This window comes from Synchiropus splendidus, chromosome 2, assembly GCF_027744825.2.
Source record: "Synchiropus splendidus isolate RoL2022-P1 chromosome 2, RoL_Sspl_1.0, whole genome shotgun sequence".
Lineage (NCBI taxonomy): Eukaryota > Metazoa > Chordata > Actinopteri > Syngnathiformes > Callionymidae > Synchiropus > Synchiropus splendidus.
This window is the reverse complement of record NC_071335.1, coordinates 38,963,159-39,104,090: the sequence shown is the minus strand read 5'-3', so window position 1 is coordinate 39,104,090 and position 140,932 is coordinate 38,963,159. Positions and strand designations below refer to the sequence as shown.

Sequence of the window (140,932 nt, the reverse complement as noted above, 5' to 3'; positions counted from 1 at the left end):
GCACGTTTCAGAATGAAGCAAAGGGGGAAGTTTCGACATCAACTGAATTGGGATGGAATCGCTGCGTCCAGGTGGAGCAGGCGTCCTTGGGTCTGTCAAGGGTCTCAGTTCTAGACGGGAAGTGACTGTTACAGACCGAGTCAGCATCACCAACCGAAAACGTAACTTTATTCAGTTCAGATGGTCACTGGTCAGTAACAACCTGAGGAGCCGTCGCCCGATGACGTTCCGTGAACAGCGGGTTGTTGAGTCTGTCTTGCGCACTCACTCACTGTTTGCTGGATGAAGCGGTGGTCACCGGCTTCCAGTCGCACAGTGAAGCACTAATGCAGACAAACTTTGCGCTGTCAGTTGCCCTACCTTTTGGCAGGATGGTCCAGTGCAAACCTCAGTTGAAGAAGGTTCCACGTAGTGTAGAACAGTGAGCAGCAAGAGGCAGCGTTGAGACACTGGGAAGAAAAACAGTGGCGTGAAGCAGAGCTGGCAAGGAGCCCCAAGAGAAGAAACTTGAAGAGAAAACAAAAAGCATAGGGATGAAAGACCAGTCCCTTTTAACCTACTCGGAGGTCAGGACGGACAGTTACTTGATTTGTGGATGAGCGCCTCAGTGCTTGTTGATCATTGGCTGGGTCATGCGAGCTGCGCTTGTATCTTGGAGGAAGAGAATCATTACATGAAGTTTCTTTCAGGATTGTTCCATGAAAAACATGCTAAAAACCATCATGCTCATTTACACCTATATGTGCTATCCGTTTGTTTCAATGTTTCCAGTTTGTTTAAAAATGTTTGATCATGTGAATGTTAATCTCCAAAGAGAGATCATTTTTCTGATGGTTGTGGTGGTACGCCCCCATCGTTTACAGTGCTACAGAATAATAAAAGAGCAGCTTTTTTTCCTGTCTAGCTTTATTACCTCATGACCCAGCGTGTTTCAAATAAGGAGCATATGAACAGAGATCAGAGCATGAGCACCAAAACGTCCATTTACAGTACACTTTTATTTTCAAGTTGACTGTGAAGACGGATGACTTATGAACTACTCTTATTCGTTTGCCAGGGATGATGAAATTTGGCACTCAACTGAAGAAAGGTTCAATAGCACATCATCAAAATACAGGTGGAATGACCCGAGATGAGAAGCTTCTCGCCTGTAGTTCATCAAAACTAGTCAAGGTTTGATTTAGTTTGCATCTCTCAACAACAATGACATCTAGCAAAAGAACCAACAATGTTGAGTGACCATCCTCAGTCATATTAAATATAAATTTGGGAAAAGATAACCGTCTTCTGGTTCTGTATTTGCCTCGCTGCAGAGACAACAATAAGACAATCTGTAAAAAAAAATGTATTGAGACAATACGAGGATGTGACAGGAGGTTAAACAGTTATTGGTAGGGAAATGATACAGAGGGAGAATATAGTGAGAGGATAAAACAACAATAAATAGAACATTAGACTGAGAGATCTGAGAACATTGAAAGAGAAGTAGATAAATCTCATATGGAGAGAATCAGATGGGCAAATGTTAAGTTACCTAAATGTAACTTTAGTATGAATATGTGCAACGCCCAACGGGCTTCGCTCTTGGTTACCTCCCCTCCAAGGCCCTGCCTCGCGTCTGAGACTGAATTGATTGGCTCTCCACCCAGGAAAGCCCATAAGACCCCCAACAGTGCGTTATGTTGTCATGAAATACCTGAAGCACAGAACTGTCAAGAACCTCCCTGAGCGTGAGGGTGAGAGAAAAATCAATGAGAGAAGTCTTCGAAGGTTGGTGCATCTACGGACATGCAGGCCAACCTGGAACATTCTGGGGTAACCGTTTCAAAAGCATTGTACGTCACACACTCAACACAGCAGGAGTATTTGGGGCGTAGGCCAAGAAAGCTGCCATTGTTGAAAAAAAGACACAAAAAGGACCATGTGGATTATGTAAAAAGACAACCTGGACCAGCCACTGGAAAATGTGTTGACAGATGAAACAAAACTAGAGCTTTTTGGCAATCCTCACATGCAGTATGTTTACAGGCGCTACAATGAAGCATTCAAGGAAAAGAACACCCTTCCCACAGTTAAACATGGTGGGGTGCCAATATTCCTGCATTGAGTTTTTTTGTTTACTTTAACTTTACAATGCCTATTTCAGGGGGGGCATCAATTCAGTAACTTCAGTGACTTTGGACCTGCTACTAAAAGACCTTAGTGATGTAAATTGTGTGTTTTTCCATTTAATTCGGGAGATATAATGAAAGTTGTACATAAAATTAAGGATGTGCCAATACTGCACAGCAGGACTGTAAAAAAGACCAACATGTTGGGATACAACATTTTTTTGAAGTGGAAGACTTGCTCATAATAAAGATTTTAAAATGGCTGTCATAGATTTGAAGGTATCTGAACCAGAGAGAGTTGTGTAATTGAAACTTTTAACTGGTTTTTGTTTTTTTAACATCTGTAATATGGGAAAATACCACTGGCCTGCCCAACTCTAGTCAGGCTGCACGGTTAACCCAAGATTTACTGTAGTTACCCTATGGGTAGACATGGAAAAGAGTGAATTGCCAAAAATTATCTATTTTGTCCAAATATATATAAAAGAATGTGAGAGAAATATGTCTCTCTTTCAGTGTGCTCCATCTCCTAAGGGGGCTTTGCTATTGGTTACATTGTACTCAATGAAGAGAAAAACATGTACCCGGCAATTAGCAGAGGGCAGTCCTCCCCCGTAGAAGCGGGAGTCTGCTACAGCCTCGCCCTTCTTTTTTCTTTAGCGATGGTGAGAGAAGAAAGACTTCCTCACGGAGTCTACTATTTCGAGTGTCAGGGGGCGTCACACTTCCCGGAGGATTGTGAGGCCTGCAAAGCGCTTCGAGATGCAGCTAAAGTTTGCCAGGCTGAGTAAACCGATCAGACCAACACCCACATGGTCCAAGGTGGAGGCCAGGCCAGCGGAGAAGGAACCGAGACAGGAGGACTTACATTGTTCCTCGGTTACCTTGTTCGTCACCTGCTAACTGCTGCAGCTAAAAGAATGGGAGTTGCCATGGTGCTGTCTTCCCCCACCAACAGCCTACTGGTGGGTGAAAGTTTGAGCGCTAAGCCGCAGCCAACTTCTACGACTTGCTAGCTGGGAAGCTGCTACACTGCTAGCTCTCCGCCCGCCAGTAGTCAAGCACAATTGTTACTGCCAGGCGGAGGGCCTTGACTGCAGCCAAGGAGGTTGTCGACAAGCAGGCATGACAGCTCTCTCTGTAATGACGCTTCTGTGGCACATAGCAGCAGTCCACGTTGTGGTCAGGCTGGATCTGCTGAACCGAGAAGCCTGCAGAGATGGTTCAGCAGGCTAGATGTGGTCCGAGACCAGAAGGTGATTGTGCACCACCCGGCCAGGGTCAAGAGCAATCAGAGCAGTTGGTGCAGATCCCTGGCTAGTTCCCTGGGTCTCGCGTCGAACTGGACAACGTTGTTCAGTTGTTTCACTGGTGCCGTGAACGCGGTAGTGATTGGGTAGGTTGGCAACAGGATAGAAACTGAAGGAATACGCATGACAAACCGGGAATTAGTGAGGAGAATCAGCCCCCCAAACAGCCTCAAAACAAATGTTGCGAAAGAAAAAGGATGGAGAAAGGAGAGTGTTCTAAAAAAGCTTTAAGGCGTTTCCATTATTTTGTCCAACCCCTGTACATTCATCCCTGATATGGTACGCTTACGCCTTGACTTTAATTAGAGAAAAATATTACAGGAAGAAAACAGGAGCCTTGGTCGAGGTCTCTGTACGCCTTGTACAACCGGGGTTATTAAAATTTTATTGGGCTATTTTTTTTTTTTTAATTACTGACACCTTAAAGTTAACTTTGTGTGATTTATATATATATATAGCACAGCAGATGGCAATCGCGTTCTGTAATTCGCTTGAACTCAATGTCAGGGACTGCTTGGGCATGGGACCCACGTGCAAGTAGCCACAACAACCACAGAGACTTAACAAGAATAGTTTTATATAGAATGGTTTGAACATTTGAATCCACAGAATAACAGAAATGAACAGACAGAAGGAAGAGCAGAGGACATCACTGAACCGGGAACACGAACAGAATCAAGGAATAAATCTGGGAACAGAGAGCAAACAAGGATCAGAACATAGACCAGGAAACATGATCACAAAGCAGTCATTTCGAATGCAACTAAAAATAAATAAAAGTCCAGCAATGCAAAATACAAACAACGGTGACAATCAATCGTGTTGACATACAAAGTACAGTAAAATAGAACAGAAAGTAATGTGGTTGTCAAAAACTCACACACGGGGAGGGTAAACAAACAAAAATAAGCTCCTGGCAGAAACAAACACACAGCAGAGAAAAAAGGCCGAACAAAGAGGGAAAAGAAAGTACATGACAGAACAGAACTGACTCACAGATAAATTTAACAATGAAAGCTCAAGGATCAGGCAAGCATGAAGGGAAGGGGAAATGAGAGTAATGACAAAAGACCCAAGTTACCTATTATGATCTGGCACACAGCACTGGGACGGCACAGTATAAGAGCAGGTGATGTTGGTGGGACAATCAGTCCCAGGTGTGTGCCATTAGCCGATCAAGCTCAGGTGGATACGTAGGGGAGAAGACAGGAAGTGAACCAACAAAGTAAAAGAACACAATAGGAAACAATAAAGCCTCGCTTTCAGACAAAACCTCCCACAGACTTGTAAGTCCAGTCTGTAATTTGGAACAACACTGAAATGGCATCAAAATCATTTGGGCTTCGTTCCAATATCAACCTTTTCTGGTTCAAGTTTCACAAAAATCTGTTCACTTTTTTCCTTTTTCATTATGATATACAGTAGGTACATTTACACTGATCACACTTGTTTTCACTTGTTTTCATACTCTCTCAGATGACGGTGTTTCTTCTTCTCTCTCTAACACGGTCGTAGCTGCCAGGACATTGTGGAGTGCTCATTTGATCTGTTTTGCTTTGCTTTGTTTTTTTTAAGCAGTCATGTGACCTAAAGTGTTGTGTCAGAATCAGTGCAGGGGAATGTACCTTGAACTTCACTGTATAGATGCTGACTCAGCACATTTGAGATGTTTTCTTATCTAAAATTAAAGATACACACATTTAACACACCCAGCAAAGACAGTGAGGAATCTGGGACTGTGCATAAAATCATGTCAGAATACAAGCGAGTGGGCCGGTGAAACAAGAGAGGGTGTGGGTGGAGTCTTGAGGGTGGGTATGACAAACCTGCAATTACTCTTTAGCACAGTTTACGTAGTGTCTTTCTCACTGCCTCTCTCGCTCACCCTGTCTTGCTGTCAGTCATACAACACGCACACACACACTGTTTGTGTAGACTGATAAGCTGAAAGAGTCAGAAGGGGAGGGCAGAAGGAGGGAGCGCTTGAACATAGAACATACGCACTCAAGACAAAGCCAAATAAGTTGTTTGAACTTTTGTGTCTGCAACACAAGATAGTGAGAGTTTAAGAGAGTGGAAAAAGAAGTTGACGGGCCATGTCTCTCAAGGGGAAGGTGGCTCTGGTGACCGGTGGAGCTCAGGGCATCGGAAAGGCTGCGGTTGAGGCACTCCTGCGAAGCTCGGCTAAGGTCAGAATGCTTACTTTAAACATGACGTGAGGGGTAGTTGAAATAAATTATTTATATACTTGTTTTGTGTCTTTTCAGTTTTCAGGATTTGCTTTGTCATAGTTCCATTGTGATTTGTCACATTTTGTCGTGACTAAAATGTAATGCAATGTGGTCATGTAATGATTCACTGGTTATTCTGTCTATTCATCCCTATGTCTATTGCAATAGTAATGTGCCTTTTACTATACAAATCACTAAAGAATAGTGACATGCAACTGTTGCCCGTCAAAGAGATAATTCAATTCAATAATTTGGAATAATGTTGCTGTCCAGACCGCTTTGATAAGAGATGCGTCCTAGTCGATCTTGTCGAGTGCCCCCTCTGCAGACACTCGCTGCAAGAACTCTAGATTTTTATCACTAACTACTTCCTTTGCAATCCTTCAAATGGGGTCAACTGGGACTAAAACTAGCTGGTCATCCCTGTGGGCCAGAGTTAGGATGTCACGTTCTCATATTGCTGTACTATTGTATTTATTCTGTTTCAGGCCTTGGGTGTTACAACCAAAAATGTATTTTCACTCCCCTAAAATATTGTTCAAGTAGGCAGTTATGTGGTCAAGATGAACGCTGACAAGTCATTTTGCAGCTAAGTGACTGCTAGGTTGATGGTTTATGGTGACTTATGGGTGATCTGTCACCAGCAATTGGCTGGAACTGAGATCTCTCTCTCATACTAACTAACTGTAGCGACTGTCTTCTTAATAAAGTTTGAGTGAGAATAAAAATAGTGCCATTGGCATGCTCTAGTGAAAAGATGTTTTTTCTTCTGAACAAAAATAATCCCACTAATTTATCTTTCTTTCATTAGGTTACGGTTGTCGATATGAATGGGACCAGTGGTGCACAATGCAAGGCTCAACTTGATATGGAGTTTGGGGAAGGCAGTTGTAATTTCATACAGTGTGACGTTTCAAATGGAGACAAACTGCGAGGTAACTGTTATGTCTAGCACTGTAGACAGATATTATCAAAGGCAAACTGTGGAAAGAAGAAAAACGTTTCATTGTAAACCTGCACTGTTGTGAAATGTGTGCAGGCTTCACACATTTTCTTCTTTACTTCCTTAAACGGGAACTTCCTCAACTGGGAAAGTGAAAGAATGACCAGCGTAAGAAACATTCTGTTGATGTCAGGAATGATGAACACAGTATTGTTGTCCAACTGGCAACAAACATGTCAGGTCATGTTGACAATCCCTGGATAGATAGGTCAACATGGCGGACTTTTCGTTACCTCACTTACTTTCCCCAAACTGTGCCATTATGTGTCTGTGAATCAGTGTGTGCAAATAGGACTGACGGAACAAGCTTTCTTTGTGGGACATTGAGAAAGTAAATCCCTGTAGGCAAGTGACTGGAATGTTTGGTGTGTGTGTGTGTGTGTGTGTGCGCTTGTGTGTGTGGCTCTGTGAAGAGATGTTCAGGTTTTACCCCCTCAGGCAGCAGGCGGCAGCTGTTTATGCAACCCCAAGTGTGAAACTCACAAAGGTCGAATGCAATTCAGAAAAATCAAATGTCATGATTATCCTCTGTTCACGTTGTCTCGTGTATGAATTATTACATGCTCTGCTTGCAAGGAAGCAAAATTGCTGCAGGAAATGGCTAAGCAGTGGACTGTGGCATTCTGATAAACTGGTGCGACACTTTTTTACAACTCCACTACCATTCTGGTACACAAAATGAATCTGCCTTGGGCTCGCTGCTCTGTCCAAAAATGACTTAAGTTTTTTATCCAGCACAGTATATAGTCTTCCTAAATAGCACTCTTAAATCAATCACTTCTATAATTGTGAAGAGGAGGAAGTGATTCTTGAACTGCAGGGACTTTGTACTACTCAAAGGTTACTGGTAATGAGAGTCTGAAACAATGTTTTAAGATATACTTATTTACCACACAATGAAACAGCATTGAATGTTGAATAATACATATAGCTTGTTAAGGCAGGGTGACGTGTACTTATTAAATTGGTGGTTTGGAGAATAAATTGTAAAGATTATACGCATCTAGTGTGTGGATCACATGAACATTTCTGTGTCCTTGGATCTCTAGATGCTTTTCAAAGCACAGTGGACCAGTTTGGCCGCCTGGACATCGTCATCAACAATGCTGGCATCAATAATGAAAAGAACTGGGAGAAGACAATAGAAGTCAACCTGGTGAGACATTGACGAAGAAACATTTCTTATTGGTTATTGGTTCAGTGGCTACATAAGAGAAACCAATGCAGAAAATGTGATGCTGTAACAAAAAGGCAGTTTTCTGAAACAGGCCAGGAAATGACTTATCAGTCATGTGAGGTTACATCATAGGTAGAATCAAACAGTTGCTATAGAAAGAAAAAAAAGTACCTCAAAAGACTTGAAAATCACGTAAAAGATTCTTATTTCCAGCCTCCAGTTCTTGACATTTTGATGATGATGATAATAGTGGTGGCTTCAAGAAAGTAACAACATTTATGGAGTGTCTCAAAAGAGGAGATCAGCTTCATTATTGAGTCTGGTATCGCTCTCCAACTTCTCCAACTCTAAGTTTTTCATTAGTTGTAGTGTATTTGCAAATTATGCAAAAAGAGAAAATAAATGACTTGTTTGTTGTGTCATTTGACATGGCCTGGTTCAAAGAAAAGTACTCTCTAAAATCCTTTTTTTATCAGGGGTGGTTTAACCATTGTTCATGCTCCTGCTGGCTGATCTGTGTCTCTGTTTCCAGACTTCGGTTATAAAAGGCACCTACTTGGCTTTGGATCACATGAGTCAAGAATACGGCAAACAAGGTGGCACCATCATCAATGTTTCTTCAATGGCAGGTAATACACAAGAGGGACTGGCAAGTCTTAAACATTTTGGGTCAAGAAAGGCAGACATTTGTAAAAATCAAGCAGAGCCAGGCCACTATGCCCTGTACATTGTTTTCAAGCAGTGGTCAAATACGAGCCATTCAACATTCACTGTGACTTCTCAGTCTTCAGCATGGCTATCGCCGAAGGTCTCTGGCTCAATTTGACCCCCAAACTGAACTTGATGCCCATTTATTTATTTATTTTTTGTTGTCTGCAAATGACATAGATGATCCTGTGCAATACCCTTTACATCTGGAGTCCCAAAGTCAATTGACACTGGGGCCACCATAGGCAAACTCTGGGCCACTGACCAGGTCAGTCAGGGGTCTGTTTTATCGTTTTCTATCTTTAGGATGTTAGTAAAATCATGTAGATAATAAACACTGAAAAGACCAGGTTCATAAAAAGACCACTAACAACCAAATGTTCTTGTCTTGTGGCATCCCAGCATGCATTGCAGGGTTGAATGCTGCACCGCCTATCTCTTGATTTCTGTATTGATTTCATCTAATCATGTTGTCAAAATTACAGCAATATTTTGATGACATCAGCATTTCAATGATTCGGTGGTGCAACATATTGAATATGGTTGCCTTTGTCGCCTGGCCTCTCTGCATGGCTGAAGGGTCAAGTATGAGGACCATTTATTGACACTGGAGTCATGAGTGAAAATGCTAGTCAGATCCTCCAAACCAGCAAATGAATCTATACCTTTACTTGAAAGTACTCAAAACATTGAGGATTCACTTATACAGTGTTTTCTGACCAGGTGTCAGGACCCCAACCTGCACCGTGAGGGGTGCAAATGAGGTTGAGGTTCAGACCACTTCTTTTCTTATAGTATAGTATCGAAAATAGAACTCTGCTGAAACAGCAGCATGACCTGACATACATTCAACCTAGGCATAAGTGGAAAGAAAGCAGCCTCGATCGCAAAATAAGCGATTATTTTGCCCAATAAAGTTGGTTAACATTTTTTTATCTGTTGAACAAGTTTGAAGGGGAGATAAGGGTATGTTCTACAAGGATGAAGACATTTGGGGAGTAGATTCCTCTTCAAAATATTTATCAATCATAGAAATTGGTTTTGGTAAGGAAATCCAGCGAGCTGAAGAAATAATAGTAGTAGTTTCTAATGAAATGTTATAATTTGCTGAAGTGATATTATTCACCTCGGGAACAACTTCTGTACCTAAATATGTACATTTATTAGTTGGATTAAAGCTTGCAACATCTCTCTCACTTTCATTAAGTAGCATGAGATGATTTTGACTTATTTATCTTATACCCAGATATTTTGTCCAAAAATATCAATCAGATCTAGAAGTGTAGGTATAGAAGCATTGAGACTTTTCAGGAAGAGGATTATATCATCAGCAAACTGAGCGATTTCATGACTTATTCGTCTATTGCTAAAACAAATAATAGCAGAGAAAGCAGTGAACCCTGGGCCACACCCTTAAAAATATTGTGACTCTGTGCTATTAGTGGGGACTGCAGCATTGGCCTTGTTATAAAATAGACTAAGCCATCTGTCAAATGTATCACCACAAGTGAATCATTTGATACCTTGAACAAATATTGCCATTCCACTCGATGGAAGGCTTTCATGGCATGCAGCAACAACACTGCAGTGTCTTGCACCGCCTTCTGACAATGCAGAATATTCATAACTTCCTCACATTATGGAATCCCTGTCTTCCCTTTTTAAATCCATCCTGGTCCTCCCCCACCACCGGCAGAAGCACGCTGTCTAAACATCTCGCAGGCACTTAGCATACAATTTTCATATCACTATTCAAAAGGCTAATAGGACACATACTGTATTTTTACACTTTGTACTTGGTTTTCCTGGTTTTGGTAGTAGCGTAATTAATGCACTGGATATTCGATCAGCATTTCAAACATGGGTGTCAGAAATTTGTCTTTGAATTTTTTATAGCTATTTATTGGAAGACCATCTGACCCCAGTGCTTTACCCACCTGCATGACGTCGTCTCTGACATTTCTAATATGGTCAGGTTTTTATCTAAAGTCTCCTTTTCTTCTTCTGAAACAGAAGGTAATTGAAGACCATCTAGAGAGTGTGCTTATGTTTCTGAATCAAATGAATAAATTTTTTCATAAAAATACACAATACATGTACACATACTATATGTACTTGTGTCCTGAATGGAATTAATGGCCCTTTCTCTTTGTTGTTGCTTAATGCTCCATGTCAATAACCTCCCTGGCTTCTCTCCTTGATCATAATACAGTATGATTGTTTGAGTCTCAATGTCAGCAGCTGCTTTTTCAGTAGTTTGTTATATTGTTATCTACTCACAAGCAACTCTGCAGACTTCTAAATACACAAAATGACATCTAACTCACACGCACACATGGCTTATCACACCATCTTTGTGATGACCGCTCATTGACTTTCCCCAGCCTCTCACGCTAAATCTAATCGTCCAAAGACAAATGGCTATCCTTAACCAGGACGGTTATTTTGAAGTCTTCATCCTCAAATGAGAGGTTTAACCTTGTAGGGTCCGGCAAAATGGCCCGACAAACACTTACGTTTTCCCCAAAAGTGGACATCGCTAGGATAGATGCACTTAAATATCACTCACACACACAGCACACACACATTATCATTTTATGTTTTGTGAGAACATCTCATAGACTTTCATGCTTTCCCCAGCGTCTCAGAACCAAACCATCCAAAACAAATGACAAACCTTAACCAGGAATTTTTCCTAAAAAAAGACCTCACTAGTACATATAAGCTTAAACACACACACATACACACACAAGGACAATACATAATCAATGATTGAACTGGACATCATCTGATTCTTGTTGAGTGTTCATAGCTCTTATTTTTCGTGACAAGTGGCAGAACTTACCTTCAGAGCAGGCGAAAAAGAAATACAATGGAACATAAATACAGTCGAGAAGTCGTTCGATTTATTCTAGCAGTGAAGTGGTGGAGTTTTTTTTTTAAATTGAAGGTGGTGAGTCAATCTTTAGTGTGAATTACATGAACGTAGTTGGTGGTCATAACATCAATAGTACTGTAGTTCCAGTGTATTTTTCACACACAAACGTTTTGTGAAGGAAAACTTTCTTTACTTACTTTGTAACTAAATACATGTTTCGTCCTATTTTTTTTTTCAGTGATTAATTTTTCTGTGCCAAATAGGAGGACATGAGGGAAAAAAATAACTTCTTGTTAATTGGGATATGTACAGTGAGAAACAAAAGTTTGTGAATACTGTGATTTCAGAAGTTTTCCCACATCATATGTGCATTTACATTGTGAAAGACTGAATACAAATGGAGAGTTCAGACAAAAAAATGGTATTCTGGTCTTATTTTGGACTTTCTCCCATGCCCTGGATGTTCAAATACTTTGTGTTTCTCGTTGTGAATCTGTTTCAACAGTACATGGAGAGGTTGTTGTGAGGCAAATAGACAAGCTATAAGACAGATGCAGTCAGTCGACTGCTGTGCTGTGCGCCCAGATCTCTTAAACATCCCTGAGTGCTCATTAAGGACAATGTGACGTTTCTTTCTTCTGCAGCATTCCAACATTCTCCTCGCCAGCCTGTGTACACAGCCACAAAACACGGAGTCATTGGCTTCACAAGGGCGATTGCTGTAAGAAACTACGGCCATCAATTTTCTCTGTGCAAGTGCAGGAGATGTTCCCCAGATGATCTAGCCTCTCCTGCAGGATGCGTCCTCACTGGAGAATTATGGCGTCCGCATCAACGTTTTGTGTCCGGCATTTGTAGACACACCTCTGCTGCTCTCAGTGGAACAGGAAGACAACATGGGAAAGTTTGTCAAATACAAGGACGAATTCAAGCACAGTATGAACAAACATGGAATTTTACAGTGAGTAACCCCTCCACTTCACACGCACTCAGTCATGATACATGTCCTGTACTGATCTTAACACCTAAAACATTATTTTAGAGGTGATATTTTGGCTTGTTGCTTGCATTTGCAACAAGTGACAACTCTGACAACTGAATGGTTATGCTTCAGTCATAAAAGAGACATTTCCATGTAAAATGCTTTGGCCAATTTTAGTTTCTTCTGAATTATATTGGCCAACATCCAAACACCTCCATCAAACCAAAATCCCCCGCTACTGGGCCCTGTGGACGGCACGGGTAGAGGGCTACACACCATTCATAGAACCATGTGATTGTATTGCAGCAAGATCCTCCTTCTGCTAGGGATGCGTGTAATGGCGCTTTGTGTTTGTAATGCGGCCGCTTTGTGGATCAGTTTGAGACCCCTGGTACACACCATTGCCGTGCATGAACACTGGCTACTTCAGGCTCCGAAATGGTCTACAGAAAACATGATCTGAACCGGGCCAGAGGGAATGGAAGGGGAGGCCAGGCTGCCACTTCGAATCAGCCAAGGCACCTACGCCTAACATAATTATGTGACCAGGAGAACCAGAGGGAACATTTGAAGTTCTACCGACTGGTTAGCAGGTCCATGACGGAACATCCCGATCTGCACCACACAACTGAACATTTGGAGACAGCTCTTCAGCTCTTCGGTTGTTTGGGCAGCTACAATGGAGCTGTCCAACTTCACTGATGTGGGCTCCCTACCTTATGCACAGTAGAAGTGGACTTTGACTTTTCAGCAGCAAAAAGAAAGTGGTGATATCAACTTCCCCAGCTACTGTGTCTGGAACATGCACGGGTACTTTTGTGGAAAAAAATGTCACATAAAAAATATGTTATTTGCTGAAATTGTAGTTTCAAAAAGTCCAAAAGTAGATGATGCACCAAGCAACAAGCCAGGGCTAATGTGGTTCAAGCCTCAACACTGCTTTCCTGACTTGAGCTGGACTGAAGCGCCTGGGTGTTTCCACCTCGCTGTCCATTAAAACATTGAAATAGGACATCCTATCATCATATCCAGCACTGTCTGTATGGTGCACAGAAGGGACCAAGCCAAATGAAAATGTATGCAGACAAAATCCCGGCAGACGGTCGGAGCTCAATCGCTGATTATGAAGAAACTCAGCTCATAGTTAATTGTAATAAATCTATGGAAAAAGTTTTAACGCTAAGGCTTTAATCCTTCTACATTATCATGAGTCACTGGATTTTGTTAATACCATTAACCCCACTGTACTTCCCCCACAGACCATCATTAATAGCCGAGGGCATGATGAGGTTGATCCTGGACTCCAGTCTGAATGGTGCCGTGATGAAGATCACCTGCTCTAAAGGGATCCATTTCCACAGCTACGAGCCCACGTCAGCCTGAAGGCCAGTCCCTGGACTTCTGCTGGACTCCAATTGTTGGTCGGATGGGTAGCTGTATATAAGCTCCCATTATTATGCCTTCAGAAATGAAACAATCACTGCACTATTTTGGATGTAAAAATGATTATTGCAATTAAATAGCCGACCGTAAAAGCTAACACGGCAACGCATGTAGACATATATGGATTATTCCTCTACCAATTACAAAGAGGCTGTGCTTATATATTAGGGATACGTTCATTTGTTTGAAAGACTCCAGGTCAGACAAACGTTTCAATACAACAGCCTAAGAAGGCTGGAAACTCATGTGAGCCACACCAGTTATAACTAGCAGCTTAATAAATCACCATCAAATCACTGTAATCAATCCCCGTTTATGAGACTAAAATGTCAAAAGCGATATGTTACGTATATTTTGCAGCTGTTCATTCATTCTCCATGGAGTGACGTTCATTCGCGAGCAGTGTGCGTTTTACGGGTCGCGCTACTACCATCTGCCGTCCGTTTGAGCTCATTGCACTTGGCATAGTTAACGAAATATGTATATAAAAAAAAAATAATAATAATAATAATCAGAGCATGGATACAAATGAGTGGCTCTGTGGAGGTCTTGTCTAGTCCATATAAACAAATCTCTGCGTGCACTTTTTGTTTGTCCTGGACGACAATAAATGTATTTTTTATTTGAATTTGTCGCTTGCATGATTTGAATGGCTGTTACCAGGATGCACATTTCTGACGAAGTTTCTATCTTTTCAAGACAACTGGCGGACCACATACTTTAGTGTTGACACATTATTTCGAAAATCTCAGAACACTTCTCAAAGAGAGTTCCAAGGCAAAGAAGAAAGTTTGTGTAGCAATCATTGGAGTAAAAATCCATCTGAGCTACAGTCACTGAAGAATTTTGAGTTATACAGATGGGTGGAGGAAATGTGCAGGACACAAGGGAAGACAGTGGAATGACAACAAAAGGAAAATTGGTTACATGTGAGTGGGATTTTCCAAGTTAAAGTGATGTACGAGGAAAACAAATACAAAATGCAAGTAAAACTCAGCGTTGGAAACTCATTGGAAAACTGAAAATACAGGAAGTAGTGAGGAGCATTCTGTACCCTTTGTCACACCTGAATGAATGAGGTGTCTTCTCGCCGGCATATTTAGAGGGTTAGTACACTGTTTTGCCCTTAAAGCATTTTGTTGCGAACACTTCAACAAATAATGTTCATGTATCAATGTTTTCAAAATTATTAAATAGTTTTGAATGTCAACCATTATGCAAGCTTGTCTGTATTAATAACAATACTGAGGTACAAGCAACTTTACAGACTATGCAGTGGAGAAAAATCACAACTTGGTGTAGAGAATGAAACTTTATTTCATATTGGATTCTGTTGCAACATCTCTGTATCTACATGCATGAATCTGGACAGAACCACTCCTACCGTCACCTCTCACCCAGGTTACGTCACTCAAATGTAAGCTAAGCAACATTCTTGCACACAACTTGAGGTTTTAAATCACTGCCATGATGCCATCCAGGGCCATGAGGACCCCTCTGCAGCAGTTCACCTCATCTCCTAGAAGGGATTAATTCTGAGTCCTGTCCCAAGTGGAGAAAAGGGATTGACCTTGGCCCACATGAGGGCATCGTTCAATGAGATGGCTGATTTACCGTCCTCCAGCAGGAACACAGGACCCTGTAGATAGGGATGTGAGTAAGCGCTCAGTTAAGGTGAGGGAAGAAAGACTCACCTGTATTCTGTGTCCACTGAAGCAGGAGAGCTGGGCGTCCGAGTGGCTCGGCAAGTTGGATCCAGTCACATAATCAGCACCACTGATGACTGTGGCAGAGTGATGGTTCAGATTATTAGTGAGTCGTATATGTCCTGCCCTGATTAATCAAGACTTGAGGAGGAACTTTACAAAAAGTCAAGGTATACAGTGGGCACAACAACCTGAAAAATTGACACAAAAAATGACACAAACAAATACAAATTATTCTTTTTTATTATTTTTTAGAAGAAAATCTAACAAAACCAAATGTCATTCTGGACTAACCCTGGTATTTATTTACATTTAAAACTCAACCAGAGCAACAGACATTTATCATGGAAAAAAACTGTTAACCTACCTGATTAACAGTTCAATAAGAATACATCAAATGTACTAAAATGTGTACTCACTCACTCAAGTGCTAGCTGCACACAAACACAACACAAAGCTATGTCTCAAAAGAATGAAGGACAGAATGTTTATTTATTTCTTCATTCATTTGAAAATGCCTTATATGACAAATCATATGACATTTGTATGGTATAGGACATGGCTTCATTGTTACTTTGCAATTCTGTCAATATTTCTTTGTACATTATACATAGCTTGAAAAGGAGCAGAGTGAAGAACAGTTGTTATAATTTCTGCCCTTTATTCCCACTTTCCCTATTTTTCCGAACACTGCTCATGAGTTTGTAAATAGTTAGTTAGTTATAGTCAGTCCTTTGTCTAATCTGGAGATTACAGTAATCTAGCAGTTTTTGTATCAATTTCCTTGAAAACCATCATGTTGTTTCGGTTTGTCTTTTCCTCGGTCATTGAGTTTCACATTTTCCCTCTCACTGTTGCACTGTACATTTTTCTCAGAGATGTTCTAGCATATGAGCCCAAACATCATTCAGTAGATTGTTTTGTTTTTGATTTTTTTCTAGGAATGTATGTAGTGTTTGTACAAAAGGTTTTCTTGCATTTGGAAAATTGAGGTTATAGTGATCCTGGTCTGTAGTTTTGTATGTCACCTTCTTTGTGCAAGCGGATGACCTTAGTGGCCTTCATCTTTTCTGGAAACGTTGCAGTTTGTAGTGAGAGGTTGCAGATGTATACCCAAGGCTAACAGATGCAGTCTCTACTTTGTTCAATAATGATCATATCTATGCCATCACTGTCCACAGACGTCTTTGATATGTGTCAGTGTCTTTGTAGTCATTGGCTGCTATTTCGTGTTGAATTTCCCCACTATGGGACTAAAAAAGGCCATCTAACGTAACATGGAACTGACACTCAGACTTCTCCCACTCCAGCTTTACACGTGTCTTCAATAAAACGTCTATGGGGCCTACACCTCTTAATTTCACTTAAGACAACAAAACATTTTGGTCAGCACTGACGTTACCTGGGAAAGCTTAACAGAGTTAGCAGTTCATTGACATGAATAAAGTGAACCGCCCAGGATTCAGATGACTTCACTGAACACAGATTCCAAACATGAATGTGAACACAGCAGACATGGGAGATAGTAGCAGACAGCATCTCCCAAGTCCCAAACACTCTTAGAGCGGAAAGGAAGGGGACGGGCCAGTGGCATGGTTCTGTGTTGTGCTTTCAAAATAAATTTTTTGGGTGGTACTAACTCACCTGGCTCCAAAATTAGGGGGAGACACGTCCCACCCACCCTCCACGGTTCCTACGTCTATGCTCATCATCTCCCATTGACAAGCAACTGATAGAGGTTATCAAAAAGGTTGATGGGATTATATTAAGGAGCTACTGCTGGAGCTGGATGAGACTCTTTGGAAGGAGAACCAAGGCAATCACTGCACTCCATGCGTGTAGCTGCACTGGACAAATGCTAAAAAATGAATCAAAATAAATAAAAAGTGGGAGAAAACTGTTTGATAATCAGACTGTGCAGGCTACGTAGATACTGTACATTTGCACGTGTTTGCATATTCATCAGTGCCAACAAACACTCATGTACATCTAGTTTGCATAGTTTTATAGGGTGCACAGTGCTATAGAAAGAAAGGCCATTAGCTGTGCATTTTCGGTAATTTAGACAGGAACATCACATTTAAAAGGTTCTTACCAGAGCTGCTCGTCTGTATTCTTCTCTCAAGGCAGGTGAACTCCTCCCTCTGACTCTCTGTTGGAGGCCTGTGGACACAAATTAGGATGAGGGCAGATCGAGATCAAGGTGGAGCCTGAGACTTGTCCTTGCTGCTTCCTCCCATCAATGTGTACTTGATGTACTCAACCAGTTACTGTTTTAATTGAAATATGCACCAGCGGAGGGTATAAGCAGAAGAATGACACAAGAGTCATTGTAGCCAGAGTTCCCACTTAAAATTCTTGCTAGTTCATGAAGTATGAGTGTGTTCTGCAAGACTTACATGCGGTTACTTTGCATACAGGATCTCCAAGCATCAAGTTCCGCTGACAGCTGCTCAATCTTCAGAGGAACACATGCTTCTCTCCTCTTCAACAACTGACTGGAAAACGCACACATCAATTAACAGGTGACTTATTCAATGGTATGAGGACAGTAATTACAAAAACTGAAAAACTAGATTGTCAGTGGCTGGTACAACTATACAATAATCTAACCATCTGGGGCCCAATTTTGGGTAAGACACCTCCATGTGGGGCCCTAATGCCCCACAAGGACTAACCTGGTTGATTTTGCATGCGGGTTTGTCAGTGTGTGTGTGTACCTGGTTTTGCTAAACTTGTGGGGACCAATTCTTGGAAACACACCGACATGTGGGGACATTTTGTAGGGATATTTTTGCTGGTCCCCATGAGGTTTAGCTTCATTTAAGGATAACATGGTCAAAATAACTTGGACATTACAATTGGTTTAAGGTAAGTTTTGAGTCCTGGTTAAGGTTCGGCATTTGTTATGGATGGTTAAGTTTATGGTGAGAGGCTGGGATGTCAATGGGAAACCAAACTTGTGTGTGTGCGTGTGTGAGTGTACAAATTCCTCTGACTTTCTATTTATACATGCCTACATGTAAATGTGTGTGTACATACCTGGTATATTCATAAAGTGCAGGGATAATACCAAAGTACTGCCGTCTGATGGCCAGAAGTCCTCCGATGTAACCACATAGGATCAGCAACTCGTTGCGTGCTCTACACACATGCACACAAAAGCTAAGTCTGCATCAGTGTTTTCCATACGGGGAGAACAAAATAACAGGGCGAGCACGTGTGTGTGATTTTCAGTTGTTCTTTTGCGCAAGGCAACCAACCGAATAAGTGTTTTCCACCATTATGTAAACATGCGATCAACTACAAAACTTTGCAATTTGCAATTGCAGACAAATCAAAGTTTCCCTTTACCAGGTTCACAGCCAAAGGAGTTAATAAGCAGACAGCTTGGCTTATTAACAAGAGTATAACAAGAGGTGCACACTTCTTTGATACAGTCATTATGCAGAAGCAATATTTTTATTAGGGTTAATAGTGTTGCAGACAAGACCAGACCAATCGAGACCAAGACATTATCAAGACTGGCAAGTACCAAGTCCAACAGGAGGCCAAGCTATCTGGATATTTCGAGACCGAGACAAGAAGGGGGCATGGTCACCCCAAGTGTGTGACCCCGGGAAGGAAGCTGTCGTATCATTGTTTTCTCGGTACGTGACATCTCGGTCGTGAATAGAAATCTGCGGACTCAGAAATGAGACCCTAAAAAGTGTAAGTCTGAAGCCTTTTATGACACATAAACACCACAAAAATAATTTGTGGACCTCTCCTCTGTAGTCGTCTCCCATGCAGATGGAGTGCGGTGTACAAACATTTCACGTTTTGAAGAGGGACTTCATTAACCTCACGGTTCGATTATGATTCAGGAACAATCTTTTGATTTTCCTCATTTCTTAATATCTCACCATGTGACCACTCACCACATGGTGATTTTAAATACAGTAACATAACAATGTAATGATTTTAGTTCCATCTTTTCAATCTAATGGAAATGTGTAAAGAAAGTATAGTGTGACGGGACCAGTTTTATGCTGCACTCACGACATTACACGCTAGACCGGGGCTCCATGTCAGACTAGGACAAATGGACAGTGCATTTGCCGACTTCAGCAGGTGAAGTAGACTTTCTGATCTGATCCACAGTGCATATGAGTGCACGCACATCTGGAAGACATGATTCTACAAAATGACAAGGCAGCGTTTCGTTCGTATCTTGATATCAAGACGCCGCATGTCCAACGTCCACATAATGTACAGAAAGTAACAGTTCACACTTAATGTTGGTGTGACCTTTAAATCTTTCATATCCTGATGTGATTAGGTAGGGCCACATATCAGTCATGATCAGTCCTAGCGACCCTGAGACATAGTCACAGAATGATGATGGAGCACTTTACAAAAAGAAACTAATGAGCAATATTCAGCCCCTTTTGCGCTTACTTGGTCATCTTGGCCATAACCAGTCGGTCAGTTCTGATGTAGCTCAGCAGGTCCAAGATGGGAAGAGCATCATCTACAGTCCAGTTGGGTCCGCTCATCTGTTCTGGTGTGAGGGATGTTTAAAACAAAAAGTTTACTTATTAGGAAGACATCATTTAAATTACTACCACACTTTTCAACATACTGTAGAAGCAGTTTAGGATTGTTCTGATTGGCCAATATTGAATTGAGACAACAGTGTGTGTCTCATTTCTAAGTATCCACTTTTCACTGCTTCTTCAGAAGCTTCTGCTCAACTGCAAGCAAGTTTCATTCCTCTGATCTGTCTCGCATGATTTGCGTAAGGCTATCCCAGTTCATTGATAGCATGCCATCATTTGAGAGTATTTTGACCTGATGGTCCGTTTTCCACGAATGGTGAAGGATCAGCAGCCCTCACCTATCCCAGTATCCCAGTATCCCAGTATCCCATCCTTTGGGATGAGCAATTAAGATTGGCACCAACCACTCCCACCCAGATACTTCACGTCTGACTCACACCCCTATGACAGGAGACCTCACATTTTGACAATATTTTCCCTCCACCTGCAGCCGCAAACTGATAGATCTGAATATTTTAAACAGTTCTTGTGTGCGCATTGGTACCTTTAACATGGTCCAGTCCTATATGAAGAGCTTGTTCTGGTTCTGGGCTCAGAAGATAGAATTTAAGTGCGGTGATAAGATCTCCTCCAGACAAGGCTTTGTCTGCCAGAGCATGACACTCTTCAAGCGGAGGGAGGCCGCACTTGGATGACAAAAAGCACAGACAACTCCCTAAGCAACAAACATCTGAGTGACAACAAATGTATGAGTAGATCGCAGTCACTCACCCTTTCATGGAACTGGTTGATTTCTGCTGTACTTCCAGAGTAGAATGCGCAGAGTTGAGCCAATAAAATGTGGTTTTGAGGAATCATGGCCAGCAGATCAGCAGACAGATTCCTGAGTCGACATCACACAGATATTCACAACAGGTTATCTGATGCCTCCACATGTATCTCTTCTTCATCATCTCCAAATGTAAAAATTCCCTTCATCAACAGTTACTGTTCGATGGAAAATGTTGAAGAGAGCAAATATGTTTGTTATTGTTAGGTGTTTTTGGTTTATTTTTAACATTACAGCATTAGCAACAGATCGGTCCAATAGATATTCAGATCATGATACACAACCATTAAAAAGGTAGTATGTTGGCTCTGCTAATTTCAGATTTTGGGTCAGACAAGACCAGAAATCCAAACACAACACAACCAGATCACCTTTCACTTTGGTTTTTCAGCCACTGAAAGATATTAAAGATTTTATTTCAGAATTGAGAACCTTAAAGGGTGTGTTGCTGATGCCTACCATGTAGGTGCAGTCATGTATTTCCTCGCCAGCAGCTGGGTGCAGTAAGCAGTGATCTGACTGACTGGTTCTCCAAGGATGGTTCCAACACATGCAGCCAGCTCCAACTCGTTTCCCCGGATCAGACTGGACATAGCTAACTGGAGACACCCACAAGTTTTTCAAATATTTATTTTCACACTATGACATTAAATCAGATCACATTTTAGGAACCTCAGCCAAGGCCACTGACATAAATAAACCTTGAAATAGAACATAGATGGGCAAATTGTTTAAAAATTCAAATGATGAATATATAAATAATACATCCAGTTGATGAACCAGTGTTGTTATACGTATTGATGGGGATTGAAGTAAATATTAATTAATTCAGAAACAGCAACACTAATAACAACATGGAAATTTTAATTATTGACTAAACCATGCAGTAACCTCAACACACTATATAATAAGAAAGTGTAAAAGCGCAAAAAAAAAAATAGGATGTGTTACCTGAATATTGTCTACTGCAAGGTGACAGCATGCTGCCAAAATCGAACAGCCATCTTGAAAGTACCACTCTGCCAGCTCTTTGTTCACCTGGTGAAGCAGACTGAATACAGCAGAAACAAATAATCAAGTATCCTAAATTAAGAAAGACAAGCAAAGCCTCGTCTTCTTTGAATGTCTGTTTCAATATAATTTTTATACATGCACCTCTGGTATTGTTGTCTGTTGTCCTCATCATTGATGGTGTGGTTGGCAGGGAAACTGCAAGGTAAGCGGATGTTTCCTTCACATGCTCCCTGGAGTGAATAAAATGATTTTGTTAATTCTGTAAAAAAATATTTCTCTTGGGTTTCTTGTACGAAGTCCCGCCCTCAATAACACCCCTAAATTTATATAGCCATAAATGATTCACTCGTTTCTTAAGACTCAATAAGTCTGTCCCATTTCTCTAATACCTGAGCAATGAGTAACGCCTCCAGTAGTTGTCCTTTGCCTGTGAAGAATGACACAAGCTTATTTATCTCCCCAGTAGCAATGCAGTACGGTATGGCGTCATCATTGTCCTCTGCCATCAACTGGTCAGCTCGTCTGCAAAATGAGAACATTTAGAAAAAAATACTTACTGAATTATATATATTCTGTGAAGCAGTAGTAACCTCTGCATGAGCTTCCTCCAGTACTTCATGGAAACTGCAGGTGCCACTGATAACGCTTTCTCCCACTGAAAGACAGGTAAAGACATGTTGAAGACTTTGTTAGATGACCAACACATCTCTTCCACCTTTAAACAGAAGTAGTGCCTTGTAGATCAGCACTCTCCTGAACAATTTTGTGTCTTTAGATTTTATGGCTGCAGTGGAATCAACAAAATGTGGGTGGCATTTGGTAGGTTTTGGAACTAAAACCATGTCATTCATGTTGCATGTGGTTGTATTGGCCCATCCATTTCCGTAAAGCAATGTTTAATGTAACATTTGAGATTTTATTTTGAAATCGTAGTCACAGTTCAACACGGAGATAATGAATTAGAGGGAAAACATTCTAACTTGTCAGTACTTAGTTATCTACTGCATCAAGCACTCAATGTTTACAGGAACTGGTGCTGAGTGGCTCCTATGTGTTACCCCTCCATCCATCCACCCATCCATACATGTTACCCATCTTAAGCAAAAAAAAACATTCCACCATATTTTCACTTAAATAAGATTGCCAAATGCAGCTCTATAGCCAATCTAATATTTTGTGAAAATGTTTGGACTCCATTCCATCCATTCTAATCATCAGTCTAGAAGGGTTAAGACATTACTTCTACGACTGCACTAACTACTCTTGTGCAGCCATTGGAAAATTGTGTATATAATCAGTGTATAAATAATAATAAGAAGAAGAAAAGCATGCTATCTCAGACCCACTGTCATGAAGTATATATTTTTTTTTTATTCCACACATAGTAAACCTTCCAAAATCATTTTTACAAACCTGTCCTAGCTCCACCATCAATTCACAGTATCTCTGGATCTGTCCCAGTCTCAGGTGTATGTCCGCTGCTTCTTTCAGACGCTCCTCTTTACTTGGTGCTCCTATGCCGCCGCCAAACTTAGACATCTTAACTATTGTAAGCTCCTGAGCCTCAGACTGCAAAACAACGATGTGTATTAAGAGTACAAAGAAAAAACATTTTCAAAAGTGAGACTTATACAGTCAAGTTAGCATGTGCCTGCCACACCAGCGTCCTAAGTTTGGTAGGAAATATTACTATTACGAGTGGAAAGTCCAAACATCCAAACACACCAAGTGACAAACCCCGAAGAACGCCAGCCGCAAAAATGGTGGAACAAACTATGGTATCACCACAGTTAACAGTCCAGTTTGGACTGGCTTTTCATTCAACAGCAGCCATTAGAACAACAGAAACAATGAGCCACCTTTCCAACGGTCACATCTATTTACATCAAAACATGGAAAACCCAGCCAGGCTTCTGAAAATAAACCTGACAAGAAAAGATTCCTTGGACAGTCAGCTTGTTTGCCATTACTTAGGGGGCCCAATAGAGAATAGCTCAGCACTGTGGTTTCAGGGATCGACAAGCAGCAGTGAGAGAAATACACATTTTTTAATGTATTTTCCTTTCCCAGACAGATTATCAGTTTTAGTTGTTTCTCAATTAAGTCCATTTTGATTTCCTGTGTCCTGTTCGTGAGCTTAGGTGAACATTATAAATGCTGATCACTCTGAGTCATTCCTCCACTTGATCATCTTCCCTTGATTATGCACTATCTAGCATAAATTGGCTCTTCTGGGGTATGGGAGGTTTCCACTTAACCATCTTGGAGCTACCGTCATTTCCAGAAATGCATATCTCTTTCCCATTTGCTTCTTCCTTCTTTTATTGACAGATCTAGTTTCATTCAGGCACACTGGAAATGTGTTCCCATCTCTCCCAGTGCCTTTAATGTTTTTTGACTGGGATGCAAACTCATGAATGAAGTGTTCTTCTTCCTTCAGTATTTCCTGTCGGGGTTGTGACAGCAAGTCTGTTTCCTCCACCTTAGCCTATCTAGTGATCCTCCCGAGTGATATCAATCCTCTTCGTCTCACGATAAGCCACTGTTGCTTAGCCCACAGTTTTCTGCTTCATTCTTTCTCCCGACCCAATCCTGGGCCAAATGACTCCACCACCAAGTCTCCTTCTCCTCTTTCCTCTTCCCAGATGACACACTTTTTCTTCTGCCCCAACATACACTGTGTAATCTTGGAGTCTGCCTTTGCAGCCCTCCACATCTTAGTCACTTGGCTCATTTTGCAGATCACAGGCCTGTACAGCCTGGTCACACTCACTTGGCACCACCTTACAGTCAACTATCTTAGTCAACTCCTTCCTCTACTCTTGTAGTTGCTCTGTGTTCCTATCTTCTAGTAATGCATGTTCACCACCACCATCTGCATCAATCGTAGCTCAGGATTTCTGTCCTTGACTGCATACCTGTCCAACACTTCCTCATCTCCTCTGATTCCTTCACCTGCATGGCCATTGAAGTCTGCTCCTGTCACTACTCTCTCCCTCTGGGGAATGCGTTCTATCATCTCTAGTTTGTTCCAGAACGCCTCTTTCTCCACCTAAGCAGTGATTTCATTTATCATGACCCTCTCTATGTCAAGCTTCAAGCTCATGATCGTGTCTCACTATTTCTCTTCCTGTCACTGTGTTCTTGAATCTATCTCCCATGTCCCTAGCCTTACTTCCTTTCCATTGGTTTCCTGTACACATATTATGCCTCCCTTTCTTCTCAACATCAGATTAATGAACTCCCTACACTTTCCACGCTTGGTCCCCACATTCAACGTTACTACACTCACATCAACTATTCTCTTCTTCCTTCTTTCCTTCTGTGTCCCCAGTCTGCGTCCTCCTCTTTATTCTGTCATTGACTTTGGCCAATAGTAGCACAATTTCCATTGGCGTCCTGTCAGACCTTGTTAGCAGGCAAACAGGGGAAGGCAAAGGACAACTACTTGACAGCTGATCCGGTACAGTTTCTGAATCCTGACTTGCACATTTACACAAAGTAGCATTGGTTTTGAGCTGGCTGCACTACCTGCCACTCACTCTTTAAGGATGTCTTGCTGATGTCTAACAGAACCATTCTTAGTCTGTCTTCTCACCAGTTGTCAGGCGAGAGGATGGACAACTTAGCTCTTAGACCACAAAGAAACACGAACCTCCCCACCACGATAAGGTGATGAGTTCATGGGAGGGTCATGCTTGAAGTGTTTAACAGACAGATGAGGTGAGGAATCTCACGGTTTTAAACTTGAGCAGGTGTTTCTTGTGCATCACTCCTCTGCTGTAGCTGCTTGGCAGTAGTGAATCTTCCTGGCCGTTAATGACAGACACCAAGTCCCACAGGTTACTACTTCCTCCTGGATGCTGTAAAATCAACACACACAGTCACACACAAGTGTTTCTATTTGCAGTAATACACCTCCACAGAGTTTGGCATCCATAAATACCACATTAGCATAATATCAAATATAATGTGTATCCAGCCCAGAGGCACCTTGATGTTGGCTTCAGCATCATTTGAGAAATGTGATGGAGAAACTATATAGAATGAAACATCTTTACCAGAGGCCATTAAAATCACCACCGAGCCAGCAACATGTGAGTGTGATGACATTTTTTAGTGTAGAAACGTATTTGGATTTTGGATTTGGATCGTATCTGAAACCAGCATCACTTGGGGCACCCTGCACTAAAGTGCATATGTCTATATTATTTCCATGCCAAAAGATAGTAAAAACGCTAAAGTCAGTCTACATATCAGATTGACTACATATCTCTGTGTCTTATCAGACTTTCATAGATATTCTTCAATACCATAAAGCACTCAGAGAACCAGCGCAGCTTCTTGGCTGTGACATCCGAACTGAGTTTATCCAGCTCTTGTTTGATGTCTCTGGACACTTTTCCACAGAGTAGAGGAGGGGAGCCTGGCACCATGGCAATGTCTACAGAGACAACATATTAAAACAGAATATTGTGGTAGAGAAGTGAGGTGTCAGATTTGATGGTTCACCAGTGTTTCCGATGATTTTCTCCCAAGGCTGGTTGGTGAGGATGTTCAGCAGCAAAGGGGAGATGAGGGGTGTCAGCGACCAGAGTCTGACTGTGCTATCTCTGCTGCAGCTTGCCATGGTGAATGGTCGACTCTGGTGACATGTTAAGCCTTTGAAACATAGAGTAACGTTATAGGTTGTTCACATCATAGTCTGAATCATATTTAGTCAACAAGCTTTACTTTTTTGTATGTTACATTAGATTAATCACTTTCAAACAAATGCGATAAACATTTGTAACAATAGGAATATTGCAAGTTTTGGCAGCAATTTGAAAGGAAGGGTATTTTTGTTCCCAAGTTTAGGAATTTGAAACATGAAACACCTAACTAATGCCATGTGACTGTGAGTACGGAAAGATCAAAATGTTTGTTATAGTGTAAAAGTAGAGAGTCAGAAAAAAGACGGAGAAAAGGTTGTATGCTGCTGGAGCCTTGGTTGAAAAATGCCTTATCACCTCTGCCAAGGAAGTTATGGTTTGGTAATGGTATGCTCAGTCTGTGTAAAATAACTTGAAAAGTTATGGATGGATTTCAATGACATTTTCAGGAAATGCGTGGAAAAAGGAATTCAATTTTGGGAGTGATCTGGGTCACTGTCGGGATCCAGGAATTTTGTACATTGGTCCTTGGGCATGCAAGCATGGGTGTGAGCCAAAATATATCAATTGGGAGAGCCTTAGAATGAAGATCTAAGTGTCCTTAGCAGTGGCAGTTTTAGGTACGGCTAAACGGAGCATCTGCCCGGGGGCTCAGCATGAGCAACGTAAAAAAAAAATCGCTCTAGGGGGACAGTTGCCACGTTACACAGGTGCAACTGTCATGCTCTGACACTGCCAGTTGGAGTGGAAAATGAAAATCAGAATCTTTCCCAACACTTCATATCACTCCTCCACAGCTGTCATCCGATCCTCCCTGACGCAACGACGGAGGTCAGAGCTGGGTCATTATTGTTATGAGCACGGTCTGTTTTGCTGGGATAATAAAAAAAAATGCACATTAACACAACACTTACGCTTTTACTAAAAAGGCAATTTTAATTTATTCAATTGGGTGGGAGGTGCCAGCAAGCTAGGTTCGCCCAAGGAGTGATTCAGCCAAGGACCACCACTGGACTTCAGGTTGACCCTGGGTTTTGGTAGTCACATGGCATCATTTGTAATTAGTTTCATTTTCACTTGTTGCGGATATCCTCTGGTGGAGGTCTGCACTCTGTTGAGTGCTTTTCTACTTGTCTGATTTGATGCAATGAATTGAACAAATACAAAAAAAAGAAAAAGAAGAAGAAAAAAATGTATCCTTACCATAAACATCAGCTCCATGATCAAACACGATGTCCAGGCATGTGCCATCTCTTGTGTCCCAGACTCTAATAGTATAATCCCAAGAACCTTGACAGACAAAAGAAATTTTAAAATCATCAAGTTCCTGATGTTTGAAAACAATTCAGTAGTTGCTGAAATTGTTGCCAATATTGATGGAACATAGACTTTTAGCAGGTAGAAGTAAGACTTTGTAACCTGATATGAGAAGATACGGAACCTCTGTGTTCCACATCAGGCCTCTGACTGGAGCCGTGTGGCCACTCAGCACATTGATACATGCATCTTGCGTGTAGTCCCAGATTCTTACAGTCCTGCACAAACACACAGATGACTTGCTTATGGGTTCCACAGTACATTTCAATATTTTTATATCAGTACCTATTGACGTTCCTCACCCGTCGTCAGATCCCGAGCACAGAATTCCCTCTCTGAGGGGAGACCAGCGGACATGAAAAACCTTAGCCAGGTGGCCCGTGAAGACCTTCAAGGGCTGTTCAGAGCTTGTTGCCAGGTAGTACACCCTAACATTTTTATCCTCACAACCTGTCGCGATCATGTCTCTGTGGGGGCAGAAGTTTAAGGGAAGTTTAACTTTTCCGTCAAGATTTGAATAATTACATCACAGTCTTAAAGTCCAATGTCCACTGAGCACACCATGTACTCATTTCATCTTTCAGGTGATAAACAGACACTTCCTCAGATATATTCCATCCATTACACTCTCGCTCTGCTCCATCCTTCCACGCTGAGCAATCAACCATGGACTAAATTCGCCACACAAATAAGTTGGCTTTAGCTCCACAGTCTTTTTTTTCATGTGCACTTTTGAGACCTTTTTACAGGACTGTCAACTGCTGGGTTTACATGTACCATTCTAATGAGGATAAATGGAAAGGTATATTTCGTAAAGAAATTACACGGTTCAGCCTGTTCCAAAAGAAATCTTGTTTCAGATAAAGAGGGGAGGTTAATGCCACTCGATCGGGGTTGTCTGCGTAACTGCACATTATTCTACATTGCTCTTTTTATTTTGTTTTTTTCATCTTTCATATCCAGTATTTTATATTAAAAATGTAGGTTGATTTAGTTTGTCATTTTGTGTCTCATGTTAATGAGGAGAGTCTAACTGACCAGACCAGACATAGGTGATTTATTTTGGACAATTCCCTCAAGCTACATGCAGCCAACGGAGGTATTTGTTCGATATGTATTATTTTGTGTCAATCCTTTCACGTGCAGTGCATGTAGTCATTTGAGTTGTATTTTCCATCATTTACATTGAATTTTCTGTTCAGTTTTCACAGTGGACTCGGAGAGCAAGCTTCAAGTAAATCAGTTCAACCGCATCGACAGCATAAGCTCTAGTGCAAACTAAACCACTCACAGCAGCAGGTGAACGCTAAAACCCAATCAACTGAAACAAAATACAGAGATGAAAAAATGGAATTATGCCTTATTCTTTGCCTTGTGTTGCTAGGAAACAATTCCTGGTTATTTTTTAAATGGATCGAGAAGAAAAGTGTCTTCTTCAACGCGTCTATCAATTTAGACTTTGCTTTGGGGTCCTGCGCATCCATGTGTGATTAAAGTTGATCAAGCAAGGCAAAGATAAAGCAGCTTGTTACTTTAAATTCAGAGCAGAATGTTTAGCAATCTATTGTAATAAAGTGATAAAGATGTGTCTCACTTGTTGTTCTGGCTCCAGTCACAACCAAAAACTGCAGCCGGATGTCTGTACTTTTGCAAGATTTTGCCATCAATGGTGCGGATAATACTGAGAAAAAGAGCAAATGTAGTCTGTTAGCTCTGCAAAAAAAAGGAGAAGTTGAACGCAACATTGCTCACCAGAAGCCATCTCCGCCACACGTAGCAATTCGTTTGGAGTCTTTGTGGCTCCATGATATACAGAAGATTCCATTTTTACCATGCTGCAGAAGAGAGACCAGTAACAAACATCATGTATCTCTATTTGCAAGTCATTTCACTCAAATAAAATGACAGTCGTGTCCATGAATCTTTACAAAAGGCCAAACCTAAGAGCACATCAAAACACACCATCAGATCACCGTCAACATACTGGTGTTGCTCCTATTTGTAAGCCGGTGCTACATACTGATCCAGATACACATTTTCAGTTGAATCTTTCAAATAAAAAAATCAACAGAAACAGTAACAAGACCTCATGAAAGCGGGTTATGATCTTCCCTTTTCTGACATCCCAGATGAACGCTCCATTACGAGATGTGGCTCCGGCAATGCAATTCAGGTCTCCTACAGAACACCCACAGACACAAACACTTTCAGACGTATCTGTGTATCATGCAGATGGAAGTCTGTGTGGCAACTGTCAGAAACACTGAAAGCTCCAAGGCTCCCTGTTGTACGTGTGTTGTTGAACGACAGTGTTGAGTTAGTTTAATATTAATATTGAAAAATTTTGTTCATGTGGTTTTAACTAGTTTCTTTATTCCCCAGTATGATTTCCCTACATGTTTTTAATAATATAACTTAAAAATATACAATATACAGTGAATGTAGCGCTACAGCGATCGTACAATAGACGCAAAGAAGAGGGTGATCTGCAGAGAATAAGTAAGAAAGCCAGCTTATTTTCACCATCCTCACATAATATTTTGCTCATTAGCCTGGATGAATGGTCCTGTTCATGATCTTGTGTCGTGATTATATCTAACTTTCCAGACTGCAACTTATCACACTTCATTTAACTTCCAATTTTAAACTTTTTTCACATTTTTTATCACAGGGTCTTGGGAATCTCTGCCTAAAGGTCAACACTGGCAACTATCCTGTCTGGGATTATTTAAATGTCCTTGTCCATACCAAAAATCTCAACATTTACCAACTCATCGAAATGTATTGATTCTTATTTTACATGGTGGATGGTCTCCCTGGACATTTGCACTCTGGTGTTCCCACACTGTTGTTTCTTTACCTGCCATGTCTCTCATCTATGACACCAGCGTTTTTTTCAAAATCCAAAGGCAAGACTTCAGTAACAGGAAGATATATAATCAGGACTTGCAGTGATAACCCAATATTAGATGGTGAAAGGTTTAACCTCCTAACTTCTGATTCCCAATTCACAAGGAATGTGTGTGTCCACGCCAGTGTCTGAAAGTGTAAAGATACCTGGAGCCCATGATAGCGAGTAAACCACGCCTTCATTGCCGGGAGATGTGTTCACGGCTGTAAGTGTGTTGGTGTCCCAGATTTTAATGGTTCCATCAAAACTCGCTGTGGCTAACAAGTTAGGGTCATCAGGTTTGAACTTGCAGTCAAAGATTGTCTCGACATGACCCTGGAAACAATCAGTGAAAAAAGGATGCCAGAACATATGAAATGCAGGTTTCAAGAGAAGCCACGACTGGAAATACCAGATCTCGTAGGAAGTCCCACTTCTTGGAGCCCATGTCATAAAGTCCCACTCCTCCATCCATGAAGCAGCACACAGCGTGTCCCGGCGGCAAAGAGAAGGAGCGGTTCTCTGAAAACGTAGGAGGCGGAACTGCTTCACTGGTGGAACTTGTGTACTGGCTGCCACTGGGAGAACTTGAAGCTGCAGAGTCAGCAACTTCATTAGTTGATTGGGGATCAATAATAAAATAAAATAAAAAAAGTTGGGTTCAAATCTAAAATCAACCTTTCTTTTTCGGGGAGGTGTTGAGAACATGTAGAGCATGAAATCCAGTTTTCTTGACTTTTAAACTGTCGAGAGGAGTAGAGCGTGACACGTTCCATATCCTCAACACTCCAACTTGTGAGTCTGCAAGACACATTAAAGAAAAAAAAAAACAATAGGTTAAAACTTAAAAATCAGAACAGTGTAACACCATGAGGCAGATTTACTGAACTAAACTGACTTCCGGTTTATTTGTTTCTCGATTTTTCTCCTTCGCGTCTCGGTTCTTTGGTTCCTCCTTCTCGTCCGTCTTTCTTTTATTGTTTGTATTATTGATAATATATATCTTTAACTGACATCTTGCTTGTCCGAGTCTACCTGTCTCCAGTCACTACAAGCATTTGGGTCCAGTACTTCCGGGTTCTGTGACACGCCACACTCTCCTGTTGATTCCTGCTTGTGTCAATGTGCTGCGTGTCAATTCTTCTGTCGCATGCCTTTCCTGTTCTTCTGTGTGTGTTTTCACCACCACATTACATTCACCACCACAGTTTGTTATTGTTATTTATTCTTCTACTGCAGTGCGCATTATCCTGAGTTTTCTATACTCTTCTCATTGCCAGTTTGTGACTAAATCAGGTTTTCATCAGTGTTTATTTCTCTTCGTTTGGGGGTGCCCTTGGTTCCACCTCCTGGTCAGTCTTTTCTTTATTTTGAATATTATAGTAATATGGGACTGCTTTCGCTGTGTCCAGCCACTACGCACACTTGGGTCTAGTTTTGTTTTAAAAAGGTTTAAAAAGTTTTAAGATCTAATTTTAAACATAAGATAAAAGATAAAAACAATGCTATTTTAAGCCCCATATGTTCACAAGTTGAATCAGCAAGTATTATCCAAGTATCCTGCATACCGGTCAATGTCTGGTGGGCCGTCACACATTTTGGGCTGATGCAGTCCAATTCAACATTTGGTTACAGCGGTCTGAAGAACGTTGGCGTTTTGATTGAAAACTCGCAGGCTCATCCAATTGTCCCGGGATCCACCCTCGCTTCTCCTGGGTGAGACCATGCGGCTGCCATAAGTTTCAAATCATCTCGATAAAATGCAGGATGCAAAGCGTAAGTGCTGGGCTGAGTAATGTGAGAAAAATGGACGTCTCTTGCGAGAAGCAGACAGAGACATTGATACATTTGCTGTTGTGAGTTTGAGAGTCTGACTCAGGAAAAGGCATCAATCATCATCGACTCAAAGATCACCTTGGGAGGAGCATATGTAGCTGGGAGTCGGACACGGAGTTTATGAATGAAACATATTTGAATACTACAGGTGGCATTCAAAATTTTTTGAAGTGGGATAGAACGGTGTGGGGCCAACTGTTCTTCCTGGTGGTTTCACCATGTTAAATAAATGCAAATTGTTAATGTTAATTATGCCTTATTCTTTGCCTTGTGTATAATAAAATAAAAAATAAATAAATGACACACACATACTGTATATATGCAGCCTGAAGAAAATGCTGTATGTGACATTTAATGATACTGATATTTAAGATGGATGCATGTCTAACCTTTATATGGTTCATTTAGTCATTTTTGTATTTTTAACATTTGCTCCCAGGGAGTCTTTTAACTTAAATAACCTTGAGTAGAAACAACACAACCCCGTCTCTCCCTTCTCAGACTGCTGAAAAATAGGTTAAAACACACAAGGGAGTACAGGCTGTCTCTACTGACCTGAACCTCCACAGTGGCAATATTTTGTTCATGGAGGCTACAACTGACATCAATTTAAATTGAGCTCAATATACTTTGTTTATTCTTCATCCGCACTTGGCTGGTAAACAACCGCATCAAAATCACAGTGGGCTGCCAAAGCCAAAAATGCCAGGGCCGTTTTGTGACTCAGTCCAGTCCGGATGCGAACGCTGAAGTTGTAAAAATTACAAATAGGTTGTGCTCTAACAAGATCATTACCTCCTGTGATGAACATGCCCGGGGCTGACGGGACCCAGGCCAGACACTGGACTGACGCAGCGGCTGAGGGGAAGCAGAAGGATGTGATGCACACCAGGGCTTCAGTGTCTACCAGGCGAATTCCATTATGAAGGTTTGACACTAAGAGAAAGACAGAACCTGTCAGCATGTGGCATAAATGTCAAACAGCAATTCAAAATAGCTTGAAGATGACGATCGAATTTTAATTAGCTCGCAGGGATGTTGTCTGACCGAGCAAATAGTCTGTAGACAGGAGGTCCCATTCCAAAGCACTGACAGGGTCCTCCTCATCTGTGCCCTCTAATGACTCTGGACGGAGGACATGCTTCTGACTCTTAGACCCTGTAAACAAAAGAAAATGATGAAGTTCATGCAAACTTCATCACAATGACACACCATCTCATTTTGGTCCTTAAAATTAAAGGCCCCAGCTGCCAAAGCATGACGCTGCCGCCACCATGCATCACTGTACAAATAGTGTTCTTTTGGTGATGAGTGGTGTTTTTGCACCAAATGGACCATTTGGAATTGCAGTATGTCACGTATACAGTACAGCCAATACCACACAGAAATTCATGCAGCTCCTTCAGTGTTGGCCCATTGGCAGCCACCCACAATCAATTTGGGATGGACGTAATGTTCTTGGTAACACTGGTACCTTGGTTGTGCTATATTTCCTCCCCTTGACAATGACTGTTTTCACTGTGTTCCATAGTATATTTTATGTATTCTCCACCTGACTGATATCTCAAGCATTGAGATCCCTCTAATGTTTTGGAAGCTCTCTGCGAAACAATAGCTTGTGCAGGAGGATGTGGCAACAAGTCAGGAAAGGTTTGGAAGGTATTTGGTTAAATCTGAAGATAGCCACATCCCCAGTTAAAAGAGGGTATGCATACTTGTGCAACCTCATTACATCAGAGTTGTTGCAAAATTACACTAAAAGAACTTTACTCCTAGGCCGAAAGGATTCCCAAACATTTAAGTAGGTCATATGCGTATAAAGAGACCTTATGTTCTACACCCCATGTCTGAATCAGGATTAGAAACAGCTTTATTCACCAAGTATGTTAACAATATATATCTATTTTCTTTCTCTGGCTAATTGTGACACTATAGGATTTTGCCACATTTGGAATCACAAGTATGAAAAATAAATCAATCCTCTAAAATGAAATGTGGTGAACGTCCCTGAACACTTTATAGTCCAAGGAGTGACTCTAAAGGACCTCACGGAAAATGACAAAAAAATATTGAAATGTGAAATCTCAGCTTATTATATCGGAACCACCTGATGACGTTGATTTCAATGCCAGCCAATGCGTATGGTGAACTGTGAAACTTGAAGAAACAGGCGATATCAAGACACCAAAGACTAACCAGTCTAGTAGCCTAGTAAGTCGTTTCATTTCTTTTGGAAGAGTTTAACATGCTGAGTGAAGACCTCAACATGTGACGGCCCAACAATGTGCGAGTTGAGCTGCACGCAGGGCACCCAGAAAATTATCACTACCAATTAAAACTATTTAAACTAAAACGTTTTATACAACTGTCCAATAGAAATGTTAACTTCAAAAGGCAAAATAAATTGTGAATGTATTGTTGTTTACCAGCAAAAGAGTGAGTACATAAACTGTGAGAAATGTATTTATCCCTTCACCCTCCAAAAAAAATAAAAAAATGAATGTACAGCCAACAATCTCATTGTTTAACTTTTTGTCAGTGACACTGAATTCAATTGTAATTTCTTTGCTTCATACAACATTTTCCATATGAATTGTCTGGAATATTAATAGTCTGGTGTTATGAGATTAAATAATGATTATTCAGTGTAAAAAAAAAAAGAATCATTTTTACAGAAAAAGTATTTTGTATGATTGGCTGACTTACCTGGCTGAAAAATAGATAAACTTCCATCTGTGTGTCCAAATACCAGCTTAGCCTTCTTGGTAGGATGCCATCTGAAAAGGCAAATATCTGAGAGGAAGGAGTGGGCCTCTTTATGTACTGTGACTGCAGGTTCTGCTCCTCCATAGACCCAAATATAGAGGGGACCACGTTGGGAAACAAAAGCTACCCCGTCAGCAGAGTTCCAACACCAGCTGACCGACGCAGGGACTCCTGCGAACAAGATGGAGGCTGAGTGGGCGTACAACACTCATCAAATGATTCCTCAATGTGGCTGGTCAGCATCCTCACACCTTTTGTGTTGTCCAGTCTGGCAACAGCCTTCTGCTCTGCTACATTCCACACAATCAACAGGTTGTCTGCAGAAGCTGAGGCAAACAGATCTGGGTTGTCTGTGCACCAGCTGATGGCGGTGATGGTCTTCTTGTGTTCCGACATGATGGACCGCAACTTGAATTCATTATACTGCTTGTCCAACTGCAAGAAATAGAATTCAAATGTATTTTTGTCCATTTCAAAACATTTTACAACCATCAAATTTACGTTACTGTCCCATGGTACTGCTTGTGTCAAACAACTGTCTCACTATACACTGGACAATGCACAGTGTAATTCTTTATGTCCCTGCTACAATTTTAGATATACAGTACAATACATGAAATAAAACGAAAATAGTCAGTATTAAAAAATAAAGATGCGCGATATACAAAGTGAAAAGGTCAATTGTAGATGAGATGAGACGTAAACATCACTGAGCAGCTCAAATACGGAGCTAAGTGATGCTTCCCTCGTGAGTAAAACACATCACATCCATGGGAAGAAGATAAGAATGCTGTGTTCACCTGGTAGATATAAATGGCCAGAGTAGCACAGTAGGCGAAGCGGTCTCCACTGGCTGCACACACATCTTTGTTCCACGGTTGACATCCAGCTGCCAGCAAACCCACTTGCTTCACTTTGGCCATATTCTTCTAAGGACACACACAAACACATATATTGCTTTATAATTGCATCATTTCCTTGCATAATGCTTTAAGTTGGGAAATGACACTCTTTTTGCTTGTCAGTTGATTCTAAGCACAAGTCTCATATGCATAACAGTAGGGGAGGGACTCTAATAATGAAAAAAATCAATTTACTACCTGCATTATGGTTATTGACATCATATTGTATAATGTGGTGCACATGGAGTTTATATTTTATTTTTTATTTTATAACACATTAAAGTTTTAGCAATAACTATCAGGGAAATGATTACTCTGTATTGTCAACGATGAAGCTATTTCTGATGTAAACAATGTCAGACCAGTTGAACTATGAAAGTACTGGTCCTTTCATAGTTTCATTTTGTGACAAAAGTTCATTACAATTCTGCATTCTAATTACATGTTGTCTTTAGTTGGTGCATGAAGCTGGAGTGACAGATATTGTTTCCACAAGTTTAGAATGCCAAACCAAAAGATTGAAAAAGATACACCAAACAAAGCACAACCTCCGGTTCATGAAGATTTAAGTCAGTAGACGATAAGATGATTAAAGACAAGCTTGAGTTAATCTGTACTGTGATTGGCTGAGCCAGTTCCACGGACAGGAACCATAAAAATCTGCAGTTTAACAGCCAGCACTGAGAAATTAGACTGATGCTACAGTGGAAGACTACTGTTGAATAAAAGAGGTAATTAGATTAGAAGGCCATTACTAGTTCCACAGCTCTAGTCCCGACTAGAAATCCCAATGGAACGCCAGCGAAAGAATGCAACCCATAAGACTGAGGCCAATGTTAAGGGGCTCAAGGTTTCAGAGAAATGTTGAATTAGCTCAAACAAACTCTTCATTATTACTATGTGATAACCCAAGTACAAAAAAAGGGAAAAAAAACGCCTTGCTCCGTTCACCGACCCCTGAAATGGTGAAAATACTCGTGGTTAGCACTCTCGCCTTGCAGCAAGAAGGTTGTGGGTTTGATGCCTGGGTTGGACCACCTTTCTGCATGGAGTTTGCATGTTCTCCCCATGTGCGCGTGGGTGTTCTCCGGTTTCCTCCCTAAGACATGCTCACATTGGACACTAAAATTGCCCCTAGGTGTGCATGTGTGTGTGTGTGTGTGTGTGTGTGTGCCATGCAATGGACTGGCGACCTGTCCAGGGTGCATTCCCGCCTCTCGCCCAATGACCGCTTGGATAGGCGCCAGCACCTCCCACAACCCTGAACAGGACTAAGCGGTGGCTAATTGACGACTGACTCTTCAACACCATGGACAACATTGAAAGTAGGAGAAGCAGTGGCTGATCAGCATATTTCTGAATGCATGCTGCAGTCATCATCCAACTGAAAGAAAAGAAATGATTGGATGCAAACTATGTCAAGCCCTGATCTGAAACCATTGGTTGAAAACCTACATGCATCATTCAATCCTGTAATCAAATTCATATCAAGTGTGATATTATCATAACACTTGGAACTGTTGATACAGTAATCAATGCTCTAACATTGATGTTGATATCAGCTTTATCAGCTCATTATTTTGCACTACATTCGTCCATTCCCTCCCACCACAGAAACGTTATTGAAGGTAACATAGTCAGAATGGAGGCATGAAGGATCCGGTCTAGTAGAAGGTCAGCAATCTTGTGCTTCTGAATGAGGACCAGACTAACAATGAGGTGTTTGCTGTTAACATGTTCTGGAAAAGTCCGCAATGTGGCGTTTAAACACATAAACATGATAACACTAGCCAAGCTTTTGTCAACTCAGTTAAGCTTGGCTGGACACTTCTTGCAGACAATACCATGTGGAGTTGACACTTGTGTCAAGAGTACAAATAAAGCCACGATCATGAATTCCTGCGCACTCAGCTGTGGTGTTGGGCTTCACACAGTGCCGAGCTGCAGTCATATTGTGACGGTCTTCAGTGCCATGTGGAGCTCTGTAAAAAAATGAACCGTCCCCAATTGGATGCAGAGCCACTGTGCTGCGTGCGCATTGGTGACATCTGTCACATGAAAAAGGTGTGCAATGACAGCCTGTGACCACCCTCATTTGTGTGACAGTTGACAGCCCTGTAAAAAGATTCAATGATTTAAAGTTCATTTTTTCACATCATGTACACTGAAGGTCTCATCATTTTGATGACAAATTCATTGTCAATCCATGTGATCGGTGTCACTCTCTACTAGCGCAGGAAACTTCAGTGATCTTGCTGTCATCCATTCTTTCATCTGACTGTTTTCACATCCAAAACAGAAAGCGTTTCATTCAAAATGGATTTTTCCCTCCCATTTGAAACAGAAAAAGGAAAGAATGAAACATATCGTAAATCAACATTCTGAAAATGATTTTTGAAAACGAGCGTTTCGCTCACAAACTACAAACAGGATGCAGAAATTCTAATAATCAAAAGGTCATTTAACACTTTTTCATTTGCTACTTCTTTCATTATAGCAGAAACCCTGTAGACACAGATGATTACGCCAAACCATCGCTAACTCACTTTGTGTGTTCGCACTCAAAGTGGCAATTTGGAGGAGAACTCACACGTCAAAACGCAGAAGGGACGTGTTGGGATGCCCTTCGTTACATTTCTCTTCTCCGTCCATTCTAAATGAAAGTGCTCGAGTAATTTACACTAGCGGTCATATTAACGTATGGTGAGGCACAAACACGTCTCATTCGGTTTCCTATGCTGAGATCCACCCAGTGCTACCTGCTGTCAAAAGAACGACAGCACGCTCGGTTTGCTACAAGAGACAGTAGTCACAAGGAACGCTTACTTAGACCTCTAATGCGTTAAGCTACCAGTAACACAACTGCTACAACCACACTGGCACCGCACCTTATTGTGAGCATCATTAACATGTCAACATTACGTGTTCAATCACTTACGTTTTCGATGAATGGGGAGTTCCGTCAAAGGTTTGGAGGATGCCGACGTTAACGCCGCGCAACAGTCATCTGTCAGCGTGTTCCCGTCAGGGTGTGTGAGCGATGACGGTCAGCAGGTGGGAGGCTCGCGGACAGCTCCCGGCGGTGACCGGTTGTAACCCGACGGTGGCGTCGATGTGATGCACGGTGATGACATCAGCGACGAAAGGCGCTTGGATGGATGGTCTTGAAGTGTGATTGGTCATCTCCACTGTCAGCTATCACGGAGGTACCACCCACTAAATGGAATTATTTCTCTTGTCTGCCCAATGTAAAACGTCAGTCCTGCTGTGCAGGAGCAGCTGACTCGACAGGAGGTTTGTCAAAGTGTATCGTTGACATTAAAATACGTTTGTCGGTGTGGTTCACAGAAGTGAGTGGATGGCCTGAGATTGTCACCCGCTCATCCTGAAATCCAGAATCATAACTCCAAACTGGACGTGGCACTGAAGCGTCCCTCCCAGCACAGACGGCGGGATGTGATATGTCAGGTGCTGCTGAGGAGTTTTGGTGCTGTCAGCTCAATCACATCGTCTCTCCCTTTCAGTGACGACGAGTTGGTTGTCAGGCAGACTGAGAACTCCAACGAGAGAGAGTGCGGCGCACTAAAAAGCAAAAAAAAGCGTGTGGCTTTTGAACACACGACCCTTTTCCGGGTCTCGTTCATATCATTGTGAATTTGATGTGGCGATTGTGATTCCATTTTTGGTCATGTGTTTCTGTTTGGGGTACTGCATTTTGATTTTTCAATTGTGTTTCAGGGTTTGTGGTCGTGGTTCTCTTATATGACTGTGTCTCTTATATGACCCACCAGGTCCACCATAGATGACTCAGAGAAGGAAAGACTGAATGAATGAACTCAGAGTCTCGTGAACTCTGCCCTTTAGGCCCTGACACAGGACTTACTAAGGTCTCCTGATATCCAGAGTAAGTGATCCTAACTCAGGCTACTCCCTTCGTGGAAGGTCGGTGAGGAGATTTGCCCTGCTCTAACAGTCCGCATCTGCATGTTGACCCATCTTCCTGCTGCAATAATCTTCATACTCGACCACTTTTGGTATTTTGAAGTAGAAATTATCAGCAGCTCACCTGCACTGCCGACTGCTCTCTTCTGAGTTCTATGCACTTGTTATCGGCTGGGATGTTTTCAGTGGCATGATCCTATTCGGATCTGTTTATATAAGAAAAATGAGGCTAAAGATAGCCTTGAAGGGTGCTGACCCAAACATCTGTGTGTGTCTGCTTCCCAAGCAACGGAGGAGAAAATCCTCAACTCAACCTTGGTGTATTGGTGTAATAATCCTCATCAGCAAAGTCCAGTGAAAGTTTAAAAATTGATTTTTTATTGAAGCATTTAAGCAATGGCAAAGCAGTTTCCAAAAAAGTATAAATATTAAATGATAAAAAAATATATATAAAAACTCACGCAAGACTCACAACGCGAGACACTATTGGGGAATGGCCAACTTCTAGTTACAGAAAAAGAGATTAAAAAAAAAAACTTAACAACTGCTACCTGATAGAAATGTCCAATTCTTTCACAGTCTGATGTGATAAGGGGGTTAAATACTCGTTGTTGGTGTTTATTTGGTTTGGTTGAGGAGTCGCTGATCCGAGGGACCAGTGGCAGGGCCGGAGAATGTATCCAGCTTAAGGAAACTTATTCCAAAAGTAAACAGAAATAAGGTAATTGAAGTGAAATCCACAAATTCCTCTTGCAGAGGTTCCACAAAAACAGCCAAAGTCTTGAAATTTTCTATGTCCCGTTTCTCAATAAGACACCAAGTCCAAACAAAAAAAAACAAGTCCAAACAAAAAGGCGTTGGTCCCCGCGGCAGCTGTGAGAGCACGTATCCGGTGTGTCACCTCTAAAACTCCGGAGCACTCTGACGTCTGCTTTCAGCAGTCACCTTTTATAATTTTTTTTCAGTGGTCACGTTATTTTGATTGACACCTTATCTCATGTGGCTTCGGATTGGTACGTGCCCCACAAGGGTTTGCTTGATGAGACACATGGTTTACTCGCACCTACAGTGTCTGGGTCTAAGAATTTAGTTCAAGGACACAGTTCCTCCGTCTGTCTCCCGGGAGCTCACACTGTTAAATTACACAGCGTGAGTAAACAATTCTTTTGTTTTAAACCATTGCTAAAGATGCTTTAGCGCGAGTAAAAATTTTGTGATTAAATGGTGCAACAGCTGATAATGAGTAAAATACACTTCAATCAATCAAGATAAAAACCTTCTTTCTACCACCTATCTTGACAAATGTTAAGCACTAAAACAGCTTTATCATGTGAGAGACCCAGAGCATGTCCTGTACTGGGCATCAAACCAGACTTTCACAATCTGAAAATACAAGCGTACTTTATTTTCGGAAACGCTTAAACAGTGGGTGCACATTCTTGCTGGATGCCGCAGCCTTGCTACTTTTGCTCTGATACTCCATGTAGATGGTGTCGTCTGCACCGGACATGGAGCTCATCGTGCCGGTTCGTCTGGAAAACTTCACAAGAAACAAGGACACAACAAAAAATGAAATCAGTGAAATTCCGTCTTTGCGCTATTCCATGGTAGCTAATTACCTGTGGTCGTGATCCAACCTCCCCCACAACAGTTTCCTCTTCAGCGTCAATATCTGATGCTGATAGAACTTTCTGAAGTAGCTGCTGTTGTTCCTCTCTGTTAGAGAACATCAAGTCCTCCTCTTCCATTCCAGCCAACTTTGTGATCACCTGTGAGAGAAATTTGGTAGAGGCATTAGAGGTAAATCATTTTTTAAACAGAAACCTTATCAGGCAGTTTCGACTTAGTTTCGACGATTCATGCCAGACATTCCAGGAATCTGACTGAACTACAGCAGTTTTGTAAAGAAGAATGGGCTAAGATTAGTCCGGATCGATGTGCCAGACTAATCTGCAGCTACAGGAAGCGTCTGGTTGAAACTATTGCTGCCAAAGGGGGGAACCATCACATTTAACAAAATATTAAATGGTTCAGTTACTTATTCCTCCCCCTTCTGTCATTGTTTGCATGCTATCCTCATTAAAATATGAAAACCTATAAATGTTTGGGTGGTTTTAGTTAAAGCAAACACTGTTCTTTCATCTGTGTGATTTTGAAAAAGATCAGATCACATTTGATGGTGATTTTATGCAGAAATGTGACAGATTCCAAAAGGTTCAGATACTTTTTCATACCACTGTACAGTGTAGAAATTTAGTTGGGCAAAACCATTGGAAAGCTAAACAAAGAGACAGACATATGACATAGTGGGAGCAGTTGTACCTTAAAGCTGTAGCCTTGGTCAACAAGAAACCTCTGCCTCTTGGTTGAGTAAGCCATTTCCTGAGTGTCTTGAGACACCAAGGAATAAAAGTAGGCATTGTACTCCTCTGCCACCATTCCTAAACACAAACAATTCAGGTCATGAAGTTGCACAATTTGTCCATAAAAAAACAAATCATGTTTTTTAAACCCTTTTTTGCACGGAGAACTCGGCCAAGTCGCTGAGCTTCCTGCCTTCTTGAGCCACCATGAGATGAGATCTGGATCAAAACATTGGCTTCTGGGAGGTCAAATGAGGTGTCTCCAACCTGTGGAGTGCACAAGATTAGGCAGGCGGGGACCACACAAATTTGTGCCCGCTATATGCACCATGCAGCGGGTCAGTTCAGGGTTTTCTGTGAAGGTTGGGCTTGGTGACAATATTTTTTGTGAAAATGCAACTTTAGGTCTAAATTGGCCTGGTTATTTCTGTGTTTTCTTTTAACTGTTTCCCATCAAAACAGTGGTCCACAAGGAATGTTTCAAAGAAAAAAAAGTAGCATGTGTACCTTGGAAATAAATATGGTGTTGATCTTTGGATTGTGTTTGAAGTTCTGCAAAATCTGCATTCGTTCCCCCTGTGAGGTTGGACCATAGATGTAGGGCCTTGAGGAATAAAAAGATGGCATGATGAAAACTTCTATCCAAGACTCCTCCTTTGTATGTTCTGCTGTGACCAAACTGTGTTCCTGACTTACTTATTGAGACGAACAGCATACTCTTTCAGAGCAAAGACATTGTCAGCAAAGACAATGATTTTGTCATTTCGCCGTTCGTGGAAACGAATCAGAAACTGACAGGCTCTGAACTTATTTGGGTTCATCGTGTAAAGCAGGATACGCTTCTTGGTTTTGATGGCAACATACTCCCTGTAGAATTCAGGGGACATTGGGCACCAGACCTGAGGGGACATCACAGTAATCAGTCAACTTCAAAGCAACTTCAGTCACACTCAGCAGTCTGCTTGAGACTATCAACCTTGTCATAGGTTTCTTAAGATTACATACTCAGATGGTCATTCACATCAGTCACTTTTTTCTTATAACCAGGCTTCCATGGCTTCACAAAGTTCTGTAATTATGCTACAGTGAAAACTGATGAAGCCCCAAACTTCAATCTACAATATTGAACGAGACAACCAATTCTATGTGTTCACCAAAACCTTTTATCACCTTTTGTGAATTTAGATTTGGATTACTCACTTTATTCAGCCTGCAGCCCGATGAAGACAGCCATACATATTGAGAGGTTGAGTGATCAAAATCTCTTATTTCATGGAAGGTTGAAAAGTTAAGAAGCTTTACAAGTTACAACATGTAAACCCCAAATTCCACCAGGAGCGTAACTGTAAGCAATTTTTTTCAAAAACAATGAATTGTCTTCAATCTGTAAATTTCCACAAGGAGTGGAGCCGAGCTACGATCCAGCAAACGCTTCTGCACTGCTCAAATTGGCTAAAATTCTATTTATGCGGAGCTACTACCGGCCTCTGCTTCAAGTTGGAATGTAGATTATTGTTCAGACAGGAAATCAGACTGTGAAAAGTGACGTCAACCCGGGAAAATGTCATAATAAAACAGTAGGTGAAAACGTTGTTAGCATTTTAAGGGGTCATGAATGAATCATGAACAGGAAAACGACAACATGAGACTGCCGGCGGTACGGTACCCTGCACTGTTGCTCCCTCATCCTTCTTGCCAGGGATCTGTTTGTTCACCTTGTTTAGCAGGGCGGACCATGCTACCAGCAACTTTTAAAGAATGTAGTTTTTAGTCAAAATACAGACCTAAATGCCAAATATTCCCCTTCAAGTTAACATTACACAGGTGGGTTTTAAAGAGTCCTCCGGAGTTCGGTGTCCCACACGGCGCAGGGGGAGTCAGCTATTTGTTTCCTGTCTGATCAATCCTCTCGTATATAGCAAAATACATGTTGCCAACGAATAACATTTTCTCTGTTTTTATTGATCTATTGTGCTTAACCAGACATGCTACTCTACGTATCCTCTTTGTGCACCACACCCCTCAGGTAGGATTTTAAGAACAATCAATCTAATTTGCTCCGAAGATTGCTAAACAAAGCTCAATTATTTTCATACTCGCCTCAGCACACTGCACTTTAGCAATGTAGCCATTGTTCTGAAGCTCCATCCAGTTGGCCTCGTACAGCTTTGGTCCAATCAGGAAATTGAGGTCTACTATCTTGTCATCCTCCCTCACCAGAGTGGCAGTCAGGCCCAGTTTGCAGTGAGCCTGGACGATGGTCAGCACACGACGAAACATCTTGGCTTAAGACAGACATTTGGTGGTCAGAAGATAATCAAGAGCCAACGTTCTCATTGAAAAGAATAAATAAATAAAAATGGCATTTCTTCTGAAACATCGGAATTTTATGCCACAAGAACAAACTTTTTAAAAATTAAATCACAATCCCAGTGCTGTCAGGAGGTCCTTGACATCAACCAATTTAACTTAAGATCAAATTTTGAAACTGCTTCCAGTAATATATAAAATATATACAGTATAAGAAGGTTCAAGTGTGGACAAATAAACTAACATCAAATGCAATTCAAATAACAGAAGCCTGCAAAGTGGAACTTGGCTTTCCAGTGGATACAAGCTGTATCTGTGGTAGGGTAAAGAACTATTGTGATAGTTGACTAGAACTAACTGCAACTAGTCGACATATATATGTAAATGGAATCTTAGCCCACCAGCATGCAGTGGCTCTCATAAAACCATAATCAGCTTCCAGCTTGAAAAATAAGTCAGCTTCATTCGAAGTGGCGCTGTTTACCGGGGTTGATTGCGCTGACTATGCCCTTGTGGGAGGACGACACATGCGTATTGTGCGAAAACCGAATCAGACTTCTGAGGACTTAAATGTCTTGATGATTTGGGGGGAACATGAGAGGCGCACTGGGTTTTACATTAAAAACCCTCTGCACATCTCATCTTCAAGGACTTTATTTTACGACAGCAACAAATGAATTGGAAAGCCCAATGAGGGCGGGAATGTGTGAGAGTTTGACAATGAGGAAGACAAAAAGCAGAGCACATTGTGCATCCTTCTTTTGAGGTCTACGTCATAACTTTCCTGGTGTAAAATCCTGGTTTAGGGGGTCAAAATCCTAGTTTCAGAGGCCCCCATGCTGTTAGGATGGTGAGAAATGCGTAATTCCTAATTTTTAATAGAATTAATTTCAATTAGATTAATTTAATATAATGTAGATTATGATCAAATAAAAATCTGAACTCTTAGTGTTGGAATACATACAAATACAGAATCACTGGTAAGGATAAGCAGTTAAACTCACCAGGAATTGTGTGCACTTCGTCCAGTATGATAAGGCCCCACTCCTGACTGCGCATCCACTCCATTACTCGCTCAGCCTCCCAGGAGCGCTTGGTTGTGTGGCCCAACATTGAGTAGGTGCTGATGGCTATCGAGCAGCCAATGGGCTTGTCCTTAGCATCTGAGGTAAAGCGACAAATTTGGGAGTCGTCGATCGTTGACCACATCTTAAACTGCGCCTTCCATTGTTCCACTGACACAGATGAGTTTCCCAACACCAGGCAACGTTTGCGCACAGTGCAAGCAGCCGTCACACCCACCAAAGACTTTCCTGCACCTGTTAACATGAAATAAATATTCAACAATTCGAGCTGCCAGAGGAAGTATGACTGAGTATGAATGTATGCTCTCTTCCAAACTCTCACCACATGGAAGCACAATGACGCCTGAGCGTGCACGTCCATTCCCAAACATCTTTCTCAGACTCTTCTCTTGGTAGGGGCGCAACACAGCTGTGGGCTTCAGGTCAATGTTTATATCTGGATTCACTGTATCATTGCGAAAGTCATACTCCGCAAGCAGAGGATACTCCATTTCAATGCATTGCTTCTGCAGTTGTTCAATCTTCTCCTATTTCAAACAAAAAAACAGTGGGCACAACACATTAAACCTGCAGAAAATTAACCAAATGCAACACAGGATCTAAAATTAATGTGAGAAGTAGCACCTGTTGAATCTCAAAAGACACAGTCTGTGTTTCTTCTTCATCCTCTTCCTCCTTATCCATGCGCTCATAGTAGCTAAAGATGTCTTCAGGGACTTGCTCCGACGAAGACTGTCCATTGTTTACCTGATCTGAGGTGGAAGGAGCTTCTTTTTCAGCTACAGTCTTTGAAATCTGAGACAGACAACAATTGATATTCGGGATGCTACAATCAGCTTTCAGAAATCAGAAATCAGAATTAATTTATAAATCCCAAGGGAAATTATGTTCGTAACATGCTCTATACACAACATATCACAATAAAATAAAATGAAAAAGAAATATTATAAATATATATATAACAAATAATATGTGCCAATACCGATCAACCATCAATGGCATCACATGGATTGGCATTTTATTTACTTTTCAAGAGAAAAAAAATTCTCTGCAGGCTGACAGTTCAGTCAAAAGCTTGCAGGAGTACTCAGTTATCCAGGGCATCACACAAGAAAAGGTTTAATATTGAGAATTCCAAGATGTTAGTGTGGAATGAAGCAGTTCATCACACACCCTGACAAGTCGCTATATTTTTTACATTATTTGCTCAGCCATGAAGGGGGGGGGCGAGCCTTCTTCTTACGCAGGTCTCAAGCCCAGATAAATGCAAAGGGTTGTGTCAGGAAGGGCATCCGATGTAAAAACATGTCAAACTAAAAGATGCGGATCAGACAAATGAATCTCATACCAGATCGGTCGAGGCCTGGGTTAACAACGACCTGATGGAATTTGGACTACTGTCGGTCGAAGAGAGAAAAGGAGAGGGGGAAGGCGTGCCAATAGACAGTGGGAGAAGAGGAAAGACAAGGGAATAGGATTGAGAGTAGGGACTCTGAATGTGGAAAGTATGATTTGCTCTGCCTTTTGGCCGTCAAACTCCTATGAGTGAGGGTGGCACTCGCTGCTGCCTAATTGTTGCAGAACCATTGGTCTTGTTTTTATTTTCTGGAATGAGCCAAAACTTACTATACTCTTGTTTGTTCTTTAAATGGCTGATGGGCCTGCAAGGTACTTTTTCATTTCATATGTCGCAGGAGGAAAACAGATAATATAAAACATGTACTTATTTGTGGTTTGCCGCTAAGCCTGTCACATCTGCGGCACTACAATGCGCAAAGGGACTTCACAGCATCACACAGCAATGTAAAATTCTAACAGAAGACAACAGACAACTCACAGCTGACTTGCTGTGCAGGACTTCAGTGATGAGTTCCGTGTCGGTTCCATCTACTGCACGAAGACGACAATCTCGGACCAAAGGGTCCTGCAGGAGCTTCTGAATCACATCCGGGAATGTACTTTCAACAAAATAACTAAAAAAAAAAAAAAAAAGATCTCAACAAGCGTATGTGTAAAATAATAAACCATCTAAGTAATTAAATGGATTCTTACCGATTGTGCTTAAGCACCAGTTTCACTTTGCCATAGCTGACGGTGCAAAGCTAAAACAGATTAAAATAAAAAATCAAAACAATGAACTAACAAGCAGTTACTCGCCCATTATGTCAGACAAAAGTTGATCCAAACCTTTATGAATTGAACAATTCCATCGGGTACAGACGTTTTACTGAGTTTCTGGAGGTACTCCACAATATCCGAGGTCTGCAACCCAACACTCACAGCAGCATAGAGCGAATAGGCTGTTAGTTTGTACTCATGAACGTAGCTAGGCCGACAAACTGGCTCTGCAATAGCCACCAAGAAATCCTGGGCATATTTGTATACTGGAGAATATGCCTCTAGAAAGATGTGGCCATCCGGAGCCTGCAAATTAAAAAGACAACTCTTGAAAAGACTGTATTCTGTATAAATATTGACCAGTAAAAGATTCTTACCACCCATAGTGGCCTGGAGAAGTGATCAGTCTTCAGGAGCATTTGATCCCTGTAGTCTTTAGCGCCATACTCATCAAGTTTGTTACTACTTTCATCAACTTGTTTCCCTGCCGCAGCAGGTATGGCCTCTTGGGATTCACTGCCCACAACTTCATCATCATCATCTTCCTCTTCATACAAACGTTTTTTAGACTTTCTTTCTGTAAAAAATGAGAATATGAAATGGAAAAAGGGAATTACTGTACAGTTTTGTGGGCACATGCTCATTGATCTAAATGCCATTCAATCTTAGAGATACCTATCACAGCAGGGTGAAATATCCGCACATTGAAGTAGCAGGAGTGTGAAAAGTTAACGCATACACAGTAACTCTACACTACATCTCTACCCAAATCTCACTTCCTGTTACGTTGCACTGTGGCAATAAACGAATGCATTCGGACGTCGTCATTGGGCACTCTTGTGTTGATAACATTCGTGTTAATCATATGATGCGTTTCATTTAGAAAAGAAAAACTAGATTATTCGCAATTAATCGGCAGTTAACTGTGGCAATAGTGCAATTAATGACAATAAAAAAAGTACACACCGATAGCATTTGGGTCCACTGAGGACAATACCACAATTCATCTTGAAGCGTTGTTTCTCAAATGGTGCTCTTATCAAACTGTATCATCCGCCTGACTTACGTAGCGGATATTTTAAGTAAACACAACGGTATTTCACGATGGAGAAAACACGCATCAGGAATTGAAGTGTAACAATTTAAGTGTAACATCCATTTGGACCATCGTAGGCGAAGTATTAGAAATTAGAAAAACATTTACATGAGTGATCGATCCAAAACCAGCCCAGCGACAACTAAAAGAAACAAATATGGATGATATGAATATGTTGTTCTGAGCACGCAGACTGCCAAAGTAGTGCGTCTAAACAGTAAGGCACTTTCATACAGAGGCTTACTGACAAAATGATCAGAAACTCACCTCGATCACCTCTGTCTTTCTTACCCATTACTACGATTTCAGAAAACTGCACAATTGGGAGCCGTCACACATCAGGCAGTGACAAACGACACAACAATGTGCGCAAGTGGGCAAGAAATGACGTTTTAGAACACCCATGTGCGCATGCGGGCAGGAAATGACGCCCTAGAAGTAAGTAGGGCAGTGACAAAGGGCAGTTGGTTGAACTCGCGCGTTAGCAACTTCAGGTTCCGGCACACGAATTTCCGGACCACATCGAGCAGGCGGACCCGATCAGCCAGTGTCACCGGGGATCTGCCCGGGGCGGCATGAGCCACGTTACACAGGTGCAACTGTCACGCTCTGACACTATTACTGGAAAATTAACTACAAATGAAAATCTGATTTTTTTTCTATTTCCCAACACTTGCATCGCTGAAAAAGAAGATCATCCAGCACCCACAGTTGCCCCCAACCTAGTTTGACCTCAGGCTCGTTCCTTTCAAATGGCTGGCTTTAGTAAACCTTTCCTGTTTCTCTGGGGCATAGCTACAGTAGTGTCTTTCAAAGCCAGCGTCTCAGGGGGGTAGATTCGCATTCAGAATCTTCTCACCAGCTAACTTTGAAACATAAGTGGAAAAAGAAGGGAAATCAGGGAGTAGAAGTTAAATGTTCCGTTCTTCAGATTTGCATATATTACATTGAATCATGTGCTTCAGAGCTCTATGGGAAAACAACTGTAACTCTGGTGCCTGCGATTGTCAATGCATGATCAGCAGATTACATTTTTCCCACACAGTCCTTAAACTACCCTTTTGGAATAAGGTGAACAGATACAAGCACTTATTTAAACAGGATGCAGAAGAGAGCTAAACGCACAAAGTCCTTACCACAACTTTAAAAGGTTTACTTTCAATTTAAACAGTCCAGTGAAATAGAATCGACGTGTATTTTAAGCTACCAATTAGCATTTTACATCTGAGCCCTGACTGATGGCCAGTACTACACCAAGATTTCTATTGAGCTTTCAGTCTCAGGAGACTAACAATTGTCAAACATAAAAATCAAGTAAACTACCCCATCGTTCAAGACAAGCCCCGCCCAACACAGCCAAAAATTAATATACAAAATTTTATTACAAAAGAAAATCTGTTCTACATCAAACCTCCACAATAAAATGGCTGTAGATAACACTAAAGAAAAAAAAATGGTAGTAAAACAGTGAAGACAGGCACCACTAAACAAACATGTGCAGTACCTGAAGAAGCAATTAAACTCTTAAAAAACTTAACTGCCGAGCTGCTGTCCAGTGTTTGCAACATTGGTAGACCAGTCATGTTCAGCTGGCACTAACATGAGAGCTAGATATGGAAAACTAAATGACAATCAGAAACTGCCTGACAGACAAACTGGGAACAGCAAGCATACATACAGTTGCATATCTAGTTTCACTGAACAATGTATTGTAAACTGCTCAATCATCATCTTCATCCTCCTCTTCATCCTCCTCTTCTTCGTCATCCTCATCTTCATCATCGTCGTCATCATCTTCAGGTTCAGGCTTCTTTGCAGAGGGCCTGCCCGGGCCACTTTTCTTGCCAGCATCACTCTTGCCAGAGCCACCCTTGGCTTTGTATGCAGCAACATCCTTGAATAAAAACATCAGGATCAGACCAAAACATCAAGGTGAGGTGGTGGTGGTGGCGGTACTGGCGGCAGAAGCAGCAGCCCTACCTTTTCATACTTTTCCTTCAGTTTGGCAGCCTTAGCTTCATAGGGAGCCTTTTCTTTGGGACCCTGTGTTGACCAGAGCTCACCAAGCTTTTTAGCTATGTCACCAATGGAGATTCCAGGGTTATCTTCTTTGATCTTGGGACGGTGTTCAGAGCAGAACACAAAAAAGGCAGAACTGCAGAGGAAGGGGGGAACTCTCATATAATGAATTTTGCAGAAAACAAACTTAAATGCATTTCACTTACGGGGGCCTTTTTGGGGCATTGGGGTCTTTCTTGGCCTTGCCCTTCTTGACACCCTTCGGGGGGACATAATCCTTCATCTCTCTGTCATAACGAACCTTGTCATTCTTTGCCATCTCATCAAATTTGGACTTTTCCTTGCTGGACATGGTCTGCAAGAGGCATAGTAATGGTCAGACAGCTTACAAGTAGCAACAATATAGATGAGATAGACAAGCTCTTCCACCAGGTTCTGCCATCATGTTATCTCTAAGAAATTAGTAAAACAGCAAAGTACTTAAGTGCAGACCTCAGTCAAGCCACGAATTAAGACAATTTGATATTAAGACAACTTTTTTGGAAGCATTTCATTTGGGATCGGATGGAAATATGGAACATCAAACTTTAAAGAACCATTTCACATCCATTAAACACAAATCAATTCATCCACTATTTTTCAAACAGACAGCTAAACAAAAACAACTTCCTAGGTGAGGTTTATGAATTTGCCAATCTGCTTTTGTTGATCATTTCCTCATCAAAGTATTTTGTACGCACTCCACACCCGCACTAGTTTTTGTATTGAAGGTAGAGGTCGAAGTGCAACGTAAGGGTAGCATAAAACTCACCTTCCACCGCTCAGAGCACTTTCTTGAGAACTCTGCAAAGCCAACAGAGGTACCAGGGTGCTTCTTCTTGTGTTCTTCTCGGCATGTTGCAACGAAGAATGCATAGGCAGAAGTTTTGCCCCGAGGCTTGTTTGGATCTTTATCCTTCGCCATGACAGCGACTTGACTGAAATAAAGAGAGGGAAAGCGTCGGTTGTGCAACCAACTACAGTCGTCCACCCATGAAACTAAAATACGAAACGGAGAACTACTAAAAGACGTAGCGACAAAAAGCAGTCAACTAATCACAACGCCGAGAAGATGGTGTTCGGACTAATCGGATTTCTGCATTACGAAGAATGAAGGACACGACTCCATTTTGTATCTTCCCGCCTAAAACCAACTGCGCTCAAACTTGACAAAGAATGGACTATGGACCTCGTTACAACAGTCGTTCGGTAGCAAGGTGCCCGAGTGTCTTGTAAACGACCTGTAGCAATATTAACACCGTCTTAACAACCTCCCGCCGACTACTTAAATCGTTTCCTTTGTGAAGCGGCCCGTAGCATGGAACCAAATGGCGTTTTAGGTTCACGCCTTTACAAAACACATAAAGGTCCATCGCGTAGTTAAGTAATAACCAACTTCGAGAGGAAAAAAAATACTGAATAAGAGCAACTAACTAAATTAAGGCAATCGCAGCAAGGGTTGGATTCTACATTGAAAGTCGTATCCCAGCAGTAAAAAAACGTATTTATACATAGAAATAATAAGAGAATACTCACGTTTTACCAAAAGGACAAGCTGTTCACAACCGTTCCCAACAGGCGACGCAAGTGTTTTGTCACCCTTGTGAAGCTGAACAAACTCAAGTAAAAACGAGCCCTAAAAACGCTGTGACTCACGAGCGGATTGGTCGGGCCCAAGCCTGTCAGTTTAAAAGTATGGTCATAAACCTGACGCTGCGCTGTGATTGGTCAAAGGGGCAGCCTGAAGTCAACAAGTTTGTGTGCGCTCTAGTTGTCGCCTATTGGTCAATTCGGGGTTTTAAATTCGAGGCGCGAAAAGTTCTTTGTCTGTGCGAAGTATGCTAGAGGGCATTTTCTTTCCAGATCAGACTGGTCGAAACAGGAAGAGCCGTTGTGGCTGTCTTTTTATAGTTCTACATGTATGCCCCAATGTATCTGAGATGGTTTTGTTCACATTTGTATCACAGTATGCACAGTATTCTCAAATGTTCACTTGCGTTGTATTTATATATATATATATATATATATATATATATATATATATATATATATATATATATATATATATATATATATATATATATATATATATATAGATAGATAGATAGATAGATAGATAGATAGATAGATAGATAGAGACAGAGAAGCAGAGGACAGGGTGAGATGGAGGAAGATGATCCACTGTGGCGACCCCTGAAGGGAGAAACCGAAAGGGAGAAGAATATAATATAACAACAAACATGGAGGATTCCCTGAACAAAAGCAAACTAAAACAATCTGTTTGCTTCAGGGGTGTTTTCGCTACACAATGACCAGGGTTTCCACTACAATAAATGTATTTGAAATTGTTATAAAACTGAAATTCTTATATCAAGACATTAATAGAGCTTTAGTTGAAATAAGGTGATATAAAAACTTGAATATAGCCACCATCGCGATTTATTGTGCTATTGTCAAACTGATGCCATATAAACTATATTTTGTTGTTTAAATGTATGTATGGGTCCATCATTTGATTCAGTATTATACCAAATGGAAAATGTGGCAAATATTCTTTATTGAGAGTAATTAACCACAAATTCTCTAATTAACTAGATTATTTTTTTTAATCGAATCCCACCCCTGCCATATACAGTATGTAGTTCACGTCTCCACCACACGGTGGCGCTTACTTCTGTTCAAATGCACGTAGAAGAAGGCTTCGCGTTGACGTATGTAAACAGGAAGCCACTTGGATTCCACTGACTGGACGGACAGCAGTGTGCGGTGAGGTCATGAGGAAGTCTTCGTGCTTAAACGAAGGGTTGCAGAACGTTGCCTTCATTCAGTCATCCGAGTACATTTGAGTGTCCTGTGCTTGCGCCAACATGAGTGACGGTCCTGTTGACTCAAGCACCCTCTGTCTCTTTGATGTGGACGGTACGCTGACGCCTGCCCGACAGGTAGAGATAGTGACTGTCAGTTCAATAACTTTGATCACGCCTGTGTTGCTGGGGTAATAAATAACGCTTGGTCATTTTGAAACGGTCCTTTTTAAGACCATATATGCGATTTTAATAGTTCGATCACAGCGTTGTTTTTATGTATCATCATTTCATCAGCGTCCACGTCAAGACGTACCATTCGGCACACTCGGGACTGATCGGTACACTCATCACTCGTCACTGTTTGACTTCCTTTTCTCCGTTTTCGTGGTATCCCCATCTGTAATGATCGTTGTCCTGCCGATCCGCATTTTCCCGGTGTAGAGCCCAAGCCTCCTGAGTCTGACCCAACTAACGTTGTCAAACTTCTCAAATGAATTGTCCCTCCTGAAAGCATAGATGCTTTCTGTATATTTTTTGTGTTTATGTATATGCCATATCAAGTCTATCTTTCTGAAGAAAAGCACATTTGTTTGAATGATCAAGTTGAACCCTGACAAATTGTGATTTCAGCCAGTTACTGCAGATGTGGCAGAGTTCCTTCAGAAGCTAAGAAGTGAAGTTCGTGTAGGAGTGGTCGGTGGGTCTGACCTGGACAAGATCAAAGAGCAACTCGGAACTGATGGTATGACTATAACAAATGAGAATCCAGTTGAGTTTGAAACTTAGTTATCCAGGCTCTGTTTTTTTCTGCAGTAATTCAGAGAGTGGACTATGTTTTTGCTGAGAATGGACTTGTGGCCTACAGGCATGGTCAACTGCACTCCATTCAGGTAAGATGCACTGAGAGTACCCAACGATGGTCAGGTGGTGGTCAGCAGTGGGACGTCAGCAGTGGGAGTTCTAGAACAAACTAGATGATCTTGTTAAGAGCATTCCCCTGAATAGTGAAGTACCAAGGGAAAGTGTTACCTGGCGGCATTGTCATCTGTAGAATGAGGCTAGTGGCCAGGAAGTGGTAGACAGTGAGAGCAGTGCCTATTATTAAATGGTGGATGTTGCAGTAGGAGGTTTGGCTCCCATCTGCACTTTGGTCACGTTTGTAAAGGTTCTTCCATGACTGTGTTTGCTTAGTCCATTCAAGCCCACATGGGAGAGGAATTATTGCAAGACTTCATCAACTTTTGTCTGAACTACATGGCCACCATTAAACTTCCAAGGAAGAGGTACAGAGATCTGTTTGCACACAGACAGAATATATCCCATCAGCTGACCACCGGTGTTTTTCCAGGGGCACCTTTATTGAATTTCGCAATGGGATGCTGAACGTGTCTCCGATTGGGCGCAGCTGCACACCAGAGGAGAGGAAGGAGTTCTATGAACTCGACCAGGTATTGCCTATCAAGGGCTTTTTCAGGGATATCTTTTCACTGTTGTGGTCTACCCAGGTGATTTAGCAGGCCAAGGCATGATGGGTTTACTTGTGGTGTTCATATACTGTGTGTAATAGAGTACTTTCCAGTCATGCTTCAGGCTTTCATGGCTGTCAGAAGTAGAATTACTAGTGAACTTTATGTTTGTGTAAAACAAGCGATGCACCTGTTTTCAAGCTTGACATGATCAGGCTTCCCCCAAGTGCTTTCACTTCTAGGGGTTCCTTCATGTCAATCAGCAAACACCTGAGTACCTACAATTTAATTTCTCCATTTATAGATGGCAAATGACCAATACAATGGTCCAGTTCAGGATGTGAAGGACAGGACAGTTGAGTCAGTGGTAGCCTGTAAGCTCTGTTTTCCTTTCAACAGAAGGAGAAGATTCGGGAGAAGTTTGTATCTGTGTTGAGGGAGGAGTTCAAAGGAAAAGGCTTGTCCTTCTCCATTGGTGAGCCGCACGAATGCTGAATTAATGCTCAGTGAGTGTCATGTAGGTCAATGCTCATCTCTACTCATCTGTGTGGCTCTGCAGGAGGTCAGATCAGCTTTGATGTCTTTCCAGATGGCTGGGATAAAAGGTATTGCCTGGGAATTCTCGAGAAGGACAACTTCTCCACCATTCACTTCTTTGGAGACAAAACCAAACCTGTGAGTAGGATGATGGCTGAGTCTGGCTGGGATTGTAAATACTATGCGTATTGAGCCCTGTGTGCCTTATCTCACTTGTATAAAGTATCATTCCTGGCATCCACCACATTCAGGCTCCTCTGACATGATCTTGACCATTGCCGGCCCTTCACTGTGCACACTTAAGTGGTGATACGACTTTCATTAATCTGTGTAAATGAATTTCATTATACTACCTGGATACTTTCTGTCTTGCATATCCATGCAAAATGTGTATAATAATAATAATAATATTAAGGTCATCACATTTGGTGACAATAACCAGAGCCATCGAAATTCAAGTAAAAAAAGATAGACATTTTGGATGTTGATTTAATATATTCCATTTTTACTGATGTTTGCTGCATTAGCATTAGCATTAAATAATATCCTTTATAATATCCATTACAAGGGTGCTAAGTTATAGAATACAGAGAAAGTTCTATAAAAGATTGATATTACAACGAATGCTTATGAGTCCTGCAGATATGCTGCTTCTTCGTGACAGGTCCAGTCCCTCAGATGTGCTCATCTGTTTGTGTTTTTATGAGTTATTAGTGTGTTTTGTGTTTCTGTGTTAAGGGGGGAAATGACTATGAGATCTACAGCGACCCTCGAACCATCGGGCATGAAGTGTCTTGTCCAGAAGAGACCTTGCAGAAGTGCCAGCAACTGTTCTTCTGAGAAATAAATCAAGTGGATTTTCTATCACTGTCTAGCTATATGTATACATCATGTCTCCAGCTCATTCCAATGTAACCAAGGTTCAACAGATGTGCGTAAGAGAAATGAACGCTCAAAGCAAACGTAGCTTTTAATAAATCAATAGATCAATTTCAAGGAAGTTTTTTTTTTCTTCATGTATTTGAGTGCCTGTTCCATGTTACCAGATTGTCCAAACAAGGCTCTGCTCCTTGGAGATGAGTATTTTTTCTAGACTCTTTTAGAAGTGTCGGTTGAGCTTGCTTTTTTAAATGTGAAAATACAAATCACCAAAGTCTACTATTTGTGTCCCAGACAGTCACACTCATATGCCAGCTGTACGTGTCAATGGGGAACCTTAGTACCGCCCATCTACTTCTGCCTCATGGGACCTAAGCGAACAAAAAATATGAATAGGAGTCAATGGAGAGACACAAGTTATTTTCTGATCTAGCTCGAAATATGCAAGAGATCTCACATATGATGTCGGTGAATTTGAAAGACGCATTCTAATGCAATGAGACCACTGCTTTTCCACCAACATCAAAGGTTACTTCAGGTCTTGTGTGATACCTAATTACAATGCTCGTGCTCTCACTCTCTAGTCAGTCGAGTGAGAGCCGGCATGCGGCACAAGCTCTACACAGACATAGTATGTCAGCTAATCTTCTGTATTTCTTGGTGCCTTAGCGCTGCAGCAGTCAGATTCTGCTGTGATGTCATATGTGCGATGTTTAAATTTTTTTGGGTCAAAATAATTACGTATTTTCACAAGAAAATAAATCAAAAATGACAGGACAAACGTAGTCGAAAGTCACATCATTATTAATAATTTAAATTGAGGTACAGCATATGCGTGATCCAGGGCATGAGACGAATTGAACCCGAAAATAACTGATCTCCCATTCATTTTCTTCGATTTTAGGGCCAATGGACCGACAAGAAGGGGAGGCTTAGGCTCCCTGTGCATGTTCCATCTTGTTACATCTTCCTTTGTAGGATTATTTCTGATGGGAAATTGTGATACGCCATTTCCCCTTTAACCGTGGATCTGTAATATCCAGCTACCTGGTGCAGACTAGAGAAGGCTCATCTTTCAATATTATTTTTTTCCATAACAGCAAAATAGTAACTATATATTATGGATCATCAAGAGTAGCATTTGAATCTGCAGATATAGCAAGCCTTTCTAAATGTGATGATAGTTTTAAAAATAAAAAATTGAAAGAGCTTTTTTTTGGTGATTTTTATTTTACTGATAATTTCACATTGGTGTGCATATCTACATACATATGACTATCAACTTGTTTTTTTGTGTATTTTAAAAAATGACCTTCCCTATGAGTCACGAAAAAAACATTAATTGTTCATTATTATTAATAAATTTAAGATTAATCAACCTGATCAATGGCTTCACGTAGATGAGTATCAATATTTTAATGATTTGTAATGATTTCTCATTAAAGCCAAACCGTGGCCTTTCAAAAGTATCCATTAAAGCAGTAGCTTCGAGTATCGCGGTTCAAGGAAGTTTGGAGACCTCTTCAGTCGGTCCTCGAAGTCAGGAGTTCAGGAGGAATACTGAAGATATTACTCAAAACATTCATTTATTGAGACAGGAGATTGATTGCACATATGAATAAATGCACTCCACATGCTACAAAATGTACATATCTATGACTGATCACACAAATATCAAATAAAAATAAATAAAGAAATAAATAAAAAGATTCCTAGCAGGAAAAAATGTGTAGTAAAACACAGAGGGGCAAACAATGGTTTGAAATCTTCTGGTTTGATTGTGTGACACAGTGACATTTTTCTTAAATGCTTTCACATTTAATCAACAATAAGGTGGACTTTACCCTTTTCATCCTTCAACACGTATTTAGTGTTATAACTTTGAATCTAGGTAATCTGCAGCATACGAGTTCCACCTCATCAGAACCAACCCAAGGATGCAACACCATCACATAAATATCCCGTGGCTCATCCACACCTGTCCACTAACCAGGAAGGGTTAGAGAGAAGAGATATGTTAATACTGACTGTCTTGATGCCACGGAACCTATTTAAATGTTGTTATTCAGCAAATGTGTTCTGAGATTTATCATGAGATGGTGGGATTGAACTGAACTTCTGTTCTTCTTCACGCCTCAATGACCCGAACACCCAGCTTGGTAGGTCTTGAACTAGACAACAAAATGTGAATTAAAAGTTGACCCAAACCTGTGAGCAACTTGTGAGAGGTAAATGCAATAAGTGACTTCAGAGTCAATCTAATGGTTCCATTTGGTGTCGACCTGACAGTGACCTGTCACACTGAGGCAAGCTATCACTGACTGCCCTTAAGGTGCACAGTCCAGAAACTTTACTGCAGTGTCTCGGAATTATAATTGTAATATCATTTTCACATGCGACACAAGGCCCACTAGCACGATTGGATCAGTCCTCACATACATGATGTCTTTCCCCCCCCAACAGCATCTTATTCCATTTCCATATTGCTCTCTGAGCTTGTATATCCCAAAGATCCAAATTAATCTGTTGTTGACTTATCTATCAGTGTTGTGGCCAGCATGTTATAATGTCACACTTCAGAACACATTGACTCTTAGTTTCCCTGAACACACTGACTCCAGTCTTGTCTCTGTGCTAAGGTTTTCACAACCAAATGTGCTCTCTAGAAATGAATGTCCCAAGATGATGAGACAGCATCTGTGGAGGATAGTATTCTTTTCTTTTCTTGAAATACATGGATATTGGATGGATATTGTTTGTACAATGCAAAAGTGCAGTTAATAATAACTCCTCAGCCAATGTGTTCTTATATGTAGGGTGGTCCAAAGAACAGGTTTCCTGTAAGCCCATGGTAAACTGAGACGAAAGGCTGAACTGATTTCCAGCAGATGGGACAGCTCACCAGCGCTCTGGAGAGGACGAACGAGAGGCTGCTGTGCCCCATGCCAGTGGTTTGGTGTGGGTTCAGCCCCCAGTGTCTGTGGCAGGTGGTTATTCCCCCTCTGTGGAACATGTTTCTTCTCTCAAGTGATTATCCATCCTGTCACTGCTGCGATCCTCTGATACTGGGAGAAAAGTGAGAGACACATGAACAATAATTTTAAGCCTCACATTATGTTCAGATTTCAATGAAATTGCCACATGGCCTTGAACTGCAACACACTAAAACACTTCACTGAGACAACCAAAGTTTCCGGAAAACAGACTTATGTTCTGGTGACAAAGGTCATCATAGATAGTTAAATCTTTTGCTGATTGGTCACTTGCATATTAACCCATAAAGGCAGGTAATAGAGTGAAGACGAACAAGGAAGAAGACAGTGTGTAGCATTTTGAAAAAGGAACAGTAATGCCCTGACAAACAACGTCTTGAGGCAACTGTATAGAGGACCTTTCCAGGCAGTTTGAGCTGTATGAGAAGGCTGAGGGTCAAGGAGCCTGAGTTGGCAAATTCATCTCAGAAAAGCATCTCTAATGTTGTCTTCAAAGTGTGCAAAGTACAGCATATTGAGTATTACCTGGTACCAATGTCCAAATATCAAAGCAATTGCTGAAGCTTCTCGGTCCGTTGCATTGGCCATTGTGCCAAAAGGAAAAATAAACTATTACACCTTACCAATCGGCGACAACATTTGTAACCACAGACCATTTCCAATCTTAGGAACATTCGTTGTGTTTGCTGTCTACAGAGAAGTGCTGCACTTCAAGGCCACCGTAAATTACTTTATGGAACTGGGACAGTGTTATAGAGTTATCAGAAGAATTACAATCACTTCTGTGTGGACAGACAGTTCTCAAATGGAGGAAGTGAGTAAGCTGCTAGCAGGCAGTGCTGGGGAGAAATGGGCCATTGCGAAAGTAAATGAGACAGGTTTGCATCACGTGTAATGATAAAAATATTCAGAATTACAATTTGCATTACATCTGGATATTGTCAGCATGACCTCACATAAAAGATTATTTTCGCGAGCCAGTGCGTGCAGCTACCAACCAGCAATGTCACATAAAATGTATTGGTAGAAATGTAAACATTTGAACTGTGGCTGTCAAGACGATGTTTGCATCAGATGTCCAGAGAAGGTCCTACTCCTCCATTGCAATACATCACAATCATTGCCCCACAACGACGAATGGCAAATATAGCACACAAATATACTACTCCTTCATTGGATTGCATTGTTCTCCTGCTTAACTAGTTTGGATTGCTCAAGCTACCACTGGATGGATGGATGGGTGCATGGATGGATGGATGGGTGATGGATGGCTGGATGGATGAGAGTGGTTCCTTGTGTGTAACCAATGTCATGGTAGAAGGGTCCACCTGGTGATAGCTCCTGATGTATGACCTGCTTCTCTTCCAGCTGCTGGGGCTCCTCCCGGACAACAGACATAAGGTCAGCAGGGGATTGAGAAGGAGGGGAAGACTTGTCCATGTGTTTGTAGAGACCTTTCCAAATCCTGAGGCAAGACAGGTGAAAAGATGAAGGAGTATGAAAATAAATGGCATAAATCACACACAATGGGTGCTGCAGTAACTTACTTGAAGCAGAAGGGGCTCGTATTAGGTCTGAGGACGCCCTGACACTGGCTGAGCTCAGCCTTGTACAGGGGGTTGAAGAATTCTGCCCTTTCCGACCACAGCTGAGGCCACACAGAGTGACTACGCTCATGTAGTCTGACAAAGACGTAATACTCAGTTACAACCTGTTGACTTTTCTTTATGAAAAAATGTGTTGTTTGTGAAAACAAAAAAGGATAAAGTAGCGTATTCCTAAGTAGTGTAGTAACAGGCACCACAGTGAGCGTCAAGAGATAGAACGACATTCAAATTCTATTGATGTCTGTGCACACACATTTTAGAATAGAATTCCAATGACTCAAACAATCAAACTTGATTATTGTGTCTAGGAGAAAACTTTGCTCTGAAACTGAAACTTCCATTATTTGAACACAACACAAAGGATTACGCAAATCCAGAGTGTGAGGTCATGTATGTCTTGTTCAAGTGGGCAGAGTGCCTGAAATCCTGGACTGTTAGTTGTGCTCGTGTTGTGACGCTGATCTCAATCATTTTGATAAATACATTCATTTGTGTTGAGATTTGTGTGTAGAGATTTACCTCATATCCCTCTTCTCTTTCTGGCTGTTGCCCAAGAAGTTTCCAAACTGGCAGGAGTAAACATGTGTGTGTATGGCCACCAGGAAGCACTCGTTAAATTCAAAGGCACACGGGAACTGTTCGGACAGCTGCCACACACACTCCAAGAACTGGTCAATGACAGGGGACACCTCTTTGGGATCAGTGTTGAGGTGGCCATACCTACAGAAAGAGACAACATGAAGTCAAAAAACATATTTTTATTTAACACCATAAAAACAAGAAGTACATATATTTGTTAAGAAGAATTTGATATCAACTACAATTCATAAAACAGGCATTAAGGTAGTGAGGGGACTCGAACTGTTTCACTTAGATTAACAGACAAAAACAATGAATCATGAATCTATTATTGTAAGCAACACAGATTAAGCCTGCATTAACATCCAGGTTCAGTTCACCAAAACCAGAAGCATCGTATTATGCACGTTATTGCATGATTTACCTTTGGCTGAAATCTCATGAAAGAGAGGTTAGGAGCAATGAACAATTATTTTACCTTGGGAGAGAACTACTGAGTTGTTTTGCAGCCTCTCTTGAAACTGTTTTATGACGAAATCTATTAGTGGAGTTTGTCTCCAACATCATCATTTATTCATGTTTAAATATAATAGCTGAAGTGCAGAAATGAGAAATTCAAAGTTTCACATCTCTCGTAGAACCAGGTTGTGTCAGATAGATAGCTCTGCCAGTTTGATTTAGGGGTTAAATTGAGCCATCTGTCTGCTGTCTTCAATGTATCTCACGTCTCTTAAGAGTCTGCTTTAACTATAGCCCTGTCTGGACACATTTCCTAGATGCCAATGAAGAAATATTAGAAATAATGTGAATAAATTATCAATTACTCATATTCTATTCTTTAAATCATTATACAAACTATCAGTGAAGCCTAACCCGGGACACGGAAGAGGACACTGCCGCCTATATACGTTGAATATCCAATTATTTTCAACACAGTGTTTCGCTGAGGCACCAGTGCAGCGGGAGACATATGTTGATGTGAACCAAGGCAGACAACCGCGTCATAAAAGCTTTAAGCTACTCGATCTAATAACAAACACCAATCCAGCGACTCAGACTCGACCACTGTCAATATCAAAAGTTTCCTGTACTCAAAGAAATGTAAACCTATGATTGTGAACCTAAGTCCAACAAACTGTCCAATACTATCATACGCCGGTGTTGTGAAACAACATACAGCTGGAGAAGAGGCCGCGTCATCATGGTCTCAACATATTCATGTGTGCAAGTCCAATGCAGTGAGTATGCCGTGCATTGATCCAATTCATTGTGCACAAAATTCTCATTGCGCATTACAAGGAGCTCCTAGTGGTTCCTGAAGCATTTGTATTTGTGTGTATATATGCAGAACCCAGGATTCCACAACCCCATGTCCAGACCTGTGAGAGAACTTATGTCCAAAGGAAACCCAGTCCTTTTCGATCAGCACCTGATAAGAAAAGCATCAGGAGTTACTGTAAATATTAACAATCATGGTGTTTTTGTGGGCGTGGGTTGATGTATTACCATGAATCCCTTGATAGTTCTGTAGTACGGGTCCATGAGTATACTGGCTAAGGAGCAGGCCTGGGCTGTCCGATCCCAGCCATCTGAACAGTGTACCAGAACACTCACACCCTCATCGGCCACTGCCTGGACAGACACAGATGCTTCACTGTCATGTCAGATTAGTTCAGAGGGTCTTTCAGAATCAGAACCAGAAAAGCTTTGTTGTATGGTCCAAGACAAGTCACAGCATCACAGAGACACTGAAATATGCCCTGAAGTAGACTGACAGATGCATGGCTGCCAATGTGCAAACAGCTCCTCTGACGATCACAATTCATCCACATTCACAGGAGTGGGTTAAGTTAAGGACACCACGACAGTAGCTGGGATGGAACAGGAATAACTCCCTGCTAAATCCCTGGTTACAGAATGGCCCACAGAAGCACCTGAACCACTGTTGCCCCAATGTCTTTCATTTTCATCTTTGATTATTTGATCATCTACAGAAGCATTTTGAGATGACTTAAAATCTATTTTGGGACAGCCGCCATAAAGCTGCGGCCCCTCTAGGTCCATGACGTCACGTGTTGACAACCTGCCCTCTCTGAGCAGGGAGTAGGGAATAGTGGCCTTGCTTTGCTACTTGAAATCATACATTTGAAATTAATTGGCTGGAGCAATGTCTTGATAACCTAAAGTCAATCTGGAATATCATTATCTGTTGTCAGTTATTTTCATTATCAGTTATCAGTTAGTTTCAAGTTCAGGTGGTTTACATGTCTTCATGGTTTGAACTTGTTGTCATGGCCTCTCATCTTCAAGCACAACTTCTCTTCTCATAGCCATTTTATTGGGAATAACAAGGATATTTGAATGAAACAAAAAATTGCCTTCCTAGAGCACTGGTTTAAAATAAGTATTTTCTTTTTTTTCAAATAGTTATCTTTATTATTACTGTATTAAACAGTCAAGCAGACAAATCAGTAATCAATCAGTTTGTAGTTTATGTCAGAGAGACTCCAATCTTCATTTCTTATTTGGAGCATTGGAAGAAGGTCTGGCTGAGGCTTCATCTTTCTGTTTTCAGAAAGCTATCAGTACCACCTGCAATTTTTGTCAATCATCATTCTGGCTGTGCCCTCCTGCAAAGGTTTTTTCGCGATTTAATTAATGACTAATGAATTTATTTTTTTGGAAACTTAATTCCAGCTAATTTGAGTATGAACCTTTCCTTTTAAACATTGTAGGCACATTCCACATCCATCAATTTTAAAGTAATTGAAAAAACCTCCTGAATTGGAATTTTCATTGAAAGTTGGCAATACTTCAATTCAATAAAACATTGCAGCTAACAGAAGGCATATAATACCTCTCAATTTAAGATTTTCACTTAACCTACTACATCCTATAGCGTTTTGTTCCGCTTTCTTTCATTTTGTTTTCTTTTTGTATTTCTTAATCTCGTTTATACTGTAGTCCATATTGTATAGTTTCATAACTTGACAAGACTTTTGTAATGTTGTGTTGTAAGTTAATATATGTTCACATCTCTTGAGAAAAGAGAAAAAAAGAGGGAGAGAGCGTAACATCATACAAACTGGCCAGCCATGTTTTTGTCTGCCTTATTTTCATGGCAATTCTAAAAGACCAAACTTGACTCTCAAAGCATGGAGTACGTGCATGTAAACGTAACCAAAACAAAGGGCCATTGGTGAGTCTGGGAGGAGCGAAAACATACCCGCGCAATGAAGACTCCTGCATCAAGAATGGCTTTGATGTGTTTGAGCCAGCCGGAATTCTCTAGTCCCCACAAAAAATCTGTCACAGACGGTGAGCGCAGTTCACCAACTAGCAAGAGAAATCCACTGTCACTGTTGAGAACTGGATTAGTCAAAGTTTGCTACAAACCCACATGCTCTATTACCATCAGTGAGCTTTTGCTGGCTGTTCCTCATCACATGAATGTTCTCGATGCCTATGAATTGCAGCTTTATGTTGTTATAGTGGTCTTCATTTTCATAGCCTTTTCCAGCCGCACGGTTGGCCATGGCATTTAGCTGCACACACAAACAAATTCCCTAATTTACTGAACATTACTGAATGTAGCAGTGCTCCTCTATGGTAATGGAGGTTACCTTGGGTCTTGTGTCCACAACGTAAATGTAGTCACTTCCAGGGTTGGACTTCATCAAGGACTGAAGCATCATCTCATCTTCCAGCGAGCGCCCACTGAAGCCTGACAGTGGCTGACTGGATCTGCACACCGCAGCCTGGAGGCCAATGGAAACAGCATTTCTCCATTAAGACTCTTCACTATGGGGTTATTATTGCAGCAGAGGATCACAAACGCAATTGACTTGATGTATCTGTTCCTGGGTCCACAAATACACAACTCAAACTTCAAATGTTTATATTGATTTAAGAATGCATTACTTAAAGCAACAATAGGTAACATCTATACTAAAATATATTATTTTCACTTTCTGTGAGAGACAGGTTTCATATTGAACAGAAGAACAGATGTCCCCAACTGTCTGTCTAGCTCTCAGTGTAAGGAATCTCTAGACCAGTGTTTTTCAACCGATGTGCCGCGGTCCAGTTTCATCCATTTTGTCCGGAGATGGAGGTGGACGATATGGTGACATTAAAAAATAAACAATTAAAACCTGTTGACAATCTACCAATGTGATGACATTACATGGAATTGGTAAGATTCCTTCAATAAACTGTAGATGTATGCTGTTTCTCCTCTTCCCACACACTTAGAGCGAAGAGACCAGTCAAATGCGCAACTTCCAAATTGTTTTTAAACCTGATGCGCCTCTAACATGCCCACACCTTCACGACAGATGGATTGTTCATTGGCCGACCTGCGACGCCAAAGACTGTCTGCGCCACAGAACTAATGGCTAACGTGAAGTCTCCCTTCAAAACTTTATTGACACTTGTAGACTGTCAAAGTTTGCTTTGTTGTTTATAAGTTACCTAAAAACTAAATGCAGAACCAAATAAATGCACTCTAAAATGTGAAGGGAGACAGAATCACACTTGGAAATTCCCCAAACTACAATAAAATCATGCAGACGTGATAAAATATTTAAAATAAATGAATTAATCATGATGCATTTTGCCATGGAGACATCTTCAGACAAATATATTTTCTGCAATTTGTTCCTGCAAATAGCATGCCAAAATCGCCAAGTGTCAGTAGCTACAATCAGTGGTGTATTTAGGTACGGGTGAACCAGGCAGCATTTTTGGGGGGCTGGCATGAGCCACTTAAAAATAAATAAATAAATAAATAAAATCGCACCAGGGGTACGGGTGCCACGTTATACAGGTGCAACGCGCGAATGTCATGCACTGACGCTGACAGTAGGACTGGAAAATTAACTACAAATGAAAATGAGAATCTTTCCAACACTTGTATCGCCACGACGGAGGTCAGAGCCGGGTCATTATTGTTATTAGCGTGATTTGTTTTGCTGAGCTAATTCACAAAAAATTAAAAAGAGGCAACAGGATTAATAGATTAATGTTTCATCTAAGCTCAAACTGTTCAAACCTATTGATGTCATAAATACAGGACGATTATTTGTCTTACTTATATTCCATTAATATTCCTTATAAATGATTATTCAACTACAACAAACTTGATGGAGAATGTGAATGGAGTAAAACAAACCTGTTGTGAACTAATTGAGAAAACAAAGCGCGCAAAAAAATGGCAACACCACTGGATGTCGCTGTTGGACCGTTCTTTGAAGCTACGGGGCTTTCAACGAACTCCAAGGGCATTTTGGAGATGACACATCAAACCAATGAATTTTTTTCTTGATTTTGTTGCCATCACAGGCTGTGGAGGAAGAGTTGTGGAGATGCTCGAGACTTTGCAGGCGTTACGCACTTGGGTGAAAACATTATTTGTGATCCTTTAGCTAACCCCTTACTTCCCCAAGATGAGGTTACACACAAACTTGGCACTGACCAGAGTGTCCTGGTGAAAGTAGCACAGAACAGGAAAACGTCCACGACTTCTGAACCTGGAACTACCAACGATGACGGCTGGTGTCGCTGATTTTGGAACGAACAACTCTGATGGATAGGTGTCACATACCTAAGAGAGAACATGCCTCATTAGTATGACAAGAAGTATGACAAGAAGAAGTCTGCGCACACTGTGACATGGTTTCCGAGGGAGAAACAAATGTTGCCAGTGGAATGAAAACTACAATTTGTGGCTCTGAATCACATAATTCCTTCATTCTTCCAAGGGACTCACTTTTGTGGCGAAAAGTGTGACACTCTCCCACAAACTAAAACCCTTTACAAAAGATTCTAGTATAAGTTTAAGTTTAAGCTTCTTCCCCTCAGCCGTCAGACTGTTGAATTCGTGAACAGCCTTGTTGTTTATTTTATTTTATTTATTTTTTGTCAGCACTTTATTCCGAAGCACTTTCCTAGTTAGTGGGCTCCCCACTGACCATGGCAATAAATTTTATTCTGATTCTGATTCTGAACCTCACAGTCCAGTGTACACTTTAGCCTGTAGTCTGGACTGATAGGCTCATTATAGATAACATTTTTTTTTTAATGGTTCATTTCCCAACAACACATGGCATGGCAAATATCAATTATGCACCTAGGTGAAGATAAATGACAACATGAAACACTGAACTAATTTAAGCGTGTTCACCATGGATCTGATGATATACAGTTAGTCTTACCACTGTGACTGAAGACTCCAACAGAATCTGTCATTGCCAATGCATTTATTGAGTTTCATTTAAATGTGAATGAAAGTCCACCAGACTTGCAGCCTCTGTACGTGTGTCGACTTTCACACGTCACAGAGGTCTGTGGATGGCTCCGTAGGAAATTTAGTAGTCCACATTTATCATTTTCGCATGAAGTCGAGCTGTACATGTAGTTTCTGCCATCGAGGAGCCCAAGGCGAGAAGCTCACCCCATGAGGAGAGCTTCCTGGGGCAAGGTGCAGCTCTTCAGACGGGATTAAGTCTGTGGCCAAAACCTGGTTTGCCTGTCTCCACATGTTGGACTTTTGAGCCAAACGCACTTTGTCTCGAGACAGAGCCTGCCGTGTGAAAAGCCCCTTAGAAAAGACCGCGCTCTGGAAGGGGGAATAAAAGAGTTCTAAGAACCATTCAATTTGGTTCCTGCTGCGCAAAGCTGGAAGCATTTCATCCGCAAAATGGTTCCTGCAACTGAAAAGGCTCCTGCAGTGCGAAAGTGACTTAAACAACACAACACGTAAGTGATATTGTCTGACACACGGTGACTATCACAAAAATCTCAACTCACCCTGTATTCAGTGTTGGCAGTGGTCGCCACCCATAAATTGTTGGGAACGCCTAACCTCTTGAAATCTTCTGTGAGGTCAATAAACTTCCATGATGCCTCTCTTTTTTCCTTATTGACATTAGGATTGAAGGACAAGCAGTAGAGCTCGCTGTACTTCTCTGTAATGAAATTTGTATCAATATGTGGTCTATATATAAAACAGAAAAAATGGGTCTTTGTTGATATTGTCATTCTTAACACCGGGGAATTCAAATGGTTTCAACTGATGTTAACAACAGACATTAGGCTGCAGTTAAGGGGTGAAATACTGAATAAAAATGAAGCACATGCCCACAGATATGCAGTATTGCCTCATTTTTTTCATTGAACTGACACCCTGCATTACATGTAGGAAACACAAGTATGAAAAATGCAGACGCACCTGGTCGAGACAACCGGGCTAATGAAGTGTGGACATCCAAACAGTCTCGCTCCGACTGTATGTAAAGATGGAATATACGAAAGTCTTTACAGCACATGATCAGCTGGCTCCCTGCAGGACTGGCTGGTGGTCTCTCCACACTGCTTACCATGCTGTGCAGCACCTAAAAACAACAAACTGTCTTTGCTGCTGGCCAGAAAGACACACAGTAATAGTTTCCTGCTGGCAAACAGGTTTGATTCACCACATACGAGGCCCCAGCAATAGACACAGAGGTTTACCTGAAGTTTCTGCTCACGTCCAGGGAAACCAACTCAGTCTCTTCACTTAAAACACCCTTCTGAAACGGGACCCAGGTCTATACGGTCCTTGTCAGAATCAATGATAACATAGCCCCAACTCAGATGGTGGCACCTGAATCTAACTGTTGTTAAAGCAATGGACACAGGACAATTTACAGTTAACAGGTAACACTAACTGATGAAGACCACATAGACTTGGACTAGTGACATTTGGACACTATAAAATGTACTGTGAAATCAGTCAGCAGTGTGTGTATGTGTGGTACTGACTGACCACATCATATTGCTGCATAATCTGTCTTATGACTGAATGCCTACATCCCCTTTTTTTGGAAACTTCCCCAAATGGTCTAATCCTTCTGACAATCAGAAAGTACTTTTGATTAGGGAGATACTTTTCCAAATGGCTTGCATCAATGTGAGGCAACCGAATTTATTATTATCTAAGTTTACAGCCCATAATTATTTCATTTCATGACTGATCCATGACAAACGTCTGCATTAATAAAATCAACTATTAATACAAGCGGGCACATTCTTACCCAGGTCTCCTTGCGAGTCTCAGGGTTGTTCTCAACAAAGATGGTGTGAGTGGCAGAAAGGTAGAGGGTCCCCACACTGGCCTTCCTCTGACAAGCGGAACGCTCCAGTAGGTGCACATTTTCCACCTGAGACAGGATGACACAGGCTAACGTTCACTCTCAGACAGACGAGGAGCACTGACAAGGCTTTCAATGGTGGGACTTGACGACTACGATTTACTACTATATCCATTATCGGACAGGCTGGTTTGACTTGGGAGAAACGGCTGTTGACACGACGGCAAGCAGCGACAGGATGGAAGTGATCACACGTAGATGGATGGAGGGCAGATGAAGGATGCTGCCATCAAACACAACACACGGGTGTGTACAGCACTGACGATCGTAAAGGATGATCGAACAGATTGTACAATCAAGACAATGAATTTAATACGTAGAACTAGCACGCTCACAACAAATGTGTCAAGGCAAAATGTTACCTTGGGCGTCCGGATATGCTCCATCACTGACGGCCAAAATGGTGGCGACAATAACGGAGTCAGCGATGGATGCGGCGTCTGCCGTTACATTTACAGACACAACAGCCTTTATGTCTGTTCTGGGTGGGTCCAATGGTGTCCAACGGTTATTGCCAGCCCCATGAAATAGGAGAAGAGCGGCTTGACGGAAGGAAGGATTGAAATTTTAACTGTACCAGACGGACATCCACGCTCAAGCCAATCTACCGTCAAGTTAACAACGGTTCACTGTTCTTTTTCCTGTCAGGCTTTTCAAAATAATCTGCAACTCCGACTGCAATTAAATTTCGTTCAGTCGAATGTTAATAAAGTGTTTATTTTGCTGCTATTACAAGGCAATAATTACTTATTATTGCCTTTCTTTCCTTAAATAGAAACGTTTGAGATTTAAAAGTCATTCGGTTTCTAAACTGTATCTCGAATACAACATGGATTCTGAGATCACTGCCCACGAAATGTCTTTTTAGAATTCAGGCCAATCTTCGTCTCTATTTTAGTTTAACAGTCATTGTCTCAATGCTTTCCCTAGCCTCTCACCCTAAACCTGACCATCCAAAACAAATGGCTAACCTTAACCAGGACTGTAAACCAAACGTGATTATTTTTTAAGTTTACGATGGCCTGCCAAAACATTCTCACAAGATCAGTCTTGTCAAAGATTGGTCCACACAAGAATATTAATACATATATACACACACACTCATGCAAACACATACACGCACTTGTATTTCTATTCATATGAGGACATGAGAGGTAAAATAACCCAGTTATTTTGAAGTTTTAACCCTCAAATTGAGGTTTAACCTCATGGGGACCAGCAAAAGTTCCCCACATATAGCTGAAGGTCCCCACAAGGAGGTTTGTTTCCAAGAATTGGTCCCACACGCACACACATTCACAAACCAAACTATAATCATTCCACGATGGCTTGCCAAGCCCTCCAGCTCCGCCACGTGTGACAGCCTACAAGACAAGGGGTGTTTGGAGTACTTCGGTTCAAGTCTGCGTTTTTAAATAGTTCTTTTATACAGGAAACTCTCAATAATAGTCCTAGTAGATACTGAGACTCTGACTCAGGAATGGTTCTGTGAGATGGAGCGGTCCATTATATCAGGAATCAACACTTGCGGCACACTTCTTCCGGCCTTAACTACATTCTGGCAAAAGAAATCATCGGCAACAGATGTAGATCCACAACATCTCCTCCACCTCTCTCTCTAGTCAGTCGCCACAGAGCTATAGAAACGTTGATGCACTTGCCGTCTAAACAGTAATAATTGAATCATAATCATAATAATAATCATCACATAAAACTTGTAGAACACCGTCTGTGAGGCTACGAACACAACAGGGTTCTACAAGTGAAACATTAATTTACATATCTCTACCTTCATTTAACAATTATATTAAACAGACATGGCTGCGTGCACCTGAGTCCATGTCCCAGACAGACTAACTGAGAGAGTCATTCCTCCCCCCATGACACCATGCTCTTCAGCATCTCTCTACAACTCAACAATTTTCACAATACTCAATGTACCCTATAACATGAGTTTTGTTTTGGATTGTCTCACCAAAGGGCAGTGATGTGTATATGTCTTGCTACAGTATCACTGGACGAGCCTGAAAGCCCAGTTGACTCTGACAACAGATTCTTTCTTTGTCATATGGGGACCACCCACCTATTTCACTGGCTTTGCCACCCATCAATAAATTGGCGGGTTGGACCACTGGAGTGAACTTTGAAATATATATTAACAGTTATGGGAACCCCCAGAACACTGAGGTGTGCAACCGGGAGCTGCAGGAGACTGGTGCTGGGGAATGGGAGCGCAGTGCAACAATCCCTATGTGTGTGTGTTTGATAACTTGCTTGTTTTCGTGAGTTATCAAAGACATGCTTGTTTGTTTTATTAGAATGATAAACATCTGCCTTAATTAATAGACAGATATACTAAAATAAATAATTTTGGGATCTAATTTTTGTTGCGCCGCTCACACCTCACGGACGGGCACTTATAGTCCTGCGTAAAGATGAAAGTGACTTCCTACATCCCTGGTTTGCAGACGTTGTGTAAATAAATATTCAGGCAGTTATTTTGCAAATATTTATTTTCATTGTTCATTGAAATAGTGCTCTTTCTTCCATTGTATTTTTAAATTTAGGTCAAGGCTCTGCTACACGTTCCAAAAGCCCAAAGGATGACGGCTCATGGCATTTTTGTTTGCGAGATGGATAATTTAAGTTCAGCTTTGAAAGAGACCTTGAACTCTGTGATTTTCATTTTTTGTAACAGTTCAAAATGTGTTCATTTAATAAATAAAATGCATGGATTTTATTGGCAACACACTATTTTACAAGTGTAAAGATTTTTCATGTCTGGGGCGGATTCTTTTAGAGCTGTTCAGTGTAATATAGACGTGATCACTATCTCTGGTCATGCCTCAGTCTGTCTTAAATTGCAGATGAGCCAAAATATTATATTTAAATACTGGAGAGCTAATGTATCTATTCTAAACAAAGATAGAGTTAATCAAGAATTTAAAAATACTTATCTGAGTATCTTACATTTAACGATAATGAGCAAGTATCTCCATCAGTTTTGTGAGAGGGAGCTAAATATTTCTTAAGGGGGAATATTACTGCAATTTATTCTTGGTTAAAAAAAGAGAGACCGGAAGAACCATCAGGTTTGGAAAACAAATTGCGGGAATTAGGGAGAGAATATCAGACAACACGCAGTGACAGTGTAATGACCATGTCATAGGAGTACTGACAAACATAACAGCCAATTAGCCTATAAAGCAGAGGGACAACATAGATTCACTAATCAAAAGATGTGTATATCACAGTCAAACATAGTAGTACATAGAATCAAAAGTCCAGAAACTGCTGACATAATGCACCAACCCAAGGAGATTGCAGGAGCATTTGCCTCAGATTAGCACGAGTTGTATAAGGAAGAAAACTGTCCAAATAAGTTGGACTTAAATAAGACTGTAAATCTTCTTAATTCAATCAAACAGGGAAAACTGACTGAAGAAGAGGCGGATCAAATAACACGACTGGTTACCACTGAACAGACAAAAAAGCACTGGGAAACTTAACAATAAATCACCAGGAGTGGATGACTGTCCTGGACAATAACATGCTTGAAGAGGAGTTGACACCAGTTTTGCATAAAGTTTATAATTACAGTCCGCTCCCAGTCATGGTCTGAAGCCATTATTGGGGTCTTACTCAAAGACTGTAAAGATCCAACTCACTGTACGTCCTATCGTCCCATTAGTCCGACTTTCACTCACTCTCTTGGGGAGAATTGACTGCAAATGACAATGGATGTGCTTCCGAGATTATTATTTTTGCTTCAAAGTCCTAGTTTTTATACCATAGTCTGCTTTAAGATCATTGGACAAATGAATATCAAAATTAATTTGGCAAATCAAAAGAGCAAGAATATGTCTTAAAATTTTGATTGTCTAGTAAGGGAAACGGGGATAGCCTAACTTCAGAGTGTATGGTTGGGCAGCCCAATTAAAAGCAATGGTAGCCTGCATCATTTGTGATCCAGAATCACACTGGGTTTCTTTGGAGGAGGAGTCATTACTAGGGTCTGCCTCTCATGCCTCCCGTTTCTTAGTATTAATGAGAATATAATTCAGTACTTATTGCATCAACATACTGCACATAATCAATAATTATTTCATAATAATTGTTTGTGCATCTTACAGACTGTGAAAGAACGGTAGCAAGACGACAGCGATCCAGTAAACTGGAGGCAAGAGCACATCCAAAGGAAACGAAGAAGAGAATCAGCAAGAATCAGCAATGTCACCTGTTTGGACTGGTTATCAGAGACCAGGTTAAATAACTGGTGTCAACAAAAGGTGTCCCTCTGTTGAGCTATGTCCATCAGTGGGAACACACGAGTTTGTCCCATCTTTGGTGGACAGGGGCATTGATCAGTGCGGCGATAGGAAACTTATCACCATCCACTAGCTTTTTGAGGGAAGTTTTTTTTTTTTTTTTGACCAACTAAAAAGCAAATTTATCCAATCATCAGGCGACCACCATAGGTACTTACAAATAAGAAATTATACAAAACAACACGCTGACTGGGTTCAGATCAAAAGAGAACCAAAAAACATAGAAAGACATTTCAGCGATTTTATTGAAAATTGTGGTGTGAGGAAAAAACAAGCGTCCTTAACATATCAGAAGTTGTTGGTGAATTCACGAAACAATACAAAACGTATAAAACAACAACAGGAACTGGAATTTAATGTGATATTGTAATGTGATACCTAGGAAAGTGTTCGGATTGTCACTAGTGAGTGGGGAGTCAACTCCAGAAGGAATCCGACTGGAAAGTTAAAATAAGTTTTTTCAGTACTCACATCAAAATCTTTTTCATCTGCAGTCTTGTTGCTGATGAGACTCCCATAATTTGGGATTGTCCTGTTGTGAAACACTTTAGCACTTACAGTATGTAAAAGGAATATTGGATAACTTACTTAACGTGAACCTTACTATGGATCTATTATCATTCTGGACATATCTTCATATCTTCTGGACATTTTTCCTGAAGGTGTGTCCCATGACCAGGAATTTATTCCATTTTCTTCTGATGACTGCAAGAAAGATAACAATGTTTTGCTCAAAGCCAGAACCTCCTACAGTTGAACACTGCTTACAGAAAATTATTTTAGTTTGTTTAATGGAACAGTTAACAGTTGAAGGCTCCAATCTTTGAGAGAAGACAGGGACCAGTATTCAGTCTTATGGAGATTGTATTGGAGCCCCGACAGTCTTTTCCTTTTCTTCTTTTTTCTATTTAAACCACATATTTTATATTGTATGTTTCGGCCCAATGTCAGAGTACTTGTACATTGTCTGTATTTTTGTTTATTTATTTTTCAATAAAAGTATTTTTTTTTAATTACTGTGAGAAAGAAAGCTAACGTTCATGTCTTCACCATGTAGTTACAGAATTCCATGAATATATTGGCTATAATCTGTTCTCTCAGATTTGTTTTTCCATTAGAAATAACATCGACTGGAAACTTGTAGTTAATAAGATTGTGATAAAATCAAAAGTTGTTTAACATAAATGAATAAATCATGATATATTTTTTGCCATATTGTCCACACCTTTCAGGGGACATTTTTAAACAAATGCATTTTCTGCTATTTGTTCCTAAATGTAGCATGTCCAAATGGCCAAGAGTCAGTCGCTCCAATTTTTCACAAATTCAAAGGCATTTTCTAGAGGACCTTCAAACAAACACAACTGTGCTTTGGCCAAAGCTGAAGTGTGCTGTGGTGTGGGGGTTGAAAACGCTTGTCTAAAGTGTACAAGCACCACTAGATGACTCTGTTGAGTTTGTTTTTAATGTTCATCTTCTGCCTCACTATAGTGACTCCATTTCATCATATTCCATAAGAAGAGCCGGTTCATAAGTGCGAACTATTTTTGCAGGCAAGTAACCCATGCTGCCTGATACCTTTGGGTTTTCTGTGTTGCCTTCCGTTAAAGAAGTCGTCCTACTACTTACATTTTAAAGTGCAGATGACGCAATTTTGACTTCTTTTAATGTTGCAATGTAATAATGTCACACGTTGAAATAAATGGGTCTGAAGAGTGTCAAATCAAACAGAGTTGCTCTCGATGTGATGTGATTTACTGGCGTGGAGTCCTGACAAGAATGACGAGACGAGACACACAAACTGACAGCAGTCCAGAAAGCACCTACAAAGGAACACAGGACAGACAGGTGCACACAGGAATACAAGACTAACCTCACCAAAATAAAACAACGTTAGAACTAACGGAAGAACAAAACCAACTCTCACTAACAAAGGATAACACGCGATTAATGTGCAAACTGAGGTGAATTAAAAAAACATCAAAATACAATTATTCATTAATGTTCCAATCTAATCTGAAATTATTAAAAGAAGCCTAATTTGTGTGTACTTACCAAATATCAGCACCATAGCTATTTTGATCAGTCCCATAAATATTTATGAAGTATTACCTGTTGTGAAACACATACATTTTTGTATCTTTTTCAAATTACTATTATTGATAACATATGAAAAATGTTATGCAACCCTCGACATATTTACACATTTAATAAATGATGAAGACAGAACTACAAAGTTGCGAGTTTATTGAATGCCAGAAAAAACTGTCACTCTTCATAGTAGCAACTTGGTAGCAACTTATACCTAAATAATGTTGCTGCTGAAACAACCATGCATTGCTAACATAACACGGTAGGCCTTCTTATAAATGAACTTCCACAAGAATGGTGCCAGTGTGAAACCAGAGAAATTTCTGAAGCAGTTGGCAGTCTTTTTCTGAAGTTGGTTGCAAGTCAGAGCACTGCTTTATAGTCAGAATTCTCAATGAGTATCTGTCTATCTATCTATCTATCTATCTATCTATCTATCTATCTCTCTCTCTCTCTCTCTCTCTATATATATATATATATATATATATATATATATATATATATATATATATATACACACACACACACACACACATAGTTACACATTACAACTTCATAATCCACTGTCATCTCAATGTTTTTATATATTTATTTTTCTGTGCACTTGATAGAAAGTTCACACTGCGTTGTGGCAACAACAACTTGACATTGCAGTGTCTTTCAGCGGTTGTAGAACAGCCTTAATCGGGGCCTATTTGGATGATGTCGTAGTTGTTTCCATTGTAGTGTCTAATAATGACCCTGCTTGCTGCTTACGACAAGAGAGAAAACATTCTTGAACTCAGTCTACAGCACACATAAACACTGGCTTTTCTCCAGCCAGTGCCTGTGAGAAACAAAAAGGGAGGTGTATCTCGTGCTCCCTCCCTCCACCCTCCTGCCTTGCCACCGTCACGAACTGCGTAGTCTCTCCTCAGCTGCACACTGACACTGGCCCAGACACATGAACACGCTGTAAGGAGCAATGAATAGTGTGTGATGCTGTCAGTGGATTGAGTGTCAGACTGCCTACCACGTAAGGATCGCTGGTGATTACTCCAATTTTTTTTTCTTTCTCTTCAGGATGTGTTTCTTTCCGCACTGCAGTATGTAAAAGGTAAGTCAAGACTGCTGGTGTGTGCGTGCTTTATGGCCTGATCCTCACTGCTGTCGAAATGAGCTAAAATATTTTGAAAACACTTTTTCTCTGGGACTTGGGATGTCTGGCTTTATTTTCTACATTTTTTTTCTCTTCACATTCAGAGTAAAGCTTCAGCTTCAGTGCGCTGCCTGTGGACTGATGGCCGTCACTCTCTGCCGTGCTCTAACAGAGAGTGTGAAAGATGAAAATCTGAATGGCTGGATGAATATACCTCATCACAGTCAGTCAAAATTTGCTCTCTTGCTGTCTGCCTACTACATACCTACAGATTTCTCACTATATATACACCAAGACTTTGATAGAAACATGCCCAAAAAAGTTGATCTGGTTGAAGTTACACAAGTCCGCCAAGTAGTAACTACAACAGGCTGCGTATTTAAAGCTTGGTCTGTTTAAATGTCACGATGCTGCCCTGCGCAGTTTTGCAACTCTGTAACTTTGGCACCAAAAGGGTAAAACAGTGAATTTAGTTATGCCCTATTTGTGCAGAACAACCATCATGAAGGAAGATTTTACTATAGGGACGCGTTACACTTATTGATTGTTCTACATGATCATATATCACCATAATGACCAGATGTGGCTCACAGTTGATAATAGAGTGTGCATGAGACCACTTCCTTCCTCAATATTTTGTCAAGAATAACAGTGTAACAATTAGAGTGAAAATGCATTTAAACAATATTACATTAAACAAGGGAAACTGGTCAGATGTGGTTGATTAATTCAGAGCTTTATTGTAGACAACTGCCGAATGTGAATAAAATGACTAAATATGAAATTATGGAACTGACAGATGGGCAAGAAAATAAGGAAAGCATCAAAGTACTATAGAGACACCTGTATCGATCCAGTCCCTGATATAGAATATATGAGATCCTGGTACCGCCTGCTGGCTTACATATACAGTGTTCCCTCATCATGTTCGGGGAACATACATTAGAGTTGGAACTCCACAGCAGCAGCAGAACCATAATGTTTCCCCGGGGTAGCGTAGATGATCAGCTCAAATCAGAGTCTCGGTCACTACTTATGTCGTTATTCAGCAGTTTCTTGAATTAAGCATGTTTAAAAGTACACTCAAGAAAATAAATTCTCCAGTAGTCTCCAGAGTCCTTTCTCTCGCAGCACACATGGAGCGGGTCATGAATCAGCTCATCAAGCAGTCTCATCGAGGCAGAGGACCTACGCAAATCTACAGTGTGAAGTGTTGAGTTATTGAGTTCAATTACTGAACGATCATGAACTCTAGCACGCTTGGCTTTGTTGACAGGTTTCATGCAGCGCAAAGCTGCAGTGCATGTCATAATGTCTGAGCCATGAGCCACTACCGATGTGAGTGCCGATATTGGTATTAGTTTGTTATTCAGTATTGAGGTACCACTGTACCTCAGTTCTCGAATGTCCCAGACTTCGAACAAATCAAGTTCAAACAAAAATTTCAAGATTTTTTTTCTTCTGATTTCAAACAAAATCCAGAACTCGAACGCCCCCTGCAAAAAGCGTGCGCGGACCGATCAGCTGACCCACGACGCGCTTTGTTATTGTGTATAACGCAGCCTCTGTATGCAGACGTGTCCTGTTAGCTACATTTACTGACTGTTTTTTCTTCATATTCAGGTGTAAAACCTTTCCTGTCTCCGCACTGGACCGTGGTAGAGTGTCACAGGGGAGGTGCTCGCTCTCCACACCTCCGCGGCTGGAGCGCGCACGCCAGGGTTTGATGTCCTGTTGTGGGCTGGAGCTGGGACAGGGATGAGGCGAGTTTCGGACAGAGTGTTACTTGGTTTATTTCTTTGTCACAGCCAAACTGCACATTCAGAGCTGGTCACGCACCGGGCACCTCTTCACTTCTCAACCTTCTCGGCCACACACATAGACAAACAGCACACCTGCAGCAGACACTCTACATTCACGCCTACAAAAGCCTATTTTAAGACTTGGAACGCATTATTTCTTTTTCCATTAATTGTAATGGGAAAAATCGATTCAGATTTCGAACAAATCGCTTCTCGAACAGCCTTCTGGAACAGATTGTGGTCGAGAACCGAGGTACCACTGTATTAGTATAAGTCTGTGTACAGTGTTTTCAGTTGGAGGAATGCCCACTAACTACTACAAATACTTGTACTACTACACCTATCACAATAAACAAAACCAACACTCCAACTGTAACTACAATTGGTGTTACTTATATTATTAAAAAAACAACATACAATTGAATATCTGTAAAGAAAATGATTATGATGATGAAATGTATCATTTTGTCCATTCAACAGCGCTTGAAGACACTGGTTATTTGGGTTCTGTGATTACAGCGAATATCATATTCTTATTAAAAGCTTTCATTTACTTTTATTTGCTTTTAATGAAGTTCACAGAAAAAAAGAAAAAAAAAAAACCTCATGATTCAACGACTCAGAGTTTGACAGATAATCAGATAATCAGTCATCCAAACAAACAAGGTTCAGGGAAAAGGCAGAATCTGAATCAAGGTCTAAAGCAAGAAGGGTTAACAACACCAGAGGTCCAGTCCAAACCAGACAGAGGTTTTCAGAAGGGAATGAGGCAGAAGACGGGATCCAAAGTTCACAAACAAGATTCAGGCAGGCAGGCAGGCAGGCAGAGAAGGTATGATGGAACATTAGACTGGATGTCTAATAAAGAGAGAAAATCTCTGAACAAGACAGAGGTGTGCAACTGATGAACGGGAGTGGAAAACCAGCTGGAGGTGGAGTGGGCATGGCCAAGGTGTGACAACTATCTTAATAACAAGTACACAAGAACACTACCCTTCATAACTAAGTAGAGATGTGAAGAGGGCTCAGTATATTTGAGCCAATGCCACAGCTATATATACATATATATATATATATATATATATATATATATATATATATATATATATATATATATATATATATATATATGCACTGCTATTATATTCCTCCTATTCCACAAGTTCATCACACAATCACACAAATTTTTGATCACTTGATTACATGGCTGCTCACATCCTAAATGAAAAGTAGTGTTAAACCAGCACCAGGCATACAACCGGTTGATGAATGGTCTTTTAGTCTCATGCCAATAAGTGCCATTCATTTCTTTTCTGCGGTCGACACATGCATGCCCAAGGGTAATTTGTTTAACAAGCATGCCCTAATGTGGTGCTCACTACAACCACTCAGCGAGGGTGCTACCTTGCCACACACCCCGAGGCTGATGCTGGCCAGCCAGGGTCGATGAGGGATGTCCTGGGTTCCGGACCGGAGCAAGTCCCTTCAGCTTTCACGGTCTCATATCAAGGATGTGCTTCCTCGGTGTAATCTGGGACGTCCCCCCTCCGCCTTTCATTGTCTGACCCATGAAATCCTGTCAGCCAACAGTCAGTTCTATGTGAGAAGATGGTCATGGTGACAGAATTCATTCAGAAGAATGAATGACAAATAAAAATGTCTGTTACTGTCACTTCACTCCACCTGTTATTTGCTACCCATTTGCATTATGATTCAATATACTGCGTTATCAAAGTAGTTTGAAGTCACTAGGTGAGAGGGAGTACCCTCCAAATTGTCATCAGTTGACCTCTGGCCGAAAGCATTACTTTGACTGAGTTGTGTTGTTGTTGGCTTCATCAAGCAAGGACCTTCAGGTGCGTTTACTTCTTGAGGTCAGTGAAGTGTACCTGCCGCAAATGGAGGAGTTTAGGTATCTCAGGATCTTGCTCACAAGAGAGGGATGAGGGGAGCGTGACATTGACAGATGGATTTGCGCAGCGGCTGGAGTGATGCGATCGCTGGTGGAGAAGTAGCTGTGCTGAAAGGATAGGCTGTCAAGTTACCACTCAATCTATGTTCATGACCGAAAGAACAAGGTCCATCTATCGATTTGGTGGAATATATTGCAGAAAATGTATTTGTTTAAAAATGTCTCCAGAAAAGGGTGGACAACATGGCAAAAATATATCATGACTTATTTATGTATTTGTTATAATTAACTTTCGATTTATCACAATCTCTTTTGGATGATTTTATTCTGGTTTGAGGCAATTTCCACACAAGGATTTGTTGCACAAGCTTCATAATACACTAACAATGATTTGTTCTGTCTTCACATTTTGGAGTGTATTTGTTTGGATCTACATTTAGTTTTTGGCCAACTTTTATACAACAGATCTTTGTTAGCAGTCGAGTGTCAATAATGTTTTGAAGGGAGGCGTCACAATAGCCTTGGGCTCTGTGAGCACTGCAGTGTAGACAGACATCGCGGGTCCCGACAATTCAAATCATTCTGCTCACTCTCAGAGAGAACCTCAGCATCTTCATCTCTGCTACCTCCAGCTCCCCCTCCTGTCTTTTCCTCAGTGACATGAACGATTCTGAATTGATTCATAAATGTCCAAATTTTGATTATTTAAATGTATAGTAGACGCAACAAAAAAGTTGAACTGACTAGTGCAGTGCACTGCTACTCTACACTATGGATGTTAACAAAAACATGCCAGACTGCAAGATCCATCTCACTTCCTGACACACGTCCCCATGTAGTCTAACATATCACCAGTTACTGTTTTAATTCAATGTCCTCCAAGCTACAGTGTTTAGGAACAGCAAATACATGTTCTTCACAGATACAGAGACTCACCATCATCTTTTAAGATAATGGTTAGTCATTGCTGGGTCAGAGTAATGGGTAATGCAGCTGCATGACTTAATGATGCTACCTTAGTCTGAATATTCTGTGCATGTCAACGTGGTCAGTGGATTTTAACTGCAAAGTTTGGAAATGTAGCAAGTTCATGGTAAAGTCATCTCTGCTTTTGCTTTTTTGTGCTGTCCTGGAGGTGCAGTTACTGCAGTATTGTAGTGACCTCAATATTGTCTTGTGGTATTTAGAGACAGAACACTGTCCTGTTTCAGATCATCTTTTAATAGCATCTCCTCCCTATTCGCTTCATCTTGACCCACATACAAGCATACACATGAATATCAAGACAAGGTATCATGGCCAGTTTGCTACATTGATTCATAAGATTCAGAATTGATTCATTTACATTCTGAATGTGCTCTGAAGTGCAGCAGCAATATTATTGTAACAATATAACATTCACATAAACTTTAGTCGAGACTGTGACTTTTTTTGTAAGATTCTTGTTGATACCTACTTTATAGCTCCCTCCAGCATTTCAGCTATGCTAATAGTGGTGTGGCTTGTCAGAACCTTGTTGGAGCATGAAACATCCCTCCGTGTTGATGAAGTGCGTCACACATTCATCATCAGTTAACCACCGCTAAGTCCTGTTCAGTGAGGAGTGCAGGAGCCTATCCAAGCGGTCATTGGGCGAGAGGCAGGAATACACCCTAGACGGGCCGAGAATGTTAACGTTGGCCTGGATGCTAGCCGACTGTTGTTTGTTAAGAAGAAATAAAAACATACTGCTGTACACCCATGTTGTATTGTTCATGTTGTCGGACACAGGAGACCATTTGGGACGCCAACGTGTCCCTGTTGTTCTGTCCAACATTGTTTTTAAATAAAGTACTTTGGTATCCTGAAAATCCACTTTGTTTCAAGTCAGCTCTGGAGCCAAATTTCCTGCGTGGGGACTTGTCATCCCCTGAGTCACCTCGTAGTCAAAGCTGCCTAACAATCGGTCAGATTGAAAGCCCAGATGACTGTGACATCTTGAGCTTCCACAGACCACAGCTATAGTATTGGGACACACTACACTTACACGTGAACATGCAAAACCCAGTGTTAGGGTCAAAAACAAGTGTTAGGGTGAGAAATGGGACACAGCCTTATAGTTAGTTTTTGCTCAAAGTGATGGCCCAACCAGGTCTCGAGGCAATTTGTTCATCTGGTCACAAATATTTAGTCTATTGAATCGTGCATGGGGTTAATGAATGGTATGGTATGTAATGTACTTACAAGTAAAGAAACCAAAAACTTGTGAAATGACATGGAATCATTTGATCATTGCAAATATATTTGTCATAGAAAAGTCCAACAAGCAGCAGAACCAGGTGCAAGTCATGTTTATCAAATTTACTATAGAAAAAAAAAACCTAGAATCAAACTGTTGAGAAAAAAAAATTAAAATAATATATTTTATTGAAACTCCAAAGAAGAAATAAGTAAGGTGTAAATGAAAGTATCACTATAAAATGTTGTAATTATTTTTCAAAAGTGCTTCAACATGTTCTTACATGAACAATTTTTACTGTTGGAGGGGGTGGCATGTAAAAACTTTCAGCGTCCCTCTACGAGGCACTCGCAGACCGACCATGGGCCCTGGTCTAGTTCAAGCACCTTTCTATAACTGATGCAAACTTTGTGTGGAGAGGGACAGGTCTTCCAAGACCACCTTAGGACATGCCTAGAACATTGGCCTGTGGTGTTTGCACTGTGGTTGTTTATATCAAGGTACAGAGAAGGTCAGGAGTTGTACTGCTCTTTGTTGTTCAAGAGGAAGCTTCCCAGAGTTCCTTAGAGAAGAAGCATGCGACGGCCACTATGAAGACAGAAAGTGGTGAGGTATGCAGGAAGCAGTTAGGGAAGGTTTCAAGTGGATGCTAAGATTACACCGGGAATGATGTGGTGAGAGGGGAAGTCCTGGAAGTATGAGCTGGAAAGGAGAGGAATGAAGCTCCGTAGATGCAGAACAATAAACGTGTGTGTGTGTGTGACCATTAGCCTGAATGCAGGGTTGGGACGCAAGGTTACAGAAGCTCTGTCACTCCGAAAAAGACATGCAGGTTGAATTAACTGAGAATGCAGCCCTGTCACTCACCCTCTTTGCTGAAGTCAGAGCCAAAATCAGCACCGTCTTAAGGCTCAAATGCTCCACAGAGGCAGATTCCAGCAGTTCAAAATGTGATCCGCACAAACCATCCGGAACTATCTGAAGACTCCATGTGAAAAGATGCTCCTGACTGGAGGAATAATACTCCGAGCACCCAGAAGAAATCGTTTCACCACTGGATGGCTGCTCACTGAGAAACGGCCATATGCCTGGTGGCTCACAGCGATAGCAGCAGCGAACACGTTAAGCGTCGCAGCTGCTCGACCCGTATCAAAGAGCAGAAAACCCACAACTCCTGAAAGTGGGCATGATGACGTCACATGATGACATGTTTCTTTCCTCACACCATTTCTGAAAAAGATTCCACCGTGAAGTGTACGCCTTATTGTTGGCCGCCCTGGCACTCTGAACCATAGTCACTACCGATTCAGAAAATCCAAGTGAGCCCAGTCTTACCCTTTAAAATTCCGAACCTTCAGAGGGCGACCTAATATGGGATGGGAACAAATTGTTCCCTCCGCTTGAGTCAGCGACAAGGGAAAATCTGGACGGAGTCCCCGCTGTCAAGCTCACCAAATCCGGGAACCATCTGGTGCCCGGACTCTCCGGTGCCAGCACCAGCACTGAAAGTCCCTGTGTCCTTACACGGTGCAACAGTGGTAACATCAGGTGCAGAGGAGGAAAAGTATACAGAAGACCCTTCGGCCAGGTTGAATGCGCCAATGCATCTACACCCAGTGTCGGGGGGACACTTTCCATTCGCTCAAGTAGCAAAGAGATCTGCAACTGGAACTCCAAAGCAGTCCCAGATTATCTCTACAACAACCTGTGAGAGCCCCCACTCGTCCATGAGAGCTCCACCCCTGACGTTCTGTCTGCTCCCACGTTCAGAAGTCCCGGAACATGTCGAGTCCTAAATGACATCAGTCGACTGTCCACCCACGTCAGGATGTTGACTGCCGCTCGATGTAAGCCAGAGACTTCATGCCCCACTGGCGTTTTAGATAAGGTACTGTCGTCGAATTGTCCGACCTGATCATGACGTGCTGTCCTGTCAACAGATGTGAAATGTGAAGAAGGATCTTCTCCTCTGCCATCATTTCCAGAACATTTATGTGTCGGGGGGGGATCCAAAATCAAAGTCAAACTGGTGAAATTAGTGACGTAGTGTGGCTGTAACAGGGGTCAGAGAAGCTCAAATAAGTTGAGCCGCAATTAGAGCCCATTAATTTTTTTTCGTGGTTCTCGGAAGTTTCAGTTTTTCATGACCCCATGCATGATTCCATAGATTAAATATTCGTGACCACATGAACCAATAGCTTTGAGACCAGATTGGATGGCCAGGCGTCACCGGTTATAGTGACTCTCTCTTCTGACTGCATTTTTATTAAAACATCTTTCATACTTCTTGGTAGTAGCAGTTTCAGTCAAATGTTAACATTGCTGAATTACATAGTGTCGCTTGTTTACAGCACCTGAAGAAGTTGTTTGAAGGCGTCGTTTTCTATTACAGCGTACAGGTATAAATCTTTATGGGAAATTCTTGAAGAAATTTAAATTAAAATAAAATTATGGATGGGAAGATCTTATTGTGCCTTTGTTTTTGTTTGTTTTTCTTTTTGGTCTAGGTGTCATGTTGAAGATCAGACTATTGCTCTCAGTAGTTCTGTTTCTTATTTGATTTATAATATTAGTTCATTAAAGCATTTAGTCTATTATGTTGTCTTTGTAAAATAGTTGACAACCAACGTATGAAGCGGAATAATGCTTCAGTGGATGTTGTGAATAAGAATATATAATGGTTCAAGCCTATTCGAACCATTCCCGGTGATGCAAAAAATGGTAATGTTGTAGATGAGACAATCTGGAGATTTTGGCCAAAAGACTATTTTTAATTAATTCAGTAAAACTTTTATTATTTATTATTCCACAAAACAGAATGTATTGCATAATATCTAGCCTGTTAAATATCACATGAAACAAAATCGACCCTGATCTACACACATGTGGGAGACGTCTGTCTTTCACGAGTGTGCTTTCAAGGGGTGTGTGTCAGACTGCTGTGACAAAGATGAAATTGACAAATGTGTTTGATCCACAATTTAGAAAGCGGTTTATGAAAATAAAAAAAGAGGGTGTATCTAAACCGCTGGCTCAGGTTGATATTCACACTTGCAGTGACGCAGATTAACATAGCTGTCCAACAAAATGGTCGTCATTTGTATTTGAGTGTGTACACATCTGACTGGTCTTTGCTTTGTGCGGACATAGTCAAATTAAGTATAAACTTTTACATTTTCTTCTATGTTTCAGATATTCATTGGATTTATAAGAGTTTGCTTCGATGGAAACACGTCCTTTACTTTGGAGAGATTTTCAAACATCAAAACAAAGTGTTTTGGCAGCTTTAGAGGATGGACTGGACTCAAAAAACTGCATTGTATCATCGATGTTGAAATTCTGTTCAGAATACATGGAAACATTCTCTCATGCGATGGACGAGTAAGGCCATCCACACACAGGGATGAGTGCCACTGTGCCACCTAGACGGGAGGCGGAATCTTCCAGGATGAAGCTCCTATTTCACTGTGCAGGAGGCTCCAATGGAAATGCTTTCCCAATTTCCTCGTCCTCATCCTCCTGTGCAGACTTGTCATCCCCTGAGTCACCACGTAGTCAAAGCTGCCTAACAATCGGTCAGATTGAAAGCCCAGATGACTGTGAGATCGTGGAGCTCACACTGACCACAGCTATGAGAGAAAACAACCAAATGACTGGTGATATGATTTCAGAATGGGTGAAACAAGATGAGACCATGACTGGGAAAATACAATTTGATGAGTTTTCTGAGAGCCTAGAGAACTCTGTGTCCATCTACCTGGAGGCAAATCAATACTGTACAGAAAGCTGGAACAGCTTTGACAGCAGCAATCGAACTGACATCCATGATTTTGCAAGCACAACAAAGAGCTCCACTCCAGGCGCAGATGCTACAGAAATTCCTGCTGCTGGTGATGAGGATGATGAGGAGGCTTTGTTTCTGTCCATCAGCTCTGATGTTGTACTTGGGACTGGAATGGACCTTATGAATCAACTGGCTCTCGGTAGCACTGAGGGTTGGTCGTCCGTTGACGAGGCAGTGTCTGACCTCAGATCTGAAGAACCAACAGAGCTGTGCATTTCAGAGGACCAACGTGAAAGAATCCAAGCACCATCAAACACAATGTACCTGAAATTCAACAACTTTGCATACTTTGAATTCAGCCAGCCAGTTAGAGCCTCAACTTCGCGGGGGAGGACCACATCTCCCAATGCTACCAAAAGCACTGTATTTGAGCGAGAGAAAGTCATCAGCCCGGTATTGTGAAAATGGAAGTCTAAAGTCTAGTTCTGTCTCAAACATTATTTTTCCAATTTCATTTCAGAAAAAATGCACCACTCCTATTGGGATGAGAGCCAGGTCCAGGAAGGACAGAATGATGACGTCAGACCAGACAAAAACACACTTGAGTCAACCCATTGGTGGAAAGAACTCGAAGGTCAAGAACAGCCGCACAACACCAGTGGACGCTTTTGCCCGACCAAAGCAAAGGAGTGACACAGTCAGTGGTAAATTGGCAGTTGTGACAGGCCAGGAATTCTGCTTAGATCCAGCCACACAAACAGGGCTGACAGAAAATCACGGGGCTAATGAAGAATTAAAACATCCTGAAGGAGCTACTGTTGGGGAATCCAGAGAGAACCCACAGGTTGGTTGTAAAAACTATGTCCCAGCAGTTTTTCTTACAAATATTTTTCAGCTAGCACATACAAATAAATATTATTATTTGGGCATAAGGTTCCTAACCTATTTTCTGAAGCTTCTGTGTCATGGTTCAATGTGGCTGCGAGTGGACGTCAGCCTGAAATTCCAAATTTATTAAACCAGTGAAGCGCTGGGAGCGATGACTACCATCAAGCTGCTGATTGCCATATTGTGATTTTCATCCAATACTGTTTTTCTATGCAATTACGTACAATTTTACAACCACTTTCAAATGATCTCAGTGGGACAGCAGGTGGCTTTAACGTTCCAAAACTTGTTCACACAATATACATAGCAATGGAGAAAGGACTACAACAATTGTATGCACTAAAGAATTACACTGGTTCTTGAAAAAAAGTTCTTCGCCAGACCAAGCTGTGACCAATACAGGGCTGAACTCTGACAAAAAATGCCCTTGGTTTGGTTTTTGCTTTTCCAACATGCCAAAATATTATGTGACTGCCTGCCATTCATACTTTTATTATTAGATTGGTTTGATTCAAGCCGAATTGTAGGCGCATACGTTCTTGTCCGTTCAGTCCTCCTCACCTTCAACGTCAGAATGAGGTGAGATATGGAAAAAAACCTTTAAGTATCTACAAATCTCTTTTCTTACAAGTTCAAAATTGATCGCACTGAAATTGTATTGGGGGGTGTCCTTGCTTTGTGGGCGATCCCAAATCAAGGCTGACAGCCCTCCGAACCGAGACTTGAGGTGTGATATTTTCAGGCAATGCAAATATTGTGATTCCTGAAGAAACATTAATATGTGGATTGTCTGAGGAGAAAGTGCAGATACAACACACTGCGCCAATCGACATCCGTTTTGTGGTGCAGCTTGCCATCACACATGAAATTAAATAAATAAATGACGCCATGGTGTATGAATCCATTATTGATGCGTCATGTTAACTTCCTCAAGCATTTCCAACAGGCTTTATATATGTGTTTGTTCCACATGGAACTGGATTGACATTACATAGCTTGATTGCATTGTATTAACACAGTTAAGTTAGCAGGCCACTCAGGTTTTCATCTCACATGCAGCACCTTTAGATACCTGCAGTGTGACTGAATCCAAAATGAGCTACAGGTAGTTTGAAGTTGGAGACGATCATCATGACTGATACCGCTCCAACAGTCTGCGCTTTCTCCTTCAACACCTCACAATGGTCCTCATTGCTGCTTCCTCACCACTTGTGGACGCAGCAGCAATCGTAGCAGAATTTGCCTCTCCCAGGAAACTTGATCACATAACTTCTTTTCTTAACCCCTCTTTTTTTTGCTTTGCTGGCATTTTATGAAAATGTGAAGTATTTCAATGTCTGGCAAAGTGTGTGATCTCAAATACTTTGTTGAGAGCGTGTGAAGACAACCTGCTTCCCGTATTTGGTATGCTATTGTTAGGCTGGTTGTCAGCATTCCAAGCAGATACTGTTCTTCATTACGTAATCTTGGTGTTTACTCCCCTATTTTGGACAGGGAAGCCTGTTGAACAAGCATATGCTTTACTCACTGTGTCATGAGTCACATTGAAAGAACAACTGCCTTTAAATTAGCTCCAATGTTTTTTAGAAAAGGTGAGATTTGTTTCACTCCACATCACAACCACACAATTTCCTTTCTTTGCTCCATGTTGGTCAGTTGGGCCGAGAGTTGCAGGTTTGAACAAGACTGTGTCCTCTGCGGTATGTTTAATGACTCAAGACCCAGCTGTTAACTAGTGGAACCATACCATGCTGTTACTGTGAACGGACCTTTCAATATCAGTGGCTCGGATACACTCTAAGGAATCTGAGGAATAGAACAACAGTTTCTATTCCAAAGTTGATGAGAGAAAACAGATGTCAATGGATGAACTTACTCCATGTGTCCGGTGTTCATGGAGTCGGAGGGAGGGTTGAGCTGGGGTTTTGACCGAGAGAGAAAATTGGCCTCTTCAGATTCTGGGTCCTCGAGGGAATGGACAACACAAAAGCAACTTTTTTTAGACACGCTTGTGGTGGAAGCACAATTTCCCTCCCCTTTTTTCTTCTCTCTTTTCCTCTTTCTTCCCTGTGCTAGCACACTTACACACTCCTCCCCTCTTCTCCTACATTCCCTTCTTCTCCACCCTCAAATTTCAGAGTGCGAGTGGGCAATGGCTAACACCATGGTCTCTGTGTGCAGCTCCGAGCTGGGGCCTCTTGCCTGGAACTCTGTAACTAAGCGGCAACTCTTCTTACAGAAAGTCTCATCCAAACTGGGGCCTGGTTCAAGGAACTATGGGAGAAGTCTCAAGGCGGAGAGAGAATCATCTCTGTTTCCAAGTGCAGGACAAGGTAGCGCTGGGCCCAAGCAGAACCGTCCAGATGTGTGCACATCTGTGAAGGAGGAAAATGCATCTACTCCTGCAAGGAAGCCCAGTGCAAGTCTGGGTAAGTCCACACCAGAGACCTTTAAATCAGATTATTAGCTCTGACAAATTTGACAACATGCAGCAACTGAACAACTTTTAACAACTAAGTTTTGTTGTTAGATGTGTGGCTGAGTGTGCTAGCGCAGAAGAATGTTAGCCTGAGATCGACTCAGGCTCACTTTAAAATGCCTTCCACATGCCACTGCAGCACTTACCCTGCACTTACAAAAAGACACTGCAGGTTTGAGGTCTGTCAACTGGTCTGTTACACAATGCTTTTGGAAATTGTGTAACACATGAACATGTTTTCTGCCACGGAACTTCTCTCTTGATTGGCTGAGTTAAAACGTAACTTGTGTGTTCGTGTGTCAACATGTTTGTTTTGATGAAGTCTGTGTGTACCCTGTTTTGTTTTTCCTTCATGTCATTTCTGTGTCGACCATACGATGTGAATGCACATGTGCTCAAGTTGAAATGGTGTGTGATATTAACTACGGGACGTCTTCCCACCTGTGATATGGGATCCAACTGATGTGGGTGTTTTGACAGTTATTTTCCGTGAAAAAGTGAGCTTCAATGTTGAATCCTATCAGTCAGTGCAGTAAGTGCATTTTTATGTGTGTTCATGATCACGAACGTGTGTATATGATCAGCTTCATCATTGTCACATTTTGATGAACAATGGATCATCTGTTCTCTTTGCTGATCCAGGGGAACAAGAAACATGAGACAATATTTATCAGCAACTTCTCTCTGGTGAATGAAGAGCTGTCCTTCACCAGAGTTCTGTGTGTCATGGCTCCCTGAACAATAGTGGAGATGAAGTGGAGATTATTACTAGTCTATTAGAAGACATTACACAGCAGATTTTTTTGTGGCGAGGCGGAGGGTGGCTGGAGTAAACAGAGAAATGCCGCTGATGTTTAGCTTTTCAAGAGGTTAGGTTTAATATTATGTGTCACTGAAGAAATAATGTCATAGTGCTAACTGTCATCCACCTCAGGGTGATTCTCTTTTGGTCTCAAGGATTTTCAATCGAAATGCTGTTGGAATATATTGCTGTTTTGACCAGAAAAAAATGTTTGGATTCTTTCCTTCTGCTCGTTTAAATGAATTGTCTGGACATCAGTTGTAAGGTTAACTTTGTTAAATGTTTTGTTTAATGTGCATTTAAATTGAAATATAAGTGGATAATAGATTGTCCTTAGATAGACAAGCTTAAACACACATGCATGGTTCTTGCTAAGTTATACCATCTCTGTCTTTCAGGAGTTCCTAAAGCTTCACCATCTTCTTTGGCTGTCCTTGATCTCACCGCCGCCAAACCTTCAGCCAACCAACACACAGCAGCCTTACGAAGTGATTCACAACTTCCTCACACCCTTTTATCTAAACTTCCTGTCAAGGGGCTTGCCAGTGGAAGTGAGCTCACCAGTGTCACAGTCAAAGGTGAGGCACACACACAAATACACATGCTCGCAACGATGGTGGGGAGATTTAAAAAAAAGCGGAGAATGCTGTCCACTAGCTTGAAGAATCATTATTCTACCCAGCAGTTTTTAATTCTTTTTTCTTTTTTCTGGATTCATCAGTGTAGGAATGAATTGTCTATTGAATAATAATTTCATAAAATGTATGTATTTCTTATTAATAGACCTTTTGCAATTTCAGTATTTGCAATGTGCAGTCTCAATGCAATCGTTTTTACGAACAGGGAACTCTGGATTTGTCTCTCACAGAAGGCACTCACATATCACATCCAAAAATGTTGCATTTTTTATTATACATTTCATACAGATAAAAAGTGCATCTATGAATTCCATCAACTTCTCCAGAAGATCAGGAAATTTTCTCATTTGTAAAAACATTTTGATCACACTTTTAAAAAATAATTATAATCATCATCATCATAACAATAATAATAATCATAATAATAATAGAGAGGCATGTCTCTGGTTCTGTACACATTTTCACTTTCAATCGAGAAAACATGTTCTGAAATCTTGATGAATGGTTCTTTTGTCTTTCCTCCATCGACTTCCTGTGCCGACTACTTCCTGAGCAGCAACAAAGTTGTTGAATGCAGCTGACTTTGGATACTTTTTACCTCTTTTGCTATTGTGGAAACCACTGAGACAGCGTACACTTTCATATGTCTTAACAAAAACACAGAATAACGGGATATGATCAAAAGAGAATGAGAATTTATTTGCCTCGTAGAAAATTCTTAGATACATAGCCATTACATACCCATACATATCTCCCTGACTCCATGTTCTATCGACTGCGCTACACTGACGCCTTATATTCTTAAGACTGCAGTTTTATATATCTAACTATTGTCTTCAAGCGATGTTGAATGAACATGGACAATACATTTTGTTTTTAGTGTCACATAAAATTTGATTTATTTCAGTTAATTGATTGTGTGTTGTGTTTATGTAAGTCAAAATGTCCTGTTTCTGCCTGCTTGATCCGAAGATTGTATTCCTACCGTGAAAATTAATAGCCGAACCAACCTCCAGTCACAGTAACAGCCGGAGAACGTTCCACTGCAATGTGTGCGTCCATTTTGTCCATTCATCCATTACCTGTTATCGTCCCCCATCCTGATCCTAACCTCATCCATCAGGCATTACCACACTTTTCACTTGAAATGCTTATAATGCATGCAGCATCCAGCCTGCAGCATGGATGGCTGACAACATCACACCTTTGCTGTGAGTGTTGCTCATTGACATCTGTGAAACATTGTCTGATAAACCAAATGAAAGAGATGCCACATTTGAAATACTGATGTTTAGTAGGAGGACCTGCAGATACAGTGGGAGCCAATTTACCAATTTCCCATATACATGACGTAACGTTGGTCACATCATTTCCTGTGTCTTTAAGACTTTGGGGACAGATTTTGGATTAGGGTTAGGGTTCTCACCATTTCTGTGTGAGTCCACTTTAGCATATCTATCCTAGACTAGGATAGATATGCTAAAGTGCACTAGGATTCCTAGTGAGGTCCAGTATTGGGGAAAACACTCCCTTATGGGGAGTTTGTGGGTGTTTGTGGGTTTTTTTTTCCTGACCACACAAGGTTGACCCTCAATTTGAGGATGCTTGCTTCAAAATAACTGGGTCATTATAGTTTAACTTTGGTTCAGTGTCCTGGTTAAGGTTAGCCATGGTTAGGTTTAAGGTGAGAGGCTGGGGAAAGTATTATGGCAATGAGCGGTCCTCACAAAACATAAAAACATAGACTGTTGCACATCTACTTTGGTGACGCAGGACACTTGATCTTGTGTTTTTGTGTGACTTATCCTGACAGGTGGGTGGACAGCTCTCACGCTCAATCGCTGATACTGTGCATTGTACAAACACAAACTTTGCATGGGATGTGATCTTGCCATTGACACCACCCATCCTGACTTCACTCAGGGTGTTTTCACAGCAACACACCGGCTTCCTCTTTAGAGGTTAAATGAGCGCGTCTGGTCAGGTTCTACACAGCATGTCTCTGTGTGATGAACTGTCCACACTTTCAAGGAGTGGTGTGGTGGTGTAAATATATTTGCTTTCGACTCGGGCCGGGATAAATATGGCTGAAACATCACCATTCCTTTTGTTTTATATTAATAATTAGCAAAATATGAAGCAAATCATTGTTAATCTTAAGGGTCCCTGATACTCTTAAGTGAGATTTGAAAGGTTGGAAGAATTTCATATTTCATGCACAAGTCAGATAAATTTGCATAGCCTCTACTCACATTTTTGGCTGTCATGCAGAGAGTTGTATTCTCACATCCTAGGACCCGAGGAAACTGCCGGCAACTGGCTTCTGAATAGAGATGTGGAGCATGGGATGGACATGACGGAATGACAGGGTTGATGACCAAATGTCCCTGGAAGCTGCCCAAGCGCAGCGGGACTCAGCCGCGATGTTGCGCCTGGTGAAAAGCAAAATTACTGTCAGATAGATTCAACAATATTCTGGTACATGGAATCTGGAATCAGCAACAAAGGTTCTCCTTAGAATTTGCGCTGTGCCATGGTGCTTCTTTGGCATGCCATGGTGTGGGGCACAGGGGCAGTGGACTTCGTACAAACACTCGCATTGGAGATGATTTTGCATGACTCTGTCTGTTAAAACTGTATACAGCCAGAGAAATTACCATTTGGAATTTTTTTTAAAGACACCTTCCATTGTAGTAGGTAAAATACTTTGGCGACACTCCTGCTTCTATGATACATGTGAAAATCTGAGGTTTTTGATGTGTTGATCTTGATAGGGAGCTTATGCCAACATTTAGGAGCTTAGACTGCAAACAGATTTTTATATCTAAAGCTGAGGGTTGTTATGTTCAATCAAGCTGGGGGCCAGAATTGTTCTGAAGAAATTTGAAATAGGAAATAAAAGCTTAAACACAATGAGATGTCAGTCTGTCTGTCTTCATTGTTGGAGGCACAACTACGCTCCACATATTTGTTCACAATGACAACATGCATTGGAAATTATTTAGGTTTGGTATTTAAATGAACTACATTCTGAGTCAACAATAGCGATCAAAAGCTATTGGCAGTCACATGTAAGGATTTAGCTGCATGGATTCCGACTCTAGGCCTTGAGTTTGAGATGTAGTACAGAGATAGGGGAAGAGGAGATGTTGAAATTAAACTGACTTGAATTCTCTGATCTTAATCCAGGTAGTGGTGGAGCACCAACAGGATTAAAGATCAATGAACGTGGGAGTAAAAGCAGCCTCCCTGGGAGCAGTCAGAGTGGGAACACGCCTGCCTCGTCCTCCACCAGCACCAGTGTTCGCAGTGACACTGCAAAACCTCCTGCTATGAGAAACAGAACACAGTCGCTGCAAGCCCGAACCATGACTTCAGGTGTGTATCTATGGGTGTGTCAAGGAGATGTGTGACTTAATTGACATCATTCTTATTTGTTTCATAAACTAATTTCAACATTGCATTCAAAACATATTTCTAAAAATTGTCTATCACTTGTCAAACATTAATCAGGATTTTAATTATCTGAAGTTAATGGTAAAATTCTTTTTATTGTTGAATATGATGCTTTTACTAAGCAATGTAACACTACACAGTTATAATTTTCTATGCAACATAGCAGATTCAGTAGTAAATGGAAAAGTCCAGTCATGTGGCCCTAGTTCTGTAGTTTGTTAGTAGCACCAAATTTGCATCACATAACAAAAGTGTTTCATAGGTGTTGAGGGGAGTTCTTCCTGCACATTCTTGAGCTTCTCTTTTTCAAGAAAACAAAAAAAAAAACATCTAATTATCATGAGATGCACAAATGTGCTAAAATAAAATAAACCACAACCAACAAGGGCTGTTCACGAATTCATCAGTCTGGCTGGAGTTCTGGTCTGGATTGACCGTAACCTCCTGCCAGAGGGAAGATGGACAAACATATAACCAGGGTGAAAAGGGTCAGCTCTGATCCGACCTGCACGTCTCTGGGTCCTGGAGACATGCAGGTCATAAAGAGGTGGCAGTCTGCAACCACTCACCTTTTCAGCAGTCCAGATGCTCCAGAATGAAATGAAGGGCTGGTTTACTGCATCGCCCACAGATGTGTTGGCTCTGTTGGCAAACTGCAATGAGTCCAGGAGGGGAGCAGTGATGGATTTCAGGTGGGAAAAAACCCAACGCTCAAAGGACTTGACCACAGATGTCAGTGCCACTGGTCTGTAGTCATTCAGTTCTGTGATCCTGGCTTTCTTGGGAACAGGAATAATAGTGGAGGATTTAAAGCAGGCTGGAACATGACAGGACACCAAGGATGTCTTGAAGATGTCTGTGAACACTGGAGCCAGCTCAGTAGCACAATGCTTCAGGATGGCAGGGGAAACTCTGTCCAGACCCACATCCTTCCGAAGGTTCAGCTTCCTGAACTGAGTGAGCATGACCTGCTCCATGATGTCAAGAGAGGGGGGGAGGCTTTTCACACTATGGGTTCTGTCTCGGGTGGCCTGAGTCCGATTTGCCCCCTGCTGTGCAGTCTCGCACCTCTGCGCCCTCAGGTGATGTCCCTTTGTTCCTCCTCACCTAGTAGTGCTCTGCGCAAAATAGCTGGTTTGTGACCCACAGTGAAGCACATCTAAAGGAAGTGATAATGACAACGACAACCTACCGCCATCGGGTTGTCAATTGTTAGTACTACGAGTCGTCCTCACCTCAGATACGAACTGATGACAGACCTACGCCACGGCTGCAACAAAATATGGTGTTTCACAGCCAAAACTAAACATGAAAGAGTGTTGTCATGTTTATTTTACAAGGAAATAGCGGAAACAAGCTGCATAATACGGAGCGTCTTGATTGATCCACGCTGCTCTCACAACACCTTGAACAAAGTGAGAGAGATTACTGACGATCGAGAAGATTTTAATCATTGAAGTACAGATCCAGACGTTGGAAATGATCAATGAATAGTCTGGTGATCTTCAGTAACTTGGGGAAAATCAAGCTGCATCTTACCTAGTTGTTCTCCTCATCATGCAGACAGCTACGCTACAGCCACGTCCCAGGACCGAAAATAGTTACTGTAGAGCGCAGCATTATTCATTTAAGCAAATCTGTCAATAAAATCAGGTGTTTAGCAGCCTATTGAAGGCAAAAACACATGAGTTATCAAAAATCTGCACACATCGCGAGTCCCGGACCGCTGCCCTGCGCTTCGCTCCCGAGCACAATTTTCCTGCAGCTCCCGGCTGCACACCTCAGTGTTCTGGGAGTTTGAGAAGTCGTTTTTGAACGATGTTGTCCGCCCAGACAGCGATCAGACCCTTTACTGCCCGGTATTTCTCTTGTTTGCGTGGCGTCGCGTTGTACACATAGTTTCCGGCATCTAGTCGCCTGAGGCGAGAATCTTACCACCCGCTGAGAGTTTCCTGAGACAAAGTGCAGGTCTCGAGCCAGGATCAAGTCCGCTTCCAAAACCCGACTCGCTTGTGTTCACATCTCGGACTTCTGAGCCGAAAGAGATGGTAGCATAAAAAATTCTTTCTGGTTGTGTCCCCAGGATTGAAGAGTCCTTCCGTCAATAATCACAATGTGATTAAGCAGTCATCTGTTCATCCTGCAAAGGTCTCTTCTTCTACAACACCCAAAAGCTTGCCACTGCAGAGAAGTGGTTCAGCACGACTCAGTCGACTGAACAACACAGGTACGTCACTGAGGAATGATTCCTCCTCGTGTGGTAATGATTTCAGTTCTCCTCCTAACTTCTCCTTTGTGAAACTCGCACCCAAGATGTTCGCTTTGATCTTGGGCTGTTGACCTCCTGCTTTTCTCCCGGAGGTCTCTGAGAGACATGTGGGAAGACAGTCACAGACGTCAAGTCACAGACATCAAGTCACAGACATCAAGTCACAGACGTCAAGTCACAGACATCAAGTCACAGACATCAAGTCACAGACGTCAAGTCACAGACATCAAGTCACAGACATCAAGACAGGTCACAACCATGTTTCAGCGAATACGTTAAATGGACTAATATTAATTATTGTTGATATTTTGGTTGACAGAAAATGTACAGAGTCAGATGAATTGAAATATCATTTGAAAAATTGGATAAGATTCTGTTTATCAAGGCAAACGAATCAATAAGGAGGATCGTCGGTCAGTAGTTTCATATTTCTGACCATGTTTGCCATCTAGTGGTAGAAAGCGGAAACAGGCACTGCAAATGTCGTTACGCTGCTTTCATTTACTGCACGTTGGCACTGGAGTGACATCAAAAACAAGAGGAAGATAAGAATTGACAGGTAATACTTGTGAATTTGTGTGTGTTTCATCATTTAAATTCAAGCAATTACGTTACCAAATTAACCAAATTAAAATTGTAGTACCCAGCGTCTAACTAAATACAAAACAACACATACACTCAAAATATGAAGTAAAACTAACCGAACTTCATCAAGCAGCAATTAAAGCGCACCTCTCTTTGAGGTCTGCAGCAAGAGACAATGGAGCCAGTAAGAGGCTGTGAGTGAGGGAGAGATTATTCAAATCCATCCCCTCCCCCTCCTTCACTGAGGCATCCCTCCCTGTGTGTAAAAACGCGCGTGTGTGTGCGTCTGAGTGGCTTCTCCAGGCTACGCACTAAACACAGAAAAAGAGAGAGAGAGCATCCAAACAGCCATATTTCACTGTTTCTGCGCCTGGACACACGTGGACTCTGTGTGTGGGATGCATGAGAGGATTTGTGTTCATTTGACGAATGACAACTGCGATGATCAGGATTTTCCCTCCTTCTACCTCAACATCATCGCTTCTTCTTGTACAGTCACGGGATCCACCTAGCTCTTCTGCATTTGTTTTGGCGCCATTTCTTGCTCTCTCGCAGTTGGCTTTTATATTATTTAGCATTTCCAGTTTGACCTTTAATGGAAAGACTGTGAAGGACAAGATGCAGAGGCACCCTTCTCAGTTAGTAGCTGTTCGATGTGTTTGGTGATGCAGCAGTGGATAATACCGGTCAATGACTCTGTTTCCAAAGGCAGTTTTTGAAAGCCTTGAAAGACATTTCCCTTGGGAAAGACTGAAACAACGGAGCAACAGTGACATCACTGAGGAGGACTCAGTGCCGGGAAGACGACAATGTTATGGTCCCCCAGACGGTCTCTGTCCAACTTCCATGTGAAGCTGACAGCCAAAGGACTTTTCAGAAACCTCCAGCTTCTGTCAGGATGCCGGAAGAACACTGTGATCTTCCACGCAGGTCTGCTGATGCAACTCTCATCTCCCCTCACGATCTCCTCTATGTCACTTTGTCCAGGCTAGTCGAACAGTGCTTTCATTGATTTCACATTTTCTTCGTTCCTCATCTTCAGACCTGTCATCGTTCACCTCTTCCGTCAGTTTAGCTCGGGAACCTCAGCTCCTGCTGCGACTCCCTTCCCCCCCACTTCCACCTCATCCCACGCCCAATTCAGCCTTTCTATTAACCTCACGTTGCTATGGCCTCCTCAAGTATCATGCAGCAGTGATGGTGAAGCAGGGTTTACAAAGTGTCTGAGCACCGGCCTGAGGAAAAGCCACTGCCATGTTGCCCAGGCCTGGGTATGGCTTGCTCACACAAACTAGATGCTGCAGACTTCTCCACCCTGAGGACTCCTCTGACAGCGAGAGCACATATCTATGCAAATATACGATGCTGATTGTTGCTGATGCTGAAATCACTGATTTCACATCTACAGTATTAATGTCTGAGGACCTGGAAAGGGCACTTAGTGGTCATTTGTTTGATAGCTTTTGTCTTTGCTGCATAAGAAGAAACAGTTAATGGCTTTGCTCTGTGGAGGTAGAAGCTAGGGCCAGTGGCCCATGCATGCTAAACATAAAACCTGAAGCTATGTGGGGTGAAACAGTGTTCTCTCTCAATATTAAGACCATGGGGCAGGATAACCCACTGTTGCCTGGCTTTCGCGATTTTGAGCTCAATGATAATTGAGCATCCTTCCTGATGCTATTCCATTTGTCCTATTAAACGAGAGTCTTTCACTGTGCTGTCATACTGGTGACATCATGCTTGTGCCTCTGGCAGGAATCTGAGCCTTGCTGCACGTGTTTGTGAGCCACGTGCCTCCACAGTCTGAGCTCCGCAGACCCACTTCCCCACTACTGCCTTGAGCCTAAAATGTAGGTTAGAGCCGGCTTTAGTCACTACACCAGCGAACCATGCAGGATTTAGTGTGATGTTGCTATTTTTCAATCTGTGGAGTCAGATGAGGATATACTGTATCTGCTCAACTGGCGACGTCCTCGGTACAGCTTCTTCTACATCTGCTGCCAATTTGGCGTTTCAGTTCTCTGTGTGCAGCCAAGTGGGAAGATAATGAAGTCTCTGTGGTTTTTTAACGTTTGCGCCTCTTTTGGTTTTGGAAACTTCTCTGTGTGTTGCTCACAAGCTTGAAGAGTAGCATCTAGAGGTCTGACCTACTTATTAGATATTTTGGGACATACAGATAAATGAAGAGGGCATGGAGCACAGAAATAAACGTATGGTCCAGGTCTCATGAAAAGCACATGGACATAATTCGAAGAGATTAAAGAAGAAGCAGGTGATGAAGTGTTATGCTGCAGAACATTGTGTAAAACATACATACATCATCAGTTAACCACCAGGATGGCAGTGTTCAGGATGGCAGTGAGTGCTGGAGCCGATCCCAGCAGGAATACACCCTGGACAGGTCGGCAGTCCATCGCAAGCACACACCATTCACACACCAGAGAACCCAGAGAAGACCCACACGCAATAAATAAAAAAGACTACATTTAAAATATGTCTTACGGGTCTAAGGATTACTTATCGACTTCTATTCATTGATAATAAAAGACAACCTTCCTCATACAGAAGGTCACAACCAAACCTTTAGGTAGTACTGTTTCATTAGTCTTATCAATAATGATCATCCTTCAGAGTCTTGAGTGAGTCATCAGGTTGTTGCTAGGTTACCACATAGTCTAGTTTGCTCTCAAATGGGTGATATGCTCAACACCTACTTGTGGATAGCAACTGCGTACTTGTTTCCGAGGCAACCTGACTGCTGGAGAGAAGGGAAATGTGTAGAATTGCCAGAGATCATCTGTTGGACAGAATAAAGTAAATAAAGTTGCATCTCATTATAACCACGAAAGCATTACCATTGTGTATCAGCATTAGCAAAAGCTGATGAAAAAAGTAAGCTAGACCAGCGTTTTTCAACCGGTGTGCCGCGGCACACTCCGTGAGAGACTGTCAGGTGTACCGTGGGAAATGATCCTATTTCACCTCATTTGTTCTGAGATAGAGGTGGGCTATATGATGACATTAAATCATGAACAATTAGAACCTGTTGACGATCTACCAATGCGAGGAGATTACATGGATTCGGTCTCATTTATACTTTAGCTTTCATCCCTCGTCTATCGCTGCGCACAGTATTGCGCACAATGCTCATCTTCCCACACACTCAAAGCGAAAAAGCCGGTCAAATGTGCAACTTCGAGTTGTTTCTAAACCTGATGCGCCTCTAATGTGACCACACACCTTCATGACAGAATGATTCATTGGTGGACCCCGACACCAAAGTCAGTCTGAGCTGCATAGCTAACAGAGCAGCAAACGTGACGTCTCCCTTCAAAACCTTTACACTCGTAGACCATCAAATTCTGCTTCATAGTTTAAAAGACAGCAAAAACTAAATGCAAAAGGAAATAAATGTGCTTCAAAATGTGAATGAAGAGAAAAAGAATTATTGTTGTTATGAAGCAAGCTGAGGCAAAAAATGTGTCTGGAAATTCACCAAATTAGAATAAAATCATGCAAAAGACTTTGGGATAAAATTGAGTTATTTAAAGTAAATAAATAAATCATGATGTATTTTTGCCGTCAGACCGGTAAACACTGTGTTTGAGCAGCAGCCTCAGCCAGAGTAGTATTACGTTTGATATTTCAATCTAGCGCACAGTAGTATTCATTATATTTAAGTAGACTTAAGCCAGACTCAAACAGGTATGCCCTCACCACTATGCTTCTATTTCTGCGACGGACTGCAGATCCACAACAACAATAATGTTTTATAATGTTTTTAAATATGCACGTGCCTGTTGACTTGTTGCTGGTGTTGCTCACACACTGGACCTTTTTCTTTCAGTGGACAAAAACAAGTCCCGGGACATTAAGGGAAGGTCAACAACAAGCAATGCTCTGGTACCACCTGCTGCTGGAGGAAACCATCACAGTCCTGTGTTAGATCAGGTGGGCGACTCAGCTGTTTGTGGTGCCTAGATTGTAGCATACACTGTTGAGGTCACACACATTGTATGACTGCTACAACATTCTATTTATTTTTGTTTATTTTCACAGGTCGTAACAGATGTGGCCACACCTGCTACCAATTCTGACAACAGAGCTCGTTGTCTCAGGCAAAAGGCGAAAACCTCCTTGCGAACCAGTCCAGAAAGAGGATTATGCCTGCAGAATATATCCAATCTGGGCACACCTACTCTTACAGACCAGAACATAATGGCTAAACCGACCTGGAGCAAGGCCGAGGCGGAGAAAAAGAATCAAGCTGTCAGCCAGCTGAAGCGGCTGCTGGTCCAGGGCAACAAGAGAGTGGAGGCCCTTGCTACAGTGATACAGCATCTTTTTACTGAGGTACCTAATGGTCGCTGAATATTAAAACCGACCATGTTCATCATCAATTTTCGATGTAGGACAGTCTGCTTGTTTCTCACATGACAGTAGCAATGCCTGTTCAGTGTACAGTACGTCAGCTAAAGGCCTGCTGAATCCCCATGGTGACAGCATCGAACCCCCTGTGTCCATCTGCCGCTTGCATATGAACAGGAAAGCAAGGCAGCAAATACGCCTTACAATTTAGACAGGACAGCAAGTAATTTCAGCCCTGGAACAAATGAATTGCCATTCAATGGTACTAAGAACAGAATCACATTCAAAGAATGTTAATTCAGGCCAGATTCATGTGAAAAAGAACTTGTTTCTCAGGACATGTGACCTTTGGTCGAAATATTTAGTATGTATTTTCAAATTCCTGCCTTTGCTGCTTACTTGTAAAGTTTGTGTTTGTCTCAAGTACAACTGTAGCTATGGGTTTTATGAAGGAAGAGAAAACAAACTCCCCCACTGTGGTGACATCTACAATCTGTACTCTCTATTGGCGATGTCAAAGTTTTGGTTTGTGAATGATACCTCTAGATCTGGGGTTGACAGCCTTTACTGAGGAGAGCCATTTTGCTCCGCTTTAGATAATAGATATCCAAAATGTAAACGGTACAACAACCAATGGAGCCAACAGAAGTGCTGTGTGAATGTGCAGGCCAGCTTTGAAATAAATGTGAGCCTAGACAAGAGGAAAAGGACCAGTGTGAATTCCAGAATGGAGAGCATCTGCACTACAGTACCCACAGTTAACCAAGGAAACAAAGAAAAATAGGAATTGAATGGTGAGAGGTTCCTACCCAGCTGGTTGGAAGCAGCTCTGGAGCCATGGATTGCTGACCCCTACTCTCCATGGCAGTATAGTGACGGGATGAGGGCTCAAAGTCAGGCAAGCTCAGGCAGACACACCGAAATGTACCCATCTGTCCATTTTGGGAATATTTCACTGGTGTCACCATGGTAACAGTAATGACAGTGAAAAGTAATAGCCCATGATCAGCACACAAGTTTTGACACCATGTGAGCATTCAATTGGATTGGTTCTAAACCTAACCCTCACCCTAGTCCTCAAAATACTGTCTGAAGATGCGTCTATGATTGGGAAAAAATGCAGATTTTTGCTGGATAAATACGTTTTTTTTGGAACACACATTGATTAGAAATTCCTGTAGTCACCCATGTTTGGTTGTTAGAGTGGGTTCACCGTGCCACATGGATGACAGATGATGTTGACATGTATGCACTCGTCAAAGCATTTTTGGCACTCGGCACAGCGTTAAAAGGGTAGATGAGGAAAAGCATGAGTTTGTACACACCATCCTTGCCCTGAGGAGAATCACAGCAACATCCTATAATTAAAGAATCAGTGAGCAGTTGGTGGAGATGTTGTGTTTAAAGTCTAGCTGCAGGTAAGGAAAGAGAAGGGTGATCAGTGTTTTTGCAGGAACATGACCGTGTCCATGCCCTGCCATCACTGTAGCACAGGGATTATGGTCACTCTTCTGTCCAGGTGACCAACGTGTGTGGGGCACCAGTCCTTCACACTCTCTGATCCTTGCAGTGTGTTGCCTCATATAACAGCTGACTCTTTCAGAGAAAGTCGCTCATTAACTCGTGGGTTAACTTATTATCTGTGCTTGTGTAAAAGTTGCATAACCTTCACCACCTGTTCAGTTTGGTGCAAGTCTTTAGAGATTGCTGCAAACATGCGGTTCCTTTGCACTGTAGTAGCCGGTGGTCAGAAGAGCGTGGTCAGTTGGTCAAAAGGTAGCATGGCTAGGTGACGGAAAAGAGGGGGAGGGTACAGGAATGCAGCCACAGTAGTTGTGTATATTTGGCAGGAGGAATTCCTCTTGTATCTTATCTGCTTCTCCTGATTGTGAACTGAATATAAACGGATGATGGGGGGTGGAATTCTGGATCAAGAGGTGCGATGGTGGTCCACATGTTACAATAAAAAATGAGAAGATGTTCAAGCTTCGGAATTGTAAAGGTGAATACATATATTCAGTTATTTTGTGCCATGAGTCGTTCCATATGTTTAAAAAAAACTTGCTCTGTAACACTACAGTGAGATCCATTTAAAAGAAAGTGGAAGGATGAGCTGTTTCATGATCAACAATATAAAATATAATATCTATACATGCTGGGGTGGGAAACTGTCACAACACGAGTCACAGGGGACTTATTCGTATAGGTTATTGGTGTATGTGAGCCTGATATCATGTTGCCGTTCTGACTTACCTGAGTTTGTCTTCACTGATTTGCTTTTATACATTCATTAATGAGAATATTTCGCCTTATACTGGGAGCTCTGTGAATCCTGGTGAGTTGAATCTAGACGCACCAGTTTTGCACCCCCTTGGTAGAAAGATTTGATGGCTGTTCAGGAATCCCTCACATTCCTCATCATCTGGTTTCTGGGCAAGCGGGGGAGGACCCGTAGGCGGATCAGGGTGGCCAACAGGTAGCAGTGGGAGGAGTGTGAGGCAAACACATACTCACATGCTCACATACAGAGAGGGAATGTGTTTTCGCAGCACCAGAGAGACGTGTGTGTGAGAGAGGTGTTTTTTTCATGGTTCTCACTGGACCTAAGCTAGCTATCGATCAGTGTATGTCTACTGTGACATGGGTTCCACTGCCAGCAAAACCCACCACAAGAGCCCGTATCACCACAAGAAGAAGCATAAGGTGTGTGAGCTGTTTTTCTCTTTGTTTCTGAAATTAACCTTTTGACGCTTTCTTAGACGATTTCATTGCGCTGATGATCTATTTGGAATTCAGTTCATTGTATTTTCGCTGAAACACCATTTTAAAATACAAACACCAGGCCACATTGGGTAGTGCTAGAAGAGAAAGTTGGGGGGACAATTGTTTGGTTCTCACGCTGTCTAGGCCAGCCTCTGCTCCTTCACTGAACTGACCCTCAGACAACAGATGGGCTTTATGGCTTTGTGTGTGTGTACTTGTATAGCTATCCATGTGGGGACCACCTGCGGGGACATCTTTTAAACCTCAATTTGAGGAAAAGTTAAAAAATAATAGGTCATTATAATTGGGTTGAAGTTCTGCTAAGAGTCCTGGTTAAGGTCGGTGAGTGTGATTGAAAAAGAGCAGGCAGGAGCGTGAGCATGCATACTTCTACTACTTCATGTCTTACATCATTTTGAATGCTGAACTATCAGACTGCACTGTGCACTGTTTTGCAGCTGTATGTGAACCTTAACATAGGGAATTACAGTCTGTTATATAACAGAGTTTGGCATGATCAAGCTTGAATATTTTGTCCAGGTTTCTTGTATTGTAAAAACGTCTGTCCATACCTCAATGTGTTTTAGCTGCAGAAAAGTCAGAGTTGCCTTGTTATAAATGAACTATGTACTGTTGTGTGTATTCTGCTATCACTTCCAAGTGTTTGTGTTTCTATCTTGTGAGGGCAGGACAATAATTGGAAGTCATGCTTCCTGTCACGAGGCTGTTGAGTGAAAAGTCTATAGGGCCGACTGCATTCAAATTGAGGTTAACTGTGACAACTGTGACTTGTGGAACTGCTTTACAAGCTGTAAATGTGTTGTGCATTTTCTTGGAATTTAAACAAAAAAAACAATGGTGTACCCTGAGAGGTTTTAAAGTCTTGTTCCCTTTTGAATGGAATGTGTAATCATCAAACCTTAAATGATGTTACTCAGTGTGACAGGATTATTCATTGAATTGTTGGTGTAAACAATCGATATTTATACTATTCATATGTATTATTATGGTGCAGTGTTACACAATAACAGTCAAGTGAGACCAAAACTGGGTTGTGTATTTCTTGTTCTAGCATGAGGAGGCGCTTAAGCAGAAGAAGGAGTTGTCTCTGCAGCTGATCAACCTCCGGGATGAGCTGGGTAAGTTATCTGCCTCACCTCATCACCACAGCTGTTGGTGACCTGCACATCAGGCCAATGCCACCAGCAACGAAACACTGGGGTCACACCTGCTCATGTCACAGCTTCATTTTTGTGACTCCAGTGGTCACCAGTGCAGCTTTGGGGTTACAGAGACTGAAATAAATCTCAATCTGTATGGGCCCTGTTGTTAACTTAATTTAATGAAAGAAACCTACTTCAACGTGTTCAATAGCTTATCACTAACTACAGAGAGCTTTGATGTTTCATTGAGGAAACCAGCAAATTGGTGCCATGTACAACGCAACTATTGTTGCTACAGCTGCTCATCGACACTGAAACACATTGCACCCAAATTCATTTGTCTGTCTGTGGAAACAAACTCTATGGTCCATAATTTAGACTTTCCAAATTAAATCTGCTCACCGCGTGAATTCTGAGAGAGAAGATGGGTCACATGCCCAATACACACGCACATACACACTCCAAAGCAAAGCAGAACAAAACACACACATTTCACATTATGATCTTTTCTTTTACTGCTTATTTGACCTTTGGCTCATGTCTTTATGCACTGGGCTGTAGAATGTGTGTAGAGCGCTGGTATCGCACATAGCTGGCTTGCACGGTCACACACACCTAAGTGTTCTTTTTTGTAGTGTTTTGTGAGGACCTCTCATTGACATAATGCTTTCCCCAGCTAAACCTCTAAACCTAATTATCCAAAATCCAAATGGCTAAGCATAACCACAACATAAGCTTCCAAATGTCCCCACACGTAGGCGTGTTTCCAAAAATTGGTCCTCACAAGTATAGCTATACAAGACACACTGATCAGGCTGATCTCAATAACACCTTATGCAGTGCAAGTCAACAGGAACAACCTGTTCCAGTTTCACTTACTTTCTTGCAAACTGTTCCGTTTGGGATTGTAACAAATACACTCAGAAAATTGGGAACTGGTTCTAGCAACATTCCTCCAACCACTGCCTCCATGTCATTCACCTCTGAGTGATGATCCAACTTTCCCTTCCTGCTGGAGGTTTGCCTTGTAGTCCACCAGAGTGTAGCCCGAAGATTGATGAACCCTGAAAGTCAGTTTTACAGCTGTAGCTAAGGGTGGGGCACACCTTTCCTGTTGTGGGTGATATTATGGGGAGCATGCCTCAGCTGTCGTAGGCTTTGTGTCCCCATCAACACAGTGACAGCTGCTCACACTTGTGCTGAAGAGAACCAGCAACTGTCCCTCTGCAGTTCTGTTGTTTCCCAACAGTTTTTACACTTCAGTGGTAATCTGAGGAGTCGCCAGCACCAGTGGCGATTTAACGTGTTGTGGTGACTGCCAATGAGACCTGAATTCTTCATGATAACAATGAGTCCAGCTGCTTCACTGCCTGACTGTAATTAAAGAAATTAAGCAGGAATGTGGTCCTCATGGGAACCTTGACGGGTTAAACGTGTTGCACTTTGCATGCTGAAATGCCAACATCTCTCTGCTTGTTCAACTATGTTGCCATTTCATACCTGCTTTGGAATTAAGCACTGAGTCGCAAAAATTATGTTGGCTCAGAGTATAATTGGCAACTTTGAACAAACAAGAACTTGTTTGTCCATTTAGTTTAGGTTTAGTTTTCTATATTTTTGTTGGCTTTGTATTGTTAACAACTGTGCCCTGAAAAAACCCCTCAAACAAACTAAAATATACTGTTGAAGATTCAATCATGTCAATCCTATAGACGTTTTTCATGATGCATGGAGAAGATAAGAGCTATTCACTATCCACACTTGTTCCTTGCAGTGGCCTCGTCCCGGTGCTGTGAGCGGCTGCACAAGGAGAAGGAGGAGGTGCAGGTCAGTTTGGAGGAGACGCTGAGGAGACTGCAGGAGCAGCACAAGGAGGAGCTGGTGCAGTTGGAGAACAGGTACGTCTAGCTCTGATTTAAGGGCTACTAAGGGTCTCACTACACATTTGGTTTTTCAGGTTGAGGGACTTCTACCAGGCAGAATGGGACAAGGTCCATGAGACATATCAGGAGGAAGCTGACAAGTGTCGTGCAATCATGGAAAAACAGGTCAGAGGTCTTGCATACATGAACTGCAAAGAAATGTTCACCTTTCTCTGTTCACCTCAACTTGTGAAGTGAATTACATGTGATGACCAAAACAACATGAAAGCGATAACTCCTACTGACACATATCACAGCGTTGTCACACAGGACTGTCCAATGTTTTGAGGTCATGGCTGCTGTTCTAATGTGTCTCCAAAGCTATTTGGTAGCTTTCATGATTGCATACGTGTCAACTTAGGATTCATTCAAGGTCACACAGAATGCCTCAGCCTCAGGAGATATCCTTCTATGAGAGATGATCTTAGTCCAGTGACTTTGAGAGGAAGTACAGCATTCTCTGGACATGATAGCAGGCTGTGTCTGCCACATATCACACAAGTTTTGAATCCAGAGTTTGTCATTGATGAGAGTGAACCAATGGTAGTTCTTTTATGTCCTCCAGGTGGATGTACTGAGGAGCCAGCATATAGCTGAGATCCAGAGTCAGATGGAGGCTCACAGCCAGAGGATGGAGGGTCTGCAGCAGCAGCACAAGACATCACTGCAGGGTGAGTCTACTGGTCAAGTCCATGGGCAATAGATTGTTCATCGCTCTCTGTTCATGCTCATCTCTGAACTTCAGAGCTGAATGTGATTCACCAGAAGGAGCTGGAGAACCTGCAGAAGTCTCTCATGGAAACAGAAGCGTCACTTTCTGTGAGTTGTGCATTTATGCACATACTAGTTTTTGTTTTGCTAAAAATGTACGACCCTCACCAGGAGCAGCTTGCTGAGCTGTCAGCAGAGAAGAAGTCGTTGTTGGACAGGCTTCGGGAAGAGGAGGAGCAGAAGAGGATACTTGCTGACAGGAATCTGGTCAGTGCTCACATTCACCTGATGGCTTTGTGTGGAGAGCTGACTGCTTCTCTTTGTGTCACATTGCTTGCATCCAGAAGGATTCCCACACCATGTACTTGGAGCAAGAGCTGGAGAGTCTGAAGGTCGTGCTGGATATGAAGAACAATCAGCTGCACCAGAAGGAGAAGAGGCTGCAGGAGATGGACAGACTGGTTGGTTTACAGCTGAATGAGTGCCAAGATAGGGACACAAACACACAAATGTGTGTGTGTGTTATAGGTGGAGACTAATGTCAAACTGGAGGAGTGTTTAAAGAAGGTGCAACAGGAGAATGAGGACTACAAGGCCCGGATGGACAAACATGCTGCTTTGTCAAAGTAGGTGACCCAGCTCAGTCTGCCTGCAAACACTGACTTGTGTTAAATCTCGCTCTCCTCGAAAGAAGGCCACTTCTCAGTGATCATCATGGACATGTAGGCAGAACATCTTAGACTATGGAGCTAAAACGTATTTTTCAGACTAATTATTTCAAAATTTTAGCTCTTATGAAAGGAATATGCAAATGCATCCAGTTTAATAGAGAAGTTTCCAATGCTGGGATCCAACGTCACTGCATAGTCATGTTTTAACTCGCACAGACATTTACTGAGGGGTAGTAAGTGCAATCCACAACATGTGTGCTTGGCAGCTCATGCCTGTGCCTGATGTGGAGTCTGTCTCCCTCTACAGGCAGCTGTCAAGTGAGCAAGCCAAACTTCAGCAGACACTGCAGATGGAGTCAAAGGTCAACAAGCGTCTGTCCATGGAGAATGAAGAGCTACTTTGGAAACTGCACAATGGCGACTTGTTAGCAAGTCCCCGTCGACTCTCTCCCACATCACCTTTTGCCTCCCCACGGAACTCTGCCTCCTTCCACACCACAGCCCCTGTGTCCCCCAGATAACCTCTGTCAGACTCCAGACAACCAGCCTTCATCTCTTGCCCACTGACAAGGAGCGTAGTGAGAGCCTGGAGATTAAGCTGAGATCCTCTGCATGGCATTGTCCCAGGATAATCACATTCCTCAGCTGGATGGAGGAACACCTCAGGGTCTACGAATAACAGTTCGTCCCTCATCTGTGTTTGCGATGATGTACAGTCTTAGTGTCCACTTGAACAACTCCAAAGAGAGCAGGAGACTGAATCACAGCTTACTTCACTGGTCTCATCTGTGGATTTCTTTTTGTCCCAAAGAGCGAAGCTCAATCAGGTCAGTGATGGATGGATTCTCACATGGAGTGAAATACTGACACTTTGAACCTTTGCTCCTGAGTTCACAAGGTGTGAGCCCCCTCTCTACTTGGTGGAATGTATCATCCCTGGATGTCAATACACACGTGCACACACATCGTGTTTTTGTGTTTTGTGTGGACCTCTCATTGCCATAACGTTCCCCCTAGTCTCTCAACCTAAACCTCCAAAACAAATGGCAAACCTTAACCAGGACTCTGTACCAAACCTATATTCAATTAGAACGTCTCCATTATTTTTTAAGTTTTAATCCTCAAACTGATTAATCCTCAAACTGAGACTTGACATCTGGCGATGGGAAAATGTCGCTAAAAAATAGATAAGGTCACCACAAGTCGGTGTGTGTCCAAGAATCGGTCCCCACAAGTACAGCTATACAAGGACTTCTCACACACACATGCACATGCACATGCACGCACACTGTTGTTTGGCTTACAGAAGGCTAGACATTCGGTACTAATTCTTCTTTGTTTGAACCTTTATGAGGACTAATCCTTCAGAAAGCAATATGGCAATGAGAAACCTCACAATGTCCCCACAAATATAGGAATACAAACATGTGTGTCTGTGAGTGTGTGTAGGTCTGTTCATGAGTAAATGTCTTTTGTTTTGTTGTTTATTTCTATATCTCTTTTTTCTGTTGCCAAGGTCAATCTGAATTACCAATTTCAAAGTGCAGCTTTAGTCTCCCGATGTGAAACACAGACAAGACCCTCTGTCACTGGCAGTCTTTGTTCAACATATTTGCCAGTGACAACAGTTTCTTACCCCAAAACACACACATTGCGATGTTGAAAATTCATGTGTGCTTGATCCTGCTAAATGTGCACGTCATGACGTTCTTTGTTTAATTTGGTCCCTGACATTGCACAGACTGTTCAAGGACACAATTCCAGTTTTTTTTAGATCAGATCATTCAGACCTCATCTCGAGAATAAAGATGTGCAACCTAGCTTGACTCTTTTTATTCATCAGTGTCGCAATTGCTGACAGAAAAGCTGTTGTGATGTCAGTGGCCAGTGGGGTGATCGCTGGCGCCACCTGGTGTTTTGCTGTGATGTAAGTCTTCCGGTGCTGGAGCATTGACAAGCAGAGGATATTCCATGTCAGCTGCTCGCACCATCATGACCACAGACTTGATTGAGTACCACCAGCCGTGCCAAGTGTACCAAACCACCCCATCGTCAGTCATCGCTTGGTAAGGTCCCTTGTAGTAGTGACCATTCAGGTTACCAGAGTCACACCTGCCAGGAAGAAGCACAGGGTCAAGACGGTAATTTGTTTACTTACAGCACATCCATGAGAATAAATCTACCTGCTGAACCACCATCCAGACTTGCTGTGTCGGATACACTGAGCATCCTTATCGGTGCCATCCTCGCTCACATGATCGTAGGTGCTGAAGTTGATTCCATCCAACCCCGGAATTGTTGGGTCTCTGGGAGTGGAGGCCATTGCGTCCCCTGCATTCCCGGCATATTTTCCCAAATGTAACTGGTACTGGTCCTGTCACAGGAGGTGTGGGAAATAAACGGTTTGTAGACGATACGATTTAAAGGGACCTGCGGTGAGGCAGGGTGTACACTGATACCTGGGACACCAATGCACCGCTAGTCTAAATATATTCTTGTGTTTTGGGAAAAGAAGACAGAGTGATGAAAACACAGCAGTCAGCGGTTGGTGTTTACCTTTTCATCATCCACCCTAAAGTTTTTGTACTCAGCAAAGCGCTGGTTTCCCTCAAAGTCTTCCATGTCAATCCGCAGGTCGTAGTTTCCTGTTGAAAACAACTGTTACACACACACACACACACAATCTGTGGTGGGTACACACCTTGAGAGGTGAGATGATGAAGTGCATCATTGCCGAGCCAGAACTCTCCATCGGGAGAGAAGATGTCTCCAAAACCATGCTTGTACTCCACCCACGCTCTACATACAGATGTGTTAGAAACTCCCATGATGACATGGCTTGGTAGGCAGCTGTACACACACCTGTCAAAGCTCTCCTTGCCGTCTCTCCTGCGCTGGAACACAGTCCACCCTCCCCCGTTGTTCATATCACAGTTTACACTGAAGGCTGTTGGAGATTTATCTGGTCGAATCACGTAGAGCCCACTGGCTACATTCCCACCTGCGAACACCTCAGAGCAGTCTGAGGACACATGAGACTATCGCTTCATGCCCTGGAGTCCGGGTGGAATCACTTAAGTGTGTTGACTGTGTTACCTCTGTACTGGTTGTCTGGGCCCAGGTGAGTGTTGGGTATCTGCTGTAGCAGCTGGGACTGGCTGTTGTGGAGCTCCAGGATGTATCGATGTTGCTCATCAATCACATTCTTCAAGCCTTGGATCTGCGCTTCCAGGCGGACCACCTCCTCCTCACATGGCAGTGGAGCCTTGAAAGAGAGGCAGAATCATGAAGGCACAGAAGCAACTAAATGAACCAGGTGTGGATTCATGCTTGGAAGACACACTGATGTATTCATTAGACGTTGTAATCTCATATTTACATCGTTCATACAGGCTGATACACAGTAGCATTTTAATATCACCATGCATTGGAATCAACAATTTATGACACAAATTCGAATTCAGCAAAGAACCACTGAACTAAATGAGTTAAATGAAAGCGTGTGGGGATAACTCACCGCTATAGAAACAGCCAGGTGAAAAAGCAGAAGCCACCACATCATGATCGGGATGGATGATGTGACGGGCACGGCTCAGCGGGACTACAGGCTGAGCCGACGAACTCGCATCTTTACTTAACAGCTGTGTTGTTAGACACGCCCTCTAGTGGAGACTGACTTTAAAGGAGACGCGTCGTGTCACTGTAGTCGGACAATCCGAGTGTCTGAAAGTCACAACCTTCATATTCCTAACTTCAGTTCAAAATCATCCGGCTCATAGTCTTTTACCCGGATTGCTCGTACAATAATCACGTGACATTGTTTTCTGTTATGCAACCTGAAATGGGATGCTGGTATCAAACATATATCGTACAAATCATCGTTTACATGTACTTGTCCTGAGAGTCACGATGGTCAGGGTTAGTAAAAGTAGATTGTCCGCTACAAAAGACCGACTCCGGTGGGACTCGAACCCACAACCTTTGAATCACTGCTCAAGTGCTTGACTAGAAGTCCAACGCGCTATCCATTGCGCCACGGAGCCACCTGTTGATGTGGTCAGAGGTCAGGGCTTTTATCACGTAAAGACGTGGATTTGAAGCGTAATGTAGACGATGTGGATCAGAAGACATGTGGCCCGGGGAGGCCAACAGCCATTTTGTTTTGGATGTAGTGCGCGTTATGTATGAATTTAAAGATAAACTAACACTAACTAAACTAACAATAAACTAACATGAAGCCGCGCCGCACGAACGGTTATATTATTTATCACTGAGGATTTTTCAGATTAATTTCAGATGTTAGGCTCCGCCCCAAAACGTGGGCGCCGCATCTGCAGTTTCAGATTCAGTATCTATGCGTCGCTGTGACGGTCTGTTCTAACAGCGCCCTCAGAGGCGCGGTCGAGTGTCCTCGTCTACTCGCAGATTCACGGACGCAAACAACAGCCGGCACTAATGATGCTCTCTTTTGTATTCGGGTTTGTTGGTCTCCTGGTGACAGGAACATCTGGGGTGGACACAGCTCAACAACCTCCAAGTCAGTTTGATGGTGAGTATCTGACCCTCCAGCATTTGTGGAGGTGCTTGAATCCCCGCCAGGAAGCTGTGCCATCACGTGGTAGGTAGGTAGGTACCCCATGCTGTTTTTCCAGCAACTAGGAGACAGCATGTCCCTAGACTTATGCGACTCTTGGCCCATGTCACTGGGAAAGTTACAAGTTAGTCAGAATGGGATGAAAATAAATCAATGATTTTCTCAACAATGATAATCACAATCATCATCATAATCGTGATAGTTGTGTCATGTGCAGACAGTTGTCTTCATCTGAACATTGGAATTGTAATTGAGTTGATAGAATCGCTAAGTTTGCACTTTTTTTAATATGAGAATCAATTATGTGAATGGTTAGGTCATATTAAAAAACAAAAAAATCAGAAAAATAAAAGTAAAATATAAAGGAATATATAAACGGCAGCTTTGTGATTAGAAGAACTCACTGTCACTCTCACTGAAGTAAACACTGGCATGGCGTCATAAATAAATAAAGTAGAAATCAAACAATCCGCACCACGCTTTCACATCTGAAACTACTTGCCACTCATTACGTTAACACACTTTATGGATGTGAACTGCTTAGTCCTGACACCTCACCACTGACGTTGTGAGCAACTGTTTTGACTGTATTAAAACCTAAAGCCTTTAACTGTAAACTATAAATAAGTGTCCAACGTGCCAAAAATATTGAAACAATTAAAACCCAGTTTGACGAACCATTGTAAAGTCAATGAGATATTTGGGCTACTGGATCGGAGCTAACTGGCTCTTGGAAATAAAATTCTGATGTCCATTTCAGCCTGGACACCAATCTCGGCCGATACCCATAACCACCCCTACCAAACAACAATGCAATATTTTATAGTCTTCAATAGATAATATAGCAGTTTCACTTTTTCTTCTATGTGTTCTCCCAATTCTGAATAGTAGCTTGATAACCTTCTTTAGCTTCAGACACAACCTCTCACAACTAACAATGTTGCCCGAGGGACTGAAAATTCCTCACTGGTGGCTTGCATGCACAAGTATTTTCCTACCATGTTGTTGACATGGGCAAGTTGATTCAGAGTGTTCTTCTACATGCTGAGACCAGCATATAGACCAGTTATGGGATTCATTTCTACAGTGGCAGTTATCTTCTGTAGATGCTTGTGGGTGGGGGTTGGGTCTGGCGCACCCAACAGGAATCTAGAAACTTTGGTGACAAAAGAATCAATGAATGTGTTGCATCTGAAACTATTAGAATACAGTATTGCAATGAGGCTTATTTATAACATATAAAGCAATCAAGTTGGTAGTCACCTATACAGTTATACACTAGCAGCACTTGGCCACCTGAACTGCCAGGAGCAAGTGTCTTGCTCTCATGAGACACGTTGGGAGCGAGGCTCGAACCTGCTACCTCTCAGTCACAGGCCGACCACTCTACTCACGGTACTGCCTGCCCTGGCAACAACAATGATGTCCATCATCATATCAAGAACAATGTTCAGATCAGTTTGACCAAAAACGTTCTCTGAAAGCCAAGATAATGCAGTTAATTTCATCCATTCTAACCATTGTAGTTGCCTTGAGTCTTCATCTCTGACTCCAGAGGCTCTTGTACATCTCCATCTTCATACTTGCATACATGCTTTCTAATAATTATTTTTTAAGAGAGAGCAGCTGAGAGCCCCACCTAGTTTGACACACACTTATGAGTATATGGACAGGAACCTGAGGTGCTTCTAGGCTCACACTAGTGCCACTCTATTTTTCCAAACTGTTTGAGTGGCACACCAACTTTTTATGCCCGATAGCAGATTTTTGGAGAGGGGTTTGAGTTCTTTATGTCATCTGCATGAATGTTGCTGTTTTAAATGTGATGACTTCAACAATGTTTTCAAGTAAGCCATTCTTTTCTGAGCATCATGGTCCTTTGTATTTCCCGCATTATTATTCAATCTTAAAATAGATTGATTTGAGCACCATATTTCACTTGAGTTCAGTGTTTAATGAGTCATGTATAAACATTTAATGTCAGCTTGGATCTCACTGGACGTTACAGAACGGTTGAAGGTATTGAAGGTATTCCTCCTTAACCTATGATGACAGACCTGCAGCCATCAGTTATTATCTGAGACCGACTTCCATGGTTGGATTGCTAACAATGCTTATTTTGCTTCCATCATTGTCCAGTCCCACAAGATGGTCGACTGGTAGGGGGAGGCCGCTGCTCCGGCTGGATCCAGATGAAGCATCAGGGCAAGTGGAGAAACATGGATTTAAGAAACTTGGCTTTTAGCGGCTACAAGGTTCAGTATGCAAAGGTGGTCTGCCAACAGATGGGCTGCGGCTCAGTGAATACAGTCTTCGCCAGGAAAATGGACAGGAATGAAGAACCGGCATGGCAAATTAGTTTTTACTGTCAGGGGAACGAGAGGAATTTCTCCGAGTGCCGAAAAAACACACGCAAAAGTGTTCATTATAAAAATACTACAGTGTTTGCAATGGATGTCATCTGCTCAGGTACAAGACCTTTGGAATTAAGTGACATTGAGCTCAAGTTATTTGTACATATTTATCAGCAGTAATGGTCTTCTGTTGTTTCTAGAGTCTCTACGCCTCACTGATGGAAGAGGAGTCTGCTCAGGTTACCTGAATGTGAAAACAGAACTGGGATGGGCCCCAGTCTGCAATTATGGCTTTGACTCTGGTGCAATGGATGTACTCTGTCGGGAGCTGGACTGTGGGCCTCCTGTTTATCAATCGCAGTCTTTTAAATCAATAGAAAAGCCAGAGGTCCTTCAACCGTTCCAGCAGTTCCAGTGTTTCGGCAATGAAAGCCTTCACCAGGACTGCAAGATCATGGTCAACACCAGCTGCACCTCGCCTGCTTACCTACATTGTGGTGAGGAATTCGATTTGATATTCTTATCAGGTCCATCACTAAAAGACACATGTAATTCGCTTCTTTCCTTAATCGGAACAGCTTCAAAAGAACAACAATCGCAGAAACTTCCTTCTGTTCGTTTGAGGGAATACTGGAGTGTTCTCCGGCCCATTGTGAAACGCACCTACAACATCTTGGTGGTAACCTGGACACTTTGCTGACTGAAGGCTGCACACTGTCAATAAAAGTTTCAGTCTTTGGCACAACGACCCTAAATGGCATTGCAGGTTACAATTTCATGTGATTTATTAGCACAGCCAGTGAAGCGCATGGCAGCGATGAGGTCGGACATACAAGTCCACTTGACCATAGTCACTATGTGATACCCTTTCATCCAGGCTGCCTCAAGTTGGGCTGCAAATTGTCCCACCAAGAAATGAAGGTCTTGGTCTGACGAAAGCAGCAACAGAACAGTTCAGTAGCCCATACATCCTGAGCTCCTCCCACAGGATACTCAGAGGACAGCAGGGTATCATGCATTCTCCAAGTCCACTTGCCACATTGGAACATGATCCTTTTGAAGTCAAAGTGTGATGCCCTTCATGCCAAAGGTGAAGAGCTGGTCCAAGATAAGTTACATGCAACACAAGAAGCTTGTAAGGTACTTGGGTCATTTAAACCACTCCACTGCGGTAAAGTTGCAATTCTGGGAAGGAAAGAACAGATCGCCAGTGAAACCTTTGCTATCTGTTGTTGAGATAAACCAAAATCTTGTATGAACTCTGGTTTTCTTCTACAGAATCAACCAAGTTCAGGGTGGTGGATGGCATCAACCCATGTAAAGGTATAATTCAGTTAAAGCAGGATGGAGAATGGAGAGTCGTGGACGACCCCTGGAGGAAATTGACAGCCAAAGATTCTGAAAAAATCTGCCGTAAACTAGAGTGTGGATCCCACATCTCCACATCTGCTCATTATCTTCAACATTCTCTCCCTTCATGGTCACTGGACAGAGAATGTTCACACAGCAGACACTCATTTTGTTGGACCTGGGAAAACGGTTTTTCCCACACACTGTTGAATGTCTCATGTTCAGGTACGTAACAAGTGTTTGTTCTTATAACTCTTCTGGAGTTGGTTAACCATCAGTGCTTATGTTCTTCTGTTGTTAAAATGAAAAGACTGGATGCATGAAACCTACTCAGACTTGTTTACCTGGTGGTGTCTTGTTTTGGGAAGTACAATTAAGATATACAGTAAATTTACAGAGTTGAGGAGGGAGCAGTTAGTTGTTAGTTCCCAACATTGTTTGCATGAAAGCCAACAAGTACCAACATCCAGACTTTTTGAAGCCAAGCTGTTAGTCTCAATCTGTGTCTACCAGACAATGTGAGGCTGTCCAGTTGGCGAGAAGCGTGCGCCGGGAACCTGGAGGTGCGGAGTGGCCTTTCCTGGTCTCCTGTTTGCCACTCTGTGTTCAGCAAAGAGGAAGCCAGTGTCATCTGCTGGGAGCTTGGTTGTGGGTTTGCTGAAACATCAAAAGTGGCCAGTGGTGTGATCGATAATCAAGACTGGAGTCCAGACTTCACATGTAATGGGACAGAAAACACTTTGGATGAATGTCGCTCCAGCCCAATGGAATCCATGCAACAGGAATGTCAGGCCACCTTCATCACATGCAAAGGTCTGTCTGACGTCCGTCACCTCTAAGTCACAACTGAAGAAGACGTGATAAACAGTACTGTGTATTTTCAAATCAGATTGTTTTTTGTCTGTGACATTTATGAGTTTGAGTACATGCCAAGGTAAACAGTAGAACAAGCATTCTTTCTTCTGGGATATCAGCCCAAAGAAAAGAAGGGGTGTATGTTTAATTATAATTTTGACTCATCCAGGGCAGTAGATAATATACTATAAGTTAAATGCATTTCATCAGTCAACACAGAGAAATCCATCCAGTTGTAAATGAAGTTGTATTTTCTTTTTCCATGAGCCACGTTGTATTTGTGGTGACAATAGAACCAGAGTCGATAAAAAATCAGATTTGATGGCATGGAAGGATGAGGACTGAATAAGCTTTGAGCTTAGAGCTCATTTACCTCACCTCATTCCGAGACTTAGACAGTTCAACTGTGCCGCTGCTTCCTCGTACAGTGTCATTGATGTGGCTCATGGGATGCCCACTGTGCTTGAACTGTGGGAATGAACCACTTATGTTGAGGTGCACACCTAGTTGTGAGGACATAATGCTTTCCCCAACCTCTCACCCTAAACCTAACCATCCAAAACAAATGGCTAGTCCTTAACCAGGACTCTGAAACAAACTTAAATTCAATAATAATAATAGCCCAGTTATTTTGACGTCTTCATCATCAATTTGAGGCTTGGATTTGTGGGGCCAAATGGTCCCCACAAAGGCATAAGGTCCTCACAAGGTGTTTCTTCAAGAATTGGATAAACCAGGCACACACGTACTTTCATGTCTCTCCTCCTCTTTGCAGAGCGACCTGCCAGACCTCGTGTCACCATTCAAACCACACATGAATCAGTGGAAGAAAGGAAGTATACATCTCTGAAGAGAGGGAGTCGTTTCTTGGTGTCCTGCAGCCAGAATACGGGGTACACCATCCACTCCTTCCACCTCAGACTTGCTGCTGTCCAAGATCAAGGGCCAGAGTGGAGCGAGCTTGCTGTGGACAACACTGCCACCTTCTTTTTTGCTAGAGCAAATGAAACCCACCAGGGGTATTTCACCTGCTACTATACTTTTGCCTTTCGGCAGGGCGTCTTCTCAGAGGCCAATTCCTTTTCTCTCTCTGTCCAAGGTAAAGCATCTGTGTTGTGCCCATGGCATCGCTGGTTTCAATGCCAGTTCATTATAGATTAAAAGGTCTTTTCCTGCTCAGAGTCCAGCGACCTGAGGCTGGTGGATGGAAACAGCCGGTGCGCTGGACAGTTGGAGCTGACACAAGAGGGGGACTGGATGCCAGTCTCCTATCAGCACTCGTGGAGTCAGAAAGAAGCGGCAGTTGTGTGCAGGCAACTGGAGTGTGGCGATGCTGTGTCGACCAGAAGAGTAGACAAGCAGGAGTTGTTGTCTACGTGGCGTTTCTATTCCGACTGTGACGGATCAGAGCATGCGCTCATGGACTGTGGGACTGCTACAAAGTGGACCTCATCTTCTACTGTAGAAGTCATCTGTACAGGTTAAGTGACTTCAGTGTTCTCCACCCCTTCGACTCAGTGTATACTCTCCTCTTCATCTTCCTCGAACCCCATCCATCAAGCTGTATGAGTGGCTTATTCTGAATACTTGAACTCCCTCATCTTCACTAACACTGCTGCCTATCTCTTTCGCTCACTCATCTGTTCTGTCTTGATGATGCTCTGCTTATTTTTCTTTCCAGCTTGTACCTCTGCCTCTCCAGTGTCTCCTCCAACTCTCACTACAGATCACTATAGCATCTGCAAACATAGCTCATGGTCACTCCTGCCTAACCTCGTCTGTCCGTCTGTCCATCATAGCAAACAAGAAGGGGCTGGGAGCTGATCCTTGATGTAGTACTCTCACCTTGAATCCTTCCGTCACTCCTACAACACAACTCACCACTGTCTCAATGTCCTCATACATGTCCAACCCAATCTTCACATACTCACTCTGACGCAGCTTACAAGTCATAATATGTGATTTCTCTTCCTGGTCTGCCTTCAACTACTCTCTCCCAATATACACATTTTTCTTTGGCCTTACTTTCCGACTACTTACTCATTGGCCTTCTTGGAGGAAGCCAGTTAGAGAACTTGTTTGGAAATGGAAGAAGTTAGAACCATATCTAATCTCAAAATGACTGATGATAGTTGCTCTGGGAACCCAAGTCAACTCAGATCTCCCAGATGTTGACAGTGTTGACGGCTTCTCTGAAGCACTCACAAATGATTACAACCCTGCTGCACGTTTTTGTTTGTTACTGCAATGGAGATGGTCTTGGCCTCTGTCCTCCACAGTCATGGCGCCAAGCGAGTCAAGCTTTACTGAGGGTCACTGTGCAGCTGCTCAGCATGTGATCCAGTGTGCCATTTCTTGAACAGAGAGGACATTTAGGGTGGCCACACTTCCCACAGAAATGCAATGTAGCACGTTATAGATAGCTTGGACGATGAACGTCTGTCCAGATGTTATTTCAGGTCAGTTTCCTCTTGTACACTTCCCCCTGAAGACTCTTGTTGCCACATGCTCACCATGGATGGTGGATGGTGGAGGATGCATAGCAGAAGGCCAGCTCCTGAACCTGCCAGTAGGCCAGATTTGTCTACTGCAGACAACCATGCGTCCAGTCTCTTAACTGTGGCTTGGACTGACGCAGAATTTTTAAGGCTGCCAAATTGCAGCATGATGTACTGTAGTAGTAACTGTCAGAGTGTACATTCTAAATATAAAACTGTGGGATGAAATCAATTAGATAGGTCTCCATACTTCTTCACAGCAGCTTTCGCCAACATACTCAAGGAAAGACAGCGCCATGCAGATGGTGTGTATCCTTATGTCTAGCTCAGTCTATTGTAACATTTTATAGTCTGATTTTTTGACACCATTTCTTCCATTTATCAAAACAAAAGATTCTGTCTTCATATACAGTATGTTGTGTGAGGTACCAAAGAAGTTGTGATCTTCATAATCTCTGTAATTGTGAGGTAACCAGCCTCTACAAGCTGTATTTATCTAAATAGTGACCCCTGTCTTTGTTCACAGATGTCCTGCCCAAGCCCAACATCACAGTGTGGTGGAGCAAAGCATCCAAGAACACAGTGATCACATGGGGCTACAGCTTCCGCATCGACTGCTTAGTAAAGACTCAATTCCCCGGCGGTCACTTTGTCCTGGTCTTCAGTGGCCTTGGCCAGTCGCACAGTCACATGAAGACAACTGTCAATCACTCAGCTACCTTTTACTTCCCTTCAGCTGACTTCACTCATACCGGCAACTATAGCTGCCAGTATAACAACTTTGTGTACAACCAAAACTTTACATCTGAAAGCCAGACACTCACCGTCACTGTCAAAGGTCTGTCGTGTGGGATCAGAATCATGGGGTTATTAATAGCAGCGGCATTCAGACTCCAGTCATTGAACTTGAACCCTATCCCTTTGTCTCAACCCAGAGGTACCCGAGGTATTCCTGGACAATGGCGCACCAAGAGAGGACAGGAACTCTTCTTGCGCTGGGCTGGTGCAGGTGCTGTACGACAACAAGACCAGGTTTCTGAGCGCAGCACCCGCTGTGTGGGACAAGCCCCACGCGTCTGTGGTGTGTCGACAGCTCCGCTGCGGATCTGTCATCTCCACCAGAGAGGTCCAACTTCAGAAGGAGGAGAGCATATGGCGTTTTTTCTCAGACTGTGGGGGATCTGAGTCGGCACTTCTGGACTGTGGGTCAGTCAAATCCTGGGTGTCTTCCACTGGAGTCGAAGTGGTCTGCACCGGTGAGGCACTTCTATACAACATAGGCAGTTACATGGTTTTTTTTTTTGCTTTTTTTTTTTTTTTTTACACAAATATAGAAGCACTGTTCTTTTGAATAGGACTTTAACATGCTTTCAGTAGGGCCACGATGAAAGTTTGTTACAGAAGGAAAACAATCTCAATATGGTATGTGGAAAACCAGCCAAAAAAAATCTTGAATAGTGGTGTATCAGCACATAAGCAATTTCTTGCAGTGAATACAGACTATACATAACATTTATATATACAGTTTATACATACTGTATTTTATATGTGTTTTCCTTCTGCTCATAATTTCTCTGATGTGCATGTGTTCCAACAGGATCAGCAAGTGACCAGCAAATTCCCGAAGTTGGAAAGTAGAATCCTGTGAATGAGGAAGTCCACAATGCCAAACAGAGTGTTCTGTTCCTCAGTGCTCAGGTCCAATAGAATTGATGGGATGAATTTGTTCATTCATTCCATCATTGAAGATGCAAATGTATTGTGTCGGTGAACCATACATCCAAGCAGATGCAACATTATTTAATAGAAATAATTTTTAATTTGAAAGTTCACAGGTATAATTGTAAACAAGATACTTAAAAATGAAGATCTTATGTTTTTAATCCTCATGAACGTGTACACACACACTCGCGCGCACACAAACACAGACAACTACACTCAGAAAGGTCAGTATCCAGCAGGTGGAGCTTGAGTTGACATCTGAAGTAACTTCTACCTGGACAGAGACGAGATCCTGAAAACATAAAACGAAATCCAGTATTGGTCTCAACTCAGTTCATCGTTGGCTTCTCTCTTGCATTTTAGAATTCATTAAAATAAACACTCATTTTAAGCCACTCAACGGTCTTGTTCCTCCCCATACAGCAGAGCCACTACACCGTTGTCCCCTAGGTCAGCTGATCAAGTACTCCGCGTGGTTAGCTGAAGAGATTGCGTGATTTCTTTTAAAAACTTATCTTAAAACATGTTTTCTATTTTGTGTATCCCAGCTCAATTAGTCCTTAGTTATTCAAAATTGTCTCTAGACATTTTTTACATTGTTATTGGTCTGAAAGTTTGTAATAAATTTTTTGTATTGTTTTTATTGTCATCATTTTATACGTGCACAATATGTTGTCATTATGTCTGAAAGCAATGAGCATAGTAAAACCAAAGATTCTGTTTTGTTTTGTTTCTTTTAACTACACACACGATGTGTGCGAGTGTGATAGCAGTCGTGCACTCAGGCTGGTACTCACTGTAATTTGGCCTGTAACAACTCCAACCTCTGTCGATCAACATATCGGGAGAAGAGGGAGAGAAGGTTGGGAGGTGCGAAGAGGGGGTCTGACAGAGATGAGGAGGGAACACTGAGTAGCTCTCTGGTCACAGAAAACACCAGCTCAGTCCTGGACAAAAGGAACAACAATGAAGACGGGCAGGTGACCAGTGTGCCACCGATGTAAGAAGGAAGCAGACGCTCACCATCGATTGTCATCCATAAGCTGACAGTTTGGGTCCGAACTTTGCATTCTCTCCCCTTCACTCAGGATCAGATAGAGCAGTGTCACGCCAAACTGGACACACAAACCACCCACGATTAACAGACCCAAAAGGATCCTGACCCCCACAATTGAAAGTATGAAGGCAGCCCATGCCCTCCCCTCTGTGGTGTTGAAATACAACATTTCTTGAGCACCCAGCAGCATTTTCCAATGAAATATTCTCCAACTATGTTTCATCCTCCTACTGACAATGCATTCAGGCAGCTGCTCTGCTAACTTAAAACCTGAACTCTTGAGGTGTTGGAATTCTGAGCTGCCATACTCATAAAACTGATTAGTACGAACACAGTTATGTGAGCTGTGACGAAATGTACTAGTACTAACAAGACCAGACATTTATGAGCTTGAAAAACAGAAGACGCTGCTGACTAGTTGACTTTTTACACTACTGCATTATTTGATACATATTGAACCTTCGCTAATATTATACATGAGTTATCAGCCGAGTTTGCGTCTTCTGCATTGTAACGAGAGCAAAAAGAGTCATTTACCACTTCAGAAATCATTCCAGTGTGTACATTCTACTTTTTTCTAGTGTTTTTTACTTGACAGAGTGAAGAGAGGAGACTGTTGATTGTCTTTCCACTGGAACTACGTAATTGTCTGTATTCACTGCATAGACACACACAGTCCCACTCACGTCAGTTTCAGGTTTCTTTATGTGCACTAGCGGGCCAGAAAAAAATCTCAAGAAAACTACAGTTTGAGATTTTTCTTGCGTTTCCAGATTCTGGCAGATTGACTGTCAAGATAAATTAGGGTGACCAGATCTGAGGAAAATGGAATCCTCCTGACAAATCTGGCCCAATATGGGAGAAAAATAGTTGCAGGGAGTTGTTTTTATTGCCCTTTTGTGAATGCCACTGGGTTGCCAGTTGTCAGTGTAGACTGAACTGGCTTAGTGGTAATTCTGCTTTCAGATGCCAGATGCCTATTGTCCTTGAACCCTCATCCCATAGATTATGCTCATACCTAAAACATCTTGACGCGACAGAGAACCAACAGCGTCATCATATAAGCAGATCATCATGGATATGCAAACATATTAATGTAGTGGAATGCTGTGGCCAGAAGGGGCGATGTTGGTACTTGTACCCACCTTGTTATGAAGGACTGCACAGAGTTGACCCTCACTCCCCTGAAGCACCTGTAGGAGATCGGTGAGAGCCGAACTAGACAAAGAATGGATCACCGTGGACACAGGCTCCACTAACCAGCACAGGACCTGCAGGCACAGCCATCATGTTTTTCACAATGAGCCAGAAATGATGCTTTCCTATATTACCTAGGCACCTAAACATTTACTGAAGTGTGAATGAATGATGGTGATCCATTTCTGACAAATGACACAAAATCTATGGTTTCAATGATTTGTTTTGCCTATGTTTATTGACGTCGTGACAAAAGACCACTATGAGATTTAATTACTGAACAAAATGCTGAATATGAACAGTGACAGGTTTGATCCCAAATAACCAAAATACAGACATAATTTAAGATTGAAGCACCCTTCAGTGCTGAGGAAGCAATACGAAGATTACCTGATCTTGCTTGTCCTTCTTAGCTAAGGCAGGGAGATTGCGGGCAATCGCCATGACAACGGCGGCAGCCTGGGGGGCAGGCAGGAAGGGGAGGAGTCTCGAAATGAGACGCTTTCCCTTCCTCACAGACATGATCATCACACACTGTTCATCATTCACCCTGATAAAAAGCAAAGACAACATTTCATCATTTTAAACAAGACTGGGGGTAATGTAGGCCCCGTCCCTGTGGTTACCTGTCATCCCACTCCTTTTCCTGAAGGGAAGTGATCAGCTGCATGGTGTTGGTTTTGTGCTGCTCCAGAAGTGCCTCTCTGTCCTCCTCAGCTGCATGAACAAAGCGTTTCTCGAAGTCCTGAACCTCCAGCAGCAAACTGTACATCTGGTGGGTTGCAACAAAGTATTAAAGTTTGTTCCAGGAAGTCAGAGACTTCAGAGCCATGTGTGCCGCTTTTCACCTTTTCTACTGTGTGGAGTATCTGCCGCCGTTTATTCCAAACCTGCTTCTCTCTTTTCTCCTGGAGATGACGAAGTCGTCAAGAGAACAAGATGGCAAAAGAGCAAAACAAAAGTTATAGTTTCTATAACTTCAACGTTATAGTTTCTTTTTTCTGAAAATCCTTATAGCTAATTTTCATGTTTAAACCAATCTGAGTAAAGAAGTAATGCAAAAAAAGTTTTTAAAAAATGGTCTGATTATACTACATTCTTTGAAGAGGTCCTTTTCCTTATTTCTTTTTTGAGATTACAGGATACTGTTGAACACACAAAAGTTGTAAGCACGATGCTTACAAGGCTACACAACACCAAATACACACACCTCATCGTCGGTGCGACTAGTCACCACAGCGTCGATCATCTTGCGTGGATTGTTCACACTGGAGACTGTTAGCTTCCCCAGAGAGCCGGCAAATTGAACTGTTGGGTTAGAAAAGCAGGAACAGGGCAGAAATGAGTTTGTATTTCAGATACAAGAAGCTTTTTGTCCTTAGGACTGCTCTCACCACAGCCACCCTTAAAAGGTGTCCTGTTTTTGACAAGGGAAGAGGGAGTGCACAGACACAAACTACCATGGTGTGCAAGGAGACTACTTCTGTTTTTGTTCTTTGATGCAGGGATTCCTCTACATGTAAATGATTGTGGCAAACTGCCACAGCTTAATTTAGCGCCACCATGCCTGAGAATTCTCAGAATTCTCTTTGTTAAAGATGAAATCTCAGATAAACAAGCATATTTAAAGGAAGCGGAAACAGCAGAAAACGCATTAAGCATGAAGGAAGTGAACATGATTATTATGGGTTTCAACATGTTACAACAGAAAAATCCCAAAAGAAGCATCATTACTTGACAGGAATATCCATCCACCTGGGCACCTTTTGCCGGCCCCCACAGGTCCAAACATCAATTTGAGGATGAATACTTCAAAATAACAAGGTGACTAGATTTGGTTGAGAGTCCTGGTTAAGATTAGCCTGGATTCTGGAGGGTTAAGGTAAGGGTGAGAGGGTGGGGAAAGTATGAGAAAGTAATGAGAAACTTCACAATGTCTCTATAGGGAAAGCAATACAAACGTAGTATGTATGTGTGTTCAGTAATTTAAATCAATTACTTAACAGAACTGTTTAACATATATACAATAAACAATACAGACAGATGCACACCTCCCCCACAGCCAGAGGTTCAAGGAACAAAAATCTGCCACAGAGGTTTTTTTTTTGATCACTTGTTACCTGGTCGATAAGTGTGCTCCATCTTAGCAACCTGCGGAGTTATAAGTTTGGTGGCGTACTCCTTCTTGCTGCTGTCTCTCTCTCGCTCCGGACGTTTCTCCATCTTTTCATAATAATTCTAAACAACAAATAAGTAATTAATAACTAGGACAAAAAAACAGCAAGATACATGGAGTTCAGTATTCAGTTAGTTGAGCAATTTCCATGTGCATCAATATGGTGATGAAATTTGAACACAGACTGTTCATCAGTTGTGTCAAGACTAGTGCTGTAGCGATACAATTATCTCAAGATATTCAAATTTGATTCTATACGATATCTTCTCCGGGTGGTAGGGTAGGTTGGCGGTATTACCATAGTGTTTGATGAAAACGAGGCATCGTCAAACTGCCAAACTTTTGCTCCTTTCTTTTTCTGATACAATCAACAACTAAAATAAACACTTCTTTCCATGTCAAAACTAGGTTCAGTGTTAATATGGAGTGGCACTGGATCACTCCGAGTCAGTCGATGGAAAGCAGAGTGAATCTGGAGTAACTTCAAAGTTCAACATAGGATGCAAAGTAGCACTAAAACTGATTAAATTACTTTTAGAGAATAACAAAACTCTTCATTGATGATTCTGGGAATAGTTTAGTTCCCAGTATTTGGCATGACATCTATATTTACCCCAAAACAAGAAGGGGTAAATAAAAGAACTCACCTGATAGTAGTAGTCATCCAGATACGGATCAGTGCTCTGTAGCTGCATCATCTGGATCTTGGTCACCCATTCCTTCTCTTTCTGAGTCATCAGGTTACAGTATGGATCTCTATTGCGCCTGTCACCTCCAAGCCTGTTGCGGTCCCTTTAAAATGGTTAGGCATATGACAGACAACAATATGTGATGGTCACTGTAGTGCGTGAATAATTAGTCAGGTGTAAATTAATGAAATAACAATTGCAATGTAGTTTTGACTGATTTTTGAAAACTGACATATTGGTATATTGGTAGTTCTTGTTCTTATTTTTTTTTACAAACAGTATGCAACTTTGATGTCTGAATCTTGTCACATTGAAAAATAATATCCTTCTACACAGCATTTTTTTTAAATTTAGAAATCAAGGAAGCAAGCGATGAGTCATAACCAAGTATGCCAAGTATGACAGGCGCTGGCCTTCAATGTTCAAAAGAGCTAACAGCGGGCTGCTACCTCTAGCCTTCGCTTGATCGCCTGCTTAAAAAGCTGGAGACTAATGATAGTAGGCCCTGCTAGTAGGCCATTTAAAACCTAACCTCTGGCCTGGAAAACCAGCAAACTCTCAGAAGAAAACGCAACACTATTCTTAAACAAATAAGTAATTGAAAAGCTGTCACCAACAATCCAGTTGTCATGGTTAAATCCAACTATTTGATTCTCAAGGTTGAATATGGTGCTTCTGGGAATGACACTGCACTCACCCTCCTCTGCTTTGCATGCGTTGCGTGAGCATGCGCCGGTGTTGAGGGTGGAGGTGGGTGGTGTTATGACGGATAGGGAGCGGAGGGTTAAGGGGCCCATGAGGAAGTGGCGGACCCATCCGGTGACCCTGTGGACCATGTGGGCCTGGGAAAAACTGTCTGAAACCACCACCACCAGATAGCAACTGAGGCACTGGACCACCCCGGGGAAAACCCGCCACCTGAAAAGATTGATTATTATTCAAAGACATTGCTTTCTCCCTGAGTGAATACGATTTATTCAAGAGTCAATGACAAGGCTCTGTAACAATCCATAAATATGCAATATGAGAAAATTATTCCCATTATAGAACAGACTGATCGTAACAAACTGAAGCCTCTAGATCGTTTGGTTGCGCACTCAACTGCAATTCCATTCTTGCTCTGCAACACTTTTAAAGAACCAAACTTCAACACTGTATGCAGACCGAAGCTGAATGTTGCCTTTTTATCCACTATGCGGCTGAATATATTCAGGCAATGTTCTGTGCATCTCCACTAACTACAGAGACCAGACGCAACCCGAACACTAATGCGGCTTCAGCAGACACATTGAATTGCAGCGGGCCACGCAGTAAAAAGAGTGACAAGCAGTCTGTCAACAGTCGTTCCACTGAGATTTAGCCATGCCATAGGTGCAGTTATCCTAAAAGTAAATGTAAAAATGAGACTTGTAAAAGTCTCTGTAAAAAAAAGACTTAAATATTCTTTGACTTTCTGTTTAATTTCACAATTGTTTAGTTCTGGTTTTTAGGTTTTATGTCTTTGTTGACATGATGTTGGAGAACTTTTAAAATATTATATTTAAGTCTCAAAGAATTGGCTAACCTGAGAACTGAGGAGCTGAGTGCGGTGAAGTTGTGACAGAACTGGACCAACAGGAGGGAAGAGACCTCTGCATCGTGGTGTGTTCTAAAAAAAAAAAAAAAAACATTTATATTGTAAAAATAACTTGATATTGTCATAGCAGAGGAAAGCAGAAATCGCTGTGTTAAATGTATCATTGCAAATGAGACCCCAACCCCTCCAAAATGCATATCTGCACTGCGCCAGGAGGGATGCATGTTTCCATCCTTAAAGTCACAGAGACAACTTGTTAATTAGTATATAGGCGAATACAGAGCATATAAGATAAATAAACTGTTATGCAACATCAATTAAATTAAAGGGAAACTACACTACAACACTGAAATACGCTGATTCCTAATGTTCTGTTTTGTTATTTATTGAAGTACAGAGGAAAGTGTGAAACACTTACAGCCATATTGAGGATTGCGTTCGGTGACAGACGTTCGGAAAAAGGAGGAGGATATCTGTGCTGGGCTGGAGCTCGCACATGTATCGCTGTTGGATGATGAATCTAGGAAATGGGGAAAAAAATCCACTTAATTTAAAGGTTGGTAAGGTTCACATGGAATAAGACAACGGTAAAAGACAGCAACAAGCCAGTCATTTGTTTGTGGGCATAGCAACAGGAATTTTCATATAACAAACAAAAAGCTCACCTGATGATTTTGGTTGTGAGTCAATGGTTGTTTTGGAGGCGTCCCTATGGGCATTGCCCTAACAGGAGGAGAGCCAATCACAGGGGATGTTGAGCGTGGAGGGGGTACCCTCTCAGAGAGATCCAGGGACTCATCACCCCTACCATGTTGAGGCCGTTTAGGAAGACCCACTTCTTTTATTATTGACATTAATGGACTATCCTGCAATTACATTACAATACACAATGAATAGTTCAACAATAAATGGCAAATGTGTCAATATACAGTATCATATAGAACTGATTCTGATATCATAGTGTCTTTAATTAAAAGGGAATTGTCAAGCATTTTCTGTTATTATTTCCAGGGTTTAAACGTATGAAAGGGAAAAAATGTCAGTTGTAAGCAAATTTATGTTAAAAATCTCAGTCAGACAGTCTCAGTCCAACAGATCAAATTTCAGGGGCCTCATGTATCAATATTAACTGTACAGTTCTGTACTTACATACTGTAGAGCAGCAACTTGGCCCATGCTCTGGGGCTGCCATCATACAAAAACTGCAAACTCGCTATTGATACTGAGGAAAATTCTCAATACCATTTCAATATTCAATATTACAGGGATAATAAAAAAGATTTATTTATTAGAAAGACAGAAGTGCATATCAAATAAATATTAATAAACAAGAGAATCAAGTTTTCATTTGGTGAAAATAAACTGCAAGACAAATAACCTAAATATCAGTTGTAGGTACTTGATCATCACAGTCTGTCTTTCAGAAAGCACCAGTAGAGTTGGCAGTTTCCTCTAACAGCAGGTTTAATAGCAGGTCGAACTCTCACTCAACTTCAAATAAACTCATCAAGGTGGTTACCATACAGTCTTCAAAGTGACTCCTCACCTCAATGGTTGGAGCTAAGCCCGGGGTTACACTAACAGGTCCAAAGCCCATACTGTTCTCCCATATGCTGTGTGAGTTCATCTGAAAGATGAAGACAGACACATGCCACACAATAAGACACACATACACTGCAATTACAGACTGATTAATTAATTACGACAGTAATTTCCTATCTAGCAATGAACTTAAGATGAAATCGTTTATGAAGTAATCACTGAGTTATAACAGTGCACAGTAGTTACTGAGATTTCAGTATAGCTAGCTCACCTGCCCATTCACCACAGCACAGTGACAACTTACCTGGGCAACACCGGCAGGACCTCGGCGCAATAAGTGCTGCTGCTGCTGCTGCTGCTGCTGCTGCTGCTGCTGGAACGTGAGCAGTGAAGAGGAGGGTGGTGGGCCATGAGCAAGGCCTGTAGCACAACAAGAGAAACAACAAATCAGAACAGACAGAAATAAAGGCATGGGCATTTACAGTAACATTTTCAAATGAATTATTTGTGACTAACTCGTGATCAAGGTCATGGATGCAGTGTTGCACTTATACTTTTGAGACATAATATGCTGAGCAAGAGCATCAAACTAGAATAGCACTTGGTATGGTGTTTGTGTGGTCTGCCACCAGATATTTAGAATGGTACTGTAAGGAGTTGGTATGGTACTTTGTAAGGAGTCAATGCAGTCAGCTCAGCATCTCTCGAGTGAAGAACGAACTTACTCTGCCTCTACCAGGCCAATGAACTTGTATTATGGATTATTATATTACTGTCAGGCCATATAAATGTCTTTTTAGATGTTCTAGATTACAAAGAGGGGTTACAGGGGGAGTTTTGAGATTAATTGAATTGGTGACAATAACAACCCTGGATTTTTGTCATCCAGTTCTTTCAGAACTTTTTCCATTGAAAACATGCAGAAAACCACCACAATTATGTCCATTTCAATGATATGTGATGTTTTTCATATGTTTCTACGTATCCACACCTTTTTAATATTTTTGATAGAGTGAGTTCATCTTTAAGAGATCATTTTTCTGATGGCATGGCAGTTGTCATTCAAGCTGTAGTGGTGCACTATGATCGTTTACATGTACCAGAAGCGTGAACAGCGTAAACACTCTGTATACAGTAGGGATGCACCACGCAACGCAAACACAAAATACAAACACGCTAGACAGAGGTGAAATGAAGTCTACTGGTCCGCTGACAAAATCCTGGCAACCCACTCCCCCATTCTCGAAGCGCAGAGTAAAATCTGGCAACACAATATTTCATTTTCAGTGGCAGCAGGTTGGCAGGTGACCAAACAGAAGCAGTTCAAGTGGAAATGAATTTGACCATTCGACCCATGTCTCACACGTTTCCTCTTCATTTGATAATGCTTTAACACCATGGTCAACAAAGAAATTAAGTGCAGTCGATTCTGACCGTGATCATAGCGATGCTTCAGTGCTATGTCTGATCCAAAGCCTGCATACAGTGTTGAGGTTTTCGGTTCTTTTAAAGTGTTGGAGAGTGTGACTAAAATTGCATTTCGCGAAACGACGGTGAAAACAACTACATCCGTTGTTGAGACACATCGTCAGGGGCTACAGCCCTCGGACCCAGTGCACTGAGTGAGGCTCCACCACGCTCAATAATCACAAGTTTTCAGGCTATAAAACTAAAGAGAGACTACTTTCCATGGCGTGGGAGAAGAGAGGATTTACATGGAATGGAAAACAAATAACAATGGATCATGACTATCTCCCCATCTATCCTCAAGAAACGTCAGGACTATGCAGAAATGCGGAGGATACTGAAAGACAAGATTCAGTTCCAGACTCTCTTCCCCGACAGACAGAGTGAAAACCACAACTGGAATAAAAATTTACAACACGGTGGCAGATGTGACAGAGGACATGTCTGTAAGTGGCTACGCAGTGAAGATTATCCAGTTCCCTGAAACATCTTGGGGCAACTTGGAGCAAGGTGACCAAAAGGCCCAACAACGGAGATACTAACCAGCTTTTTACACTGCGCACTCTGTCTCAAGAAAAAGTACATTAGGCACAAAAGTCCAACGTGTGAACACAAGCGGGTTTGGGCCTTGACGCCACCTGAAGAGCCTTGTAGATGCCGGAAACTGCGGCACAGTGCAACTCCACACAAACATGATAAATGCAGAGCAGTAAAGGATCTGATCGCTGTCTCTGCGGACAACATCATTCAAAAACAACTCTGCAAACTCCCACAACACTGATGTGTGCTAACGTAGCTACGGGGAACAGGTGCTGTGGAACGGGAGTACAGCGGTCTGGAACTCGCCATGTGTGCAGGCGATTGATAACTGAATAAATAAATAATGGGGATGCAACTATTGCAGTGCTGTTGCAGCTGCTGTGATCTTGCAGCTGTCTGCATGAGGAAAGCAGCAATGAAGAAGATGCAGGTTTATCTGAAGTTACTGAAGAATAGGTTTGTGCTCATTTCGCCTAGCTGACAACTTTTTTTAGATCTGCTTCCTGGGCCACAAACCAGCCATTTTGAGCAGAGCGCCGCCAATAGAGGAGAGATAAAAAAAAAGGACAACGTCTGAGGCGATCAGCATGGGGCGAATCAGACTCAGGCCACCCAAGACAGAAGCCGCAGTGTGAAAAGCCCCACAATACTGGACGGGAGCAACGCTACAATGAAAAGCTCTGAGCCTTCAGGAGACCAACTGCAACATCTTCAAACCTGTAATTGGGTAATGGAAAACAATATCATTCCTCATTCATGGCATGAGGCAGTAATCTTCATCATTCCAAAAGAAGGATGCACTTCCTCGTGTGTTATATCAATATTATGCCCTAAAATCAGTTTGCAGCGTGGGACAAAATGGTATCAGGATATATATGGAAAGGAAAAAAAAAACGCAGAGTGAAATACTGAACACTGCATTTGAAAAAATAAAGGGGGTAGAGACCTTTTATGTTTGAGAGACTACTATCATACTGCACAGTTTATCATACTGCACAGTCACGGCCCTTGGTGTGTATATGCTCCCCAACTTACACAGTGGGTTGGAAAGAGTTGGAGGGAATCATGATAACAGTACGGTTTAATGCTGTAATTGCAGATCCAAAATAACAAAGCAAAATACATTTTACCAATAAAATATATCCAGCATTACCTTAAAATCCTGGAACAAGATAAACAAATCCTGTGGTTTCAACAGTCATTCTAAAACATAGGGCCGGGGCCCATGGTTGGGCCGCGAGCGCCTCCTTGAGGGCCGCCAAAAGTTTTCTTGTTTTATACCTATGGGCTGCGTGGGCCGCAAGATGCTCAGTATGGTGGCAGTAATGTTTCACTGAATTTACTCGACAGCTGTAAATCTGTGATAGTTAACAACTAAGGAGAAGTTCTTGAAACTGTTCATGAAAGCACCTGTTGAAGCAGTTTTGAAAATTAATTAGAATACTTCATGGCGATAATTTCATTTACACATCTTCTTTGGAGTTTAAATAAAATAATTTTATTTTAAGATATTTAGATGTCTTATAATATTTATTTTATTCTGAATTTTATCCAATTTTCCCAAGAGTTTGCATCAAGTGTATTTTTTTCCTTTAGAACATTTGATGATTATGTCTTGCACCTGGTTCTGCTGCTGGCTAGACTTTTCAATGACAAATATATCTGAAATGATCACATGGTTTCATGTCATTTCACAAGGTTTTAATTTGTTTACCAGTAAGTAGATTAAATATGTTTATTGATCACAAATGAAGAGTAATGAGTAGAGTAAGAGTAATGAATCAGTTCCATTACTTGAATGGCCCCCAGGTCCATTTGTCCTGGGAAAGATGGGCCCCAAGATCAAAAAGGTTAAGAACCCCTGGTTTAGAGGAATCCTCAAAAATTCTCAAATGGGGTGCATTCGACTCAGGGTTCACACCAATAAATCCGATGACAGATTCATGTATCCAAATACTAATTGTAATTCATTGGTCCACAAGGAGGCATTCCCAACATTTGAGAGACTGAAGCAGAAACATGATTTTGGCAATGACATTTCTTAGGTACACTATTTTGAGTAGTGAAGGGGGGAACAAATACATGAAAGAATGTGTGAAAGAAATGTGAAAGAAAAGTGGGAGAGAGAAGGCGGGCTTATGATCACAGAAGAGAACTGGTAACACAGTTGTCAAGTACAGTGGAGATCAACAGGACAAAATGTCTGGCAGAAAAAATATAGAGGACTAGGAGACACGTTGGGAGGTGTGGAAAGGAGGGTGCCAATCACCTTAATGTTATGTGGAATTGTAATGTTAATAATAAGTACTGGTCAGAGATTCATTTACACTTAGATATTACCTTTTCAGTTATATTTCAGTTTCATATTAAGCCTTGTACTTGGGTAAGATGGCCCTCAACAGCCTCAATAAGAACGACAAAAGACTGCTGTATACCATCCTGGCTCAAAGTAAAAAGGCCATTACAAGGTGGTGGCTTAAACCAGAGAGACCAACAAACGGGGATTGGGTCAATATTGTGCACAAGATATATGTGATGGAAAAAACAGTGCAATTAAGACTCATTTCACGAACTATCAACAAAGTGGACAGAATATGATAAACCAATTAAACTGGACTTCATTTAGGTCAACAGTGCATGTAAAATGCTACTGAAATATTCCTGAACGTTCAAGTCCCAAGTTCAAGTTAGTATAAAAAGGAAAAAGCAGATCAAGAGTATGACAATGTGAATCATGACTTGTATGGCATGCTTTTTCAATAAAAAATAAATTGGAAAAAAATGTAGTTGGCAATAAGCGTTCAATCGAACTACCTAGAGCATTCTGTTTACATTATTAGCCTATTATATAATGGAAAATAGTGGGGTTTTTTGTAAGTCAAAAATATTCAATCATCTTAAGGATACAGTCTGTATACAGCGTTGAACATTGACAATTTACCAAATCTACTTCGCTTTTGACTGATTCCCTGCCTGAAATAAACTCAAATTAACACTGTATCCAGTCTAGACATTTGTAAACTGTCCCACGCAAATGTCAAATACTGTGGAAATACCTACGAGCTACACCTAAAGCGTCACCACCTGGGAAAAAGGTTACTTTGCAGGTTCGGGGAGCCAAGAAGCTCAACCTAAACCGGTGTCCCTTAAAATCTTTATGAAAAAGACCCAAGTGGTTCATATTTGTTTATTTTAAACAATGTATTTTAGCTACAGTGTAGCAAGTATCATTATGTTTTAGAGAAATGCAGTCATCTGGGGTAAACTCAATGTCTCAACAATTAATCAGTGTCATATAATACCATAAAAACATTTAAATGGATATTAGAGGATCTGTCGGAGTAAAAAAAGTGTGTAAGAACATAGAAATGAAACAGTCTTTTGGTCTCATAGGTTGCATTTATCTGAATACATAGCATTTCAGCATTCTGATGCGTTATAGATTTTGTTTTTAATGACAAGGCCCAACAGCTTTATATGAGACAATAACACTTAATAATGAATCAAGAAAGAATTAAGTCCAAGACATAAAGAATCACAACTCACTTGAAGAGGAAGGCCCAGGGGGCAATTGCTGCAGAGAACGATGCTGAGGAACAGGGGAGGGCTGTGTTAGCACTGTAGGTCTGAAATTGGGTGAAAGCCCTGGTCTCTCTGCAGCCCCAACGCCAGCAATCGCTGGATCTGCCTCCAGGACCAGTCTGGCCAAAGATTCAGCCAAGTCGCCTTCCCTTCTTTGATCTTCAACATCTGTAAGTAAATGAATGCCCATTACACAGGTTGAGACTTCATTTAAAAAGAAAATGTTGCAGCCACGAAACACCTGTGAAAATGGATGTTAATTTTTTTTATTAAATGGCAAAACTTACACAGTGCATTCCATGCTTATCCAGCAACCACTATGTATTTAACTAGGTTAACTTTTTCCACACAGAACTGATGCCACACTGTCCATTTGTCTGCCTTTCAGTCCCTGGCCCACATGCCCAACCAAAAACCATAGAAACCAAAGAAACAAAAAACAGATAAAACAGCTACTGCTGAGTTCCACGAGCAGCAGATTTCAGTCACTCTGTTGATTTTGGTATACATTTGATATAAATCGTATGTACATTAGAAAAATGTCTATCGTGTCATTTCTCTTCGATCGTTCCTATCGTCATTTCACCAATTGAATAGGTGTAGTTTAAGCAATGTTTCCAGCAAAGAAGATACTGCTCTGTGGACTCACTGTGTCTGATTTAACGACACTACACTGCTGACACTGTTTTGCAATTCACAAATCGATTTGTGACCAGTCCACGACAGCGCATCGAGCTTTCCAGCTCTGTTGTGCGGCGAAGGGCCTCTGGAGTAATTTGGTTTGGTTTGGTTTTTGGCAAAATTGAAGAATAATATTGAAATAACATTGAATTATCAAAAAAAAAATGACTTCATTACGACTTTTTCATAACATAATATTGAAACTATTATTCACATTTCCTGTGAAATAACCACCCACCTGGTCGAGACAATCCTGATAAAGACGAGTTCAATGAAGTGAGTGACGGCGGGAGAGAGGCCTGGCCAGCTGCAGGAGTTATGTAGGCGGATGCAGATCCCCTTGCACCTTTAACTGCTGACTCTTCTCCCAAACCCATATCCTCCAATCCCAGAGATCCCAATACATCATGCTCTTCGAGTCCAGCGAGACGTTTGTGCTCTTCTTGCCAGTCATCATCTGCAGGTAAAAAATAAAAAAAGATGACAGACAAGTTCCCAAATAATATTCAGTATTCTCATTTACAAGCAGGATTCTGTGGAGAAGAAAAACTCTGTGACACTGGTAGTCAAACAATGCTTATACATTACTAATTTAGTATGAAAAAGAAACCCATCTAATAGTAGCAGGCAACATGGCAAAAATATATGATGCTTTTTGTCCTATGAAAATCACGGTTTCAATTTCGCCACTGTCATGTGTATTTGGGACGAATTTGCAAGTGTCTGCTCAGTACAAGCGTATACAGTGCATGTTTTTTGTAATACAGTTCTCAAAGAAAAAAAGTTGCAAATGTACAAAGAACATAAACAAAACAAAAGGCGGGATTGTCGCAAATTTCAGTTTCTCAATAACCACATTTAGGAATTTCCACATTTGATGATGCTGATGAAGACGACGCTGTTGGTGGATTGAATGTACATTGTACAACTAATTTCACAGTGGTTCTATGAAGCCAGTCAAGCTTTGAAAGAACAGACTGGTAAACCAAAAAAATATGTAAATATTGTGTGTTCATTTTTTTTAAATAAAGTGACTATTGTATTAATGTCAATCAAAAATTGTGAATGATAATGAAATACCCTGTGTTCAAGAAAGACAAAAAAGAATTAGTGTTGTTCACCACCAAAACAGTAAACAATGCTTACCAATAGCTCCCGCTCCAAATGTGTCATCATTAAGCTGATCAATTTCATCCTCCTCCTCGACTACTCCTTCCTCTTCATCTTCCAATGTACAGTCTTCATCCGGGGACTAAGGTGAGGCAATGCAGTACACAAAGAATAGAATCAATGCAATTACAGAAAGTTTTACAGTTGAGTTTCCTCGACTAAAAATGTATCAGTAGAATGCTGTCAAGTTAAATAGGATGTATCGTAAATTTTAAATATACTAATTGAAAAGTAGTGCTGCCATTATACACGTTGTACATTTAAGCAGGATTCTCTCAAAATGATGTCCATCAGTAACCCTGACACAATTAGTGTATGGATGAAAGAAACCGATGAATCAAGACTTCTCACTGGACTAATAGATTGCAACGAACGCCACCTTTTAATGAGGTGCCTCTGTTTATTATTTTGATGATTTCCGCAACTCATGGTCAGTCTGGAAGAGTGAGAAAACCAACGTGACCCAGTTGGTAAAAATAGTTCAAAACGGCTGTTGTACTTGAACAAGATAGGTTAGCAACAATTAATTTGACAACTAAGGCCGTTGTCGCGTTAATTACATGATAAACATATTCTTGTATCAGGGTTTTCCCTCCTAAAAAGATCTATATGAACGCGTGCCCACATTCTGTCTAATGAACCACAGTGTGAACAGTGTTAGCCACGATGCTAAAGTAGTCATTTGATTTCGTCATGCTCGTTGTCATTCGAACACAATTATAATATAGAGGCTCTAAATACCGAAACCATTTAAAACTCCATCCCATTATTGATAGGAACGCCAGAATTAACCACTGGTAGAAGGTGCCACCGCAACCGGCTACGCATGTCAGGCAAGCGCGCGGCTTCTTCAGGCCTCCAAGAAATTGGCAGTTACATAAACAAAAGGGTGCAATTAGAATTAGTACTAGAAGAGGAATTCACCGCTTTGGTATTGAGATATGTAAATCCATCAAAAACAGCCAACATATCAGATTCAAAGCACTGTTTCTCACCTGAAATCGAAACATCTATCCTCAGCTTTTCGGCAGAAAAGAAACGCATCGAGAGCGAGTCCGTGCGCGAGTGACGCAGTATCCGAGACGGATCACTTGACCGCGCGTGACAGACCAACGCGAACGAGCACGTACACGTGACGCACTTACGTAAACGGAGGGAAGTCAGAAGATATTCTTTGTCTTCCGGCACTTCATTCCCAACAGGGGTCGCCAAGCTAGCCTCGCACACATATAGATTTTAGTAATCTTTGACCTTCTCCTAGTCGTTTAAAAGTAAATATATAACATGCGTCTTTTTATCTTTATTTTTCTCTAACACAACACCCAAACATGTCCAGGTGGCATATGCATTTGTTTGACATGACAATGTATATTCATTTCAGTGTGAACATTAAGAACATTGGTAGGGATGAATGGCAAGTTATGATGTACTTCCTTAATTTCATAACCCTAGACAAGTCAGACTTCTTTATTGTCACTGTAACCTGGTTAACTCCACACAGCTGTTTCCCACTCACAGAAGCAACACTCCCTGACTTTGCAGAGGGGTTGCAGCAATCCACAAGAA

The 140,932-nt window shown here is 41.7% G+C and overlaps 10 protein-coding genes, 1 long non-coding RNA gene and 1 other non-coding gene across 18 annotated transcripts; 5 read left to right on the top strand and 7 right to left on the bottom strand.

Moving 5' to 3' along the window:
* The first annotated feature begins 5,365 nt into the window (after positions 1 to 5,365).
* Positions 5,366 to 14,449, top strand: LOC128754083 (15-hydroxyprostaglandin dehydrogenase [NAD(+)]-like). The gene is made up of 7 exons (XM_053856416.1): positions 5,366 to 5,610; positions 6,464 to 6,587; positions 7,705 to 7,811; positions 8,365 to 8,461; positions 12,063 to 12,139; positions 12,216 to 12,379; positions 13,660 to 14,449. Exons 1-7 carry the CDS (start codon positions 5,518 to 5,520, stop codon positions 13,781 to 13,783), a joined length of 786 nt encoding a protein of 261 aa, XP_053712391.1. The 5' UTR covers positions 5,366 to 5,517; the 3' UTR covers positions 13,784 to 14,449.
* A 725-nt stretch (positions 14,450 to 15,174) lies between these two features.
* LOC128754523 (WD repeat-containing protein 17-like) lies at positions 15,175 to 39,417 on the bottom strand. 4 transcript variants are annotated; one of them, XM_053857209.1, is made up of 32 exons: positions 39,235 to 39,417; positions 36,195 to 36,323; positions 35,646 to 35,829; positions 35,335 to 35,565; positions 33,676 to 33,786; positions 33,424 to 33,564; positions 31,471 to 31,593; positions 31,205 to 31,386; positions 30,960 to 31,128; positions 29,989 to 30,080; positions 29,655 to 29,737; positions 29,497 to 29,583; positions 28,205 to 28,369; positions 28,005 to 28,120; positions 27,789 to 27,875; positions 26,446 to 26,595; positions 26,247 to 26,377; positions 25,671 to 25,796; positions 23,347 to 23,502; positions 22,524 to 22,588; positions 22,323 to 22,455; positions 22,075 to 22,163; positions 21,871 to 21,970; positions 21,379 to 21,518; positions 20,862 to 20,973; positions 20,635 to 20,776; positions 19,990 to 20,092; positions 18,592 to 18,693; positions 17,949 to 18,047; positions 17,645 to 17,712; positions 15,538 to 15,626; positions 15,175 to 15,482 (listed from the first exon to the last, which is right to left on the bottom strand). In XM_053857209.1, exons 2-32 carry the CDS (start codon positions 36,315 to 36,317, stop codon positions 15,363 to 15,365), a joined length of 3,819 nt encoding a protein of 1,272 aa, XP_053713184.1. In that variant the 5' UTR covers positions 36,318 to 36,323; positions 39,235 to 39,417; the 3' UTR covers positions 15,175 to 15,362. The 4 variants fall into 4 exon arrangements, 3 of the variants coding, with proteins under 3 accessions (XP_053713184.1, XP_053713186.1, XP_053713185.1); XM_053857211.1 differs by having other exon boundaries at positions 28,205 to 28,237; XM_053857210.1 differs by having other exon boundaries at positions 36,195 to 36,320.
* Positions 39,418 to 40,656: 1,239 nt separating this feature from the next.
* Positions 40,657 to 49,632, bottom strand: LOC128754916 (general transcription and DNA repair factor IIH helicase subunit XPB). Of its 2 annotated transcripts, XM_053857907.1 has the most exons (16): positions 49,478 to 49,585; positions 49,319 to 49,352; positions 48,492 to 48,691; positions 48,184 to 48,420; positions 48,049 to 48,098; positions 47,834 to 47,969; positions 46,621 to 46,791; positions 46,319 to 46,523; positions 45,916 to 46,230; positions 44,702 to 44,886; positions 43,298 to 43,500; positions 43,109 to 43,205; positions 42,751 to 42,868; positions 42,561 to 42,679; positions 41,858 to 42,007; positions 40,657 to 41,778 (listed from the first exon to the last, which is right to left on the bottom strand). In XM_053857907.1, the coding sequence occupies exons 3-16, from the start codon at positions 48,531 to 48,533 to the stop codon at positions 41,641 to 41,643; spliced, it is 2,166 nt and encodes a 721-aa protein (XP_053713882.1). In that variant the 5' UTR covers positions 48,534 to 48,691; positions 49,319 to 49,352; positions 49,478 to 49,585; the 3' UTR covers positions 40,657 to 41,640. The 2 variants fall into 2 exon arrangements, with proteins under 2 accessions (XP_053713882.1, XP_053713881.1); XM_053857906.1 differs by lacking the exon at positions 49,319 to 49,352 and having other exon boundaries at positions 40,658 to 41,778; positions 49,478 to 49,632.
* Positions 49,633 to 50,328: 696 nt separating this feature from the next.
* On the bottom strand, positions 50,329 to 52,971 carry LOC128753733 (high mobility group protein B2-like). Its single transcript, XM_053855763.1, has 5 exons — positions 52,805 to 52,971; positions 52,041 to 52,206; positions 51,436 to 51,584; positions 51,191 to 51,365; positions 50,329 to 51,104 (listed from the first exon to the last, which is right to left on the bottom strand). The coding sequence occupies exons 2-5, from the start codon at positions 52,191 to 52,193 to the stop codon at positions 50,931 to 50,933; spliced, it is 651 nt and encodes a 216-aa protein (XP_053711738.1). The 5' UTR covers positions 52,194 to 52,206; positions 52,805 to 52,971; the 3' UTR covers positions 50,329 to 50,930.
* Positions 52,972 to 53,989: 1,018 nt separating this feature from the next.
* Positions 53,990 to 57,074, top strand: LOC128754071 (phosphomannomutase 2-like). The gene is made up of 8 exons (XM_053856397.1): positions 53,990 to 54,210; positions 54,706 to 54,817; positions 54,889 to 54,965; positions 55,267 to 55,358; positions 55,424 to 55,523; positions 55,941 to 56,016; positions 56,101 to 56,216; positions 56,817 to 57,074. The coding sequence occupies exons 1-8, from the start codon at positions 54,136 to 54,138 to the stop codon at positions 56,916 to 56,918; spliced, it is 750 nt and encodes a 249-aa protein (XP_053712372.1). The 5' UTR covers positions 53,990 to 54,135; the 3' UTR covers positions 56,919 to 57,074.
* A 1,379-nt stretch (positions 57,075 to 58,453) lies between these two features.
* LOC128754721 (myotubularin-related protein 7-like) lies at positions 58,454 to 70,941 on the bottom strand. 2 transcript variants are annotated; one of them, XM_053857549.1, is made up of 14 exons: positions 70,691 to 70,941; positions 70,212 to 70,337; positions 69,368 to 69,530; positions 68,947 to 69,104; positions 67,613 to 67,741; positions 65,760 to 65,894; positions 65,537 to 65,681; positions 65,363 to 65,472; positions 63,643 to 63,768; positions 63,516 to 63,565; positions 62,077 to 62,277; positions 61,498 to 61,632; positions 61,279 to 61,415; positions 58,454 to 60,022 (listed from the first exon to the last, which is right to left on the bottom strand). In XM_053857549.1, the coding sequence occupies exons 1-14, from the start codon at positions 70,712 to 70,714 to the stop codon at positions 59,949 to 59,951; spliced, it is 1,713 nt and encodes a 570-aa protein (XP_053713524.1). In that variant the 5' UTR covers positions 70,715 to 70,941; the 3' UTR covers positions 58,454 to 59,948. The 2 variants fall into 2 exon arrangements, with proteins under 2 accessions (XP_053713524.1, XP_053713525.1); XM_053857550.1 differs by having other exon boundaries at positions 58,459 to 60,022; positions 65,549 to 65,681.
* A 6,734-nt stretch (positions 70,942 to 77,675) lies between these two features.
* Positions 77,676 to 79,648, top strand: LOC128753857 (uncharacterized). The gene is made up of 3 exons (XR_008413881.1): positions 77,676 to 77,843; positions 77,990 to 78,108; positions 79,509 to 79,648. It is a non-coding gene; the product is annotated as an uncharacterized LOC128753857 (long non-coding RNA).
* A 7,365-nt stretch (positions 79,649 to 87,013) lies between these two features.
* Positions 87,014 to 112,128, top strand: LOC128753856 (microtubule-associated tumor suppressor 1 homolog). Of its 2 annotated transcripts, none has more exons than XM_053856012.1 (17): positions 87,014 to 88,054; positions 88,122 to 88,235; positions 90,729 to 90,918; positions 92,169 to 92,348; positions 95,598 to 95,786; positions 97,948 to 98,091; positions 102,566 to 102,669; positions 102,778 to 103,071; positions 106,922 to 106,988; positions 108,787 to 108,910; positions 108,970 to 109,060; positions 109,500 to 109,605; positions 109,680 to 109,753; positions 109,817 to 109,912; positions 109,990 to 110,106; positions 110,174 to 110,271; positions 110,624 to 112,128. In XM_053856012.1, the coding sequence occupies exons 1-17, from the start codon at positions 87,221 to 87,223 to the stop codon at positions 110,835 to 110,837; spliced, it is 3,036 nt and encodes a 1,011-aa protein (XP_053711987.1). In that variant the 5' UTR covers positions 87,014 to 87,220; the 3' UTR covers positions 110,838 to 112,128. The 2 variants fall into 2 exon arrangements, with proteins under 2 accessions (XP_053711987.1, XP_053711985.1); XM_053856010.1 differs by having other exon boundaries at positions 88,122 to 88,445.
* Positions 112,129 to 112,180: 52 nt separating this feature from the next.
* Positions 112,181 to 113,976, bottom strand: LOC128754569 (fibrinogen-like protein 1). Its single transcript, XM_053857278.1, has 7 exons — positions 113,834 to 113,976; positions 113,413 to 113,581; positions 113,179 to 113,338; positions 113,018 to 113,115; positions 112,873 to 112,961; positions 112,500 to 112,690; positions 112,181 to 112,428 (listed from the first exon to the last, which is right to left on the bottom strand). Exons 1-7 carry the CDS (start codon positions 113,876 to 113,878, stop codon positions 112,194 to 112,196), a joined length of 987 nt encoding a protein of 328 aa, XP_053713253.1. The 5' UTR covers positions 113,879 to 113,976; the 3' UTR covers positions 112,181 to 112,193.
* A 291-nt stretch (positions 113,977 to 114,267) lies between these two features.
* Positions 114,268 to 114,359, bottom strand: trnar-ucu (transfer RNA arginine (anticodon UCU)). Its single transcript is given in 2 exon segments — positions 114,268 to 114,303; positions 114,323 to 114,359. It is a non-coding gene; the product is annotated as a tRNA-Arg (tRNA).
* A 376-nt stretch (positions 114,360 to 114,735) lies between these two features.
* LOC128754677 (scavenger receptor cysteine-rich type 1 protein M160-like) lies at positions 114,736 to 124,392 on the top strand. The gene is made up of 10 exons (XM_053857477.1): positions 114,736 to 114,865; positions 117,050 to 117,379; positions 117,465 to 117,761; positions 118,543 to 118,839; positions 119,128 to 119,427; positions 120,245 to 120,568; positions 120,650 to 120,949; positions 122,494 to 122,805; positions 122,903 to 123,223; positions 123,565 to 124,392. Exons 1-10 carry the CDS (start codon positions 114,772 to 114,774, stop codon positions 123,603 to 123,605), a joined length of 2,616 nt encoding a protein of 871 aa, XP_053713452.1. The 5' UTR covers positions 114,736 to 114,771; the 3' UTR covers positions 123,606 to 124,392.
* Positions 123,764 to 140,499, bottom strand: LOC128754678 (protein PAT1 homolog 1-like). The gene is made up of 20 exons (XM_053857478.1): positions 140,362 to 140,499; positions 139,343 to 139,448; positions 138,435 to 138,653; positions 137,480 to 137,683; positions 132,231 to 132,346; positions 131,931 to 132,011; positions 131,050 to 131,250; positions 130,803 to 130,904; positions 130,373 to 130,456; positions 129,506 to 129,726; positions 128,767 to 128,911; positions 128,064 to 128,181; positions 127,154 to 127,251; positions 126,792 to 126,851; positions 126,570 to 126,715; positions 126,334 to 126,493; positions 125,892 to 126,017; positions 124,713 to 124,804; positions 124,487 to 124,636; positions 123,764 to 123,981 (listed from the first exon to the last, which is right to left on the bottom strand). Exons 1-20 carry the CDS (start codon positions 140,374 to 140,376, stop codon positions 123,960 to 123,962), a joined length of 2,466 nt encoding a protein of 821 aa, XP_053713453.1. The 5' UTR covers positions 140,377 to 140,499; the 3' UTR covers positions 123,764 to 123,959.
* Positions 140,500 to 140,932: the final 433 nt, after the last annotated feature.

Excerpts from the sequence above, each read along its gene's own strand:
- LOC128753856 (XM_053856010.1), top strand. The coding sequence starts at position 87,221 with ATGAGTGCCACTGTGCCACCTAGACGGGAGGCGGAATCTTCCAGGATG. Across the intron at positions 95,787-97,947 it reads AGCCCGAACCATGACTTCAG|GATTGAAGAGTCCTTCCGTC; the intron begins GTGTGTATCTAT and ends TTGTGTCCCCAG. Across the intron at positions 98,092-102,565 it reads CAGTCGACTGAACAACACAG|TGGACAAAAACAAGTCCCGG; the intron begins GTACGTCACTGA and ends TTTTTCTTTCAG.
- LOC128753733 (XM_053855763.1), bottom strand. The coding sequence starts at position 52,193 with ATGGCGAAGGATAAAGATCCAAACAAGCCTCGGGGCAAAACTTCTGCC. Across the intron at positions 51,585-52,040 it reads AGTGCTCTGAGCGGTGGAAG|ACCATGTCCAGCAAGGAAAA; the intron begins GTGAGTTTTATG and ends TGCCTCTTGCAG. Across the intron at positions 51,105-51,190 it reads TGAAGGAAAAGTATGAAAAG|GATGTTGCTGCATACAAAGC; the intron begins GTAGGGCTGCTG and ends TTTTTATTCAAG.
- LOC128754916 (XM_053857906.1), bottom strand. The coding sequence starts at position 49,505 with ATGGGTAAGAAAGACAGAGGTGATCGAG. Across the intron at positions 48,421-48,491 it reads TCTCCAGGCCACTATGGGTG|GCTCCGGATGGCCACATCTT; the intron begins GTAAGAATCTTT and ends TTTAATTTGCAG. Across the intron at positions 46,231-46,318 it reads CGTCATTGTGCTTCCATGTG|GTGCAGGAAAGTCTTTGGTG; the intron begins GTGAGAGTTTGG and ends TCATGTTAACAG.
- LOC128754677 (XM_053857477.1), top strand. The coding sequence starts at position 114,772 with ATGATGCTCTCTTTTGTATTCGGGTTTGTTGGTCTCCTGGTGACAGGA. Across the intron at positions 120,950-122,493 it reads TGTAGAAGTCATCTGTACAG|ATGTCCTGCCCAAGCCCAAC; the intron begins GTTAAGTGACTT and ends CTTTGTTCACAG. Across the intron at positions 123,224-123,564 it reads AGTCGAAGTGGTCTGCACCG|GATCAGCAAGTGACCAGCAA; the intron begins GTGAGGCACTTC and ends GTGTTCCAACAG.
- LOC128754678 (XM_053857478.1), bottom strand. Across the intron at positions 128,912-129,505 it reads CGCATGCAAAGCAGAGGAGG|GGACCGCAACAGGCTTGGAG; the intron begins GTGAGTGCAGTG and ends ACCATTTTAAAG. Across the intron at positions 126,018-126,333 it reads AGAAGGACAAGCAAGATCAG|GTCCTGTGCTGGTTAGTGGA; the intron begins GTAATCTTCGTA and ends CTGTGCCTGCAG.
- LOC128754721 (XM_053857549.1), bottom strand. The coding sequence starts at position 70,714 with ATGGAGCATATCCGGACGCCCAAG. Across the intron at positions 63,566-63,642 it reads GAACTATCAAGGGATTCATG|GTGCTGATCGAAAAGGACTG; the intron begins GTAATACATCAA and ends TTTTCTTATCAG. Across the intron at positions 60,023-61,278 it reads ACATCAGGAGCTATCACCAG|TATCAGAGGATCGCAGCAGT; the intron begins GTGGACCCTTCT and ends CTTTTCTCCCAG.
- LOC128754523 (XM_053857209.1), bottom strand. The coding sequence starts at position 36,317 with ATGGCCAAAGTGAAGCAAGTGGGTTTGCTGGCAGCTGGATGTCAACCG. Across the intron at positions 35,830-36,194 it reads TGGCCATTTATATCTACCAG|TTGGACAAGCAGTATAATGA; the intron begins GTGAACACAGCA and ends TATTTCTTGCAG. Across the intron at positions 27,876-28,004 it reads TCCGTATCTTCTCATATCAG|GTTCTTGGGATTATACTATT; the intron begins GTTACAAAGTCT and ends TTGTCTGTCAAG.
- LOC128754083 (XM_053856416.1), top strand. The coding sequence starts at position 5,518 with ATGTCTCTCAAGGGGAAGGTGGCTCTGGTGACCGGTGGAGCTCAGGGC. Across the intron at positions 6,588-7,704 it reads AAATGGAGACAAACTGCGAG|ATGCTTTTCAAAGCACAGTG; the intron begins GTAACTGTTATG and ends TTGGATCTCTAG. Across the intron at positions 7,812-8,364 it reads AGACAATAGAAGTCAACCTG|ACTTCGGTTATAAAAGGCAC; the intron begins GTGAGACATTGA and ends CTCTGTTTCCAG.
- LOC128754071 (XM_053856397.1), top strand. The coding sequence starts at position 54,136 with ATGAGTGACGGTCCTGTTGACTCAAGCACCCTCTGTCTCTTTGATGTG. Across the intron at positions 55,359-55,423 it reads ATTAAACTTCCAAGGAAGAG|GGGCACCTTTATTGAATTTC; the intron begins GTACAGAGATCT and ends GTGTTTTTCCAG. Across the intron at positions 55,524-55,940 it reads AGTTCTATGAACTCGACCAG|AAGGAGAAGATTCGGGAGAA; the intron begins GTATTGCCTATC and ends TCCTTTCAACAG.
- LOC128754569 (XM_053857278.1), bottom strand. The coding sequence starts at position 113,878 with ATGATGTGGTGGCTTCTGCTTTTTCACCTGGCTGTTTCTATAGCG. Across the intron at positions 112,962-113,017 it reads TCATCATCTCACCTCTCAAG|GAAACTACGACCTGCGGATT; the intron begins GTGTGTACCCAC and ends TGTTTTCAACAG. Across the intron at positions 112,691-112,872 it reads TTAGGGTGGATGATGAAAAG|GACCAGTACCAGTTACATTT; the intron begins GTAAACACCAAC and ends CTCCTGTGACAG.